General features: G+C 40.0%; 10 protein-coding genes and 2 non-coding genes across 21 annotated transcripts in view; 8 read left to right on the forward strand and 4 right to left on the reverse strand.

Annotated features, from left to right (window-relative positions):
• Positions 1–283: 283 nt before the first annotated feature.
• usp47 (ubiquitin specific peptidase 47) lies at positions 284–19,796 on the reverse strand. Of its 7 annotated transcripts, XM_070911021.1 has the most exons (29): positions 19,673–19,711; positions 16,913–16,969; positions 14,849–15,043; positions 13,367–13,487; positions 13,055–13,189; positions 12,866–12,962; positions 12,630–12,775; positions 12,432–12,511; positions 10,851–11,000; positions 10,549–10,644; positions 10,307–10,459; positions 9,752–9,897; positions 7,998–8,151; positions 7,727–7,803; positions 7,380–7,435; positions 7,041–7,153; positions 6,833–6,934; positions 6,457–6,664; positions 6,127–6,242; positions 5,900–6,019; positions 4,938–5,769; positions 4,514–4,689; positions 4,323–4,403; positions 4,098–4,213; positions 3,887–4,005; positions 2,895–3,025; positions 2,509–2,556; positions 2,260–2,390; positions 284–1,883 (listed from the first exon to the last, which is right to left on the reverse strand). In XM_070911021.1, exons 1-29 carry the CDS (start codon positions 19,709–19,711, stop codon positions 1,709–1,711), a joined length of 4,170 nt encoding a protein of 1,389 aa, XP_070767122.1. In that variant the 3' UTR covers positions 284–1,708. The 7 variants fall into 7 exon arrangements, with proteins under 7 accessions (XP_070767122.1, XP_070767114.1, XP_070767137.1 ...); XM_070911013.1 differs by lacking the exon at positions 16,913–16,969 and having other exon boundaries at positions 7,998–8,129; positions 9,739–9,897; positions 13,055–13,208; positions 13,371–13,487; positions 19,673–19,796; XM_070911036.1 differs by lacking the exon at positions 16,913–16,969 and having other exon boundaries at positions 9,752–9,885; positions 19,673–19,796.
• A 2,406-nt stretch (positions 19,797–22,202) lies between these two features.
• On the reverse strand, positions 22,203–24,080 carry clec3a (C-type lectin domain family 3, member A). 2 transcript variants are annotated; one of them, XM_070906952.1, is made up of 3 exons: positions 23,926–24,080; positions 23,746–23,826; positions 22,203–22,953 (listed from the first exon to the last, which is right to left on the reverse strand). In XM_070906952.1, the coding sequence occupies exons 1-3, from the start codon at positions 24,035–24,037 to the stop codon at positions 22,556–22,558; spliced, it is 591 nt and encodes a 196-aa protein (XP_070763053.1). In that variant the 5' UTR covers positions 24,038–24,080; the 3' UTR covers positions 22,203–22,555. The 2 variants fall into 2 exon arrangements, with proteins under 2 accessions (XP_070763053.1, XP_070763045.1); XM_070906944.1 differs by having other exon boundaries at positions 23,746–23,832.
• A 3,587-nt stretch (positions 24,081–27,667) lies between these two features.
• On the reverse strand, positions 27,668–37,816 carry vat1l (vesicle amine transport 1-like). The gene is made up of 9 exons (XM_070909641.1): positions 37,602–37,816; positions 36,908–37,037; positions 36,467–36,682; positions 35,865–36,007; positions 34,027–34,130; positions 32,711–32,766; positions 32,390–32,584; positions 28,602–28,685; positions 27,668–27,766 (listed from the first exon to the last, which is right to left on the reverse strand). Exons 1-9 carry the CDS (start codon positions 37,814–37,816, stop codon positions 27,668–27,670), a joined length of 1,242 nt encoding a protein of 413 aa, XP_070765742.1.
• Positions 37,817–39,443: 1,627 nt separating this feature from the next.
• Positions 39,444–41,183, reverse strand: bola3 (bolA family member 3). Its single transcript, XM_070908581.1, has 4 exons — positions 41,057–41,183; positions 40,829–40,952; positions 40,358–40,446; positions 39,444–40,098 (listed from the first exon to the last, which is right to left on the reverse strand). The coding sequence occupies exons 1-4, from the start codon at positions 41,150–41,152 to the stop codon at positions 40,033–40,035; spliced, it is 375 nt and encodes a 124-aa protein (XP_070764682.1). The 5' UTR covers positions 41,153–41,183; the 3' UTR covers positions 39,444–40,032.
• Positions 41,184–42,702: 1,519 nt separating this feature from the next.
• Positions 42,703–60,706, forward strand: LOC139285394 (polycystin-1-like protein 2). Its single transcript, XM_070905961.1, has 41 exons — positions 42,703–43,021; positions 43,744–43,902; positions 43,988–44,176; positions 44,684–44,794; positions 45,113–45,260; positions 45,382–45,611; positions 45,701–46,111; positions 46,213–46,334; positions 46,429–46,576; positions 47,467–47,665; positions 47,939–48,050; positions 48,123–48,264; positions 48,491–48,718; positions 49,214–49,356; positions 49,458–49,637; positions 49,769–49,906; positions 50,341–50,487; positions 50,580–50,704; positions 50,799–50,919; positions 51,186–51,314; positions 51,400–51,625; positions 51,749–51,939; positions 52,055–52,285; positions 52,863–52,964; positions 53,098–53,276; positions 53,377–53,523; positions 53,641–53,840; positions 54,211–54,437; positions 54,531–54,747; positions 55,249–55,718; positions 56,507–56,603; positions 56,694–56,834; positions 56,926–57,111; positions 57,776–58,106; positions 58,802–58,935; positions 59,006–59,133; positions 59,233–59,393; positions 59,760–59,970; positions 60,106–60,207; positions 60,294–60,425; positions 60,536–60,706. The coding sequence occupies exons 1-41, from the start codon at positions 42,703–42,705 to the stop codon at positions 60,704–60,706; spliced, it is 7,485 nt and encodes a 2,494-aa protein (XP_070762062.1).
• Positions 60,707–62,639: 1,933 nt separating this feature from the next.
• On the forward strand, positions 62,640–93,137 carry nfat5b (nuclear factor of activated T cells 5b). The gene is made up of 13 exons (XM_070931184.1): positions 62,640–62,876; positions 77,913–78,038; positions 80,719–81,349; positions 82,114–82,300; positions 83,936–84,126; positions 84,471–84,643; positions 85,966–86,100; positions 86,194–86,246; positions 88,684–88,816; positions 89,397–89,471; positions 89,664–89,767; positions 89,980–91,807; positions 92,601–93,137. Exons 1-13 carry the CDS (start codon positions 62,804–62,806, stop codon positions 92,837–92,839), a joined length of 3,948 nt encoding a protein of 1,315 aa, XP_070787285.1. The 5' UTR covers positions 62,640–62,803; the 3' UTR covers positions 92,840–93,137.
• A 5,641-nt stretch (positions 93,138–98,778) lies between these two features.
• kars1 (lysyl-tRNA synthetase 1) lies at positions 98,779–105,755 on the forward strand. Of its 2 annotated transcripts, none has more exons than XM_070931162.1 (14): positions 98,779–98,830; positions 100,102–100,246; positions 100,339–100,504; positions 100,599–100,692; positions 101,388–101,574; positions 102,283–102,408; positions 102,594–102,713; positions 102,885–103,047; positions 103,450–103,623; positions 103,817–103,902; positions 104,023–104,108; positions 104,189–104,315; positions 104,461–104,604; positions 105,076–105,755. In XM_070931162.1, exons 1-14 carry the CDS (start codon positions 98,787–98,789, stop codon positions 105,148–105,150), a joined length of 1,737 nt encoding a protein of 578 aa, XP_070787263.1. In that variant the 5' UTR covers positions 98,779–98,786; the 3' UTR covers positions 105,151–105,755. The 2 variants fall into 2 exon arrangements, with proteins under 2 accessions (XP_070787263.1, XP_070787262.1); XM_070931161.1 differs by lacking the exon at positions 98,779–98,830 and adding an exon at positions 99,625–99,786.
• Positions 105,756–107,297: 1,542 nt separating this feature from the next.
• Positions 107,298–111,865, forward strand: gcshb (glycine cleavage system protein H (aminomethyl carrier), b). 2 transcript variants are annotated; one of them, XM_070907700.1, is made up of 6 exons: positions 107,298–107,448; positions 108,254–108,274; positions 108,621–108,700; positions 110,852–110,915; positions 111,108–111,239; positions 111,417–111,865. In XM_070907700.1, the coding sequence occupies exons 1-6, from the start codon at positions 107,298–107,300 to the stop codon at positions 111,512–111,514; spliced, it is 546 nt and encodes a 181-aa protein (XP_070763801.1). In that variant the 3' UTR covers positions 111,515–111,865. The 2 variants fall into 2 exon arrangements, with proteins under 2 accessions (XP_070763801.1, XP_070763793.1); XM_070907692.1 differs by lacking the exon at positions 108,254–108,274.
• Positions 111,866–114,950: 3,085 nt separating this feature from the next.
• On the forward strand, positions 114,951–119,280 carry rpl13 (ribosomal protein L13). Its single transcript, XM_070926596.1, has 6 exons — positions 114,951–114,983; positions 115,450–115,567; positions 116,389–116,530; positions 117,419–117,592; positions 118,505–118,561; positions 119,078–119,280. Exons 2-6 carry the CDS (start codon positions 115,464–115,466, stop codon positions 119,234–119,236), a joined length of 636 nt encoding a protein of 211 aa, XP_070782697.1. The 5' UTR covers positions 114,951–114,983; positions 115,450–115,463; the 3' UTR covers positions 119,237–119,280.
• On the forward strand, positions 117,228–117,306 carry LOC139289796 (small nucleolar RNA MBII-202). The gene has a single exon (XR_011597501.1). It is a non-coding gene; the product is annotated as a small nucleolar RNA MBII-202 (small nucleolar RNA).
• On the forward strand, positions 118,810–118,888 carry LOC139289791 (small nucleolar RNA MBII-202). The gene has a single exon (XR_011597500.1). It is a non-coding gene; the product is annotated as a small nucleolar RNA MBII-202 (small nucleolar RNA).
• A 6,795-nt stretch (positions 119,281–126,075) lies between the features above and the next one.
• cpne7 (copine VII) overlaps positions 126,076–142,149 on the forward strand; it is a 28,173-nt gene continuing 12,099 nt past the window's right edge. The window contains exons 1-10 of the mRNA XM_070908960.1: positions 126,076–126,249; positions 130,822–131,004; positions 131,310–131,384; positions 134,327–134,401; positions 138,285–138,368; positions 138,453–138,542; positions 138,775–138,873; positions 139,041–139,127; positions 139,498–139,557; positions 140,555–140,688. Coding sequence (XP_070765061.1) covers positions 126,076–126,249; positions 130,822–131,004; positions 131,310–131,384; positions 134,327–134,401; positions 138,285–138,368; positions 138,453–138,542; positions 138,775–138,873; positions 139,041–139,127; positions 139,498–139,557; positions 140,555–140,688 — 1,061 coding nt within the window. The remainder of the gene's footprint in view (positions 126,250–130,821; positions 131,005–131,309; positions 131,385–134,326; positions 134,402–138,284; positions 138,369–138,452; positions 138,543–138,774; positions 138,874–139,040; positions 139,128–139,497; positions 139,558–140,554; positions 140,689–142,149) is intronic.

Here is a 142,149-nt window from a genome sequence, read left to right on the forward strand (position 1 = left end):
TGACTTACCGTTTCAACATCAAGGCTGGAAGGTGCAATATTAATACAAGCAATACCTGATGTATGTGTGAATATAGCAGTATACTTGTGCTGGATGTTAACTTACATACAGCTACAACTGTCAGATATAACCTCTGCACTGTTCTCAAGCACTTGAAACCTGACATGCAGCTTGTAAAAGAAAAATAAAAGGTTGTTTTTTTAACTCCTAACCTCTTAAAAATGTGAATATGATTTGTGAGTTAGATTAAGCCATTTTAATTTACAGTGACAGAAAACATCAGTTATGAAAAAAAGCATTTTAATTAATTTCTAAAATCATCTTAAACTATTTTCACACAGGATTTAAATCTCAAAGAAATAAACATCAACAACAAAAAAAAAAGTTTTCTTCAGATATTGGCATTTCTACAGTGAATAGCTGGTGGCAGCATCAGGAGCCCGGTGAGGCCGGGATGCTGAGCTTCAGTCCTTAGACCAGTTGCCCGGGCAGACTGAGGAGTCCAGCGGGCTTTCTACACCCTCTGGTGTCAGTCCATCAAGAAGCAGCAGCAGCAGCAGCAGCAGGTAGAAGCGCCAAAAACAACCTCACGCTCTCTGCAAAACAGAGAGCGCTCCCTCCCCTCAGTACACCACACACACACACACACACGGATGACACTAGAGATGTACACCCAGTTCACATGGTGCAAGAAACAGACAAATAAATCCACTTTCTAAATTAAAGGTTAATACAGACAACAGACGTGTGCCTGGCGCCTCACGATACCTAATTGAATGATTAAGTCTGGAGCAAAATAATAATTTACAACAAACAAAAACAAAACAAGGAGATTCTTAACATAGTCTACTTGGTTTTGTTTCATTGTACTTTGTATTAAAGGACCAATAACCTAATGTATCACTACATCTAGTGGAAGTGATGTGACAGAGGTAAAGCTCCTATAAAGCACAAAGAGCAGCAGTAGGGACGACCCATAACAACATATTACTCTGGCATTATAGGAGCATTAGAGGAGCAGAAACGACCTCCGATTTACAAATTCTTAATTGTTGCTTTTTTTTGATTCATCAAATCTTGTGAATGAATGACGTCTCAACTTGTCAAAGTCACTGAGAGAGTGAGGTCTGCCTCGCCAGAAGAGGCGAGACGGAGGAAGGCTGGATAAGTAGTTCTTGGTTGTATGTGCTGTTGGTTTTACAGTATTTAAAAAGGAAGGTGAGCGATGTAAGATAAGTATGAGCAGTGCTCAAAAAGGTGTGAGCACACGGACTTACAAGATGGTCACAGACGAATTAGAATCAACACTATTCCTGAAACAGGAAGAGAAACACGCAGTGAAAGAGACTGATGTGAAAGGAGACGGGAGACTTAAATAGACAGGATGGATGCCTTCCAGCTCAGCTTCACAGTCGCGACATCTCTGCATCCATCTCCAGAGCTTTTATGTTCAGTTGATTTGTCTATACAGTATTTGATTCTTTTTCTGTATTGAATAGCTTTCGTACTTCCCTTTAAACTTTACAGTACAATACACTATAGTGCACAACAGGGTTTCTGAGCCAGTCCTGGGGCTCAGAGTGGAGGGTGAGAGCATGTCAGCCTCACAACGCTGCTTGATGTTCAAGTAACAATCGGGCCCGACACTCAGACTGAGTCCTGTAACCTGCCGCAGCAGCCAGACGATCCACATAACCGGGAGTGGTGCTCAGTCCTGCCCCGGGTCCTTGGCGGGGCCTCCGTCCAGGTAGATCTTGAGGGCCTTCTCCTTGCGTGGTGAGTAGCTGACACGGTGTCCAGTCTTGAGCAGACGGCTGCTCTCCTTCTTCATCAGCTCGTTGCGCTCATCCTCCGACAGCTCCATGGGCTCCTCTGTGCTGTGCCTGCACGGGCAAAGATCACAGGACTGTTGATCTCCAGTCACAAATATTTAAAATGTAATATACTAAGAGGTTGTGATGCAGTGAGGTGACATCTGCTCTGTGGACTTCATCTTTTAAGTTATTTTGGTGAATGACATGACAGCTTCACACATCACCAAACTCAAGTGGTATTTTGACGGAAGCTAGAAAAAGCAATGCTGCTAATGTAACTATTTTGAACTAATCCAAAAAAATTAACTCAAATTAATAAATACTAGGAGATATTCATAGTCCAACCAAAGTGATGACATAGCCAACACCGCTTGACCACAGTCCAGTGTGTCTGCCAAATGATTTGACAAAACTCTGGATTGGAAGAGAAACCTCAATCTTTTACCTGTAGAAGACCACGGCTCCATCGTCGCAGATGTACAGAGGCCACACGTTAAGAGTCGACACCTTAGGGTTCCAGTCTAAATCCTGATGGATCTCCAACACAGAAATATCACAGGGAAATGTTCCTCTACCCTGCACAGAGCAGACAGATGGATTCTCCGTCAAAGAATAGTTTAGAAGGTGACTGAAGAGACTAAAGCAAGATGAGATGATAAAACATGTCCTGTGTGAGTTGTTGCATCTCACATACCTTTGCAAACTCCAGGTTTTCCAGAGGAATATCGCTGATTTCACTAAGCTGCAAACGGAATAAAGAAATTAGTCACAAAAGGCTGATTGGTCACAATGAATGGTGTTTAGATCAAGGAAACATATAATTTTACTATTCTTTCCAAGTTACATGTAATTTCCCTCAATTAATGAGAGAGAGAGAGACACTGCATCACCGCATTAACAGTTTATTACAGAATATAGTCTTATGTTGTTTTTATCAGCGTCGGTCAGGACGGTAGCACTGTATTTTCCATGTTTTTATGGATGACTAGATTTAACTTTTGAACCCTTGATAAATTATGTGGCAAACTGTGAAAAACTTCGATAACTGTTCGGGAAACATCCAGCAGGACACAGACATACCTTCTCCTTGAGTTCTTCTACACTGCTGCTCTCAAGAATCACTTCCTGGAACAGCCCTAGCTTCATTGTAGCGGGGCTCCATCTCCTGGTCAGAACAGCCAGCTGCGACATGGACTTCATCTTCTCTGGTTCTGAAAAACGGATCATAACAGATGTTAGGTTGAGCAGTATGCTCTTTAGTAGTCATATCACTAGTTCCTTCTTTCCTTTGGCTGGCTGGTAGTGGGTGGGGCTTATCAATTAACCCGGTAGCCCAGGAGTGATAAGGTTTCTGGGTAGCAGCATCCAGGGGGATTTTGGCACTGAACAGCCATGAGAGTGAGAGACCCGACACCAGAGCAACATTTGTCTTTGGCCTTGAGAATTGAAAAACCTACTACTTCCAGCTTTGTTTCACTTTGGACCAACTACCACCAACAAAAAACTTGAACAAGAACCATCTATTGACGCCGTCTGGGCTGGACGCTCGTGGGGAGCTCTCGGTTGGAGCTTGCAGCTGTTGCTGACCCAAGGTAAGGCCACACAACCCACTGCTAGCCAGCCTTTTCTTCCCAGAACGCATACTTCATGTTGGAGAATGAACTTGCCCTGAACATGCCAAGAACCGAACTGTCATTCTCGTAACAACAGACAACAGATCAAGTTGCACTATTCAACTGGAAACAAGGAGATGCATTTCCCTACACTCTGGTTCTAGTTTTATCTGTTGCCATTTGAAGCTTCATGTCATGGGTTTCCAAAAAGAATAACATTATAAATCAAGTAATAATTTTATCACTGTGATATAGTCTCTGGAAGCAACAGATAATTTTACCTTTTGTGTGTTTTTTTTCACCAATTCACTTGTATTTACATCAAAGTGAAAAAGTGGCTTTCAGGGATTTTATTAAGTTTTAAGCTGTAATTTTTAGCAATAAAGATTTAGTATTCATTTAGAAGTTATATAATAACTAGTCTAACTTGTCTGAAAGAAACCAAAGAATGAGTGTTACCGTTGAGAACTTCCAGGAAAACCTCCCAGTTGGAGGAAATGCTGATGTCTTCTTCATAGACATGGTAGTCCAAAAACACAGTGCCTGGGTTCTTCCAAGTCTTTTTCCTGAGACGAACCCTGAACACACACACACAGAGTCTGGTAAACACCTACACTTTTTTACAATTTACAGTTTTTCTTTTCATCAATGTGTAGTACCAAAATCGTACTTGTCAATGCTGAGGTCAAGCTTGCACTGCTCTTTCAACTGAGGGAGCAGCTCCTCTTTAGACTGTCTGACATTCATGCCCTTGGCAAACACCGTGTCCACAAGGAACTTGCAGGGCTGGGAAACAGGGACACATGAATAAATTAGCAATATTTCATTGTTCTAAAACAATGTTCAGCCACAATATTCTTGAGCATAATAACCAAAAAAGTCTTTCAGTTCTTACCTCTGGTTCATTCACTAGTAGTTGATACACTTTCACTCTGTATTCACCCTTTTTCAGTGCCCTTCCCAGTCGAATAGTTATCTATGGGAAGTAATAAAATGTCCAAGTTAAGTCTAAGTTCAAGTATTGGCTCACTCCAATAAACAGAAACTACTAAAATCTTACAGATCAATTGTTAAACTGATCCTGACCTTGTTGTCATCAGAGAACGATGAGAGTGTTTCATTGAGCCGTACACTCTCAAACTCCTGGTTGTTGGCGTACACCCGAAACACTTTGAACTGGGTGGAGGTGACTCCCACATAGGGCTCCAGGTTCTGTTTAAACGCTGCTAATGTTATTCTCTTGTCCACATGAACCACTAAACCTGAAGCAGATCACAAGAAACAGCAATTAAATACTTTGTCAGATTTTCCTCTTGAGGACGGAAGACACTGATCAATGTGTGTGAATTCTTTCACTTGCACAATATTGTCGAAAGTTCAATCAAGTTATGCAAGAAAATAGTCGTGCTTGGCTCTGATAAAATGTAAACATGTAATGCAAACTCATAATTCCTTAATCAAGGACAATCCTATAAAATAAAAATAAAATAAATAAATAGAAGGTTCGTACATTTTTGTGCATCGCTCGAGGAGTCTTCCTGAGAACAAGGCTCTGCTCTGAAGTACAGGAACTGAGCCTCTGCCTTGCTCTTCCCATTGTCATCATACTCGCTGTCTGTCCCAGAGTCTTCTTCAGCAGTGTCCCAAGTCTCTTTTTTGCCCTCATGGGCTTTGAAGCGACGGCTACTTGTGATGCTGTGTGAGTCCAAGCCGTTGGCCAGCTGTATGGGCCCGCTGTCTGCATTGCACAGTGTGTCACTACTGTGGCTGGAGCTTAGGATGTCGCTGTCCACTGAGCTGGTGCTGCGGTCATTGTTCACCTCAGAGTCCGAACGCTCCTCACAGGCAAAGTGGTTTTCAGGGTCAGAGGAGGCACCACTGCTGCCTCCGGCCGCAGTCCTGATCCGGTTCTCTAACTCTCTGTTGTCTGCAGCCACACAGAGGGAAGAGTTTGAGTCAGCCTCTTGGGTCAGGGATTCGATATGTTCAAAGTCGCTGGCGTCAGAGCTTTTCTGGCTGTCACTGGTGCTGGAGTTCTGCTGCTGCTGCTGCTGCTGCTGCTGCTGCTGCTGCTGCTGCAGAGACAGATTCTTTAACTTTTCTGTGCTCTCCTCAAGGATAGCCTCTACAGATTTCCTGTTACCCTCTGACCCCTCAAAGGGCACATCGGAGTCACCACCTACTTTTTGGCAAAGAGTTCTGTTGGCCAAGGTGCCAGGAGACTGCTCAGGCAGCAAGACCAAGAGTCGGATTGTATTCCCGTGGCGATCCAACAGTTTCCACAAGAGCGAATCAGTGAAAGCAACCTGATGATCTGTCGACTCAGAGCTCTCCACAAAAACCTGATGAACGAACAAAACGCAAAACAGATAAATCAAGTAGATTTTCTGACAAATTCTTACACAAAACTGGCACAACACAATAGAAACACATGGAGGTACAACATTATGAATTAAAAGAAAATGTAGAGACCTTGTTGCTCCTGAAGAACCCTTCAGCTTTCAGGGTCTTGTTTGGAACGTACAGGAGCCGCAGGTCATTATAGCAGCGCTCCAGGACCACACGCATGGTTTCTGCAGATAGCCCTGTAGCCTGGGAAGAAGCACATACATAAGACTTAAGCCTCAAAGACTGATCTCATGTTCTCACAGGTAATGTACACAATTTATTTTACTCAAATGGTAAGAAGAGTAGGAAACCTGTGCAATGAGCTGTTTGAATTCAGTGATCGTCTGGTTTAAGTACGCTCGAACGCTGACTGGAGAGGCGATGGTCTCACTCTTCAGATCCACAACATGAACCTTCACCATTACCTCTGTAAAAAAGCAGAAACACGCCCACACAGACATAAAGCAATTGGAGTTAGTCTGCGTTATAAATTGCTGTCTGTACAGTCGAGTACATGATCAAGCACACTCTGCTCCATGGGCTTGAATCACACTTATACTGTGTAAAACAAGATGATTATCTCCATCACTTTCAAACATTCCTAACTGAAAGGTTTGACTGAACAGCAGCAGGTTACTGACCTCCAGGTTTGTAAGGCTGGAACACTTGCTCTGGTCTGCGGGTCTCGAGCAGCAAGTCGAACATATAGGAGGACTTGACTCCTCCCAGCAGCAGGCCCATCGGTGTGTCCTCCTCACCTTCATAGGAGCGCTCCAGGTACTCGTGGAACTCATCGTACTTTACCAAGCGGCAGCAGTCCAGAGAGACCAGTCCCTCCAGCTCCATTAGCTAAGGAATAGAACGCATCAAATTACCACAAAAGTAAATACAAGTTCTATCTCGATGAAGATACATTCAACATTCAAGACTCAAAAGGTCAGGTGGTGAAACTTATTGACCTGATTAGCCATTTTGTTGGAAATTCAGAAGGTGAAAACAAACGATAAACCAACAAACCTTGTAGGCCATCTCTGTTGCTTCTCTGAGGGTTTTGTCCTTGTGCACTTCCAGCTTGCTCTCCATCATCATCTTCACAGGATGCATGCAGAAAAGCTTTATCTGAAGGTAAAAAAGCAAGAGAGCAATAATAGTTAAGCTCGTTTTAAGAGAGGCAATGCATCATCTGATCCTCATTCAGAAGAACCGATCCAAAAGGACCATGTACCTTGCAAGTGTTGCGCTCAATCTCCCTCTGTCGCTTCTCCTGCTCTTCAGACTCTTTCTCCTTCTGAACCAAAGTCTTTATGTGCTCTGGGAAGTCTTCTGCAGCGAAATACTCTGCAGACAGGACAGACAGGGTACACATTAAAACTGCGTACTAATTCTAGGACCAGCACAGTCAATGCAACCCAAGTAATAGAAACAGTAATATTATGGTCAAAATGTAAAAACATCTACATAACCATGCCACACTGAATCATGGCATCAATGTTATCATGTCTGTTCTGGTGTCTCAGTCATTTTGGCTTTACCCATAGCAGATTTAATTGAATTAATTTCTTACTTGCATTCCTTGAGGGATCTTTCAATCTATAAATCAGCATGTATGCATTTGTAGAGCTGTAGGGAGGAAAAAAGATGCCTTGTTAATGAATGTATTGGAATATATATATATATAGAGAGAGAGAAAATATTGTTCCGTCAGCCCTAAGAGAAGCTGCCTATTCCTTCAAAAGGAACGTGAAAAAACCATGAAAAAAAAGAATAAACAAGAACCTTCTCGACTTCTCTTTTAAACACAGATAAACAGGTCCAGTTCATTATTATTGTATTACCTCAGCCAAGGTACTGTAGGCATGTGATGTGTGTCGACCCACTGAGTATTAGAGACAGATATGAGAGACAACTGACCTGGCAAAGGCACTGGAATAATAGCCTCTGCTCCCTGAGGACCCCCCATATGTCTTCCTGATATCATCTTGGGTGATCTACTCAACAGAAATAAACAGAAACGTAGTGACAATGATACAATGGATACGTAGAATGTTAAAATGACACTGTTTGCTTAGTTCAGTAAGAGTACAAACTGATGACAAGCACTGATATAGTCTGGTGAGTCATTCTACCCAACATTTAAGTGCCATACGAGGACAGAACAGGTTACTTAAGGGCTGAGTCTGACCTTGCTAACGTGTTGATCATTGAAACTGTACCACTGGCCATCACTGAAGGACTTGATGCAGGCGTAGTAGTGGCCACCTGCAGCGCTCCCAGAATGGACCATGACAGAGAACAGCTCAAAGGTCAGCAAACTCTGAGAACAGACAGGGGAAAACCTTATTGCTCAGATAAACGCAACAACCAAGTTGTATTTTGTTGGTGCTCAACATGCAGGGTAACCTATCGCAACACAGACAACTACTGACGAGACCGCAGTTGCAATGGCAAGACATTAGCTCAAGATATGTTATATTTGCAGAGCTACAGTCACATCAAATAAGCTGACTGTACAAATGTGAAAAGCATGCACAGAGGAGAGAAACAACTGATCATTCAGTTTTATGTAACAAAACCGCCATGACCGGCAAAGTGTTGGCTAGGTCATCATCTGGAAAGTGCAGTACTCATTATGAATGAAAGACAGACATCTCATGTAACAAGAACAGGGAAGTATAGCATCACTTTTCAGCTTTGGCTGCCAGCAGACAGTTGCTCAATAACATTTCCAGGAGTCTCTTCTATCACTACAATATTGGAAACTTCAGATGGTAGACAATATGAAGGAAAAACCAACATAGAGTGTCATGATGAGCCTCTAGAAGAGCTTCACTGCTGTCTGGAACTCTACTGAAGAAATTCATTTGGACAATCAATGACCCCTCATGTCCAGTATGAAAGCACCTACATCTGGTATGTTACCCCACTCATTTATTCAGGGTTTTCCTTTACTTTGTCCCATCTATAGCTTGTATTGGTCATATGTGGAGATGTCCTAAGCCAATCCTCAGGGTCAGTATTGGGGCTGACCCAGGCATATTTTAATGGAGCGGTATCAGCTAAAATAAAGCTGATCAAAACCCAATCCTTCCTTTACTGAACTCTGTGTTTTGTGCACCTCAGTTTTTAATGACAGCCGACAGTGTGAGTATTTTGCTCCATATGCAAGTGAAAATTAGAGAGTGTAAATGTGAAAAATGACTTGGTCACACCGGTGATTGACACCCGAGTTGGCAAAATACACGGATTCGCTAAACTCCGACAATAACAAAGCTGTTATCTCTCCTCTAATTGTACAAAACATTCAGGTAGCAGCTTTTGATTTTTTGCTGGCGGAGACCATCGCTTTCAAAATGGCGTCGCTGGCAGTATGTCATATCAGCTGTCGTTAATTAAGGTTAATTCAGTGAGTAACTTGATGACAGTCCAAAATAAAACTTGGCTGTTTGTGTGCTCTTGTGTGCCAAAGATTTTTTAATGAGGTAAAAGAAGTATCACTCTGTAACACCACTGTACAACCACAAGTAGACAGTGTCCAACGGAGTGATACGTCTACTCTGTAGCGGATCGAGTTACGTCAGTTTGTCACGTTCTCTCAGTCAAATTTTGATCTTTATCACATCAATCATTTAAGCTAATCAATTTTATAGTTTTTAAATCAGGACGTTCAGTATTTGGATCATCGTGAAAAATAAGGTGGGCTGAATTTAGATGGCTAAGTCTGTTTTTTCAATGCGTCAGATAAATATTCAAACAACATTTAGGTAAACATAAGCATCAGATCACACTATGTATTGGCAGATACCAAATATTCAAGGACTCTGATCCTGATTGGCGCCAAAAAATTTGATCGGGACATCCCTAGTCAAATGCATTTTCATACACAGAACATGAATATCTATGTAGTGAGTGGTAAAGATGATTACCTTTGGCTTCAACACCCTCTCTGTGCTGGCGGTGCTGTCCAAGCAGATGCCCTCATCCACACAATCATCGGTGGAAAAATCGTTGCTCATCTGGTCGCTGTGGCAACTGCCTTCATTCTCGGCTCCACTGTCAGTGCAGCTCTCTGTCTGGGGCGACTTCTAGAAAGGAGACCATTTCAAAACCAATCATAGTGAGGGGCCTAAAAAAATAGGCTAAACATAGTGGAAGTAGCTTTTGGGGAAAACATGTGTCGCATATTCCCAATGTATTCTTTTTACTTGATAACATTTCAACAGTAAAAAAACACAAGACACTTGTAACACATTGGGTATTGTCTTTATGGCCTTAAAGGTGTTTGTTCATTTATCTTGCGTGTCTCGAGTGTGACACATTTTTCTTTTTTCAACAATAGCTTATAGCCACGTCAAGTTATTGATGGTTAATAGGAGATAGAAGGAAAAATCATATTTAGGTTAATCCACAAAATGTTCACTACACTAAAGACCTATTAACCTAATGTAAATCAGAAATTGTGATGGAAGCATGTACTGCCATTGCTGCTCTCACCTCATCTTCCACATCAATGAATGGACTCATGTCAAGCTCATCGGGGAAAGTCATGCGGTCGTTAAGCTTGATGCGATGCATAGTGGTGTAGTCAAAATCAAACCGCTTCAGCTGTAGTGTCAGCAGATAGGGAAAGTGCAGAAATCTCAGGCCCTGTGCAGAGACACATTTACCAAAGAGTCAGGCAGGTCAATAGCAGAACACTGTTTTCACTCAACATGTCACAATTTCAGTGTGCTCACCTTCCGGGCGTCACATTTCTTTTTGCAGCGTTCACAGAAGTATTGGTTGGGCCCATCCAGAGTTTCTGGTTGGATAAAGGCCTGCAAAGCCTCTTCCTGTGGCAGACAAAAAATGTTTCAGGACCATTTAGATGGAGGGTAAAATACTAAATGGTCATAAACTGTATTAAAATTAGCTGCAAGTACTGAATTCAAGGCTGTCTTAATGTAGCTGTGAATCCCAAAGACTGTTAAATGTTGCTTGAGTCTTTGCTGCCAACGTGTTAAATGTTTAAAGGAATGAAATGTGGAGAGAAACACACCACACTGCCATAGGCCTGGCTGGCTCCGAAGGGTCTGATCACAAGAGGGATGTCCAGGTAAGTATCAATCCTCCAGCTCTCATAGCCACACTCCAGACAACGGACATAATCCTTCAGCTTCCCCTGGTACAGCTGGTTGATCAGGTCAGCCTGAGGATACGGAGGCATGACAGTCAGGCCTTCTCAGCCATGTTTTACTTGTAACAATACTGTATTTGTTTGGGCTACAGAATGTTCTTCCCCTGCTACATTCTCTCACTAAAGGAGGAACCAATGTGCAATTATTGCTACGTGACACCACCTGCCACCCAAAACTGTCACAGATTAAATAGATGAATAACATTGGATTATTACCACTAGTGGGGCAAAACAAGTTTGGTCTAATAGAAGAAAATGCCATGTTGTTACCAAAATCAAATCCAAAGGGATTATCTTTTGTATAGTGGCCATTTTAGGACATCTCAGCTACTTACTATCCATCAACTTTCAACTGGTCAAGTTGTACTCTGTAGGCCTGAGGTGTTCAACCTACAGGACTCCCTAAAAAATTGGTATTTCACCCTGGGGCGGTGCCTTACGCTCCGCCTCACACACAGTGTTATGTGTCTGATGCATGTTCTAGTCAGCTCTCATTGGGTCGTCTCATCATTTTTTGGATAAGCTAGCAGAACCGTAACCTAAAAAGTTGTTTATTAACCTAATTTTTGCCTTAACCCCAAGATTAGAACCTACAGGAGACCTCACGCCTAATTGTAACTTCAAACAGAGATGATTTCATTTTTTTTGTGATCATCGATTTACAAAGATACACTTAAATACAACCGTGATATAAACTTGAAAGTTTATATAATATAAACTTTCATCTTTAAATCTAGATCTTTAAATCTATTAAGTGTCTGTGACAGTCTCTCATATGTCCTTTTGTTATGTCTGGCCAGGTTTGTTTTTCTTTCTATCTTCTGTACTCAGATCTCTCTCTCTCAATGGTATTACTTGATTAAATAAAAATCCCTCCAACAGAGTTCCACAGACTTGGCAAGGAGCACTGTGAATATATGTCTAATGTCATCTGCAGCTCAACAGAACAACTGTTTTCACAGGATCTGGGCCCACAGGGAACCAATGGCAAACCATTTATGACATCCACATTCCAGATTGGGGCTTGAAGGAAAGCTAAATCTTCATTTGTCATGTGGAGTTGGATATAAAGAGCAATAAAAAGTTATTATTACCATTTCCCTGTTTTTCATTTTAAATTCTCACTTTCACTTTAAACTACAAAAATATATTCCATTACAGTAGTATGCTATTTAAGGAAATCTTTAAATAGGGCTCAAACATATGCATTCATTTTGTGCTAACCAGGAGCTCATGTGTACAGACCACATGGCTGTACACGCACACACTGGATCAAGTGTGCTTGCAGTTTAGAACTGACTCGTGAGATAAGAAACAGCTAACCCTGGGGCTTACTGGCCCATTTCACTTTTCCCACAGTCGGTCTTTTGTTTCCATTGTGGGGGGGGCCCTCAGACTGGTTTTGTTGTCATAAGTCTAGGAAAACATCTTGCTTTCTCCTACCTGCTCCGTCTGCTTCCACTTTTGCTCCAGGGCGTCAAACATGACCCTGCACAGCTCCTGGACGTCATGCTGCTGCCAAGCTAAAAACAAACGCACAAAAAGTGTAAAGTGTTCAGATGCAGCGGCACAAGGTCTCTCCTTTCACAAACACGCAAACAGCCCATGTGAGTCTAGTCACAGGAGAGTACAAATGCTCACCCTCACTGCTGTCCCAGCCAAAGCTGCGCGTCACATCAGTGGTCTCAATCGCCCGCTTCTTACTAGTCTGCAGCAGAACAAACAGCCTTTGCAGCTGGTAGGGGATACTGGTGACTGGCTCCTCCTCAGACTCCTCAAACTCCCAGCTGAAGTTGGACAGACGTCATAAAAGAATTTTAAAAGTTGTACATCACAAGTAAAACTTCACCAAGACTTGTACAAGTGTAGTTCCTTACTTGTAGAGTGCATTTCTGAACTCCGGGGTCATAAACAGAGTCTGTAGAAGACTGTTCAAATAGCAGGTCATAGCTTGGTTGACTAAGCCCACGTAACCTACAGCAGAGGCAAGAGACCAGAAGTAAAAGGTCAGTTGGGGTTGTATAAAAGTAGTGATGCCACATATTCAACAGGAGACAAAACCTCACCTGTCTCAGATTTGTTGAGGATGGACGAGTAGGAGTAAGACGGACTGCTGTAGTCTCCACTGCAGCCTGCAGTGCCGTCTCTTGGTAGGGGCCCAATAAACCGCTCCTGGGAACTGTCATCCAGTCCACTGCTATCTGCTGTTCCTGACTCATCCTGCGCACATAAACATAAAGAGAGGAACCTTTTAATAAAATACCTTTAGTTTCAAATGTTTTCAAAAACCAAAACCTATCTCACTGTAGTAGTAAAGAAATGTGTATTCTTAATATTATTTATGAAATTAGGAACTCATTTTGTTAATCTTGTAGCACTCACCGATGCCATCTGGGGCTGCTCTCCATCTTTGTCTGTAAGCTGAAGGAAATTCTTCTTACCACCAGGTTCAAACCCAGAATCTGAGAGAGACATCTCACTGCTGTGCTCCAGTGGTGCCTAGAGGGAGGTAGCGTAATAACAGAAATCATGAAAACAACAATCCCTGCAAAATGCAGAAAAACAATGCAAACAAAACATTCAAAACAAGTAGCTTTCTACAGGCTACAAACTGGATGAACTCACAAGAAGATTTAGATTCCCCCTGAACTCATTTTCAGGACATTGTCTGTATTGACTCGTACGAGGAAAGTAGCTCGAGGTCAACATGAGAACAATGCAACGTACGTAGACTTTCTTTCACCTGGGCAAGCTGAGGGCAAGCAAGCGAAGTGCTGCAGTGGAAACATACAGTAGCTTAATCCACTGACCTACTCAGTGAGATAACAACAGACACAGCACCTGGGCTTTGGAAGGATTAGCCTGTGCTCATTTAAGAAAAGGGAGTAGTATATACACAAACGTAGACAACACAGAACAAACTCATAGTCAAAACTGAATGAGCACATAAGAATGCATCTAGTCAGTAGTTTCTGGGCTAAATATGGGAGTGCTCTCTCTTAGCAATACCATTCTTGCACACTTTGTTTTCTTTGTAGCACAGAACAATGGTATGGCAAAATCAATTTCCGCGATAACATGAAAAAAAGAAAATCCAGTTGGCACTGTCTGACTTTCAAACATATCTCTACCACTATCAGCCTTGCTGAGGTCAGGATATGGTGACACTGCCCTTCCAATGTAGAAGTGAAAGGGGCTATGTGTCCTAGCATAAACTTGTAAACCACAAAACTAAACTGTGATGGGAACAGAGAAGGGTGATGGAAACGAAAATTAGGTTAATGGGTCAAGTTGAGGGCCATAAAACCAAAAACAATTAGCTGAAAGACGCTAAACCGCCCTGTAGAGCTGAGGTGAACTGCAGAGATGAGCGATAAATCTCTGGGAGTTCATGACTATGAGCCACCCCTTCCACATTACACAGTCATTAGATCAATTGATAATATAAAAAATATTGATTAGTGCAGCTTTAACATCTCTGAGCTGATACTTAAACATTTTTAGGCTATCTAAGCTATTATATAAATACTGAGCTACCCCACCCAAGCTAGGTTAAGTTAACTAGGTTTTTTTTTTGAACACTTAAGGCAAGTAGGAGGGGGAAAAGGCTCCTACTGATTGCAAACCTCAATTTTTCAACACACAATCAAGCTAAAAACACCCTTTTGCATGCCATGCCTTCTCCTCCTCCTTTTAGGTGCCACCTCAGCATCATGTTGAAACCCTGAAATGCAACTTTTACCTAGACTTTAACTTTTGACATCAGCCCATAAGCCAGTTAAGAACCATAATTACACTGATAGCTGTGTAGATTGATGTGGAAAACAAAAGTGACTGTCTAGATTAATGAATATCCTAACCATGTCTGGCGTATTTCCCCAGGCAAGGTCAAAAGTGCCATTCACATATCCCGCTTTGTGGGCAACATCTTCATAAAGTTTGGAGAGGGTGGTGGAAGCAGGCAGGTTGAGGGTCAGTCTCTCATTGACTGTCTTTGCACTGGTGGTGTCCTGAATTATACACAGCACTCTGGGCTCCTCAGCTGCATTTTGGATCTGCAAATAAAGAACAGGAAAAACATTAGCATGATGTATTGGCTACGTTTTCATTCTGTATTTTGTGTTATAAGCACCATGTACTGGTGAAAAGATATGCGTTAGAATAAATGGTTAGAACATTTTCAAGGCTGTGCAAGAAATGTCATCAGAAACACCAGTACACAAAAGAAAAACACCACCTCACGTGATGCCTCACTACTGATATGACCTACTTAAATTTTAAATTGTTAAATTTTGAAAAAGGTACAGCTGTATATCGAACTATAATACATTTTTGGTACCAACTGAAATGTGATAGAGCATCAAAAGAGAAAATATCAAAAGCTGATTGTCTGGTCAGATTTGTATCATGATCATAAAAATGTTGACAATTTTATTTAGGAAAAGTCCCTGTATGGTTGCTTGTATTTAAAAATTCAAGCTTTTCTCCAAAAAGGGTTTTGTGGGAAAAACTGTTTCTATTCCTCAAAATAAGGTACAGGGAAAAAAAAGATTAACTTTGGTATCTGTACCAACAATCAGGCAGCGTACGTCGTATGTCAACAAAATTTAAACGATATCAAGATTATTCTTCAAAATTGTATGTATTCACTGGATCAACAATCAGTTATGTTTGATGGAAAAAAACATTAGTGATCATGACTAAAAACATGAACAATTCTCCCTAAAGTGACATTTTCCTCAGTGCAAGTATTATCAAATGCAGAAAAAGCCACCACCATGTAACTTTGTTTATGGTTATATCTTGTTATTATCCTGACAAATGACAAAACAGTAATGTTTTTGCTGTATTTTCTTGCCAATCACAGAAATTAATGATATTCCTAATAATAAAAACACAAACTGATGTGTTGGCGACATGCAGGAGCTTATCTCACAACAATGACAGCCTGGCAAAAGCAGCTCACATTTTCTCGTCTGTCATTGTGGTTCGTCAAGGCTTAATAGGAATTTGTTTGAGACAGACCTCTTTTCAAGTAGACCGTACAATACATGATTGACTGTTCTGTTATTCACTAACATATCAGCAAGAAACCTTCCTACACATGACTGGAAAAACCCACTTGCAGGGCAGTCGCTGATCTTTGGTTAGGATTTTCAAAATAGAAAAACATGGAGAGGTTGTCAACTTTCTCCCAAACTGTGCAAAATGCATTGCAAAACAGGCCATGCAATTGCTGACATATGCTTCATTTTACTGTATATGATCTAAACACTCCCCAAAGTTTGTTGTTCTAATTGGTCTGGTTGTTACTGCTCCTGTCCAGTTTAATATCAAAAGTGACAGTAGCAAAATCTGGAGGAAAAACTCACTCAACAAGTTATGTAGCAAGCATGCAAAAATTATGCCAGCTTCCTTAGCTTCAGGTACTGGAGATTAACTACAAATTGGGTGGTATTTTAAATTACTGAACTACCACATTAACAAACATAAAATAGTATTTAGAAAGGCAATAGTACAACAGTTATAATCCTATGAAGCTTCAATTCAAAAGCTATTAAAAAGTAGCGCAGAGGGTTAAATGAAATTACACTGTGATACTGACAGAGTATTGAAAAACTGGAAATTAAATCTTGATCTCTGATTGTTTTATAGATACTTTTATATGATCAGATGTTGCCTGATTTAAGTAATCATTTTATGATGTTTATGATGTTTTATGGTTTACAACTCCCAGTATGTCACTAAGGTGGTCATTATTTCATAGCAAATATCTTATAAGCTGTAGTTTGTGAAGCTGACTCCTAATGAAGAATGTCCGGATTGTACGTTCAGTATGATGGTCATCACTGCTGCGTCATGCATCTTTTAACACCATGCTTTATAGTGAGAGCTCTTCCACATCACACACAAGACATGGCTACCTGAGAAATCCTCTTCATCTCATCAAAAATACTCTGTCTGCAACTCCAAAACACACCCTAATAATAAACGAAGACAGTTGGTGTGAAGAACAACTTAAAACAAAGCACAACTTGTAAAATATGTTGTAAAACATGCCTGTGTAATTATCCTCCTTAAACCACCTTTAGGCTAAATGTAGCTGCCTTGTAGGCCTACACCTATCCCTGTTTGGCTAGCAAATCAACCTTTTAGCTGGTAATTACAGAAATATATTCAAGTTATTCCAGTTTTGCAACCTGTTTGTGATCTTGGCAAAATGTGACTGACAGGTCCTATAAAGAAGCTGCAGCTGACAACACACAAGTGTATTATGAGATTAAAGGTTATTTTTACCGTGGATATAATCACAAGGTGCTGACATGAAGCCACAGGTACTGCAAAGCACAGGCAGTATTTCTTTACAGCTGTAACTGATTCTAAATGGCACAAAAATAATGACAGGCTATAATGTTGTGAAATGTCAGTATCCATGAACACCTATTAAAACAATGTAATGTAACTACAACTGCCCATGGCACGCACACAAAAGCTTAAAAATAGAGCAGAGATCCAGGTAGTGAAATTAACAACAGACAATATTCTAATTCAAATACTACTAATTGTAGACGGCACATTTGTGATATAAACATGACACTTTGGCAAGTAACCAGCCATCAATTTGAATGGACGACTGTATCCAAAACACGGTTTAGGCAAGTAGTGACAGTGGCTGGTAAATCGATGCGGGCACTAGCTGTTAAGAGCAGACTGATAAGGTGATGACAATGAACATTTGATGGTCACTAGAAATATGTACTGTCATTTAATTGGGCCCATGGCACAAACAGAGAGCTCTGAGTGACTTCTGGTACCTCACAACACCACACCACCGCTGCCATCCACTTTCAACACCAAACGCAGTTACCTACACTTGAGCTCATGTCTTCATCCACAACATTGGTCAATAATTTGTAACCTCACCACTGATTTCAGCAACAGATCTAAAGTACTGCACATGATATTTCACGAGGTTTTATGTCCCTGTCAGCAAAGCAAAGAAGCTTTCACAACAAGTCAACAAGGGAGTCGTCTAACTTATGTTGTTTTAGCCAGTGTGTGCAACAGTTAAATGTATGCATTTTAAAAAGATGTAATATGATTGTTGGGGTTTTTTTTGTCATTTTTTTCAAATGTGATGATTGAATAGCTGTAAGTCTGAAGGTCTAAGAAATTTCTCCTCTGCTGCCAAAGTGAAAAGCAAATAATACAAACCTATTTCCTCCTCACAAGCTCAAGTCATCCGTCTTGTTTGGAATAAAGGCTTGTCCAGCAGGGTTTTATTAGATCCATTAATAATCCATGGATACGTTGTGTAGCTAAAGGCTACACTATTACTATGAGATATATTGGAAATTAATAAGTGTGCAGTGCTGCATTATCAAATCCAATTTTCCCACCAGCCCCAATATCAACGAGTGACGTCCTATGCTTAATGTATGACTGCAGCTGACGTCAATGCAGCCAGAGCTATAAAAAAAAAAAAAAAACACACCCATAATTAAATATTGGGAATGTAAATAGCAACCCTACATATATACGCAAGTACAAAATAACACAAGAACATCACTGCCATGCCAATAATACCCTGTAGGATGTCAGCAAACAAATGACCATCTGGTGACCATCGATGGTTGTTGACAGAGGGTATAGCCGATTCATTTCCTACTTGTGTGGAAAACATGACAGATTAATAGATTATTGTTTTAAGTAACATATTGCACGTTAACGGCAGCTAACCACCAAGCCAAACATAGCAGGATAAACAAGCAAAGGCTAAGTAACGTTTACTCATAACGTTAATCATGACAAACGATTTCGCCAAGGATGTCTAAACAGCAAGGGCAAACATTTTATTCTAACATTAGGGGCACCAAAATAACTAAGATTAACGCTAACGTTTTGTTACACACACCTGCATCTTCATGGGTAACGCTAGCTAGTCAAATCCGCGAACATTAGCGTTAGCTTACAATTTTGACCAGCTAACGTTTACAGTAAAGCTACAAGTTCCAGTCAAAACAATCTGCAAACGCGGGCAAGAAGGAATCAAAGTATAAATATTTACAAAACTAGCGTTAGGGGTAAATGTTATCCAACACTGCCAGTCGGGGCCATTGATGTAACTTAGGTATTTGCATTTGGTTGAGCAACTTCAGAAACATCTAGATTAGCTATAGTTGTTGCCATTAATCAGACTTAAAAGGCTAACGACATTAGCTAGCCAAATTCTAGTAGCTAATGTTACTTGCAAGTTAGCTAACCAATGTTGACAAATGTCGTCTTTGTTTGGGCATAACACAATGTCAACCGCAGCATTTGAAGAGCTCAGGTGTTTTTGATGTTAAAAACCAAATACGAAGGCTAAATAACTTTGTTAATGATAATTATGCTAAAGCTTCGGCTAACTACATAAACTCACTTTGTCTGAGATGCAGCGAAACTAGCCGCTAACTGATGTTAGCTAGAACGTAAGTTAGCCAGCCATGTCATGATAGGCCGTCCAAGTCATGTTTAGCTAACTGCTAGCAGCTGAGAGTTAGCCTCTAAATAATATTCCAAGATCGCAAACTCCCAAAGTGGTGCAAAAGTTTTGCTATTATTAATGATCATGTTCTGCTAGGGTGACAGCTAATGCCCAGAGGTTGATTCTCCAACCTGGGCTGTATCCGTGATAACCTCACCTCTTTGGGTACGAACTGGTTCTCCTCGCTAGGCACCATTTCCATTTGTGCGACAGTTTAGACAAGCGTCTATCCGGACAAGAATGTCAGCGAAAAAACTTTGCAGCGGTGTACACAAACATGGTTTGTGTCCTGTTTGTTGTAAGTTTGGATGCTTGGATAACAAAATTAAACTTGCCAAAACTTGTGGGCTTATCAAAGTGATCGCAACACTCTCGGTTACACTACCTAAGCACAAAGTGTCCTGCTATAAATGGAGAAAAATGGCCGGTGTTTTACTCCGCGAGACTTCACTCAGGGAGCTTTGGCGTCACATTCCATCCAGACAAGCGTGCGTGATGTGTGCGGAGAGGATGACGTCGGTGTGTGTCTGCGTTTTTAAAAGGACAGAGATGACAGAAACACACAAAAACACGGCATTAATGGTTTAGCTTGTGTGAGAGAGTGGCGCAGGTCAGCTGTGGGTCAGTTTGGCAATGCTTTCAATTTTAACAATGGACCGTTTTCAATCCGATCACAACAATATTGAATTGAGTGCACGACGTGGTTTCATTATGAATATTAACACAATTTCACATGAATGAGCGCCTGATATCTTTAGAACTAATTCATACACTAATTCATGTCTTTACTCATACTTTTTAACAAATATAAATATGAATGTCCCATTCATATTGCCATCTGCACCAGAGATGCCTGTAATAATCCTTGCATGCACAGAACCCAATGGCTACCCTCAGTGGCCCCGAAGGCCCCAGTTTCACCATGTAGCAATTGATTGATAATTAAAAAAACTTTGTTTGGGAATATGTAAATATGCAACACTAAAGCACAGTATCAGCTGATATTATAAGGGCCGTCTGGTGGGTCCCATTTTATTACCTGATCTTGAGGCCCTGTATCAAAATTTAGTTTTATGACCTTTATTATTTCCATTGGTATTGTGCATGGGGTATATATGAATTTGTGTTTATTCAAATTACCACACTGCAATCTGTGGCCATTATAGGAACAGTATAGTACACATTGCACAGAGAGGGGCAGGAATGGGTGGTTAATAAGGGCCCAGACACTCATTCTTGCCCAGGGCTTGAGGCAGGTTAATCTGGCTGATTTGTAATTTATTTTAAAATATATTTTTTGGGCATTTTAGGCCTTTATTACAGACTGAAGAGATGGCAAGAAATGAGGGAGAGAGAGACTCAACAAAGACCTCCTGGGTGAATGAGTGGCTGTGGCTCAAGAGCAAGTGTACGATGGGACACAAAGTTGCTAAAGTAACTTTACCCTAGATTGTTAAATTTAGGGTATGCACAGTAATCATTTTTATATTATTGGACATTATCTGCACTGTATAAATCCAGAGCAAACAGTTAGAAATGCATATTTCACATTGTCACCTCACAGCAAGGGTCGAGGTTTGATAACGGTCACTTTCTGCATGTTTGTATGTTCTTTCTATGTTTGTTCAAGTTTATTTTTGCTGATCCGGGTTTCCTCACATACATTCCAAAGACAAGTGAGGTGGATTGACTCTTGACTCTAGATTGCATATAGTTTTTTATGTAAGAGTCTGTTTTTGAGTGTTTTGAGTCTGGAAACACAGATTGTGGTTTGGGTTGAGAAGGGGTTCACTGCACCAAAGAGCCCTACGTTTTTAAAAATGATCAAAGCATCCAGAGAGTAACGTGTTAGAAAATAATGAAGAAACAAACAGTTTGACTAATTTTACTCATTGTTTCTTGTCACTAAACAAGTGGACATCAATGCCAGTAGGAAGTCGAGATGCCTCTTCTGCATTAGACATTTATTGGCTAAGATTATAAGAAGGGGAAATAGAGATCATGCGATGTACAAGAATGCATATTTATCCTCCATCTTATAGATTGAACTGCATTGATACATTCATCAGTAGTTTAATTTACAGATAGTTCTGGCCGGGATGGTGAGGAGGCTAAAATGGGAATATGAATAGGCTTTTAATTTATTAACAGGTACCAAAGACACCAATAAGTCCCTCACAGTAATTTTTTTATATCACATAAGGATGCACTGATGTGATGTTTCCATTACAATCAGGCTGTAAATCTATTTATGTACAGTGCAGCGAAAATATTTGTACTGAACACAGTTTTTGCATAATTTGTTGTGCTATAATATTCTAGTATTAAATAATTTATGTACATGTTTACCGAAGACAGATAAAACAAAGGCCCTACATCTCCAGTTTTATCTAAGCTTCTTTATGCTGTTCAGGCCTCATAGTCAGCTTGTAGCTAAAATTAAAAACACTTCTTATTGCTTCCATGCTACCCTTGAGGAAATCACTACAACCACATTTGCTCAAATTGAACCGTTCAGTGGTCAGCGGTTGAGTGGTAAACTGGGAAATTCATTGGTGTTTATGTATACAATTGTATCAATGTAGAGTACATTGATGCAGAAGAAATGAGCAAAGTTAACGCAGAAAAATAATTGTGAAATTCTGACAAGTGTGTGTACAAAATGAAATAGTTGTAACAAAACAACAAAAGTTTACATTTCTGTTTATTTCTATGTAACTTCATCCAGAATGTCTTACTTCTCGTGCTGTTCAGGTTTTGGGACTTCGTATAAAGTGAACATGAAGTAGCCTGGTGTCTGTTATCAAAGGGAAATCACATAATTTCATGACTGATTATTACAGTTACTACTGTGTGTACTGAAGTTAATTAGCGACCTAATTACTTAACTATTTAGACACATTTTAATAAAAGAAATGTAATGATACACAGACAATAACAACTCATGTTTCCACCATGAATGAGCACAGATTTGACAACACATTTTAATTAATGACCTGCACAAATGATCATCAAGTTGTCAACCACCACTCTGTCTCCTTTATGGAATGACATATTCACAGATGTACTTTTTGAGGCTGCGACACACCTCATCGTACCACTTTCCTTGTGCAACCACTGAAAGAGCAACACAGCTCTCCCTCTTCGTTCCTGTGGGCTGCTTCTTGGAGCGGTCCCAGTTGAAGTAGCTGACTGGCAGGCTGTTGACATCAACATACTGGCCCTCTTTCACTATGTCTGCCACACCGATCCAGAAGTCCTTGGATCCCGGAGCACTCCTCTTTGCATAGTCTCTCAGTTCATTGTTTTCCATCATGTCCCGCGGCGTTGCAAGAGTTCCTCCCTGTGCAATGCAGTCTTCATTTGCTTCGTGGTAATGTTTGGGTTCCTCAATTGTAAGATAACACTTCCTGTGAGCTTTGATGCCACGGAGACAGACTGAAAACACAAAGCACTTAATTCATGAGTGAATTGTAAAGTAACTGTATGATATTTAAAAAGCTCAAAACTATTGAAATGTTTAGTTTCCTTATTAATAGGGAAATAATCATGATGGACATTATACAAAAATAATATTTTTTAATATTTTTTGAATCCAACAGAATTTGCAGCAATTCATACAGTCGCATTCGTTGATTCATAGTATAAAGAGTTCAGAGTCTGAGCAGTGACTAATAAGTTAGCAAAGAAAGGAAAAGGGAGGCATAATAAAAATAATAAACAACAATAAACAGTAAATACATTTATAGTATTTTTATATGCTCAACTAAGTCTTATAAAAGAGAAACAAAAAATATTTTAAAAAATAAGATAAAGATTTAGATGTTTTTGCATTCCCTATAAATTGTGTGTTAATTGCATTCTTCTTGTGCAATTAAACCTTTAACTTTACAATTGAGTGAGTGATGTGGGTGCTGCTGCCCTCTGCTGGTGAGTAAGGCAGCACACTAAGAAGTTCAAAATCTAGTTATCAAGTAACTAATTATCTCTCTGCGAGTCCACATTCATTGTGGCCTGAATTAACAAGTGAGTAACAGTGAGTGGAAGCACCATAACATATTTATAACACAACCTAAAATGCGAATAATTTTATTAACTAGCCATTGACTGTTTCTCTTTTACTTATTTTCTTAAACAAACATGCTGAAGACTGCAGTGATGCTTATGAACCTGTGAATCTACAGTCATGTCCTCTCTCTTTAACCTTCCTTTACTCAGTGAGGGCAGTACCTGTTTGCAACGCCTGCATCTCTTTCAGTGAATTCACCTCCTGCCACAACCTCTCAAGCTGGGACTTCACATCATCTTCCTCTGCAGCTCGATGAAGAGGCAAGGAACAAACAGTTCAGAATGAACATCGGTAACAAAAACACATTATTCATGAAGTGTGTGTGCGATGTGTATAGCTACCTCCGGACTGACGAGGCGGCACGGCCTTCCTGGTGCGAGATGGACGGCTGGAGCTGAAGTGGAGCAAAGAGAAGCAAAGAATGAGGAAGACAGGGAGGGCCAGACGTGCCATGTCTGAGGCCAGTGGGTCCTACAGGACAGGACACAGTGGTACACCTTGTACAGCTGTGAAAGGAACTAAAATCACTGCAGGCAGCTCAATATATACTGGCCCTCTGTATGCCTTTCTGGGTACTCTACTTGCATTGGCTCCAACTCTGTTTGTTTTTTTCCAACACATCAGGAGGAGGTGAGAGAGGTATAAGGGTGGAGTGGCAAATAATGAGTTCCTTGTGTCTGGCTTTTGATAAATATTTACTTGGGACAAGGTGCGCTACGCAGTATTCCCTTTCATTTCACAAACAAACTGGAAATTCATTGACTGCTTCACTTTTACAGAGTGTTCTTCATCCCATCTTCGTGGACATGCTAAGTCACCTTTTGACAAGTGAAAAATGTTACAATCTTTGTGTCAACTCAAAGAAAAAGTGCCAACATGAAATATAAGATTTGTGTACACAAAGTGGTATTAATCTACACTAATAAGACTTTAATTAACAACTTTCAGTACATGAAAACAAGTAACTGAGTAAATGTTGCTGCTACTTCTACACTGTTCTTTTCAATGTTTCAATCACACAGACTTCCAGTTGCATAACCTTGAAAAATAAAGCTTCATTTAGACCAGAAGAGGTCCAGCTCCCAGCCCTGGTTATTTTTAGAGTGAGATGTTGTATAAAGATGGGAGGGGATAGCTAAATAAGAAAAATCATTGGGCATATAGGCTCAGTATAGCAATACAGCTCTCAAAACCAGCTCAAGTATGTTTTCCCATTTTACAGTCTTCAAATGGTACATTTCTAAACATTATCTTTCATTTAAGCCTGAAATAAATTTGCCCCACTTTGCCTAAGTGAGATATTATATAATAACGTATTCTTAACAAACATGGCTGTTAATTAAAAACTCTGCACTACGTTATAGAAACGGCATCTTGAAATAAAACAATCAGGAAAATAACAACAGTGATTTCTGTTACATACAGTCGGTGTAAATGGATGTGAAATGGTCCTGTATGTAACATCTATTTAGTTTAGGCTCATTGCACAGTATCCAGTCCAAGTTCTATGTTTAGTCAGCACGCAAAAAAAGCTGTATTAGCAAATTCTTGTATGCTGTTCCAGTACAGTCTCTGCTTACACTTCTCTCAGACATAAAACCCAAAACTAACCCCCGACCCTGAGCTGAGGATGAGACAGACAGCTACTGTACACAGGGTCAGTAGTTCTGGTTTAATTAAGAATTAATGATTAACACATACATAGATCTTTAAATAAAACATAGTTATATGAATTGATCCTGACAATACTGAATATCTGAAAAATGTTAAATCCCGTACTTTGTTGCCATCTGGTGCCAAACTGAGGGATTATGCAGAATGTGCAGTGTACTAGTATATTATATTATATTCCAAAGTTTGAAATGTAATGTACATCAAAAACATTATTAAGATATTTTCATAAAGTTGACTTATCATTTGAATCCAGGCAAAAGCCGTTATTCCTCATTGCTTCTTTAAGCTCAAAATACATATTTATATAATATAGTTGAGAAAACAATAAAATATATTAAAAGAGAAGACGGACAAATTTCTTTTTAATGTAATATGGAAAGAACTGACTTGACGGAGGGTGTAAATCTCATGTGAAACAAATTAAAACGCTGAACTATGACAAAAACACAGAATACTTTGCAGATATATTTATTCAAGTAAACACAGCTGTACTCAAAGAAAGTACACAACAAAAAAAGTGACAAAAATATATGACCACAGGCAAACCATAGTTTATAAGGAATCTTGTGAACACACTACAATGCTAAACACTTTTTTTGACACGTTTTAGGCAATATGAATACACACTCAAAAACATGCTCACTCTCTCTCTCTCTCTCTCACACACACACACACACACACACATACACACACAGATGTGACATTAAAGGCATCAAAACTGAGATGTCTTTCCAAAGTGTCTACACATCATCATCCTTATTTCCAAGTCTAGAAATCAATTTCTATATCTAATCACTTTTATCATTCAACTCATCAACAAAGCATGCAGTGTTTGCTCCTGTTACTTTTGCTGTTGATACATTTTTTTTAATTTCCTAAAATGGGGTGATGAGGAAACATTGACTTGTTTTCATAGTTGAGAAAATATTTTTTACGTATACTCTGGTTTCATTTGAATAATTCAAGTGAAGTAATAAATAATTCAGATGGCTAGCCGGTATAAAACACACTGAATAAATACGGCCGACGAAATAGTGAAAACGAAATACAATGCAGTTTGTTTTTACTTTGCTAAATTAAAAATAAAAACAGATCAGTCATCAGAAGTAGGTTGAGTGTGAGTGCGTGGCAAACATTTGTTCCCTGTCAGCTGTTCTTCTCCTGTATTTCATCAACAACTCGCAGATGTGGAGTAAAGCGGAGGGCATCGTGATTAATTAAAGTAATACACAGTGTTGCTCAGACCTAAATCACCCTGCCTTTATACACCAGCTCATTGTAAAAATTTATGTTGGAGTCTTATGGCACTTTTGTTGTGAGGCACCAGCAAGTAAACAACTTTCAGACAAGCAAAGCAGAGACTCCCCAAAACCCTGGACTGCAGTCTGACTGACTTCATGACCACTTCATGATCCTCCCTAAGAAAATCCTGAATTTACTGGTTTATCTCATGTCCTCTTGTATTTACATGTATATTCTGTTTTGCCCCAGTGTTTACAAAACGGCCATATTTTTGTGACCTGACGATAAATGTAACACTGTATGGTGTCGTATATTAGGTGTTTTAGTAAAATACGCAGTTTAGTGGGAAAATATGTCCTCAGTCTATTACCATACACATAAATAGAGCTCTGGTGGCACCGTAGATTCACCTTTCTACAAATTATATGATCAGGCGAGGAAAAATATTTCATAGTTAACACATACGTCTTCATATACAGGTTAAAAATACCTTTTTTTGTTGGTTTGTTGAATGCAAACTTCACACAAGGAAAGCGTTTCAAGTATCAAACACTCGTTTGTAGCTCAAAGGCACTGGTGATCCCATAATATTACACGGTTGGAATAAAACATCATGCAAACACAGGCTTTTCTACCTCTACTGGCTTGGCATCACTGTAACACGAGAAAGTGATTCACTGCCCTGGTCAGAGGCATCAAAACACTGGGGTTCTTTTCTCAAACATACATGCTTTTCTAAATCTGTAAGGGTGCTAATCTTAAAGTGATAAAGGCAAGTCAGCAGGTTTAAATGCTAATTCACTCAAATTCAATATTTCAATAAACTGTTGGCGGATGCAATTAACTGTAAAATGGACACAAACCTATTCATGTGCGAGCATAACATCACTTCATAAGACAGTAAATAATATAATAAAACAAATTTGAGAATGGCACTTGTTGCAATAAACATGTCATTCATTTGCCCAAAAATGTTGCTCGACCAATCAACTGACAAAACAATAGGTAACAGACGAGAGGCACAAACATATTCTGTACATACATACATTCATGCATACATGCATATAGCACATGCACACACACATACTGCACAACACGTGTGTGGTTGTGTTCCTCTGTGGTGAATCTCTCCAGTCTCTAGGCGTGCTGCAGTGGGGTTTGTTGGGTTTAATGGATGAAAGGCATTCGCTCCTTGCTGTCGTTGTCTCCCTCTGGCTCCTCTTCCTCCTCTCCTGCCTCACTGGTCTCCGTGCTGTCGCTGGCCATCTAGTGGTAAAACATTATTCAGCTATCATTAACTGATTACTGAGCTACCCATACAGAAAGACAGAGACATCAAGTGGTGCAGTAAATGTGCCCTCTGTATACAGGGTCTATACTTTCAATATGAGCATGTCTATACATATAATGTTTTTTCTAGGTTTGATGTTGAGATCACCATGGAAACAACTGCTATAAAACAGGAGGAAGTCCTACTCACTGCCTCCTTATGACCCTGACTGGATCTGAAAATGTGCAGTCGGCATCAGAAATGTCAAATGTGACTATTCATCAACGACAAACTGATGTCGGCTGCAAATCAGCCAGCAAATTAACTGTGTGGTTAATTAAGACTCTTTTTTTGTTTGCAGTGTTCCCGAAAAGCATTTTCACTATAGATGTTCTCATAAATAAGATGATACTGGTTCTGTATTGTGTGTCCTCTTACATCTGCCAGTTTATTGTCATATTCCTCCTCTTTCTTTTGCCCTGTCGGTCATGTACCCTCAACCACCAATGTCACAAAATAAATTAATTTGATGTGTGTTTTTGTCATTAATCTAATCTGGCATCCAGATTGATCAAGTCTCACTAAATTAACTTTCTTATGTATTAATAATTTTATATAAAATATAAGAAGCTGGAAGCTGTAACTATAAATTATAGTTTCATATGCATATAAAGTGTCTGCTGTGTCTCCTGTTCAATTTATAAATGATATTTAATTCATCAGCCGCTCTTACTGTAAAAGATGTAAACTGCTGCTGAATGAGTTGGTGTATTGTCTTTAATCTTAACGTAATTCCTATAATTAATTGGAAAAAACACATGTTATTGGTACCAGAGGGGTGGGAGTCTTCTCCACATCCAGAATGAGTTTTCCTATGTTGCCTCTGTCATGAATTCTCTGCATGGCCTCTTTTACCTGAGAATAAAACACATTAGTGAGATTACTTTCAACAAGCTGAACTGTTGATGAGCAACAATTCTAATTAATAAATAAATCATTCTGATTGAGCAACTTAATTTAGCATAAGATCAATTTTCTAAAAGTTCTAAAAGTTCAGTAGTAGGTTGGTACTACGTCGAAGTTTAACCCGATCATTTTATAGAAAACATTAGCCTTACAACTTTTCACTTAAAATTTCACATAAAATTGGTGAATGACAGAGCTTCCGACAATAAAAGCTCTCCAACAGGAAGCCCACCTCTAACATTAAAAACACGTTTCAAAGCATTTGCTGAAAAAAAATCTTTTGTCAACTGAATTCACACAAAGACACTTCTGCAACCAGAACAGCTCTAAACTAAATGATGCAGACTCACCCTGCAGGGCTGCGTTTGACATCATCACTTCCCTGCCTGCAGCAATGATCCAAGAAGGATTATATTAAGCACACAAGTACGCAGCTTCATTTTACCTGATTGCAGGAAGAATATAGGCTGTATTTTGCAAAGAAGATTTGATAATAATAATAATAATAATATATGTTTCTGCCACTTCCTGGAGGACACGATATATTCTCATAATTTTAAAGTGAGTCACATCCTACAAAAACAAATCATTTTAATATTCACGTTCTTCCTCAGCCCTCAGCTCTGAAAAGACATAATATCCTCTTGGAGATGTTTATTTTAGTGTCATTTATGTGAGTATGAATGAAGTACGGAATCATTTAATACTAATTGTAGACTAGACACGTTGTTCTAAATCAGTGTTGGGCTTACTCATCTTCTCCTTATTACCAGACTCCCTTTTTAAAAATATAAACTAAACAAAAACAAACAAACAATAAACAGTGGACAATATTACAGATTGAACCATGGCTGACTCATCATATAGGACAGCGGAACTTAACGTCTAGAAACACCTGTCCACAATATGTTTTATCAGCTGACGTTTTGTACAAATTCAACCAACATCCCAGTGCTACTGCTAGGTGAAGATAACTGAGTAAGACAATCTTTTAAGGCTGTGTGATCTGACCAGTTAACCGTCAAGAAAGACAGAGCTTTGGTCTGTATTGTCAATCAACTGCATTCAGATTGCTACAAACAGGGTGTTGCAGGGAACGGGAGAAGCGGGCAAGTGCAATCACTTTCATGATTTTCTCCAACTCTACACACCACAGCATTAAAACTTCAATCTGCCACCAGTGTGGAGCTCCTCAACGCCCCAATGTCAAAGTGGACTCTGCATGGTTTGCATTTGCATGAAAACAATGAATACCCAATCACGATGCGATGGGTGGGGCAATAGTGAGCTGTACTGGGGCCTCAAAACTATGTTGGCAACCGCTCGTATTGGCAGCTCCAAATGACATGGAGAGGTAAACGTTTCGCATATTTTAAAACCCAAAAATCATATCCTATTGTGTAACAGCACATAGCACACTCGTGTTTACCAACATGGCAAGTCTAAAATGGTGTGACTCAAGCTTTAACTGGAACAATCTCGTATTTTTGTATAGTTTCCATGACGGTGCTGTAACTAATACTTAACCTTTTCACAACATTGGGCCATCTGCGGTTTGTTGAAAGCTATCAGACATTACAAACTATTTTAAGGGCTCTACAATTAGGCCATTAATGTATTTCTGGTTTTACTGCAACATTTTTTCATCTATGTCCAACAACAATCTCTACATCCAACAACATACTTAAAATGATCAAAACTGTAAACAAGGACATATCAGAGCTACTCATTAAAGCTCGTCTGACTCAACTGTGTAGAGACAAATTCACACATCACAAAAGATTACTCAGGATGCCATATCTTGCTTTCTCATTACAGTCCACACAAAGACACAACTGAATGTGCCTCTTTGTCTGGAAGCCATTGTGCTACAAGCATTCATTTGTTAAAAGAAATAGCAGAAATCAAGCCAAGAGCAAAAATAGGTCAGAAACTTGTCTAGCACTTTGCTGCTAGAAGGTTTGCAGAAGAGAGGGGGTCAGATCCACTTCCATTGTAGGTATAATGGTACTGGTCACTGTGAGATTCTGTATGTAGGTTCACTTTTATTTTTTAGTATCCTAAAAAGCATTTTCCTTGGGACTCCCTGGTCCTTTTTTTTCCTAACTTAAAGTACTGGTGGTCCGACAATCTCCCGTTCATTATTCTGTTTCCAACTTTTCATTCCAGAAAGAAAAGACTGCCATGGTCAACATGTAAACTAACGCCCTCCGAATTCTCCTTCCAGGCATATTAACAAATGAGGCAGGATGTGCCCCCGACACTTCATCCCACGCCATCCTCCCCTCTAATGAGATTCTTCATGGGCAATGGCTCCAGTGAAAGACCTGAGCAATCTGCCAAAGTTTTAATGAAAATAGTACAAGGGGAGTTTCCCATGAGAAATGAAAAATCTGAAGACAGCAATCAACATTTTCTCTCTCTGACTGTAGAGACAACTTTCAGGGTTTACTTGTAATCAGCTCTTTGTGATGTGCTGCCTGCACTACCTCTCCTTTTATATGACACCGCAACAAATTACTTGTTTGTTCGAGTTTGAATTCAGTTCAACTGGACTTTTTGAAAAAGTGACAGCCCTGGCCCACACGGTCCTCAGTCAGAAATAGTCTTACCAGGCAAATAAATGAAAACACCTGTCTGCTGTAGGCCCTGCAGGTAGAGAGTTAGAGTTTTCCATTAGACAAAGATACCACCTGGGATGTGAAGAGCTAAGGGCCCACAAAAGGGTCAAGAAGCAAATTGGTAAACGTTCAAAGGTAACATCCTTGTCTATCTGTCTGAGACAGCCTAGACCTGACTGTCTCCGTGGTCCCAGAGATACCACAACTAATGAGACACTCTCTCCCTCTCTCAGACAGACCACAACGATCAGTGTGTTGGAACGTCCCAATGGATTTAAGATACTGAGGACTGCAACAGATACACCAGTCGTGCCCTGGCACATTGCTCTACTACTTGTTGATGTCTATGTGAAAAGTGGCTATTTTTGGCAAGGAGGCAATCTGACTGAAAATGCTTTCTGTAGTTCGTATTTAGCATTTAGATAATAATCTACAGAAACCAGAGTACAGGGACGACTTAAAAGAAAAAAATGCATTGGAGATTTCATACAAGTAACACACACAGCAGCAGCAAGACGATGTTTAACTCTATTTTACAATATACTCTCAACGATGCCACAGTGCAGGGTGACCACTAGCACTGAATGAAATATGTTCACTGTGTTTTCTACAATGGCCTATAAGCTGATCCAAAGCCAATAATGTAAATATGGTGATTAGAGTAGGTGTGCATCATCTGCTGTACAAAAATTCCCCAGAAAGGGAACAACCAGAGTTAAAGGGACACTTGAAGAGTTTGTAGAAATCGGGAATGAAGTGATCGACATATGGCCTGTTGGGGTTTGAGTAGGTGTGAAATAATTGTGGAACAGGAAGATGCAACCTACCCACCATCTGTGGAAAAATGTCCAACAACAGCTGACAATGTCTCACAGAAAGCAGCAGTGACAAACAACAGCTTATATGCTGTCCAAGATGATGTAAAACCTTCTCTTGAATCTTTCCATGAAATCTTTGTTTATGTTACTACTGTGATCAGATCCTTTTTAATTTGATCATCATTTACACCCTCTGATCACCCCAGACTCTTACCTCCTCCAGGGCCCATAAGGAGTCCACTATCGGCTTGATCTTCTTTTGCTCATAGAGACACAAGAGTTTGTCCATCACTGATTTCACAAGACTACATTTCCCGTGCTTGAAGAGGAGGTTGAGCAACGAGAATCCTGCTATAACTTTGTTCTCCTCGTATAGTTTAATAGGGTTCACCTTCTCCACCTGCCACCACTGGAGAAAAGAAAAAACACAGAGAGACTCATTCGTGTGTGTTTCATATACCATGAAATGTTCATTGGGTAGTAACAGGTTACTGTTTCCTTCAAATGTTGATGACAGACTGCATCTCTGACTCACAGATTTTGCAAAGCTGAAGAAACTCTTTGTTTCCCCAGTTACCATGTTTGACGCGCCTGAAAAAACAAAAATAAAAGGATTGCTGAATGCTGTGCAAAAGGCTGGACAGAAGTGATTGGTCAATAATAGGCAGCCACGAAGCATGAAGGGTGAGGTGGGGGAGGAACAGTTGGCACCTTTAGACCCTTAGATCAGTGCAAGCATGCCTTCGCACATATTCAGTATAACTAAAACAAATGAATTCATCTCCCTCTAATGCTGTTACTTGATTCATGAGTCTCATCAGGAACTAAAGTAATTAACAGAGATCAGATAAGAATGGTAGCTGTGATTTCATTTGCAAGCTATGTAGTTTGTTTAATTTAAGTGAGCCTCACTATTTCACACCAAGTCCATCTGCCAACAAATGAATGGACTTGTCTTTAAAGGAATAGTTTGAGATTATGGGAAATATGCTTATTCACTTTCTTGCCAAGAGCAAAAAATGAGAAGATTGACACCGCTCTCGTGTCTGTCTGTTAGAAATTAAGCTACAGCCAGGAGATGGTTAGCTTAGCTTAGCATAAAGACGGGGAAAAAGCCAGCCTGGCTCTGTCCAAAGGCACAAAAGGTACATGCACCTCTGAAGCGCACAAATTACCACATTATATCTTGTTTGTTTAATCCACACAAAAACGAAAGGGCAAAAAACGTCAATTTGCCATTTTACAGAGGATTATGTACCAGACTTTTTTTTTTGGCCGGGAGCAGTGACTTCCTGAAGTCTTGTTGTCGCCAGGATAGCTGTTTCGCCCTGTTTCCAGTCTTTATGCTAAGCTGTCTCTTGGTCTCAAGCTTCATATTTAATGATATGAGAGTGGTATCGATCTTCCCATCTAACCCTCGGTAAGAAATCATACAAGCTTATCTAACTATAAAGGAAGGAATCTCTGTCTGTCTGTCTGTCTGTGTGTGAATGACTGTCCTTTGCATATTTCGAGAACCGTTCATCCAATCAACTTCACACTTTGTGGGTGTCTTGCTGTGGACCCAAGAGAGTGCAGTGTCAAGTGTAAGTTGATTGGATGAGTGGTTCTCGATAGCGCTGCAAGCAGCACTTCTGGGGGCCAAGCAATCGGCTTGTTCCGAATGGCCAGGCCCCAAACGGGCACTGCGCTAGTTTCCCAACATGTCGAACTATTCCTTAAACTGCTCAAAGTTGAAGCAAATTGACTAAAATTATACTAATACACTGCATATTTAGTTATTCCCACCTTGAAAGTACTAAGTGGAAAGGCAATGGTTACATTAACACACAGCAAAAGTATTGTTCCCACCATAGAGGATGTAAGTTCCCAAAGGCTTCAGCAGAGTCAGGCCTTTCCCTGTGTTCTCCCCACACAGGCAGTCCAACACAATGTCTACTCCCTCTGGAGAAATCCTAAAACACCAAGAACAAAATAAAGGTGAAGTCCACTGAAAAAAGGATTCATATAAACTAATATACATGCAGGAGTATAGTCTGAACATTAGAGCTCCAACTAACAATTATTGATTATCAAAATGGTTTTGAGCCAAAACAATTTGTTGATTAAATTATTAGTTGATGGACAGAAAATTAATTAATTTGATAGAGTCATTTTTTAAGGACATTTGCAGCTTTTCTTTGCATTAAATAATAATGAACTGAATGTCTTCGGGTTGTGGACTGTTGTGGACAAAATAAGCAATTTGGGCAATAGAAAATTGTGATTGGTATTTTCATTTTCGGTCTATCCACTAATCGCTTTATCAACTAACAGTTTCAGCTCCACTGGACATGTTGTTCATCTACAAAACATTTTTTGAGCAGTTGAGATAAAGTGCAATTATCCAGCTTCATACATTTACTGTGATACATCACCTTGTTTATGTCTGTGAACACTAAATGTAAAAGTGCAAAACATACATGTGAGTCTATGTATTCAGCATGTGAGTCATCCTCGGGAGCAGCTTCAGGTTTTGTCCAATCATGGATTCATAAGATATGAGCATCGAATCTCTGGAGCATTACTCTGAGGAAAAAGTTGCAGTATACAACCCACATGTTGCCTTTTGACTCTGCCTACAGTTTTCTTATAAAGAACTTACTGGTGTTTTGCAATGCCCACATTGCTCCTCATTGGTCACATCCTTTACATCAGGTTACCAAAAGGTTTAATGTTCTTATCGCACACAGAATCAGTCGGACAAAACAGTTTGTCATAATGAGACTCATTAAAGGCACGGATATGAAAGAACGAAAGGCATGTTATTATCAAGGCGACCATAATTCCTTACTCTCTGCCTTGTGGCCTTGGACACCTGCTTGGCTAAACTGCTTGGTGGTCTTGTGATTCCCATGGTTTTTGCCTTTTGTAAAAAGACTAATTTAATTGTACTTTGCTCTTGATCCTGAGAAGAATGTGTGGGCCAGAGAGATGAAAGGCGTATTAATCCACAACCACTGCTGATGTGTAGGCAGAAAGCATGAAACAATCAGTGCTCAAGAAAAAAAATAAATGTTGATGAATGAATACTTATGTATGTAAATATAGTCATACAGCATGTTTCATATATGAACCCTGGTTACAAGGCTACTGCTAAGGTTTTCTGGCGCAGACAAGGCAGAACAGTGGTGGAGTACTCTATATAATCAAAAGCTTCCCAACATCCTCAAAAGAAGATTAAAACTTCACAGCATAATTACATAAAATCTGTGTCATATTACATTAAATCTGAGGCAGTGTTTGCTGCAAGGAGTTTTCTTTGTAGAGCAAACTGGCTGACAGCGTGCCGTGTTGTGAAAGGAATGTGTAGGGTATCAATGCTCAGCCCTAATTGGCCCACTTGTTCCACATTGCCGGTGCAGACCTTTCGCCCCACACAGTGCTGCTGCTCTCTGAGATGAGCTGTGCGTTGCCATGGGAACCACGGCCACACAAGACCAAATAAGGCAACAGGTAACATCTACGTCCTCGCACAGAGCCCCTTTGAGCTCAGTGAGGTCCACGTTATCACATTAGCTCACGTGTATAACATGCGACAGCGAACCTGCCCGATGATTTTTATTTAAACAAATGAATGTTGAGGAAACACACCATGAGACTCCTCAGCCTCAAACCAGACGCACAACAGACAAACTTTATATGCTTACTTTTTGACTTCTTGCATATAATCAAGGTTTCTGTCGAAGAGGTGAGTCACCGAGTCTCTGATGGCTGCGTGTTTGAAACATGAGGCGATCCCAAACACAGTGACATTGGGTACAGTGGAGCACAGCTGAGCCACAGCTTGACCCTGAAAATAACAAACAGATGCAACAATCTATCAGTGCCTGAGAACACTGGGGTTTACTCTAAAAATACCAAGATCAGACAAAGGCAACAGTATATACCATGAAACAATAACCAGACATTCATAGAAATATAGCGGTGTAGAATATCTACGGTGTATTTATTATATGAATTCCTAATTGTATGATACTTTTGATTAAGTGGTTAACTTTAGTTATAACAACAATACTTAAGCAATTCTTTCAGTCATTCCTGAACTTGTTCAGGAGGCTTTAGTAAGAAATAATTAAAGGTCTAGTATTTATTTTGCACTGTGACATAAACAACAGTTATTAAGCAATAACAGGGAACAAACAACTTGCTCCATTTGTGGGTATGAAGCTTTCAGTTACAATGAGAGCTGGGTGAAATGGTGGAACTGGTTTTGTGGCTGTGCAATAGTAGATATGAGAACTGGACTTACTACACCACCTCCGGCTGAGTGGACCAACACTGACATCCCCTCTCGCAGATTGGCAACCTCAAAGAGCATCATATAGGCGGCCACAAAGTTCAGGGAGAACGCAGCGGCCTCAGCAAAAGTCATCTCATCTGGCATCTTGTAGACAAAATCCACTGGTGTGCAAACAACTTCTGCCCAGGCATTGTAATTCACAAAAGCCATGACTCTGTCGCCTATCTGAAAGAAGCATGTAAGAGTAGCTGGATAACAATCAGACGTTAACGTGAAACAAAGCATGTGGCACTAAGGAGGAAGTTATTAGGAGATTATTGATTTACTTAAACGTACATCTCATTATTAGGCTTGTAGCACATCTCCAGTTTTGTTGATGCAGATTTGGTTGCTCAGAAACATGCATTCATACATCAGTTAGATTGAGTTACAATCCTTCAATTCACTAACCTCAAATCCTGTTGTGTTTTCACCCACTGACTCTACTATTCCAGAGCATTCAAATCCAGGGACAAGAGGAGGTTTTGGAGGATTATCAATAGTCCCCTGACGTACCATCAGATCCAGGAAATTTAAGCCACTGTGACAAAGAAGAAATAGGACCTTAATGTTTGTTGACATTAAATCCCTCAATAATACAATCAATAATACAAACATTAAGTAGGAGCTGTTAAGAGATGTAGAGATTGCCCAGTACTATTCATTTCATTATTAACAGCAGTGAGTCACTGGCTATTCGACCTGTGAATACAAGGCCAGATTCATCAGCCATTCTCTATGAAACATTATTTTCCTAACTCAGAGTTTGCCAACACTTGGCATTGGCTCAGCTGTAATCTTCTGCAATGAGAAGCTAATCAATACCTTGCAGAATTGTCACTGAAAATGACTACATCTGCGTGAAAAATGCTGGCTCGTCTGACAACAGTTTGCTCTTCATTTTGCTTGGTATGAATGGGCTCCAGCCAGCCAACCTCCTGCACGAGAAAAGACCTGTGGCTTCATGACTGCGATGTTTTCCAGTAGGATGCGTTGTTCAGCGTTCATACTTGTCAGAAATACAGTGAAGCGTGGGCATGCGGACCAGAGCACATCACAATCAATGAGTACATATAAAATGTATCTCAGATATTTTCATATTCACCATGCTTTGACGCGGATCTTCACTTCACCATCCTGAAGCTCGGGCATTGTCTTCTTGGTCACCCTGAGTTTGTTGAGACCTCCAAAACCTGCCAGGATCACCGCTCGCATTTCTTTGGCGTCGCCGGACGATTCCACGTTTTCTGCTTCTTTGCCCACATTTTGGTCTATCATGAACTCGGTTTCCTCTGTCATATCTGCTCCCTCTGTAGCCATGTCGGAGACCTGCTGCTCTGCCTCTCCGCTCCTCCTCGGGGTTCAGGGTGATGTGGTGTGCAGCCTGTGTGCTCAGTGTACGGACGGTTATCCACAGTGGAGCCTGAAATCTCACCGTCTACAGCTTCATTCAATCATGCGGAATTTAAGTCCTGAACGATCAAATGTTTCCCATTCAAGTCACAGAGATACCGATGAATTCAACTAAAGTTTGCCATTTCAAGAATCTGGAATATAATTAATCTCTGTGTACTGCCTTTGCTTGCAGCGGGCTAAAGTATGAAGTGCACCATCTGCTGGTGAAATGTGTACTAAACTTTATCTATACTAAAGGCTGATAATGCAGCTCGTGCATCCACGATGCAACTAAAATCCTGCAACAAGTGTGGTGCCTTCAGGTGCGCTTGGAAATATGGGAGAACACCCTTTTCCGTCATGCCCTATCAATGTTGCTTGACAGGTAGCGGTTAGTTTAGTTACCATGGTTACTGATGCTTTAGTGACTTGGAAACTAGGCATCAATACATTTTAAACTAACGCTAAAACCTTGATAAAAATCCCGGAAACTGACACATAACAACACCATTAACGTAAATGGTTTTTGTTCACTTGTTTTAACTAGAAGGCGGGAGAAATCAAGCTAACCCAGACGTATTATCACGGTATAAAGTTGTTGTAGCTAATGTGGTAGCAAACAGTTGCCTTCTTACACATCCAGAAGAAGCACAGCAGCGTTAAGTGAATTTAAGTCCAACTAGAGACCATGTTGAGATGCCATCACACCATCGTGTGTGTGTGTGTGTGGTTCAAAGGAAAACATGACATGAGAGAGGTGAGTTTTGCAAAACTAATGTGCCAACTGTGCCAGATGTATTCAAATATGCCTAACCGTCCTCGCAGGGTCAACTTTAACCCATGTAAGTGTTGACATAAATATGTCTTGGAGTAGACAGTGATCCGCGACTTAATACGAACATTGGCCAGGGGCTTAAAGTGTTGGGGCCGGTGATCTCTTCCTTACTTCAGGTGCCCTTGCTCGAACCACATCCATCTTCGAACTTCAGTTTGATCTCAACTACACACCTGTAAAGTTTCGTGACTGCATCTTGCACGGTTGTGACGCTATCACGTTGACAAAATCTGTCAGAAGACATGTTAACACCCGGCAAAGGACTCAAAACCACTTCTGTGTTAGTTCCATGTACAGTAGTTGTCCCCAGGACCTAAAGTTTCTTGTTATCTATCAGCTAACATACGTGTAGATACCAATATATAATTTTAGCTGATATATATACATCGGTGTCTTTAAGGCTTTGTCAACAACATTAACATTAGTCAATTGTTTGTTCCATTTAAGAGGAGGTGTAGGAAAATAACTAACTTGCAAAATTGGCCCAGCTCTCCAACAGCCTTTGACAGCAGCACAGTTTATATTTTCAGTTTAAATATTTAATACAATCTGCATAACTGAATAACCAATAAAAGTGAAGCCAAGCCTCTCATGGCTCTTACATACCGAAATTAATTTAACTAATTGTAGGAACTGATTAAAAAAGGTCCATTTGGTTTCCAAGTGTTTCTTAATCACAAAGGCCTCCGTAGTCAACCAAGCAAGAAGTGTGTGAGGGAAAGCAGCTGCAGCTTTTTATTGCAACTTGTATTATTAATGCATAGGTAGCGCTAATACAAGGTCCTTGCACTATCTAACGGTCAGTAATAAATTTAAAATCAATCAACTTTCATGGGACAGTAACATAAACTGTGATCACAGTGTCAAAAAATAATGCTCCACAAACCCAGTTGTTTCCCAGTTCAAAACAAGGGTCTGTAGCAATTCTCCAACATTCAAGATGGTTGTGTTTATTACTTCCTCCACTGCTTACCACTACACCAGCATCACCGTCGACCCTGAGGAGACCCCAAACTGGGAAGGAACCTACATGACTTGACATTTAGCATTTTACCAAGTCATTTTGTGCGTATAGTAGCCTTCAATAGTTTTATACATGATCTCAGAGTAGAAGATATCTCACTAGTTAAAAAAAAATATAACTTACATTTCTTACACATTTCACACTGTTAACGTGTGTCTGCCAGAGACAACATCCTTCTGCATTTCAGCCACTGGCACATTAAAAATGATCATGGAATTCATTTACTACACAATAGCCTCTTCAAAACATTACATGGGTGGGTCAACAGTGGAAGGACTTTCTCTAATGTTTTGGAACATCAGTGAATATTCGGAGTCCATGCATTCCTTGAATCTCTTCCTTGAGCGCCTGTGGAGGACAAAACACAACAGCTAATGAATAAAATTCAACTTGTACTAGTATAAACTTCTACAAGTGTTTCATAAACATGTCCACCAAAGTTATCTTCTCAAGCATGGTTGACGGACAGATATGGACCATAGAAAACAAGCATAAATATATGTTTCAGTACAATTAATGATGCACAATATGTTACTAGTCATTTGTACTAGTCATTATTTTATACTTCCACAGGTAATATGCTGGGCTGGTTGATATTATGATTTACCTGATTGACTAACTGGTGTTGTTGAACAGTCCTTTTTCCTTTGAACTCACTCGACTCTATATGGATCTCATACATGGCCCCGCAACCACCTGAACGCAGCACAGGATCACACAAACAACACTGTCATTACCCAAGTGTACAGTATGTTATGACCATCTGGTTTCTACAATCAGAACAGATCTACATAGTAATTACTGTGAATGATGCAGCCAGAAACACAAAAGCAGTGTTGGGTTTGAACATTGACAAGCTCATACAGGATAAACACTTAAAGTTTATCAATTCAATTCAATTTTATTTATATAGCACCAAATCACAACAAAAGTCATCTCATGACACTTTACAAATACAGCAGATCTAGACCGACTCTTTATAATGTTATTACAGAGACACATCAGGTAACGTTACACTGAGGGGGGAAACGATAGGGGGAGACTGGACCCTCTACTCCACCTATGGATCCGTGTTTACCTGATATATCCACAACTTTGAGCGACGAGGCCAACGGGAACTTCTCCTTCAGTACCGTTGCGATGCGGACCTCTCCGTCTGTTTGCGTAGACAGACACCTCCGCACGTGGCCAGCAACAACAACCTGAGGGGGCAGAAACGACGACGCGTCAAGTTTAGCAAACTGCTGTTAGCATCACAGACTGACCGTGTGAACTGCTGCGCGAGGACTGTCAAAAGTATATTTACTTGATTACTGCGAAGAACCCGGAGAGCAGAGGTCATGGTGGTGGTCAAGCTCCGTTTACAGGCCAACATTGTCAACTGTGGCGTCTGTTTACTCATGGGACGTTTATTAAATCCACATTGGTTACTCAACAAGTCATGTCCTCAGACTGCTTCGTCCCAGTAATATGACGTCAGACATCCGGGTACTTCACGGGTCGCTTTTTTTTAAATAAAAATAGCAAGACGTTAATAAAGAACAAACAAATAACATAGAATAACAATTATTTTGTCAGATAAAATGTTAATAGTGTTTCTAATCACAGAATGGTGTGTGTTTTTCATTTCATTTTTCATTTCATATGCAGTAGATCATTTTGACCCATGAAAACACTAAAAACTAACTAAAACTAATTTTTTATACTTGATATTTCATACGAAACATTAAGGGAAGTATTTATTTATTTAATGTTTATTCATATAGGGACAAGTATGTAGCATAATAATATATACTATACATAATATAAACTAATTTGCAATGCCCATCCCTAGATAGGCCATTAAAATACATAAAACTCAACAACAGATACACAAGAGACAGTACAAAACACAAACTCAGCAATAGGTACGTACATTAAAAACATAAAAACTAGATTAATGAATGATGTGAATAATTGTGTGGAATCTGATGGTGACCTTACACTGACTATATAGAAATATGAGAGGAAAAATGTGCTAAGTCTAAAAACTCCTGTTAAAATGTCTTCTTTATTATTTGAAGAATGTGCAAAGTTTAAGCCCAGATTGCACAAAACATTGCCTGTTCATATGCAAAGTATACAAATTGTCATCGTAGGTGGAAGGTGGAACTAATAACATTAATGATCAGTTTCAATAATTGTTCCTGTAAGTTATTCCAGTGAGCCGAAATGGGCAATAGGCATTTTTCACAGAACACAGTAGGAAAAGACAGTGGCTCTGTTCTGCTCAAGTGTCCCAGTAAACCGTGACAGTGTGACAGTGAACCATCATTCACAATACCAGGACCCTGAAACTGAAGCAGCTAAATGGAATTCAGCAATTATTAATTTTATTATTTACATTCTGTTACAAGTCAAAATGTCTTCTGTGAAAAAGGCCTACACCAGAACCCTGGAGCTGGCATTCCTAAATAAAATGCAGTCGATATTATGTTGTTTGTAATGCCTGTGCTTTTCCTACTATGACAAGACAAAATGTCTGCCATGTAAAAGGGGAATTCATCATAGTACTAACATTTTAACAATTTATTTTATAATGTTTAGTTAGGGAGTTACCCCATGTAAAAGTAACCTTTTAGCTTAAATAGTTTTTGGTTCAACCTTCCATATCAGTCTGAACAACAACAGGCCCGTGGAACATTTGAAGCCTCTGGCTCCTTTTAAAGTTCTGATTGACATTTTCATGGTAGGAGCTGGTTTGAACGAGAAGCTTATCTCACTCTGCAGGTTGTGGAGGCAGATGAGCAATTAGTGGCTGTTGACAGTGGGCAGTAGTGCCTTTTCACTACAGGCCTGAGCTTTGTTTGTGCACAAGAATTATAGGCACAACACAAAGCTGAGTTACTGACGTCAGTACCCCTTTAAAGACATAAGGTTACCAGAGAGCCTGAACAGTGTACAGGTGCAGAGATGGGAAGCACCACTTTCCCCACACTGACTTTGATGGTTCTCTTCCTCAGCTGGGCTTGTGCTGAGGAGGATACAGAGGCTCTCTCCTGCCCAGAACACCAGGAGGGTTTTGACGGCTCTTGCTACGAGTTTGTGGGTCTGCAGCGGTCCGTCCTCAGTGCCCAGGGATGGTGTGAGCGAGGTGGAGGACACCTCGCCTTCATCCTGAATGATGAAACACAGCAGTTCCTTCAGAAGCACCTGGAGCCAGGGAAAGACTGGTGGCTCGGGCTGGCACCTGCAGCTCCAAACCTCACGATCGACTCTGCTGCCACTGAGGGTGAGAGGGTATGTGGGCAGGGGAACCAGAGTAGACACTGCATGACTTCTACTGGCTTTATATAGATTTTTAGTGAGTTCACATGTATTTGAATGCTATGATATAGGGCCACTGTGTCACAAGTGCTAGAGATTATTCATAAAAGCCTGTAGATTTATTTGAAACATACCATTTCAAGAACTAACATTTTGAGGACTTTGCTGCATATATGAACAACAAATTTGATATATCTGTGATCAATGATTATATTTAATAAATTAGTAAAAACATTCACAAATGAAGTTTATGGCCTAAGCTGCTATCTCATTAGGCAGCTTGCATGTCCATTGTATAGATCTGTATTGTGTTTGTTTATCGACATTTGTTATAAACCGAGCACATCTGGATATCTCCCTCAAGCAGCAGGCGTAATGAGAGATATTTCTCATTCATTTGAACTTGTCAATGGGCTTGCTGTCAAGTGGCCTGATTTACAAAGGTGTCTTTATTTCCCTTCACAGAGAATAGGTCTTTATCATTCACACTGTCAAGGCTAAATCTATTGCTTTGTTGTTTTATGACCCCTGAATTGCATCTCAACAATTAACTTACCAGGAAGAAAAGATATGGAGAACGACCTTGCCTTAACATCTGTGATGATAACATTTTCTGCAGCATTCAGCGGTAAGTAAAATAGAAGTTTGATCAAATCAAATGGTGTCATTTTTTTGGTCCTTTCCCAGGTTCCCTTGCATGGCTGGATGGCTCAGATGTCAGCTATAATAATTGGTTGAACATGCCAGATGCACAAGCAGCCTGCGGACATATCCTGAAACATTCAGGCTTCCAGTGGGAAGCCGCAGGAAACTGTAGCCAGGAACTCAACTTCATTTGCCAGTTTGGTATGTACTCCTAAATTAATAAACGTATAGCATTAAACTTGTGTTGTGTTTGCTCCCATTATATAATTATTGATTTTTTTCTCAGATTCTGGGAGAACTATTGCATGTGATGGCCAAAATGCAACACTGCAATGTGGTTCTGGTCAAGTTGTAGAGATAGACGACAGCTTCTATGGTCGAAAAACAATTCACTACTGCCGATCCAAACTTACAGCCCCGCCCACATCCTCCCAGGAGGAGTGCAGCTGGATAGATGTGATAGATTCTGTAACAGGTATTGTGAATTATATTAAAGTATTTTATGTAAAATGTAGAGAATCTGCCTTTTTTATGTTCTGCAAACATACGACAACGTATGTATAAAAGATCTGGTTACTCCTCATTTACTTGACAAATTATTTACTTAACTTGGTACCTGATACTTAGGGATGAATGATGGAACATTTTGTTTAAATGTGCATTTACCATAGAAATCTATGGGAACATATTTGGCTTTGTTAAAGCTGCTTTAACAAAAGGGCCAATATGGAGGAGCTCATGAAATTACTAAGCAAATAGCTGGTGTTTCTCCTTATTGTTGATACACCTCTTTAAAGAGCTATTAAACTCTCTCATTAGAAGGTTATAGAAACACCAGCAAGATTATTTTAATTTAATAGGATGAAAATTGAACAGTGTCATACTTTTTAGACCTACTAAAACAACAAGTAAAACAACAGTAAACATGAAAATAATCCAGATAATCTGCAACACATTGTCCTTGACTTGTGTGTCATTCCAGCCCACTGCCACGGACTGCAGGCTTGCCAGGCTCCCGTGGATCTGAGCTCTTTTGGTGAACCATGTCCTGTGCTGGGAAGTTACCTGTCTGTAGAGTACCGCTGCAAACATGGTCAGATGCACAATTTCATAAATAAATAGATAAATAAATAATACTAATACTGTAGATCCTTATTTGATGGAGTAGATTGGACAATATAATTTAGAAATTAAATAAATGTATTGTTTTATTGCCTCACAGAGTTCATCTACTTTGCCAACAGAGCTATGTAAATGATTGCTTTGCTGGTGTAATTAGCAGAGTAAAAGTTAGGTGAACTGCACTGTTATGTTTATTTTAACAACAGGAGTTCGCTCAGGACGCATTATGTTGGTGATGACATGTTGAAGCAGTTCCATGATTTAAATTAACGGTGGGATTTCCTCTCAGGTCTCCACCTGTTGATGAGCAAGCTGGCGGCCGTCTTTGATAATGTCACCATCACTGTGAAGTGGCTCCTGCATCCTTTTCAGGGAAACCTCACATGCACACTGAATGCTGGAGATGGCCACACTATTGATCCATACAGCCCAGTAGAGTGAGCCTTTGCATTCACCCAGATAGATAGATAGATAGATAGATAGATAGATATAGTCTACATAGTTATCTATGTAACTGTATTTAACTGTGTTTAAGCTTTTACTCTACCTGTTTCACAGGATGGAGAGCGCTGTGATGCACAAATTCCGCCGTCCGGGTGTTTTCATGGTTGGAGTAGAGTGCACCACCAGTGACTGGCATGTTACAGCTCATAGAGCCATAACCATCCAGGAGCCTATTGGAGAGTTTGGTGTCATTACATGCTATGGCAGGAATATGTCAACAGATGGCACTAAATGCAGTGCGCTTCATGGTAGGCCTGTCCAGATCCAGGTTGTGGTAGAGGCAGGTGAGTCAGTCACTGCAGGGGATAAATGTCTCCAATAAAACACAGCTCAAAAATGAATAATTTGATTCATTTCTTTTTTGTGTAAATAGGTACAAATGTTTCCTACTCAATTCAACATGAAGACCATTTGCTTGCAACCTTGTCAGTGGACAGAGGGATCACACCTCACAACATTACACTGAATGTAAGTGTGGCAGAGAAGCTTGGACATGGCTGCCACAACCTGACTCTAACTGCCTCTAACGGGGTCACAGCCCGCACAGTGTCCACTGATCTGGAGCTGTGTCTGCTGGAGCCTATTGAAGGCCTGCAGGCCTCGGTGATAGCAGAGGACGACGAGTGTCCTGACTCTACCGATCTCGTCATTGGTGTGTCGTTGGAGCGAGGAGCCCCTGTGGAGCTGCTCTTCACTCTGACTGGAGCCAGGGACGCTATCTCTGAGTCCAGAGACATGCTCAATGGCAGCTTACAAGCTTACACATTCTCCAGCCCACTTGAAGGTACTTACAGTTTAAGCCGTTCTGTAATTAAGTGAAAACAGTCACCCGTAGTATGTAATACATGTGATCAATGCTCCTAAATACAAGCTCTTTTGGTAAAGGATTGTTGAAGGTGAAGGTGCAGGCCATGAATGCCTTCTCTGACTCTGATGTGGACGTGGACTTAGAGAACATACTTCAGGCCTGTCAGAATTACTCTTCACCAGATGAACATGGAAACACAGTAAGTAGAAGATTAGCATCAAGCCTGACATTAAAGTATTGATATGTACAGGTGTTTGTCTGTTACAGCACAATGACTTTGTTTTAATCGACAGACTGCTAATATGAGTGTCGACGACTCTAATGACTTGAAAATAATTGCTACTCCGGACGCTTTAGTGGACTACACTCAGAGTGTCACACTGAGTGCAACTGGAACTGAATCATTACCCAGCAAAGGACTCGCATTTGAATGGAAATGTAGTAAGTACAACATGAAGTCCTCAGCCTTTTGAATTAGTTCAGTGCAATCATAATTGAAGTAATTACAGGGGGTGAACACAATTAGAAGAACACAGACGATCCAAAACAATTACCTTTTAAGAACAGTGAAGCTTTAAATGGCCAGTGTTTGTGACAATGAGAACAACTTCATGCACACTATGAGTTCTGTTTTTTTGTCTTATCCTGATTTTGATCATATTCAGGATATGAATTTTACGTCGAACATGACAAACCTGGTTATTCAGTTCCCTGTAAACACGATTCTAACAGTGATCATTCATCTGCAAGTGTATCTTTGACTTGTCTGTCTTATTCCTGTATCAACGAGTTCCCTCAGCAGTGGATGATGAACCCAGTTTGGTCTCTATCTGTCTGGACACTGCTGTGCTTTTCTTACAGCTGAATTTGGTTTCCCCATCTGATGGAAGACGAGAGCGCCAATACAATTCGTCCTTACCAATGTCCAACTTTCACTTTCATTTCAGCTGTACTGGTGTCAGACTTTCAGTTTCAATTCACTGTAGATTCACTGTAATATTCTGGTATAGAATGGTTTCTCAAAACGGGCATACCGGCTTATCCAGATTTCTGAAGCCAGGATATGATGTTTACATGTTCACAACAAACACTGAACCTCCAAAAACCTGATCATAGCTGGGACACAGGTGTTGATTCAATTGGATGGCAGATTCTGAGGTTGTAGTTAGTGGTGGTGTTGCATTGTGTTCTTGTTATTTTGTCCATCCCATGTAAATATGCTATAACGACACTGTCATTCATGCTGTCTGTCTTTCTACAACAGCAGCACTGTCATCTCTTTATTGTTCAAGTGCTATTTTAAAGTTCTGCCTCTGCTTCTTTCTGTACAGAAGGAAACTGCAAATGCAAAAACAGAACAAAGGATGAAACTCACATTATCGAAAAAGACTGCCTTCCAAATACCTTTGATATTTTCAACTATGCTTTAACCGTGAGGAGAACGACCTGGTTTAGGAAATGGGTTGACCTCGCTTCAGCTTCAAAGTGCATCACTGTTGCCCCAAAGGAATTCACAGATGTCACCATCAGGTAAAAGGGGACCATTTACTATAAAATGCTCAAATATCCTCAAAATAATTATATAGGTGAATGACATACATTTCTTGTAGAGCTCCCCACTGGTTCTTGAAAATATGATACAAAAGAATTAAATAAATTCATAATACAACATGACAAGTTAGAATTTAGGGACCAAACAATGGGATTAGGAGCCACAAAAGGTTGAGAAACTCTGCAATTAAGATTTACGTGTTTTGGAATAAGTTATAGTTATATATTTACATTTATTTACTTTTCATGCAGTTGTGATGATTGCGTTTCGATAAATGTGAACGACCAAGTAAAGCTAAGACTGAGCTGTGTGACGACGTGCCCAGACGTTGTTTGGTATATTGAGGACCCTGAACCTTTGACAGTAAGTCTGAAACTGCACTCACATTGATTTAAAACTGTGGCACAAGATTATTAACTGATGATCTCTTCCCAGGGTGACCTTGAAAAATGTTACTCCAAAGCAGGAAGAAGGCGACCTATCAAGAGGCAGGATGGCAGCACTGAATATGTTGTACAGAGCCAACATCTGAAAGTTTCAAGGGACACATTGCACAACATCAGTGTGATTGTTTATGGTGCGTTTTCATCCCATAGTCACAATGCTCTTTTCAGTAATGCAGGATTGTTAGATATAGATTAATTGTTATATATAGTATAAAAAGGGATTGGGGCTCCTTTTGAACACCTTTTGAAATACAGCGCTTTGTTCAAAACTACATACTCTCTTTTTTTTTACAATTTCTAGCTTTGAAAGAAGTTGATACATTTATTTAAAAAAAATTATGTTTTTCGTTTTTACAGGCAAGACGGAGGCAGGATTTGCCAAGTACACTTTACCAATACCAGGTCCTGAGCCAACTGAACCAGCTACAAACTCAGGAGCGACAACTGATACACCTGCAGACTCCAGACCCCCCTCATGTAGCATCTCTCCACTGTCAGGAACAGTTCTCGATGCTTTTGACATCACCTGCAAAGCAAGCTCTTTCTGCTCTGCGGGCTGTGTGTATTGCTTCAGGACAGACACAGGTGAGAATGTGCACTGTTGTGTCTTGATTTAAATCGCTTTTAATCAAATAGAAAAAAGCTCTGTCACAAGGCTGAAAGAAAGAAAGAGAAGGAAGCAGGAGGAGTTTCAGTCTGTCGGGAGGAAGTGAGTGTTTGCTGATGTTAGAAATGAAGGAGTTGAGGTTGAAATGACCATGATTTTGTGACATTACAAGCCAATCAGTCCAGTATAAAATGTATACAAGTGTGATGTGATGTAATAAATATGACAAAAATGTGATGTGATGTGGAAACGTGAAACCTCCAGTGAACGTACACTGAGAATTAACTGAAAAAAACGAGGCTAGAATGAGTTTGTTGGTGATGGCTGACTTTTGAAAGAATGCGCTTTGCTCTAAAAATGAGTGCCTGTGACTCATTTGAATGCTTCGGTCAGATAATTAATAGACAGATAGATCATTATCTGTTTGCAGATAGGTAATCACAATCATCACAACAATCTCTTTTGTCTTAAAGGCAAACATCTGCGCTGCAGTAATACACAGGAGGTGAAATCGGTCTTCCTGCCTCTCGGAGATAAGAACAACAACTACAGTTTGTCTGTTGTGGTGACTGTGAAAAATGAACATGAGAAAGTCAACACAACTGTCTCCACTCAGGTCTGTCATCGACCAGTAATCATGTATCTTAGAGAAAGAAGGAGGATTAGAAATACAGGTTGTCCATGTCCAGGTCAGAGTGACTGTTTATGTTCCTCAAGGTACGGAAAAGCAGCTCCAGCACCTCTGTGGAGGCTCTCCAGTCTGCAGTGGAGGATACTGTGAGTCAGTTAGTGCAGCAAGGTCTGCTCTCTGGTGAGGCTCTGGGACAAATATTTACTTCAGTGTCTGATATGCTGAATACAGAGGCCGGCGAGGATCACAATGATGCAAGGAGGAAGGTAACAGAATGTGGTTGATGGGGATGCTGTTGAGGCCAATACATTGCTGTGATATTTGTGAGGCTTACAACTTGCATTGTGGGTCGTGTGGAGAACACCACGATGCTAATCAGCACTTCCTTCTCTTTCAGCTCAGAGAGAAAATGTTGACCAAAATGACCGCAGCTCTGCTCGACTCACCCAGCAACACAACTCAGGAAGTGCAAGTGACGGCTAGAGCTGTGGCTGGACTCACCCAGCGCCCAGACGAGCTCAGCCCCGCTGCTCAAGTACAGCAATATCAAAAATATTTTATTATATTTTATTTATATTTTTATTTCAATAAGAACATGCAGTACAGGCAGCACTTTGTAAATAGGTAATAGAAATATGTGATAGTAATTACAGATTAATACAAACTGTTCCATCAGTTAATTACACACTGTAAGAGTTAATTCTCTCCTTGCATAAAACTTCTAGGTTAGGAGAGAGTTGTATCTTTAACATTTATGCGTATGCGTATAGTAACACCAGTGGCTGTAAATGACATCTTAAAGCCGTTGTTTCATTGTTTTAAACCCATGTAAGTGGAGGCTTAAGCCTGAATTAATCAGTTCATTAATAAAATGTGTTGCTCTTAGTATAACTTATGTTCATCAACTCTTTTGAACGTTGATCAGCTCTTTTGTTGTGTTATGTTGCTGTATTATTTCCTCTTTCTCAGGAAGAAGCGGGTTCATTGTTGGTAGACCTCAGCTCCTCCCTCAACACTATCAGCGTTAATCAGGATGGCAGTGATGATGGAGATGTTGTGCAAGCAGCAACACCAATAGTTGAAGCAGCCAGTAACATTTTGAATGTTTCATCAAATGTAAGGACAAAACTATCACTGCGACATTGCTAAATGTTTTTCCTTAGTGCTATATGGTCTTTACCAAACAAGATACAATATGTTTTCCTCAGAAAAAAGTCTCAGATTTTCTTCTAACTGGGATAAACAATGTTCAAAGTGCTTTGCTGAATAATAAAAAGCCGAATGGAGACCCTGCCATCATCGATTCTGGTCAGATCAGTGTGTATGTCCACAGGTAAGAGACGCTTGACACCAGCTAGAACATGTATTTAAGAATAAACTACAGTTTGCTGAAGGTACTAAGATCATTCTGATCCTGCTTCTTGCAGAGTGTCTCCAGAAAAGATGCAGATGCAGGATATAAACGTCCAGAAGAACAGCTCCTCCAGATTCTCCTTCCCCACACTGCCTGCTCATATTGTCTCTCCAGAGGAGCCAGTGGATGTCAGAGTAAGCGAAATGTGGAGATGGAAACAATAAACATTTACAGTGAATTTAAAGATGCTGATGCAGCCGGGTTTGTTGCGTCTATGGCCCTGTTCATGTTGTATTGTAGTTGTAAAGCCAGTGTAAGATATGGTTTTCCTTATTGTTGAACATCCATAATACCTGGATAAGTTAAAAAAAAAGCATCTGACACCATCTACAAAAGACTGAATTACTGAAAGTCAGTGATCCGACTCTTTATATATCAGCGTATGCCTGCTTCCTTCTAGATGATGAGTTTTGAGACAAATCCATATTCTTGGAAGGAGGAGAACATCACAGGAACTGTAGGATCCGTCTCTCTCACCAGAATGAATGGCACTGTCATTCCCGTAGAGAACTTACCTGACGAGATAGAGGTAATAGTTGTTTTAGCGATACCTTTATTTACTTTACTCTAACATTGGTGGACTGTTCACAATAATGTGTTTTCTGGGTTTTCAGATTCTCCTACCGAGGCTTGACGTTGGGCAGGAGAAAAGCACGGTCCTGGACCTTGCCAATTTCAGCACATTAATAATTGACGTTCTCTCACCGGATGTAACACTGGTGCTGAAAATGGAACCGTCTGAGAACATTTCCTTCATGCTATTCCTGGGATGTAAAGATTATCCAAATGAGGAGAATTATGTAGCTAAGACTCAGATCCCTCTAGAGAATTCCAAAGAAGGTGAAATTAAATCTACCAGATTTGCTTTTTGTTGCATATATGATATGGCTGAAAGTCACATTTAAACATACTTGTAAGCCAGCATGTGTGTGTTTTTTTAAGATATCTGTTCTTTTGACGCAGAGGAAAGGTATACCTGGGTGCTGAGTCCCAAAGACAGAACAGGAGATGTTGGAGTACACTACCTTGTTATGAAGCCCATTGTAAAGCCAGGCATCAAATCCATCAATGCCACTGTCACTGTCACTTCTATCGCTGCCCAGTGCAAATACTGGAATGAAACTGGGTCTTCTTGGAGTGAAGATGGCTGCAGGGTGAGTTGAACAAACACACACACTCACATTCACAATGGTTGCATCAATACATCCTTGAAAAGTGAGCTGTGAAGTTTGACTGGCTGGTTTTCTTTTTTCTGTTTTTTTTCTACAGGTCGGTCCACTCACCACGCCTTTGGTCACTCAGTGCCTCTGTAACCACTTGACTTTCTTTGGCAGTTCCTTCTTTGTCATGCCGAACTTGGTGGACGTGTCGCGCACCGCAGAACTCTTTGCTACATTCACTAACAATCCTGTAGTGGTGTGTTTCGTGGGGGCCATCTTTGCTGCCTATCTCCTGGTGGTTGTGTGGGCTCGCAGGAAAGACATCCAGGACTCAGCCAAGGTCATTCTCAGTAAAGACTTTCACCACATTACGTTGTTGATTTGAAATACCAGACCATTTGGGAAGTTCAGACTTTGCAGCTCACACATATAATATGAAATCCTCAAAGAACCACATCAGAATACTCCATTAAAAACTCATTTGCATTTGAGACGTCACTGTTTCAAGTCCAGCTGGCAACCTCTGTTTCATGTCCCTAGTTGGCTTGTTTACACTCCTACAAATTTAATCATTGTATGTTTCGCGCATTGAACCTTGTTCTACAAAGTAACAAGTGGCTACAACCATCAGTTACATTTAAAGAAATATAAAGTACAATATTTTCTCAGTAAATACTCAAGTAAAGTAGGAGTACTTGTATGATATACCTGCTCTGACCTTCTACAAAATGCAGTCACATTAAAATAATGAAATATTCATTCAACATTCCTATTCAACATTTTTGTCATATTTATTATAAATATATTTATGTGTGAGAGAGAACAACAGTGTTTTACAACATACACTTTATGTCATTGAATTTACCAATTTAACAAAAACAAATCCCTAAACGCTGTGTCTTCGCACTCACTTGCAGGTCAAGATAACAGTGCTTGAGGATAATGACCCCTTGGCTGAGTATCGTTATATGCTGAATTTCAGCACAGGCCATCGGCATGGTGCGTCCACCTCCTCTCAGGTCAGTAATGCCTGTTAAAGCTTGAAGGGACGAACAGAAAGAAAGACTGGTCTGCTGCAACATTTATGATGCTGACACTACTGACAACTCTGGGCATATCTGACCATCTTGATTGACCCTTTTTTTGTTTTAGGTGACAATAACCTTGCTGGGCACAGAGGGAGAAAGTGAGCCCCACCACCTGACAGACCCCGAGAAGCCAGTGTTTGAGAGGGGCGGGGTGGACATGTTTCTGCTGACCACACACTTTTCCCTTGGAGATCTGCAGAGCATCAGGCTGTGGCACGACAACTCGGGAGCACACCCTGCATGGTACGGGTTAGAGGGCAAGACAAGCCGATGAAATCGAAGTTAAGCTTGAGTTTGTACGGTTGCTATGAGCACAGTAGATGCTTATTGTTGTTACGTGCAGGTATGTCAACAAAGTAATGGTGCAGGATCTGGAGAGTGGTCAGAAATGGCACTTCCTGTGTAACTCCTGGCTGGCTGTCGATGTTGGAGAGTGTACTCTTGACAAGGTCTTCCCAGTTGCCACGGAGATGGATTTGAAGAGGTTTAGGTAAGACCAGCCATGGATCAGGTTAAAAACACATCACCAAGGAAACTTACTTGATTCTGTATCACCATATGTTTTTCTCCTGAATCCAAATTGCCTTTTTTCTCAACACTTTTGTAGTAACCTGTTCTTCATGAAGACAGCCAAGGATTTCCGTGACGGCCACATCTGGTTCTCTGTCATTAGTCGGCCTCCCTGCAGCACTTTCACATGTGTGCAGCGAGTGTCCTGCTGCTTTTCCCTGCTGCTGTGCACCATGCTGACCAGCATCATGTTTTGGGGCATCCCTACTGACCCGTCTGAGCAGACCATGGACCTGGGTAGGTAACAAAACTCTGGGGTTATTTTAGTATACAATAGAATACTCTCAAATGAGTTGTTCAAAGCCTCCCAAGATCCAACTCCCCCCATTCACACACAGAAAAGATGTGATTAGTCCTGCTTCCTTCAGCACTAACCTGCTTTCTAAAACATCATGCTAACAAGAATTTTGAATGGGTTTTTACGTTGAACGTTTGTATGGCAATGATGTGGGGCAGGGGAAGTATAACTGACAGTTTGATGCATAGATGAGTATCTGTGGATGTGCATTCGTGTATCCAAAATAATTAAATCCAAAGTCTCAGTGAAGGAGCCATCCTTTAATCACACCCATTTTAACTTGATTTAAAGAAACACTTAAATTTGCAGGTCACATTGAGTTCACCTGGCAACAGGTTATGATCGGAGTTCAAAGTTCAATCATCATGTTCCCCATCAACCTCCTCATTGTGAGCATCTTCAGAAACACTCGTCCTCGAGAGAAGACCGCCAAAACAGACGCGTCCAAACATGGAAAGACTGGTCGAGTTTCTCCCTCACAGACTTCTTCCCCTCAGAAAGAGCTGAAGGACATCACACCAGACACTGTGATCAAGGTGAGGTAACAGATATCCTGATCAGTGATTTGGAAATAATCAAAACTCCTCTGTTTTATACGTCTAAAGTGTTTGATGTGGTTTCTCCATTAGGACATAAAGAGAATTGCTCAGTCACTCTCGAAGGCCATGAAGAGTCCGCTGCCTGACCTGGATCTCCGGCCAGGTCAGCAGGCGGACATCAACTCTCTGCTGTCTCTGGTGGAGGACATAATCAGACAGCAGAACCGAGCGGCTGGAGACTTCTACACCTACGCCTCCAAGAGGGATCGCCCTATGATCCTCAGCTTACGTGCAGTTAATCTACAAGGTAAACAGCACCATTACCTTTATGCTCTTGATAGCGTATGCTTCCAATTTTTATTTGGAGGGCCAGAAGTTAATTAATTAATATAATGCTCATTTAATACATGGGAAATATGTAAATAAAGTTCATACAAATTGAGAAATAAATCCATTGAAATCTACAGATGTGTACAATATTTGATATTCTTTCTGTCTTTCTTTCTTTCAGGATTTATTTTCCCCATAATTTTTTTTGCTATTTACTGTGGCCTCACTATGTCATTTGCGTACTTAAAGACAAAATAAATAATGCAATAACCTCAAAGAAAATCTTGCTAAAGGCAAAATAAATTATGCTGATGGAAAATTGAATTCCTCTGAATTTGTAAAGTAGAAATATGTTTACTTTCTGTTATAGAAAATCAATTACCCTGAATGAGAACGTTTAATAGAACTGTTGATTTCTTTGTTGAAATGTTGGCTTAATGCATTTCAAGTCCTAACTGACTAATGCTGATTTTGACAGAAAACAGTGTGTGGGGGGGCCCTGAGACAACCTCTGAATTTCAGAAGAAGAGCAACAATAGCCAGTACCTGTACAGGCAGCTGCGTCATGTTGAGAAGGAGCTGGGTTTGTTGGGACCTTCTCGTTTTCCAGACCCAGACAGCTACGACCAAGCCATGCAGCAAGTTCAGGGAATGAAGGGTCTCCTGGAGTACCACCTCCCCTCGTCCAGCCTAGAAGGAGACCAGCTTGAGCGCAGCCCCAGTCCAGAAGAGAGCATCAACGCAGACTCCACCAAGAAGTGCTGTCAAGGGGGGCTACCATGGTGGTTTGTGTTTGTTGGCTGGATACTGGTGATTGCAACGAGTGGTGTGTCAGGATACTTCACCATGATGTATGGGCTGACGTACGGGAAAGACCGCTCTATAAGCTGGCTTATCTCCATGTTGGTCTCCTTCTTTGAGAGTCTCTTTATCACTCAGCCTCTGAAGGTGAGCGACATCACAGATCATGGTCAGAATATACCGTGATAACATGGATAGCATTGCAAATGCTCAGAAAGTAATTCATTCATTAAGAGCTTGGGAGGTTTCCAACCAATGTCCAATCTTTTTTTTTGTGTTTAATAACTAAGTTATTATACTAATATATTTATGATGTACTGATTGGAAACATTTAACTACAGACAAGCCAGCTGTAAATGGGGGATTCTTTGTTTTAAATTTGATATTGCTGAAGATGTAATTAATTATTTAATTAAAAATTTAAGTTCATGCATACATCAGTGAGTCACATCCCACAACATATTAGCAAATGTTTGCTCCACAAGGCCCCACAGAGTCAGTTAAATGATTTTAGTGTTTATATAGATAAAGAGTACCTTTCAATACCAAAGTTACAAAGGGCTTCAAACAAGGCAGCAAATTAAATCAACAAATTATAAAATCATTAGGTTTTACACTGAAAAAGATAAAACCAATTTAAGTAATCTAAGAAATTAATTAAAAAGATAAATAACTAAAAAGACAGTTCAAGTAAAATAAATAAAAACGTATTTTTCATTTTTGAATATATGTATATTTAAAAAAGTATTTTTATTAATTCTACGTTTTATTGTCAAATATAATATGAATTGAAAATGAATGAATTGCTTTACCATTAACAATTTGCAAGGCTTTCCAGGTCCTCCACAGATGTACCTCCCAGCCGTACAAACATACTGTATTTATAATACATTGATCATTATGAGGTCGTGAAGTCTGAAAATCTTCTGTCACAGGTTCTTGGTTTTGCTGCTTTCTTTGCTCTTGTTCTGAAGAAAGTTGACCAGGAGGAATACGGAGAGCCTCAGATAGATGACAGTCTGAGAAACACAGGTACATTTTTTTTATTTTACAGTTTTCTATTTTTGTTGCATTGTTTTGTGTCAAATAACAAAACACATAAGTACAATATTCCTCTATCAGATGATCCTGATGCGGTACGCGCTGCAAGAAGAGACAGCACATGCAGTTTCTATCAGCCACCGCCCCCCACTGACATCGAGAGGATGAGGAACAACATGATTAAAGAGCAGAAAGTCTTTGCCCTCATAAGGGAGATTCTTGGTAGGAGGACCACTTTGACACATACTCACACAGGAAGCAATGTAATACAGTTTGAGCTGATGCTGATGTAAGATATTTGTTTGTGATGCAGCCTACATGGGATTCATGTGGATGTTGCTCCTGGTGGCGTACGGTCAGAGGGACCCCAACGCTTATTTTCTGACCCAACACATTCGACAGAGCTTCAGCAGAGGCATCTCAGACAGTATGAGTATACAGGATGTGTTCAACTGGGCAAACACAACGCTGCTGAGCAACCTGTTTGGAGAGCACCCAGGTCAATATGTTGTGAAGTTGTTCACTGTCGCACACGACTGTTTTTCATGACTCCCCTTTAACATTTACAAATCTTTGTCTGTTTAAAACACATGTAAATTATTCAGCTTTCATATTTTTAAATATTTTTTTAGTTAATTTGGTAAATAAATGAGTAGCTAAAATCAGCTTATTGTTAATTTAGGCTTCAGTTGCCTGATGTTAACTCCTTGGATTTTAAAGGTCATTGTGTTTGTACAATGTTCTTTATTAATTTTCTCCAAGTAAATTAGACCCTTCTATAAATTGGAATACAAAACAACTACAAATTGGATCTGACAATGATGATGATACGTTAAAGTATTTCACATTTAAACGATAGACTACATATGAAAATGTACTGATATTACCCCTATGGGTCTATTGCACTTAAAATAGCATTGCACTTAAATATTATATCACTTTGCCTCAAATTGAACTCTCTCCTGTGCCTTTGCTCCTTATTATTATAACAGTATATTTATGTAATAAAGTATAAAATGCAAACATGTCCTGTCATTAAGCTGTAACAGTGTGAACAGTGTTATATCAGCAAAAAGTGGTTTTACAGACACAAAATAATTACCTCTTTTGACTGATCTTTCCTTCAAATGTGTTTATTCTTGTTACCTGAATATCTGTCACAGGATTCATCACAGATGGAAACTCCAAGCTGGTGGGTAACGCTCGTCTTCGCCAGGTGAGGGTGCATAAAAACTCCTGCCTCGTGGCTCCCTCCATGCAGCAGTCTGAGCGGGACTGTCACGCTCCGTACTCGTGGGAGTTGGAGGACATGGGCTCCTACGGTCCAGGCTGGAGCCGCTCTGTGGGTGACAACACCTCACTGGACCCTCACAGCTCGTGGACGTACCAGTCCCAGGGTAAACTGAGGGCCTATCCCATCTGGGGCAGTGTGATGCTCTACAGAGGAGGAGGGTTTGTGGTGGATCTGGGGCCAGATTTACACAATTCCAGCAGGTAGGCATTGTAATACATTAAAGTAAGTGAAATTAACTCAGCAGAATGAAAGACAGATGATAAATGACACGATTAGCTACTTGATTGACAGAAAATTATTCATCAACAATTTTAGTAATCAACTAATCATTATAAGGAATTTTACCCAAAAACTAAATAACAAAATAATAATTAGGGAACAAAGATTTTTAGTTGCAGCCTTACAGATGATAGAAAGACGACAGAAGCATAATTCATTGTACATCCTTCCTAAAACAACATTCACGTTTGTATAACAAACTATATGAATGTTTATTGAATGTTTTTATGTGCTTTTAACTCTTAATTAGTCTTAAATTAGTGTAACAATGACAAACAAAATTGTGGATACTGTACATCACTGCCACCATGTCTCCACAATTATCTTTTTCATTACATCAGGAGCACATTGTGCTTTAACCTCCTAAGACCTGGCATCCACATGCGTGGACATCACATTTTGGGTTATACCATAATACTTACATCTGCTTATATGGAAATTCAAAATTGTCCCCGTGTGCGGAACCACATCATGTCAACAGATGATGCTTAGTTTTTATACTTAACAGGTCCCAATAAGCCCAAATAGCAAAGAGAAATTAAGATAGAGCTTGGGTCTTAGGAGGTTAAAGTATAACATTTATAAATCATTGAACCATGTCTTTTTCTCTTTGTAGATCCCTTCAGTACCTTTATGACAACATCTGGTTTGACGTGTACACCCAGGCGGTCTTTGTGGAGTTCACTGTGTACAATGCCAACGTCAACCTCTTCTGCATTGTCACGCTCATGCTGGAGACCACAGCCATCGGTAGGTAGTCCATGTTCAGCTGCTGTGTGAAAGCTGTTATGAGGATCATGTCACTTTGTTTTTCTTCCAGGAGCTTTCCAGTTCCGCAGCGAGCTTCAGAGTGTGCGTCTTTACCAGTCGACAGGCGGCCTTCACATCTTCGTCATGGCCTCTGAAGCCATCTACTTCCTCTTCATTATCTATTACATGCTTGTCCAGGTATGAGTCCTTTATGCCTTGAATTTACTACCATTACTTGTAATAATAAATTAGGTTGCTTACTTGAACATCTCACACGAACTCCTCTCCTCCTGACAGGGAAAGCTGATGAAACAGCAGAGGTGGTCTTACTTCAAGAGTAAGTGGAACCTGCTTGAGCTGGCGATTATCATTCTCAGCTGGAGTGCGTTGTCTGTCTTCATCAAGAGGACTTTACTGGGAACGCGGGACATGGAGTTCTACCAGAACAACAAAGACCAGTAAGCAGCAAGAAAAACACAATCCATACAAGTATACACTCAAGAATCTTTTCTTAACATTGGTATGAACAACAAGTGTTGTTCATTTATTGTACAGTTACCAGCACATCCTCTCTGCTAATTGCATTTTATAATTAGCGTTATCATGTTAGGCTAATCTGCAAGATAGCGGAGTCAACGCATCTCACCCTTCAAACTACCTAATTTTAACCTTTGGAAATTAATGTGTTCACAGAGAATCTGTTATTTGAACTATGTTTCAACTTAAAAACAGTACTAGGTCAACTATTGTTTCCTCAGTCCATTCAAAACCCTTTTCAACAGATTGTTAAAACAAGGCTCTGTCCTCTTATGCTCTGTCTCCAGATACGCCAGTTTCCATGAGACAGCCAAGGCTGATGCAGTGCTCGGGTATCTGATTGCCTTCCTGGTGCTGTTGGCTACAGTCAAACTGTGGCACCTGCTGAGACTGAACCCAAAGCTGCACATGATCACAGCCACACTGCAGCGAGCCTGGACTGATATTTCAGGCTTCCTGGTGGTCATGACCATCATGTTCCTGGCCTACTCCATTGCTGTGAGCAGTTTCCCACACTTACTATCAACATGCTGATGGACTCATAGCATTTCTTCCTATTTTATCTGTACTTTATGAACTACAACTCATTCAAAATATGTTTTTTAACAAAGAGAATAATTTCCTACTTTTCAGTCTAACCTGATGTATGGGTGGAAGCTATACTCCTATCGGACTCTGCTGGATGCTGCACAGACCATGGTCAGCCTGCAGCTTGGCATTTTTAACTACGATGAGGTTTGTAAGAGACTATTATAATTGCACCACAGCAGATTATGACAGCTGACCCTTTGTCAGTGTGTTTCTTCCTCCTGATTCCTCAGGTTCTGAATTACAATCCAGTGCTTGGGGCTTTCCTCATCGGCTCCTGCATTGTGTTCATGACCTTTGTGGTGTTGAACCTCTTCATCTCCGTCATTCTGGTGGCATTCAGTCAAGAGCAGATACATCACCAGGTAACTCACCCATGCTGAGTCTGAAATGTCTTATTGTACACATATTGTAGAAGAAGCCTCTCATGACTTGATACTCCTTGAGTTAAACATATTACTCACTGTTCTTGCAGCCATCTGAAGAGGATGAGATTGTGGACCTGATGCTGATGAAACTCTGCAGTTTGTTTGGACTAAAATATAAGAAACAAGATGGCGACTGTCCAACTGAGAGGCTAGTTGGCACATCTGCTTCAAATAATGGACTCTCGACAATTTCTTCTGGGAATGTTGGTGAGGGTTGAAATGTTCCTCTGCAGTCAAACAGAAGTTCAACATTATACAACCCTCAGAATGCTTTGCTTCAGTTTTTGTTTGCCATAGCTCGCTTCATTTACTCAAACCAACATCTTGTTGTTTGTGACTGAATATTAGCCCTTGCAAATCTATAAATTATTAGCATCTCTCTCTACTGCTGCAGATATGTCACTATTGTAGGAGAAGCTAAGTACTGAGAGAAAGTAGGAACTGAGGATAACCCTTATGTTGTGCACTGAGGCACTGTATTTAGGCTGCAGTATATTTAATTAAACAAATACATTTGTGTTTATGTGACTTAATCTTGTACAAAATGCTTTTATTCCAGAAATAATTATTCATGGATACTAGTGAAACATTGTATTTTCATCAATCTGACTAATCAGATTAAAAAACAGTCGATCCAGCTTTAAAACTATGTGCTTTATATATGTGTTATGTGTACTTTCCATCTGCTGTCAGCTTAAATTTGTCAGTCCATGTCTAGTAGTAGACAGTGACATATTCAGCAGCATGTTATAGTTAGGTATATCATCATGTTTCTCACTGAAAAGTATGAAGAAGTAGCCAAATAATGAGTAATAATAAGTTTCAGTGGTAACTTTTTTTTTACCATAACTTATTGCTTATTATGAAACTAGACCAAGCTTTTGTAGTATGAGATTTTTAAGATGAGGTATCTTAAGACATACAGTGTATCATACAAATTACATGCAATAACGGCCTAACGGTAACAGTACATATGTACTGAGAAACAATGATTGCTGAATTACTTTTGAGATAACAAACACAAGGTGACTGCATAAAATAGAACTGATTAAGAATGTGATGCCAGTACCTCTGGACTGGATGTTATCAGATTCAACAAAATATAATTTTACTGTGTGTGTGTATATAGTCAAAATAAGTAGTAATATGTAATACAATCTGGAGATCTGTGAACCATAAACATTAGTACGCACTTGATATCTATTTCCAGTCGTCCTTAAATGCCTTTTTAAATTTATTATCATCAAGTATGTCAAATTGTCAATATCATCATCAATATCATCAATTTATTTAATTGGTATTGTCTGTTTCTAGTCATGCAGATAGTTTGACGTTTTGTGGTTATGGGCTGTCTGCCTGAGACTTCTGCTGCCACCCCAATACATTGAAAGTGATTAGAGCACTTAATTTAACCTACATTTTAAAAGATGTACATTTTGAAAGTCATTTTCTAGATTTTTAGCACCACAAACACAATTCCATTAACCTCCACTGTACTGAGAAGGAAGCAGAAGTTCAAGGTACATTTATTTATCACTCATTTTACAACACAGGGCTGCACAATGAAATGAAAGTTGTGATGAATATCTTAAAACCATCAACTGTTGTTATTGATCTTGTTTGTTTGTTTTCTGTGATTATGAATTATTATGATGAACTGACCCTATAACTTTGTAGGGTGCAGGTGATCCTGAGCAAGAGATATTGATGACTAAATGTAAAGACATTTCCATATAAATCATATTCAAATGTACAAACTTATACACGCATCTCATAATCATAAATTGATTGTCATTATTTATTGAACAGAATCCATAAATATATAAACACCTTTCAGCCACATTTTAAGTAAATAAATGTCACTCTAATTTATTTCAAATAAATGAGAAGAACATTTTTATATAAAATTAATAAATACCAATAATAAAAAAAGATCAAATAAACAATGAGCAAAACAAAATAAACAGTTCATGATTGCTCACCACATAACTGTTCATAATCCTCATTATCATAAGTAATCCCGACGTAATGCTTACGTATTGCGTCATCGGCGTGGGCGTGGCTCCCGGCGTGAGCAGCTCGGGTCGTCTGCTGACAACAACATGCGTCGTAGGCGGACCGAGGGGGGACTCACCAGCCAAGTGACGGCAGACACGGCTAACCAGCGATAACGACAGGGTCAACTCAGAAACAACAGTTGTCTGAACAACAAGTTTTTAGGTTTCCTTACAGTCAGAGAGAGAAAATAATATAGTCCAGGGACGTCACGCTGTATCTGACTGAGGGTGTCCGATTTCTCAGTCTGAGGAATTGCGATGCCCTCTGACTTTATCTCCCTTTTCAGCGGGGACCTCGACCTGAATTCTCCCAGATCCTTGTACTCCAAAGGTAATAATAACAGCTCTTATATTTTCTCCTGCTCGTGTTTAAGTTTCTTCTCGTTTGTTGTAGTTAGTGAATGTGTGTGTAACTTTTCCCGCTACCTGAGTTTTCGGTCGTTAACTGTTCATGTGGTGGCGTTCATGTCCCTTCAGTGTCACTCAGATATAAACTGCCTCCTGATCACATGCTTTTGAATCTTTGTACTTAGATGCCAATGGTGTCCTTCAGCTTTTACTCTTGGTTTAGTTTCCTGGAGCAAGGTGAAGTAGTTTTTTATTTGTTTTTTGTTCTTTTTTTTTTTAAACTGAAGCCCTCAGCAGCTGCATTCACACCGGTCAGACCAGTTTACTTTCCCCCTGCCATCTGAAAAGCAGTGCTGTCTATTTTCTGTGGGTTACTGTGTCATCATCAGCATGGGAGCCTCAGGCAACAGTCAGGTAGAATAACTGAACTGACCTCATGAGAGCAGGTGTAAGTCTCAAGAAAAAGAAAAAACTCCTGGGGATTCTGAGTATTGTACCATGCGTATTCACAGAAAGGGTTAATAATATGAAAGACTTTGTCCATTGAATAATTTCCACTTTTATATATATTATGCTCATTTGCATCATACCAGGTGTAGGAAAAGTGAAAATATGGGTATGTCAGGTACTGGTATAACGGCTGATATATAAAACATCACATAAACAAACCTTTGAAAAAGGATCCCTTAAATATGGTTACCAAAGATTTGTGACCAAGATACTGTGTGTATCTTATGGTTGAGAAATTAACTTAACTACACACTACATTACTGCAAACACATCTTTGGCATTTACATACTGAAATTTCTTGTTACTAATCAGCTAATATATGTGCCAATTCCGATACCAGTTTATCATTCAGGCTCTACTTTAGAAAGAGGTCAGGACTTCTGATGTTGTGTGGAACCACTGTACCCAGATGTTGTAATTCAGGAAATAGTTCTACTGCATAGGCTCAGGCCACTACCTTACAAGACAAGGAGTTTTGCATAATTTTTACCCAACATCATTAACAACAATTGTAAACATTTTCACAATCGGAGATTAAAACAATTAAAAAGTATTAAGCCCCAATTGTACAATATTATTTAGAGGAACTGAGATCCATTAGTAAAGTCACTTTTTTTAATCAACTGATTGCAGAGAGAGGAAAAGATAAAGCTTTTTATTTTTCTGAGATCAGTTTTATTATTTAACTCATTTCATGTGCACCCTATAAATCAGCTGAAATTCCTTTGCGATCCAAACCAATTGTAACTTGCTTTTTAGTCTCCCTTGTTTGCTTACTAATCACAATATTTGTGTCGGCACAGTTGATTCGGCTGTGTGTGAGAGGTGAAGCTAGTTTTGCATCTTGCCGACAAGGCCAACCCCCAACCCCCCTGTTGTCTGTAGGATTGCCCTTTTGGTTGGAAAGAAAAATCATCATTTAATTCCACAAATCATCAGTATTGACAAGCCATTATTCTTTATTATGGACGTAATATAGAGTAGATTGTAGCAGTTTTGTTGAATTTCATTATTTCTGCTTATCTATTGGGTCGTTTGGTTAGTTAGGCTGTTTTTCCAGAAAGCTACATTGGACAACTAAACCACAATGAGGAATACATATTTTTAGCGTGCGAGTGGTCCTGGGAATTCCAAGGAAAAACACAACGCTGTAACAATGGCACTCAGGATAGGAATGCTAGTCATACTACCTTTTTGTGGCGGGTAAATGGATGTCATAAAATGTCTTCCCACCAGTTTCACATCAAAGGTGAAGAATGTTATGGCTTTCCCATAAGTTCTGTCAAGCCCGGTTAACAATTGTACGACGACAGATCTCGACATAGTTTCGTTTTTTTTATATTGACACCCACCAAAGCCTGGTCAATCATTAACTCTCTGGCTGCTCTGTGTGTAAACCTGGGCTTAAATAGCACTCTATTAATATTGACTCTGCTGCGTTAAGCAAACTTAGCGGCATGCGCTTAAAAATACTTGATTGCCTTGAAAGCTCGTTGATATCTGATGATGAAAGAAAGAATACCGTAGAGGGAAAACATCTGAAAAATAAGGTAAAGTGAATTTAGAGTTCATAAATGTGCTGTCTTTTCTGTCATAAACACATCAAAAGGAGGACTCTTGACATAATTCACTCAGGACTCTCTTGTCAATCTGCAATGATTGCAAACACCATGAGGTAGAGATGTTTTGTAGTCACCCAGAACATTCTTTACGTTTTCCTCATCTGTTTAACATTAACTCCAACCTGTTCTGCATACTTCAGACATCAGCCGATATAGCTTTGCTTGGTTATTTGCCAGGTGTCACAAAGGCAGCTAGCTCGTGATCATGATTGACATTGTATTGTTCTTTCTTTATTTCCTCTTTTGAATCATATTGTGAGGAAACAATTTCCCACACCAAAATTATGAAATGTGCACAGTGCAACGCTCATGCAGCCAACTCAGGATCAAAATGAGCCCCACAAAAATGCGTAAAAATAAGTCAGATCTGTCAGAGAATCTTCTGTAAATCTAGATACTGGAAAGAGTAACTCTGGCCCTCAGGCTCCTCGGCCATCTGTGAATGCTGTACTCTGATGTCTGCCTATGTTGTGCCTCAACTCTCTTGCTCCTGCTAACCCTTCTGGAGGTGCTAAGTTCAGGCAGAGGAAGAGACGCATGTGTATTATAGCCTCAACCTTTTTAGGATTTCAGGAGCTTTATTTGCATTTTCTTGTTGACGTTTTGGTTTTGGTTCTAGTTCCCGGACCCACAAAGTCCCTGCTCATGGCGTAGTACTTTTTTCACGGCCCAGGAAGTTTTGAGGTGGAGTTTGCAGTACTGTGTTATCTCTAATAATGATACTATGATGATCTAATGATGCTGGATATACATTTCTCATATATTCAGTTTTAGGATCAAGCGCTGATAGATTCATTGTATGTGTGTCTTGACAAAAATACATATAGTAATGCAAATTACTCACACCTTACCTTCTTTAAAATCTCTTTGATTAATCATTAACACTAACCAAACCTCAGTAAAAAGACTAATCAGGCTCCGGTCAAAATATCACCTCCTCTGGTATTTACTGCACACTTGTGACTTTGTTTGTGAGTGGTTTAACCTGTTGAAGCTGCAGCACCTGAATCGGATACTGTCTTTTAAGTCTTTTTTTTTCTTTTTATTTCTGCTACAATTTATTTTGGATCTGTGTAAAAAATATCAGACAAATATTCGAAAAATATTCGAAAAATATACAATATAACATTATAAATCTTAATAATTTCATTATTATAATACTACGAGTGTTTTATTTGAATGCCAAAATTGCTGTCACTTGATATCCTTGATTCAACTTAGTGTTATCTTGGGGATATTCGCACTACATTGCGTGTCAACATTTGTGTTAGTTATATGCCTTACCAGATAGACATAACATCTTTTGACCATGAAAGATATATATTTTGAATGTGCACTGTGACAGTTTTGTATGTACTATATAGCGCACTTTAATAGATTTTGAGATCCACAATGCAGTTATCAGTAAACCCATAAAACCTCTAAAATCATACAAGTATATTGCCCAGTTTTCTGCCAGACATGTCCTTTTTGTGAAACGTGTAGCAGACCTTTGTCTCTGCGGCCTATTTTAAGTTATCAGGTGTCTTTTGTTCATGAAATGGAAGCATATCTTTGCCACAAACACATATCAGCTGTTGAATGGAGTTTATTTTCTGGGTAAATGTTGCTGTGGAGCAGGTATCCCATAGAAAAACTACAGTGGTGTACAAAGTGGAACAAGAAGCTGTATATCTTGAAGCAGCATTTTATGATGTTTCTGTTTTATTTCTTTGTGTCAAGCTTAATTTCTGCTTCACCATCAAAGCATTTCAGTGATTCTACTGGTTGATTTATAGTCCAACATAGGATTTATATGAATTAATCTGTGGATGATGGTGTCTTCACAGGCCAAAAGTGGAGAGGAAAAGCTGACACAGACTCTTTCTAGCCTAAAGAAGGAGTGCAGGCCTATTGCTTTTGCTTCCAATCATCTTGTGGAAGATTTCTCACACTCCTCTGTGAAAAGCCCAAAGCACCTGTGAGATCTAACATCCACCCTGGTGTTTCTCTCCAGAGGAAGGTGATTCTGAACTAAGACATTAAATATTAAGTGCGGTGACTCTTGGCTGGCAGGAGTCTTTCCATTGGCAGATGAGAAGCAGCAGTAAAGGTGTCTCATAACTAGGCTGTACAAACTGTGTTACCGGTTACCTATTGAACTGTCATTTGTAAAGATAAATATTTTCATACACCAAGTCCTAAGCACGTGTGTAAGGTCCCATCTGCCTATCGGAAACACTGGCCATGATGTAAATAATCGTGTTTCTATAGAAACAAAACAATAGTGATTTTTTGTTAAAACATGTTTAGATAATAAGATGGGTTTACAATATAGTCAAATAACATATTTCTTCACAGACCACTTAATTTATCACCCAAAGCATATCTTTATTCTTCCAGTATGCTGCTTTAAATAAATACTGACACACCAGAAACCAGAACACCAGCTTCATGTAATCCAATATAGCAGCCGTACAATAAACCCTCCCTCTGTGACGCTTATCATATTCAGTTTTTATTGAGACTGTGCCAGAAAGCTGTTGATTCAACTCTTTGGTCTTTTTGAAGGCTGAATGTTGTGGTTGTGCATTGTTTGATTGTAGTATCCTAAAACAAGCTTCAAATTGAAACTAGTTGACCTTTAAGACCTGTACTCTGACTCTCCCCTCTCCCATCATCCCCTTCCCTCTGAGAGAAGAGCGACACAGTCCGTAAAGGATGGACAGGTCAACAAGACATCAGACTTAGGAGACACAGGAGACGTTCCCTAACCTTAACCACATGTTTATCACTGTAACCATGGCGACGAAGGTCCCTTAGGCTTAATAACATAGTCATTTTAACTAGGGCTGCCCCCGGCCAAAGATTTTCGTAGACGACTTGTAGTCATTAGTCTACTAGTTGTCACACGTTTATGATATTAACTTCATTATGTATCACATGTATTTTTCGGGGGCATCAGAAACCAAATCACCAGATCAGAATTGACTACTAGGGGGCAGCCCTAATTTTAAGCCAAACCATGATCTTTCCCTAAACTTAACCAAGTCGTTTTTGTGCGTAAACCAAACCAAACCTTAACCATAGTGTTGTCACGTCATAAAAACGTTTTTTTTGTTTTTATTTGTAACGTTTTGGAAGATACAAACAAACGATGTCGTACAGGCATCATATCAGGAAACACTTCTACGTGTTGTTTGTAGAGAGCATGGACAAATAATTATTTTTTTCGTTTGGAGGACTTAAATATATTCCATTTACTGCAATTCAAGACAAAGAAGAAAAGCAGAAAATGTTCACATTTGAGAACCTGGAACCATGCTTAAAAAATGACCAATCAAAATAGTTCCTGATTTATTTCACGTTTATCAACTGATTGATTAACCGACTAATATTTGCAGCTCTAATGTAATGCATTTCTACTCTTTTCAGCCACAGCTGCTGTTTGGGTTTATCCTCAGGTCCATTTTCGAACAGGTCCAAAACTTTGAATCTCTACATTGCAGGTCCCATGTCACTTCATTTGTGTCCCACTACCCCACTAAGTGCAGTGAAAAATACCTCAGGTAAGTTTTGAGACACTGTATAGCCACAGTCACTTTCAAAGACCTGATCCAGACTTTCGTGTTCAACAGTGTTGGTTTTCTGTGGGGGATGAGACTGTCTTTGTTGACTCTGTTTCTGCCTTTTATACTGTACAACCTGTCACAGGGTCTCCTCATAGAGGCTCCTACAGAGAGGTATACCTTTGGCATAAAGTAGTCAAACAATCCATCCTACGGCCTTGTGGCCTTACAGTTGCGGTATCTCAATATCCTGTGTATTCATTTCTTTTTTATGAGTCATCTGCTGCTTCCTTGGCAGACTGGCAGGGTTGGAGTGAATGGACTGGCCGATTTCCTCCTGCATCCTGTCATTGTTGGTATTCTTTCTGGCTGTCTTTATTGAAGTGACGCTTGAGGGTTTGGACACTGAGAGAGGTGCCTGATAGTGTGGTGGATGACACATTATTGTAGCAGAGGAATTCTCTGTTCGCTTGAAAGCAGAAGTAGCACCATTATCAAGATGGTACTGTGTTGTTTATAAAAGGGAAGGTGGCATTGAAGGGGAGCACTAACCAACTGTCTCATGTAACACTTGTACCTGGTCAGAGGTTAAGCTTCGTAGGGCTCATTCATATTTCATGCGTCAGTGCATCTACTTAACATACACAGACCAAGAAGCATCCACCGCCCCTGCCCACATCTGATCCGGGATCAAGGAAACGGCTGAAAGCAAAACATAGACTGCACCAATACTCAGTTGGATTGTCTAATTTTTCTACAAACCAAAACATATGCCTTCAGAATCATTTGAAAGATGATATGATTACATAACAATTCTGCACTTTCCATATGGGATTTTTATTAATACTGAGCTAAAAAGTTTGAGGACGCCTCTGATTACAGGCAGCCACTTGTGCTCCTGTTGGTAATAAGTTGATTGACACTCATTGTTGGTGAAAAGTTAAAAGGACTCAACCATGAAACTGAAGGACTATAGCACACTGAAGAAAGTGTAACCAAAACATCTGTGCATTTTCCCCTGTGCTGAATTTTGATTTAATTTTTAAAAACTAAATAAAAGGAACAATCGAATTGATTTGGGTGTGATGAGTTGAGAATTGAGTTTGTTAGATGGACAAGAATGTCAAGAGTATAATAAGATTATTGTTATAAGGATATAATGCTTGGAAACCATTAAGAAAAATAGACCTATATGGCCTATATGTTGGTTTTCATGTTAAACTCGAATCAAACTCAAAGCTCTACCTTAAATAATCTAGAGCATGACAGCTGGTCACAAGGCATGTTTTTGATGAAACCTTTAAAACATTCAGTAGCTGCTGGTCTGCTTAGCTCCTGCCTACATTATAGTCCTTTTAACCTTGTGTAAAGTTGCCCTTCCATAGTTTGATTTAAAATCAAAGGTCATGTTTGCTTTTAGCCCCCACACACAGTGGAATCTATTGCCTCAGGACAAGTCGAGGCAAGTCAAGGTTAACTGGGTCTCTCCAGAATGGCTTTACAAAGTGTACATTTATGCCGACTATTGTCGTCCCTTATGCCCCTTTTTTCTCCCATATTAGTTGCCAATGTGACTTTTAATGTCTTGCCCTCATTGAAGTCAGGCACTGTAACATGTTACAGCTTCAGAAAATAATAATTTTTGTTTAATTTTAATTTTTTATCAATTCTCAGTGTGTCATTGTATTAGTAATAAAGGCATTATACAGTCTCTGTCCTGCCACTCCTTCATTTATCAGAGTTTGGCAAAGAGGAAGTTTTCTTGATGAGTTAAATAAGACGTCATCAGCAGAAATGATATTGTTCATCTCTTAACGTCTCAGCAAGCCGCAACCTGCACAGAAAAACAACTTTTTTTTCTCCTCATGCTTCTCTTTATGCTCACTAGAGTAGTGAGCATGCTATTTATTAATCTTAAATGATCTTAAAACTGCTTTTTTGTTGCAGCAGTGGTGTTTTGAGCAATAGGACAATAGACTGTTACAGGGATCTCACCCAAATCTACCTGGAGTGACCCCAGTTCTTCCTCATTTTTATTTTCAGTAAAACAGTCTAACAAAGGCCAGAACAACTTTGTTCAGGATTGTGGTTGTGGTGTTTGCTGATTATTGACCTTGTCCCCAGTCGACTGTGGTTTTGCCTGACTAATTAGTAGACATTCCAAATCCTTAATTAGACTTAACACCAAATCTTCTTAAGTAATTAATATCAGAAGGTGTAGGCTTGTTCTAAGTCTGGAAGGTGAGCTTGAAAATGGCAAGTCTTGAAGAAATAAAACGTAGGAAATGTGGAAATGAGGACAGAAAGACTGTACAGTATTTATAAGCTCTAAAGGAGCAGGTTAGGGTTTTGCCAGGCCTGAGCAGACCTGCAGATCCTGCTGGGTTTTTTTGTTTAAGGCTGTGATTGTTTTGAAATGGCTTCTCATTTTACAAGATTTCGGCGTTAGGTTTCTAGTCCTACATTCTTACACTCTACCGTTCTATTGTGCATTTCTGAGTGCCTCAAGACTCGAACAGACCTTCCCAGTGTACACTAAATGTTGACCCAATGCCAGCTACTTTATCTGTTTATTCCCACTTTCTTATCAAGAGAGTCAACAGCTTCCATCAGAAATCAGTCCGCAAGGTTTCCAAATGTAAACCTCTGTGCCACAAGCTATTTTTAAATCAAGTTCACTGTAATTGTAGGTGGACTGTGCGCTGTGTGTACATGCAAACAAAAATGAACTGGAGTCTTTGAGTCTGTATCTCGATCAACAGCTCAAAGATTTTGAGTTATTTCTTGAGGGCCGTCCCAGTTCCAGTTTTTACACTTCGTACACACTGGTTTGTACGGATTAAACAAACAAGATATAACTCTATAGTTATCTATAGAGGTATTCTGATTTTGTTACCCTTGGACATAGCTAGGCTAGCTGTTTCCCCCTGCTGCCAGTCTTTGTGCTAAGCTAAGCTAACCGGCTGCTGGCTGTAGCTTCATATTTACTGTACGGACGTGAGATTGGTATCAATCTTCTCATCTAATTCTCAGACAGAAAGTGAATAATAATATTTCCCAAAATGTTGAACTGGTCCTTAAAGTGGCTACATGCTAAATCACTAACTCATTAACTGATTATTTTGTAGACTGCGAGTAGCTTATAAATTTAGTGTTGCTTTGAGTCCTTTCCACTAAATGTGGTTAGCATGGCAGCTTGGTGATGTCACACTGTCAGTGAGCGTATGCATGCAGTATTGCCAAAGGCTCTTCCTGTTGCCTCAGCACGGTTTTCCTGCGGACAGAAATGCCTGTGTTGACACACCAAATGTTTGGTTGAATAGTTATATCATACTGTAGATTTTTAACATTTGTGTGTGTGTGTGTGTGTGTGTAGCCACCTCCTGTTCAGAGGAAAACAGTTCTCAGTCTCTTGATCAACTTCACCAGTCAGGCCTGGTTTTACTGGAAACGTGTAGTTTAGTACATTCCAGTATCTGTGTCTAAGCATGGCATTTTTTGGCGAGTGTGCATGTGAGTGAGCTTGTGTGTGTGTGTGTGTGTTGTCCTCTGTAAATAGTTTGAATTCCACTGCTTTCTGAAGTCACGCTTTCATGTTAAGCTCAGTGTCTGTTTCATCTTTTTTCGAGTCCACTGGTAAACACAGAGCCAAAGGTAGATGTGCTGCAGAGCATTATCCTTCAGCCAGAATGTGTGCTCACTCCCTAATAACAGACAGTAACACTGACTCCATACAGCACTGCTGTAGCTGAGGCTGCTTGCAGCCGGGTGGTTTGGCCCTCACAGGAGCCTCAGTGGGCTGTTTTGTAAAGTCAGGATAGTGGTGGGTGTTTGTTGAAAGCAAGTCATGTAAACTGATGCCTGGTCGTTCCTGGTCACTTCAGGATTAGCTGGACTGAAAGAGCTACATGCCACAAACTCTTGAGCCTGGTGTGACACAAATCACTGAGCCTGATCTGAAGTCTGGCTGACCTTCACTTTTTCAAATGACTGCGTAGAAAGAATAAAACATGTGAGACAAAAAGCTGTCAGAACTCAAAGACTATTGCCAGGAGTAATAGCCAAAATAGAAGATGTTTGCATTTCTTAGTCACTACTAGTCTTTTTGTTTGGGATTGACCTAATTAAAAGCTGCAGACATTCTTCATTATAGCTGTTACAGTATGAGCACATATTTATAAAGCTGATAAAATATCTATGGTTTCCACCAAACTTCTCATTTGGTTTTGGCCTAAAATATATATATAATATTAATTGTTGGCTGACGTGTAGCTTGGACCAGGTCCAATGTAAATTTACAGATAGACTGTCTACATAACTAAGGTGATCAAATGAAAATGCTGGTCAGGGAGTGTAAATTGATGTTGTGAGCAGTGTTTTATCTGTATACTTTTCCATTCTTTTGTTCACAGTGATCCAGTGAATTCACCTTTTTTAAGTATTCCTGTAAGATTAAGCAGCCTTTCAGCACAAGGTGGTTAAGGCTAGAAATATGCTCAAGGTATAAATATTGGCTTATGGTTAGTCTGATATCATGCAAGAAAAATAGTTTTAAAGATGATGTCATATCTCCTCTCCATCTGACCTGTTTTCCTCAGGGTCGGGGGTGCGGTTGTCATCTACTACTGTAGCTACAACTAATATTCATCGGGTACAGGAGCATCACTCAGGCACAGTAACTGTAATTTCACACGTCCTCTCTACTCCAGTGTGGTAATTCTCGTCTGTTTCTTCACCGGGCGACCATTTTCTCAAATACGATGATGGTGTCATGATCCTTCCTGGATGCAGTAACTGGTTAAATGCAATGATAACACCTCCAGTTATCACATGTTGCATTTATTTAGTGACAGGCTCTGCAGTCAAAATGAAAGTTGTGTGACCTGTATTCCACATACCTGATAGTATGTTATTAAGCAATGTGGAGTAAGCAATGTAGATCAAACACATAAGCTGTTGAACAATGTGATATGCTGTTTATAGAGCTCTATTTATTACTTTATGACTTTTCAGCCATGAGCCTTCATTATCTTGACCTACAGTATAGATATTGATTACTTTAACGGCTAACGCTGTGTGATAAGGGTTCACAACTCATGTCTAAATAATGCAACGGTAATGAATAACTCATCATGATGAAATGCATGAATTCAAGTATGTATTCAAATATCAAGAAGTCATTTGGCTCAACAATAACAAATGATCATGGTATGTTTAGGTTCACATATTATTCATTTATGGACATTAAAGATACCCTCTCTGGTTTTGTAAACCAATAGTGCCCCCCAATTCCAAATGTTAATTCTTGAAAATCAGTGTTTTGGTGATTTGAAACACCACATGAATCACAGTTGAGTTAGAAAACATCAACAGTGAGCTGAGAGGAAATGTGGGGATTTTGGTGGGTGTTTTGTATGTATGTAACTAACATGCCATCACATTACCTGCAGTTGGCTTTGTCAATGGACAAACATGCTTCTTTGTTCATCTGTCACCTATCATTGAAAAAATAGTGTCTGATCACAGAAGTAATGCCTACTGGATGTTTTCAAGTCATTGCACATACACTAACCCCGCCTCCCCATCCATTCATGCTAACATCGTGTTGTCACGCCACTTTTACAGTATGCATGTTTCTTTGACAAGTTTGTCCAGCTTGTAAATGTAAACTCCTCAGTTGGCAGTTTATTAGGTACACCTAGCTAACACTAACGCAGTCTAATACAATGGTCCTGCAATAAATCATACCTTCATGAAGGTTATAATGTTCAGCTTGACAGTTGAAACTGTTTTAGAGACGTGTAGATTCAACTTTTTGATCATTTGAGGAGCAGTTTGTGTTGCTGTTGAATTATATTGTGTTCTACTGAGAGGTGCTTCCGATATTTAGTTTACCTTCACTGATACTGTATATGTAACCAAATTAAACTCAATATGGAAATATGTTGATCTAATGGGATGGCGTTTTGGGGATGACTTAGTAATGTAGATGTCAGCTGTCAGATAAACTTAAGTTTGAGTCACTTAGTGCAGCATTTAAGACCAGAAGAACATAAATAAATTAATAATTAAAATTCTAGGCAATATCTACCACATATCATGAATCCATTATAATGATATATCAGCCAGTATTTTTTAACATAAACGAACATTTATGGTAAGGATCCCTTACATTAAATTCATTTAATAATAGCAACCAGAGCAGGACATTTTGCAGTTGAATAATAAACTTCGGTCAGGCTCTAATAATGATATTGATTCTAAGTGCATATATTGCCCAGTTCTATGTAAATACACAAACAATGACCAAATACAGAAAGTACTAATAGCTGAACCTCTGTGCCGCCAGCTACATTAATGAATGTATGACCTAAAAGTGAATGAATTTACAACTTCATTATCTATGTGTTGATTATTTATTAAGCCATAGTTGTGGTGCATTGTACACTAATTCATGCATTAGATTAAGAAGGGTCATGCATTAGCTACACATTAATTAAGCATGTTATCCTCATATTTTAAAGTTTGGATAATGCTGTTTTATTTTCTAATTTTGTCCACATTATCTCACAAGAGACGCAACCGCTCCAAAGACTTGTCTCCTGATCTGTGTTGCTATGGAGTCCCTGGCAGCCTTCATGTAGGCTTGGCTGTAAACATTTCAGGGTTGTTGTACATGGTTTGCTGCAGGTGCCAGCCCCTTCACTGTTTTTTTTCCCCATTCGCTGCTGCATGTCCAAATGTACTGACGTGGTGATCTTAATCCTAATCTTCCCCATCACTTTTTGTTCAATAGTATTCCACCTAGTTCAATAATATAATATCTACCTTGTGTATCTCTGCATTTTTCAACATCAGTAGGTTATTCTATTGCTTCATTTCTGCTTGACAGGGTTCCACATGACAATACCTGAAAATAACCTGTTGAGCAAGTTGGAGTACAGAAAAGGGTCTGCGAGCACAGTAAACAAGACAGAGAGAGGGAGAGACGTAGGTGGAGTGGAGGAGGGGGACAGAAGGGGAGTTAAATCAGTCACTCAGCCAAAAAACCAGTGCCACGCCCCAGGTGCCAGGGCTAGTAAGAGCAAGCAGCAGGAATGTGAGGGAAATGAATGGGAGAGTAAGTCCTGCCATTCACATGGTGAGTGCTTTCTTTTTTCACCTTTAGCCTGCACTACTTACCATATAAACATATCACAAGGCATGGTGAGGATAGAAAGAGCAAATATATTTGACTGTTGGCTCCAAAAATATCTAACTTTGTGCAGGATTTCTGACATAAAACTTCTGATTTTAAGTGTATGAGGTTTATTAGTTATCCTTCTGTTTACATTGAATGTGAGTGGAAGCTAAATTTGTGAAGCAGTTAATGAGAGATGCCACATTTCAGTTCAGTTGATATTTATCAAAATGTGTTAATAGCATTAGCAGACCTGATCAAAACTAACCACATGAGCATGGTGTCTGTCTGTGTGAACAGTTTTTTGGTCAGGCTTTAATCTGTTATTACGATGATCACAGACGGACAGAAAATGAAAGGTTTTCCTCAGTGGTCAGTGGTCTGCACAACACGACTACAGTCTTAAGTTAAAATCAAAACATCACGTGGCGTGTGAGTCAGGGCGGTATATTTCCCAGCAAACGAGGCTGACCTTTTTAATTTTTTAAATCTTCTCCTGTGTGAAAAGGACAGTGTTTTGTCGCGTGTAAATAAAGACTTGCACTCTGTCTGCTTACGAGGAAACAAATATGGAGCAAAATAAGAATTTGTTTCAGTCTTCAAAAAACATCTAGGGACTGTGGAAACACTTTGAACAGGCCAGCCAGTGATTCGAGACCGCTGCTCCGAGAGAAGAGTACATATTTTCTGTCTGTGCGGTTGGCAATCTGTTTACTGGAAGAGTTGCTCACACAGAGCACATGTTGCTGCATGTGCAGTCAGTCAGTGAGCCCAGAGAAGACTGTAGAGTTAAAGAGTAAATGCAGGGGTAAGAGAAAGTGTTTTTGTGGCGGTGGTGGTGGGGGGGGGGGGGCGTTTGTATGCATGTGCATGCATGTGTGTCTGTGATTTTGTTTAGAGAACTTAGCAAATAACCAGCAAAACCACACTAGAATCCTGTGTGTGTGTGTGTGTGTGTGTGTGTGTGTGTGTGTGTGTGTGTGTGTGGTTCAGTGTGAGTTATATGAGTTTGCTGAGTCCAGATTTAAGCTCCCTTTCTGGGAACCAGCATTCCCTACTCTTCTAAAGCGAGCTGTAAGAGACAGCAGGGCTTTGGGAATGAAGAGGCATGGGCTAGTTTCAGTATGTCCCAGGTTTGTCTATTGTACACAGCGAGTGGTAACAATGGGAGGGTTAAGTATCTGATATACACACCGAACCCTGGGACTCAGCTGCAAGTAATTAAAGCTGGCAGTTGGCAGAGGAGAGAGTCAGGCGACTGTAATGGCCGCTCTAGGTTCATACCATAATATTTGGATGATGAATCAGGCTGCTAGTAAAAGTGTTGTCATGCTGTTGACCCAAGGCTTTCTCCCCTCCCCATGTCCTGTTGGCCCTAAGGGAGGCACAGAGCGGAGAGAAAAAGGCTTTGTATGACCCTGCTGCCTGTTTGTAATGAGATCTGCTGTTTATTTGGTATATTACAGCTTTGGCTTTTACCTCAATAGATTCATCATTTTATGGTTTTATTTCCAGTTGGTTTGGTCCTCCTCAATGTGTATCCAGAGCCCTGAGTTGTTTTTACTATTAAAGATGGATCTTTAGAATGAAGTTAAAAGTCCTGATGAAAGTCATCATCATAAACAAGGTCTCTTCACATTTATTGCCACTCTAATGTCAATGTGTTTTTTGATTCCTCTTGGTTTTCATCGTCTGTCAGCAAACTAATTGCACATTGACTTTTGTTTTCTTTAAATTAATGGTAGCATCTTGGAGAGGACAGGCAACAGTGTGGCATGATTTTTGCCTACATGCAGCCGACAGCAGAGTTTGTAAGAGGTGTAAACCCGTTAGACATCTGAACTGAGGCTGGAATGATCATGCATTGTTACCGTAGACATGACTCTGTATCGTGGGTATTTCCTTGTCATTTATCAGATTTGTTGCCAACCCTCTTGCGGGTATGTTCTTGCGATTGCGTAAGAGTTGTGATGTGAAATTGTCGTACAACAATGTGTAACACTGTGATTGCAACATCAGCATGAAATCAAATCAAATAGAGAAATGGTATTTCTGAGAAAAGCATGACTAAAAACAAGGTATCATGTCATTTTCATTTCACCCTTTACCAACAAAAGCTGTCAAGTTCCTGTTCACATGTCACCTTTGTCTTTCAACAGAATCAGCGTATGACCTTCTCCCCAGAGAGCTACAGTTGCCTTCCTCCACTCAGCACAGCCCAAAAGTCATGAGTCAAAAGAGCGGCGGAGAGGCAGGGCCTCCCCCTTCAGCTGCTCTAGCATCAGGTAGGATCCTGTTCCTCTTATCTTTATTTCTCCTCTGCGAGCAGGACTGATCATGCCCCACCCCAAAAAAACGCAGCTCATGTCAACAGTCAAACAAAACAAACACCTGTATACTGCAGGAAAGTCCATCAGACAACCAGCCGGCTGCTCTGTGATCCTCACACACAAAAAGAAAAAGTATGTCATTGGGGTAAAATCAACTGAACATGTCCGACTGTGAGATATTTGGTCGAGGGGATTGTTGTTGTGAATACTGTATGTCGTGGTCTCTGGCAGTGTTGAAATGTGTTTTTGTGATTCAGACTATAAAATAGATAAATGGTTTAAACCGTACACAGTACCCAATAATAATGAGCGAGCCCAACAAAGCTTATTGTTTCACAGTGTTGCAGACTCAAAACACTTTTTTAGAGAATTAGGAAGCTTTGAGTGGCTGTAATCACAGTTTTACCATTTTGCACTTCCAAGGTGGAGCTATTGTTTACAGGAGAAAATCATATTGGCAGAGAAATACAGAAGTCCAGAAATATATATGTAGATATACTGTTGCTGGCTAATTACTGCACAATTTATGTCTACAGGACATTTTTAACACCTTGATCTTTATGCTTGCTGTGTGGGCAGATGGAAAAGGGTCACTCTTAACTTTTAAAACACTTTGTTGCACTTTAGGTGAACCAGAGATGTTCTGTTGGCGTGTGTAGACTCATGACTACTCATTTAAACACATCCTTTACTAGTCATTGGAAACATTGAAGTGCTTCACTGAAATGAGCAAGTTGGATTGTCTGGTTTTTTGCTGACATTAAACATTGCAAAAGAACAAAACAAGATGAGCGCACAGTGCAGTACACAACAAAGGACATACAGGTTTGAAGCCTATTTAAAGAATTACCTCTAATTCTTAGAAATCTCAACATATGCGTCTACGAGACACTAATGCTGCGTCTCATGGTGTCCCTTTTCCTTTGACCCTTCACATTTCTATTGTGCATTCTCTTGATACATAGCTGTGTCCAAATATGAAACATTCCTCTGAGAAGTGACTTGCTTAGCCACCCTCCCAATTGGTGAGTAGTTGAAAAATATGAGCTGTTTAGGGCAGTGATACAACATTAAAGTGGATGTGATCTACCATTAAAAAGCACCAGAAGAAGTAGAAAGAAAGAAGAGCTGCCACCCATTTAGTCCAAACGAATTAATAGTGGAGAGATAATGTTTTGAAATATAGCATTCATGTGGCTTTTTGTCTCAAGCACTCTAAATTGAAGAATTCTTTATTTTCTTTAGTCCCAACTCACTTCTGAAAATTCCCAAATGGCCATCAGATGAATAGTTAAGTCACTATAGTTCAATTTGAAACACATTTGATGTTTAGAGTGTGCTCCACTGTAGCTGTAGTTGTCAAGGCTTTAGAGAGAGTTTTAGTAAATGCAGATGTCTGTCCCTTATGGACTTCATCACAGCCACTTGCAGGTGAAGTATATTTTAGTTCTTTGTTACAAAAAGATGTTCTTTTAACAGACTTCACAGTATTTCAGTGTTTAGCAGAACAGTGTTCTCAGCACTGTGTTTGCTGTTTTAAAACCTTTCATGTAGTGAGTGAGGTTTGATAGAGGGACCCGCCTCTCAACATCTGTAATAGCGTTGAACATGCAACAGTATTTGTTCATGGATTTGGGTTGCTATTGTATGTGATTGGTTTGTGATCATATATGTCTTTGTGTTTTGATACTTGCTCAAAATGAAACTACCTCCATACGTTTTATGTGCCTCTCTGTCTTTCCGACTGTGTGTTTTGTAAACTAATGAGTCACCAAACAGTCCAGAATGTCAACAGCAGTCTAACTCCTTTTTTTACAATCTGCAATTTAACCAGACTTTTCCCCACTCTTCATCTAGTTCATTGTAACTATTTGAATGCTTTTGGAATTACAGTGTACGTCAGCATGCTGGAGCAACATTTTCTGACAAACAAAATACCCTGTGTTATTATTATTATTATTATTATTTAAATCTGAATAAATTTTTACTGTTCAGCTCTTATTGCTCATTCGCTGTCTCATTTTTATATTCCAGGAAGTTCCCTCTGAAGCAGGGAGTGTCTGCATATAAAATGGTCTGCAGTTCTCTGCTTCATAGGTCAGAAGCTTGTTTATTTTGTTTCTGTGGCTACGTTCAGTCCCAACAAAATTAACTTTTGTAGCAAAAGAAAAATTGAAAATAAAAGCTCCAATAATTGGCATGCATCATATTGTACATATTACTGTTTTGAACTTCCCTCTCCATTTCATTATTTTGGCTAATTAATTCAACATGAACAAAATGCTAATAATAATGATAAATCCATTCAATTGCAAGTTAATTTATTCACAAGGATTTGTAGTGATATCCCAAAATTAAACATAAATAAGGGGGGCTTCTCACCTCTCATCTCTTCTTCTTTTAGTCACACCTATATTGCGCTTCACATACTTACATTTACAACTCCTCAGATATCATCAGCACCACAGACTAAGGTCCAATGAAAAGGGGGAAATAATAATTGGATGGAAAAAAAAAAATACTAAACAAAAGCAAAAAATAAACAATCATGAACAAAATTTTGCTGCTTAAATGGGACTGCTAGCCAACACTGGTTGGGATGCCTTTATTTACTGTCTAATTATTTGCACTGTAGATGCCATGTCCTCTTCTATGACCATGGAAGGCCCCCGCAGTGCTTTTTCCACCTCTTCCAGCTCCGCCATGCATTCCAGTTCTTCAGCTAGTGACCAGAACCCAGTTCACGGCAACAATGTTGACCCAGACGACAGCAGGAGCAGCAGAGTGGTACCAGAGGTTGTCGGAGCAGAAGGTGGGAATGGTAACGGCAGCAATGGCGGTAACTGCAGGGTTAGCAGTGACTTAGGGGGAGGAAGAGGCGCAACATCCCAGGAGGCCCAGGCACATCACCAGATGACCCCATCTAAGCGCCGCACCGTACTGAACATCTCTCCACCTCCACAAGACCTGCTTGATGACAGCCGTATGTCCTGCCAGGATGAAGCATCCCTGGACTCCGAGCAGAGTAGCAGCATCTGGATGGATGACTCTCTCTCCAACTTCAGCATCATGAGCACCGTCTCTTACAATGACAACACAGAGGTGCCACGGAAGTCCCGCAAACGTACCCCTCGCCAGAGGCCTGGTCCCAAGTCTGTGCCTGCAGGGGAAGCCAGCATGGATGTGTTCGATGCAGACAGTGCCAAAGGTCCTCACTTTGTCCTGTCACAGCTTGGCCCTGACAACAAGACTGGACCCAAAGGAAGGTTTGTGTAACCCTATATATATACACACACACACACATACTCATCAAACCCTCCAGTAAAGCCTCTCTGTATGGAACTATCTGCAAGCTTTTCCTGTAATTTGTCACCCATCACTGACCAAAGAAAACAATGACTTTTTATTAATTTAATATTCTTTATTAAATTATATTGATGATAATAATGATACTATTGCACAGTTAAGTAGGTTGTCAGCCTTGATTCTGTGTTACCATTGTCTTAAAGGCCTTTCTGGTTATTCTCATACAATCTCATTTTTGCTGTCAGAATAGGAATTATTAGGAAATGACACATTGCACCACAGATGGAAATCTTCAGCAAACTACTCTGTCTGTATTTCCCACCACACTCTGACTGAAGAAGAGCGGTTAGATCAGAAGGGAGGGAGGGGCAGGATACTGAAGTACAAACAATGGTCAGCCACAGTGAATCACAGAGCCTCTCTCAAAGACCTAGGATAAGCAGAGCAGATTAAATAAACAGATAACTCTGAACGCTTTAAGAGCTGGGGATAGAATATGCTTGGTTGATGGAGGGCCTGTTAACTCTGCATTGCTCAGACCACCATGGGGTGGGGGGGTCCAAACAAATAAGGACAGCGTCGTTCCAGACATTCTTTGCCTTTTCCACCACAATACCAGAAGATGCCAGCTAGATTGCACAAACTGAAATAAAAATTGCTTAAACATGTTGGAATTAGAAGTGATCCTCTCTCTGTGTCTCTGTCAAACCGGTCTTTGTTGCAGCTCTGATGATCCTCAGACAACGAAACAGAAAGGAGGAACTCTTTTGACGCAATACCCACAGAAGAGTGAGGGGAAGGAGCTGAAGATCCTCGTCCAGCCTGAGACTCAGCACCGAGCCCGCTATCTGACCGAAGGCAGCAGAGGGTCAGTGAAGGACCGCACGCAGCAGGGCTTCCCTACTGTAAAGGTACCTGTTAAACCCCTGACATGGCCACTGTAATGACTTTTCGGCTTTAAGGTTAAGTTAATGATTGGGTTATTGTGAATATATACAAAATTTGCTTAGAGCCATGGGAGCAGTGGGGCAAAACATGTTAAATGTGTTCTAGGTGGAAAAGTAAAGGTCATTGTGTGTCAAAAAGTGGAAAGAGCCTTGATATGCTCGGTAGGTGTTTATTTTTTTGCAATACCAGGGCTAATCCAGTATCTCTTGCTATATCTGCTGTGCATTATTGTTTCCTATCATATTTTCCAAAGGTTTTATAGTGCTTTATATTGTATATGTGGAGAGTGGAGTGTCACTGTAGAACTGTTGTGTCAGAAAGGTTTGGACTGGATTTGAACAGCCCCTCCTCAGGCCCAGCATGAATGAAATGCTTCAGGGTTTGACAGGGAGCCGTGAATACACTCGTCAAGTTTTATGACAATCTGCCTGTTAGATTTTGATATTTCTTGTGTACGAGAGGACATTCGGATAGTGGCGTGAGGAAAGGTCTGGTAGTCATTAATACTATAAAACTGCAATCTCTCCCCATCATTCACCCCTCTAGACCATCAATTAACTCACAGGAAGAGACTCCACTACCCAACGTCTTTCAAGAACGAAGGTTCGGTGGTGTTTAGCCTTGCTGTTGAAAATGTAGTAGACTTTTCATGGTTTCCCGACCCTGAGAGAATAGTTAGACCACAGAAGAAACTGATCTTCCTAACTTAATTTTCCTAGGAGAGTGCTCTTCTGTGCCAAGGGTGACATGAAAACCAATTTTAGAATGATCTGTGAAAATGGCAGAGATCTGGAGCTAAAACACAAAGGAACGTTTCCAAATCAGCACTGCACATCTCTGGACCTTCGACATCTGGCTTTCCTCTGGAGACTAAGGAAGATGAAGACAGAGTGAGTTAGGAGCCAGACCAGAGACACTGTCCAGTGGTGGATCATTAATTTGGTCAGTTTGTTGTTGATATTAGCCCAGGAGGTGATCTGGAGATGAATCTGGGCACGAAGCAGAGCGAGTTCTGCTGGATCAGTTACAGGCTTGTTTGTACTGCCAGGGCTGACAGAAAATGGGCATGTCAGAAATAGAAGGTAACTGCAAAAGATGACAAACAGGTAGGCTTTTAAAAGGCTGACTAGATTGCACAAGAAGGTGGAATGAAGATGGGATGATAAACAAGCTAAGACTAACTAACTATTAATTGCTTGATAAGAACAATTGTCAAGCAGAGCAGATGCCCTCATCTGCTGGACATGTAAGGAAATACACTTAGTTAGCATCTGCAAAGCAAGAGGAGAAAACGTGAAGAGACAAAGGAACAGGTTCAGTCACAGGCAGTTGTAACAGCACAGGCCAGGATAGAAAATGATCTGATCCTGACATTTCACATGACACACATTCATTTCTTCTTGATTAAACTTTGAAAATTAGCAGTTCATGCTTTTCTTGGCACAGTCTTTACTTACAGTCTTGAACCAAATGTTCTCACTCACACAAAAAGGAGACCATTCCTGTATCTACCTACAGTATGTATCATATTTTTGCCTTTCTAGTTTGGTAACAATCTTTATAATGTATATATTGCTTGTCCTTTTTTACTTACACAGCTGGAGGGAGTGAATGAACCAGTGGTTTTGCAGGTGTTTGTGGGGAACGATACCGGGCGTGTAAAGCCTCATGGATTTTACCAAGCTTGCAGGGTGACCGGCCGTAACACCACAGCCTGCAAAGAGGTGGACATTGATGGAACGACCGTCATCGAGGTGTCCCTTGATCCAAGCACCAGCATGACACTAGCGTACGTACTTTTCTCGAGATTGAAATTGGGTTGTTTTTGTGATAAATGTTACCAGTAAAGATTTTCATTTTAATACGTTAAACCACAAACTTTGGAGCTTTAGTTTTACTTTTATGTGACCAGTTGTACTTCACAGACAATTCAAACCAGTTGCTCAATAAAGCGACTGCATAATGGACACACATTTGAGCTGTAAGGTAGATTGATCCCCTTGGGGAAATCAGTTGAGGTAATAAGATGCTGGAGTATTTAGTGTTTAGTGAAGAGCTGCTAGTTTAGCAAACACTGTAAAGTTTGTTGTTCAAACTGCGAGCTTTCCAAGCTAATGTTGTCTCTCTGTGCAGGGTGGACTGTGTTGGGATCTTGAAGCTCCGTAATGCTGACGTCGAGGCTCGCATTGGTGTGGCTGGGTCGAAGAAGAAGAGCACACGTGCTCGGCTGGTGTTTCGGGTCAATGTCCCCCGTCCAGATGGTTCAGTGCTCACATTACAGACTCCCTCATCTCCAATCCTGTGCAGTAAGTCAGTCTCCCTGTGTTTGTCTCTGTGGAAATGCTGTCATAGGAATTGGTATATTTGTTGAACCACTGAAAAAAAAAGTATTAGATAGATAGGTAGATATTTACAAATACGTAATTGTTGCATAGATTCTGGTGTATTATTTCACTTCATTAAATCACTTTCAAAAGAGGCAAAACAAACAGTTGACCTGTAACCTACTTAGTTAATAATTACCATTATAAACTGAGCTATTTTCTTCTCTTGAACAGGAGATGTCCCACTATAAAGTTTAATGTAGCTTTAATGTCAGGAGACTGTTGTCGCCTGATGTCTGCATTTGGAGACAATGTGTAAAGATCCCCTCAGATTCATATGTTATTTGATAGTGCGTACAATATGAGGGTGTGGTTGGTTTCATAAACAGGAAAGACGCTTAGGGCCATAAGAAGATTTCTGACTAAGTGGATTTAGGAGAACTGCTTTGAGAGAGACAGGAGAGAAAGAGAAGGAAAGGACAAAACAATAGAGGTGTGTGGACTTCTATTGTTTACGCAGAGCCAGCATGCGTTCCAGGGAAATATCTTTCCACAAAACAAAAAAAAATAGTAATCCCCCTTGACATATGTGTGTTGTGTGTGGTGTGTGTGGTGTGTGTGTGTGTGTGTGTGTGTGGTGCAGAGTAGTAAAAAAGGCTTGTGAAATGTGTTATAGGAAAAGGGGAGTAGTTTTTAGCCTCAGGTTGTTCAAAGGTTTTTACCATTTTGGAGGCCTGTGAGAAAGAAGCCAGTAGTTGAGTTGTCTTTGTTCAGGGTATCTGCAAATGTACCCGAAAATACTCAAATAGCATTGAATTTAATTTCCTTCAGGGAGTTCCAGTTTCAGGGAAGTAATGAAAAAATGTAATATTATATATTTGGGGAATTGAAAAGGTCTTAAAAAGTCAGTGCCCCCCTGAATATATGAGCCTGGTTCAGTAAATGCCTTCAGCTGCCATTGTTTGTCAGTAACAAATCATTTAGTGTGAAATTGTGTTATTTTAACAGTTATGTTGAGACAAAAATATTAAATTAAACTCTCTAATGTTTTATAGTCTCTTGTTCATTTTATGAGTCGACCTCATCATAAGAGGGCCTCATTGACTGTAAAAAGCAGTGAATAGAGTCTTCTCAGAGCAGGAAACATTACTTTTGCATTAATAGCGGCATTAATCTGTGTGAAAATAAGTTGAAACCAATCTGCTTCTTTTATTTTGTCTATAAAACCTAGGTATTGAAACCATGGTATGATAATCAGTAGAAAGGAGCATCATCCAAGCTGTCTCTATCTGCTCTGTTTACAGCTCAGCCTGCAGGAGTCCCTGAAATCCTGAAGAAGTCACTACACAGTGGTTCCGTGAGAGGAGGAGAAGAGGTCTTCATCATTGGCAAAAACTTTCTTAAAGACACCAAAGTCATATTTCACGAGAATGTTTCTGGTAAGAAATTAGTCCTTTGTCCATGGATATTTTGTGTTGCGTGCATTTAAATTTTTTCTCCAGTTAACATGCTTCATCTTCTGTCTGTTCCAGATGAGAAGTCGTGGAAGGCAGAGGCTGAAATTGACATGGAGCTGTTTCACCAGGTAAAAATGTGATTGGTCTTGTGCTTTTTTGTACAGAATGATTAATGCCAATTACTAATGAGCTGAGTAGATAGAAGCAGCCATTTCAGATTTGTATGGGGCTTTAGATGTAATCATCTTAAATGGCTGCTGGTTCAAAGGTTTGAGTAGTCCCATTGTGTTCTGACCTAATTACACTCTCAAAGGCTATACTGAGTGTGTCTCAACAGTCCAGTTTAAACCTGTGCCCTTGTAAACAAAATTGTCAGATGTAGATGGATTGATTGAATCTGCACCTAATAAAAAGGTTCTTGTGTTTAACTCATTGGATGTCATTTAGCTTCTTATTAAAGGAACACTGTGGAGTTTTCTTGTAAACAAACAGTCTTGTAAAAAAAGGTGAGAGCGTTTCATGCTCAGACCTTCGGTATTTATCCGTAAATTTATAAGACAAATCTTCATAACTGGATGCAGAGTCATCACTGTCTAAATTCAATCTGCTCATTTTCTTGCTGCCTCCAGTCCAGTACACATTTACATTACAACCTTCTGCAGTCACAGATACAGTGCATCCGGAAAGTATTCACAGCGCTTCACTTTTTCCACATTTTGTTATGTTGCAGCCTTATACCAAAATGGATTAAATTCATTTTTTTCCTCAAAATTCTACACACAACACCCCATAATGACAACGTGAAAAAAGTTTATTTGAGATTTTTGCAAATTTATTAAAAATAAAAAACCTGAGAAATCACATGTACATAAATATTCACAGCCTTTGCTCAATACTTTGTTGATGCACCTTTGGCAGCAATTACAGCCTCAAGTCTTTTTGAATATGATGCCACAAGCTTGGCACACCTATCTTTGGGCAGTTTCACCCATTCCTCTTTGCAGCACCTCTCAAGCTCCATCAGGTTGGATGGGAAGCGTCGGTGCACAGCCATTTTCAGATCTCTCCAGAGATGTTCAATCGGATTCAAGTCTGGGCTCTGGCTGGGCCACTCAAGGACATTCACAGAGTTGTCCTGAAGCCACTCCTTTGATATCTTGGCTGTGTGCTTAGGGTCGTTGTCCTGCTGAAAGATAAACCGTCGCCCCAGTCTGAGGTCAAGAGCGCTCTGGAGCAGGTTTTCATCCAGGATGTCTCTGTACTTTGCTGCATTCATCTTTCCCTCTATCCTGACTAGTCTCCCAGTTCCTGCCGCTGAAAAACATCCCCACAGCATGATGCTGCCACCACCATGCTTCACTGTAGGGATGGTATTGGCCTGGTGATGAGCGGTGCCTGGTTTCCTCCAAACGTGACGCCTGGCATTCACACCAAAGAGTTCAATCTTTGTCTCATCAGACCAGAGAATTTTGTTTCTCATGGTCTGAGAGTCCTTCAGGTGCCTTTTGGCAAACTCCAGGCGGGCTGCTATGTGCCTTTTACTAAGGAGTGGCTTCCGTCTGGCCACTCTACCATACAGGCCTGATTGGTGGATTGCTGCAGAGATGGTTGTCCTTCTGGAAGGTTCTCCTCTCTCCACAGAGGAACTCTGGAGCTCTGACAGAGTGACCATCGGGTTCTTGGTCACCTCCCTGACTAAGGCCCTTCTCCCCCGATTACTCAGTTTAGATGGCCGGCCAGCTCTAGGAAGAGTCCTGGTGGTTCCGAACTTCTTCCACTTACGGATGATGGAGGCCACTGTGCTCATTGGGACCTTCAAAGCAGCAGAAATTTTTCTGTAACCTTCCCCAGATTTGTGCCTCGAGACAATCCTGTCTCGGAGGTCTACAGACAATTCCTTTGACTTCATGCTTGGTTTGTGCTCTGACATGCACTGTCAACTGTGGGACCTTGTATAGACAGGTGTGTGCCTTTCCAAATCATGTCCAATCAACTGAATTTACCACAGGTGGACTCCAATTAAGCTGCAGAAACATCTCAAGGATGATCAGTGGAAACAGGATGCACCTGAGCTCAATTTTGAGCTTCATGGCAAAGGCTGTGAATACTTATGTACATGTGATTTCTTAGTTTTTTATTTTTGATAAATTTGCAAAAATTTCAAAAAAACTTTTTTCACATTGTCATTATGGGTTGTTGTGTGTAGAATTTTGAGGAAAAAAATTAATTGAATCCATTTTGGAATAAGGGTGTAACATAACAAAATGTGGAAAAAGTGAAGCGCCGTGAATACTTTCCGGATGCACTGTATGTGTATCCATCCCTCCCATGCTCGTGATGTGCTTGAAGAGCGCAAGATACAAACAAAGTGATGACCTACTCCTTCAAATATTGCTCCTCTCTGTCGCTAGTGGTCAAAACATCTACAGTGTACCTTTAATTGTTGTGTATTTATTCACTATTTTATAATTAACTCTGCCTTTGACTCTGATTAGATAAGTGCAGACTCTACTGTAGTATTTATTCTTTTTTACTAACTTTTTTTTTTAATGATCACCCCCAAAGAATCACTTGATAGTGAAGATTCCTCCATACCAGAACCAAAGCATCACCTCTTCAGTATGTGTGGGAATCTATGTGGTCACGAATGCTGGGAGATCCCATGATGTTCAGCCTTTTACCTACACTCCAGATTCAGGTTTGTTCCAGTCCATTAATCTACTAAACCACAAGAAGTTTCTCTTAAAATGTCTCTTTTTACAGTTACATTAGAAAGTACTATAGATTTACTGCCTGGCACCACAGCTGGCGCACTCATTTTCTCAACTTGATCGTAAAAAACAAGTTGTATTGTACTTAACCACCCCAAACTTTATTTTACACATATTTTCTGTACCACAGAAACAAGAGCTGCATCACAGTTTTGTTGAGTTTATGCTTTTTTTGATCCATCGTCACTTTTACTCAACAGCACCACACACAGTTCAATGGGATCAGAGCAAGTATTAGCAATCATTGACAATATCTTCCAAGAGCACAATACACAGCCCTTTTCTAAACACAGGGAATTAGGGTCATCTACATTCAGCAGAAAACAATGTTGAAAGATTTGATCATCAAAGTAACTAAAATGAAACAATGAACGATGTCATTTACAGTCCTGTGCACCACATTTAGCATCTTTCTTAATAACATTATTATTATGCTGTATATTTACAATGATTTTCCAGTTTTGTGGGCTCATAGAGCTAAAAATCTGTTGATGTTTGCCCTTGCAGCAAAAAACGACGTTTCTGTGAAGAAAGAGATGCCCTCTCCAGTGAAGACTTGTTCATTTGATGAACAAATTAAAGGTTCTTTTCCCTTCATTCAATATTCTGCATAACCAGGATTGTAGCTTCCCATTTGAAATCTGTGTTTTGCTAATACACTGTACATAGAGTCAGGTCTCTACTTTATTACACGTTTTAGTTCACAATGGACTGTTTTGAATTGCTGAACACAAAGCAAAATAAAACATTTTAAGAATAATGTTGCTCTTACAGTTTTAGATGGTACCTTGATACCTTCGATGTTGCCTTTAGTGAAGAGAGAAGATGTCACTCCGATGGAGGTCACCAGCAACCTCCAATCTTCTGGTGTATTTAAGGTGATATATTGATCTGTATCCTCTTTTTTGTTTACATAAATGTTCAGTAAAATTCAATTTAGTTCAAACTTAATTCTCTTTCAGTTCTTGTCCACAAGAGAGGTGTTATATGTGGACAGTTTTAACAATAAAAATAACACAATTAAACTGATTATAAAATCTAAAAGCAAAATAAAGCACGTCTTTTATCTTCTATTTTGTGTTTTCTGCAGACTGGTGACTTGTGTCCAGCCCAGCAGAACCCAGACATGACGGCAGGCCGTCTAAATAAAAACAGACCATTCCCCAACAACCTGTCTCAGCCTGCAGGTGACCCTGACAAAGGCCAGGCTCCTGTTTTTACCAACACAGAGCCCTTAAGCACTATCCAGAAGCAGGACATCGCAGCCACCAGCTCCTTCTCTGTGCCTGCCGACTCCCTGCTCCAGCAAGGCTCACAGCAGTTCCTCCTGGAGCGCAGAGAGGGCCTCGGGCAAGAGAGGGCCGGCAGCGGCTCTGGAGCTGTGGGGAGGCTGTGTGGAGAACCCGCACCTCAACAGCAGCAATTGCCGCTGTTCCCCCCAGACGAAGTGGCCCAGCTGGAGGAGGCAGTGAGGCAACTTAAAGCCAAAGGGTTCTGTAACATACCACTTCAATCTGACAACGCAATGGCCAAACAGCAGCAACAACACATCCAGCACCAGCAACAGATGCAGAAACAGCAACAAATTCAGCAACAACAGCTTCAACAGCAGCAACAGCAGCAGGTTTTGGAGAATTTACAGCAGCAGCTGTTTCAGTCACAGATTCAGATGCAGTGTGGCATGTTTCAGGATGCCTCTCAGGGTAAGAACGCAGAACAGCAGGGCTCCTCACAAGGAGTGGTGCCAAACCAGGGGACCCTTTTCCAACAGGCCCAACAGCAGCAACAACAGCAACAGCAGCAGCAGCAGCAACAACAACAACAACAGCAGCAACAAGCCGCTCTCTTTCAGCAGGCCAGTGACCTGCTCTCCATTCAGACCAATTTCCTCCAGCAGACACCCTCACACCCTTCACCACCCATGTTCCACAATCCCAGTTCCTTGGCTGAAACACAAGATCCACAGGGGGGTTTGTTTCAGAAAGCCTCTCAGGAACAGGTCCAGGCCGCTCTCTTCCAAAACACCATGACAGTACTACAGTCTCCAGACCAACAGCCCTCAACCCCCGGACTTTTCCTCCCTCAGACGTCGCTGCCCTCTCAGCTTACAGCCAGTAGTGCTCAACAACAGCAACAACAACAACAACAACAACAACAGCAGCAGCAGCTGGCCTTCCTTAGTGCTCTACAAACTCCTGCCCCTGAGCCACAATCAGTATTTCAGGCTCAGACCCAGCTCTCCCCCATCCAGCAGAGAAGCCCCATGGAGCAGCAGCAGCCCTCCCAGCCTCAGCCCCACACACAACCAGCCCAGCAGGCTTCCCTGTTTCAGAACATCTCCCCACATCCATCTGCAAACACACTCTCTCCAGGCCAGCAGCAGCAACAGCAGGCTGGCCTTCTGTTCTGCAACAACCCCCTGTCCACTCCGGACCAGGCCTCCAGCCTCCTGTTCAGCAGCCAGGGCCAGATGCCACCGCTGACCAGCAGCAGTCTAGTTTCCCAAGAGCCCCAAAACCCTTCTCTGCTCTTTTCCCAAGCCAGCATGGTGACAGTAAACCAGCAGGATCGCTCTGAGCCCATGACCTTGGGGAACCCCACTGATCCACGACAGCAAGTCATGTTTCAGGAGCAACAGCCGATGCAGCTGGGCAGCAGCGCAAACAACCGGCAAGAGCAGCCTGTGGGCCTCTTTATGCCTCAGTCTAACATGGCCTCTCTGCAGGGGGGCCTGGCTGCTCAGGAGCTCGCGCAGTCAGCCATGTTTGCCTCACAGAACGGCGTGGCAAACCTCCAGACGACCACCTCCTCCCCTGTTCAACAGCCAGGGACTCTGTTTCAGACCTCTGTCAGTGGGAGCATCAATCAGCCCAGCCAGCCTCAACAACCTGGCCTCTTCCTTTTCGGGATTCAGAACGGTAAGGACTTGATTACATAGGTGCACACCCGTACACCTGTTTATATAGCATTAATGTCTACAAACAAGTTCAGATGGCAGAAATGATGTCAACCATGAGAAATGAGACCACAATGAGAGTCCATAACAAGTTCCTTGCACCACATAAAGGGCAGTAGAGCTGTCGCATGGGAAAGTAAATGGGCAACCAATTTGGAAATCTATATGCAACCTGAAAAAAAAAGAAATCTGCTTTTACTTCCCAAAAATCTTTATTGTCAAATTAGATATAAATGAATGAATTGCTTAATAACCATTTCAAAGGCTCTCTAGGTCCTATGTGCAAGAATTCATGGAAATATTATTGATAATTGTCTTTCAGGGGAACCATATTGTGATACGACAGTATTGTGATATTCTAATTTACCATCTATTGGCAAAACTGACTTTTTAAACAAAATGAGGTATAAAACAAATGGAAAATAAAAAGAAAAGTTCACATTGCAATGAATGAAATAAGTTCAGCCATTGTCTTCACGTTCACCTAGTTTCAGGTTCTGCTAGTTGTCCTTTTATTTTATTTGAGTGCACTTGAAAGAAATGTACTAATATTTTTACCAACTGAACTGCAGTTGAACACGAAAGTATGTGTGCATATGAAAAGCACAAAGAAACTTGCATTACAAACACATGTGCACACATGAACACAACTGAAACAAACACGTCTCTCATGTCATTAGTATGTGTTGATAACACTACTAAATGTGAGGTTTGTAAACTCGCTGTGACCAACTTTTTCTGCTCCCTCCTTGCAGAATGTGGCCAGCTGATGAACACTCCTGGAAACACGCTGTCAGATCAGATCATAGCCATCAGCCAGTCTGGTCAGAACCAAAGAGAGAGTGACGCACACATCCAGTCCCTGCTCAGCCAGTCCCTGTCTCAGTCTGGGTCTGTGCAGAACAGCATGAGTGCCTCTCAGAACATGGAGAAGATTGACGACCTGCTGGTCAGCCTGCAGGAGACGGGCAGCAACTTAACTCGTTCATACTAACCTTCATACAGGTTCATGGATTTGTCTTTTGTTTTTTACTGATAATTATTGTAAAATGTCGACAAAAGACTCAAAATACTGTCTGTTGATAAGCACATGCAGTTGAAGGTTTGCGAATGCATCATGACGTTTGAGACAAACTTAGGTGCTTATATCTGATCGCCAAATATTTTTCTGCCCTTCTAAGACATTATTTGGTCTTCTTTGGGATTTATTAGGAAAGAGAAGTGAAGGTGAGCTAAGCATTGTGACCTTGTTGAGTCAGGCCCCCCCCCAAAATAAAGGCCTCGTGATTATTCTCCAGAGTAGCATGAAATTATTATTAAGGACAAACTGGACAAATTAATATCCAGACAATGAACTAGGAATTTGGTTTGGAATTTCTTGGCTGAGTGTCTCTTATTGACTTCATGTCTGACTGACTCACCATTGTTAAAACATGCATGTGCAAAATGAGATGGACTCCAGGCAATAACAGACTAATTGTCATCACTGTTCGGTGAGAGAGGCAGCATTTGGCGCTTTTCTTCACCTTTCCCTCCGAACGTGCAGTAACTTAGTGTCCTTGTCATTCATTTAACTTGTGAAGTCTTGTGTATGTGTGTAGATAGATTGTCAGTGATGTTATTTGCAGCATCTTTCGGTTCTCGTGGCGTTGTGTGTGTTCTCCAAAGTGTTCAGTGGCTTCCACGAATAGTGTTCCCTTTAATACTCCTTTTGTATTTTTTGTTGCATGGAGGGTGGAGTGCGTGGCATAACAGGAATGTTTGGACAGGCTAGTGGTATGTATGGTTGAATACATCAAAGATGTCGAAGGTAGTCCGATGTTGACGTGGTTTGAAATTATTTTCACCCGACGGTGTAGAAAGTGTGTTAAAAGAAGGTCAGAGAGGAGGCAGAGAAATGAGAGGTAGAAGAACAGCAGAAATGAATAGAAAAGATAGATTATTATTATTATTATTATTAAAGATTATTTCAAGATTTAGCAGCTAGCTTGCACCTGATAATATCAATAAATTCACTCTAGCTGTCTCTGAGACTGGCTTTCATTAATGATATGATATAGACAGAAACTGTGCTCAGTAGGTGTATTTCTAAAGTAATGTGGCATTTTTTTGATATCTACAAAAGTCTAAATGAGGTCTAGTCTTGTCTAGACCTGTTTGGCACAGTAATACCTATAAAAGAATATTTGTAGTTCAGCCGACAGCTGTGCAGGGAAGACGGTCACCTGCAGCTGTGAAACACATCTTTCAATATTAAATACTTCTTTGCGATATAGGTATACAAACATGTTCAGGCTAACATTTAGTCTGTATTCAAAACCAAACTGTGTCAGTTTGTAGAACAGACTCTCCTTTTAATACATTACAAAGAGACAAATCTTTTAAGAAAGCTTGCTGGTAGAAATAAAACAAATATTGGCCTTTGTTTTTTTACATGCATGTGCAGCACTTTACAATGCTGTTCTTTGTGACCACTTTACTCACCGAGGGTACAGTATGGTCCCACAAGAGGTGGTGGGTTTTTTTTCAGCTGCCTCTTCCTCATTGTTTACAGTGAAGAAGATACATTTTTTAACATGCACATGGATCAGAACATTTGTGTATTATAGCAGACTCGCAAAAACATCTCCAGTGGAATTTCTTCGAAGCCAGTATCATTAAATCAATCACGCAGTCAAGTTACTGTAAACCACCTTTTTCCTATTGGTTAAAAAATGTAGCCTTACGGTTGTAACATAACAAGTGCATCTCATTACCAGCCATGTTACAACTATCATTATTCATTCCCAAAACCTAATACATTATTTATTCCTGAAAACCAGCTTACAAATCTGTACAAATGAGGAAAAGTGTGGATCAAGACGTTTTTATTCAAATAAAGTCATTTCACTTGACATATAACTCTTATTTAAATACATGCATCTACAGTAGAGAGTAGAATGTAATATAGTATATTATTATTATTGTTGTCATAAGGGTTAGCTCATTATGTGTTTCAGTGTCCTTTTGATGTCATCATTCTGCGTCAGGCACGCATGAACTAGAATAGTATTCTTAAACCAGCTAGAAAAGAGCCTTTTTTTAACCAGTTTTATTGATGTGATGGATTTAGTGAATGTCGAGGAGAAGCAATAGCTTGTTGGCTACAGCTGTACATTATACATCTCATCCAGGTTAAGGTATTAACATGCAGGAACAGAGCCCATTTTACACGTTTTCACAAACTGTGCAAGTTGTAAAGACTTAGTGTCTTCGTCTGCAGTTGGCCAGTGGCCTCAGGACCAAAGTTTGACTCGAATCTCGCTTTGCATGAATCCTGATGACCGGCCAGTTTTATGGCTCGTGAGCTTTTCTTTTTTTTCTGACTTGCAAGTTAACTTTGAGACTGTTTTTTGCCTCCTAAACACACAGATTTCATTATTAGGCACGATGTCCTGCTGCCACATTTTTCTCTCTGTGTGTTTGTTGTGGCAAAAAAAAAAAAATTTAGTTTGACTTTTAAGTGTATGCGTGAACAAGGGGCTGGTCTCTGATGATGACGGCATTAGCTCAGTTTTATGCCTCAGTTGTTGTCTTGTTTTCTATGTACAGTTTGTTCGAAACACATGAACGCCGTTACATTTTATACACTTTAAAATCAGAAACAGCTGTTGTTTTATGATGGAGATTATGTAAACTTGACTAATGTGATTTGTGGAGCTACAGTGCGTCAGTTTGAGCAGTCCGAGTGGTTTTTAAAGGGACCCTACTCCTGAAGGAAACCTGACTTTGGAGATAAGAGCTATCTGTGATTGGCTTTCTTCAACTCGTGAAATAGAAGAACTAAGATTTCCAGTGTTGCGTATTTATGATTTTATTTGTTTTTGTTTGTTTTACAACGTTTAACGTTTTTTTTTTTATCGGTATAGTACCTGTGCCTCTTTTCAGAGACGCATATCTAATTTATTTGTATGTTGGTTATTATCAAAATTGTTTCCCGTAATCATAGTTGTGTTCAGATACTGTATTGAAACTGTATTGATGACAACAATGTGATTTTGCCCCCTCTGATACTGTAACTGGCACCTTGTGATGATGATTAATGAGATAGCAAAGTGCTTTGTACACTATGAATGACATGTACATTTCTGTGCACTGTTACTCTTTTGTGATTTTGGAAGGTGTAGTTGTAATAATAGACACATTAATGTACATATCGTGTTTGTTCAAGGCTTATAATTGTAGTCCTTTTTGACCAAATAGTTAGCAGCAGGGCAAAACGGCACCAAACAGTTTTTCTGTCAAAATCAGAAATCCTTCAAAACAGGACCAACAAATTTCAGTATTTTTACTATGAATATAGTACTGAATGTGATTATACAGCATGGCTGTAAATGTCTCACTTAGATGCAGAATGTTCTTTTATACACATACTGGGGAGGTAATTACTTTTTTGAAATTACAGTTTCCTCATTTGTGTATTTACAATGTAACTGGAGATCAGAAATATATAAATGTGTGACTCATTATACAGTCACTACTAATTGTATGGAAAAGAGGGGGATTGTTGATAAAAGTTCTCATATTTCCTAAAGACGCTATGGATTCTTGACTTTCTCTGTTTCTTGCAATAGAACAAGATGTGGTTTTCTTTTAACATTACCATTAAATTTAATATCAACAAATTGAGTCTGCTGTCACATGTGTTGAAATTGTTAATTATTTCCTAAAATGTCACTTTAGACACAAGTAGATATTGTACATGTGCCTTGAGGAGACGTTGCAGTAGAGACCAGATTGATGTTTTACCGTTGTTGCCTGTTTAACACCCCGCTGGTTCTGCCAGTGATGATTAGTCCTCATTAATTAGAATGTTTTAAGCCATAAGACTTTAAGTGTACTTTAAAATCCTCGACAACAGTGACCAGATAAATGTGTTTGTGGTTGATAAATGTTTTGTGCAATTTCTGTCATGCATCTCACTTGTTTGTACTGAAGTATCCATTGCATTTATGTTATACGACGTAGATACAGGCAAATTTTTCTCTGAAACTGCTATGCAGCTAATATACTGTAAATGTAGATCTGTTAGTTTTTGAATATATATTTTTCTAAATAGCCTCTCCAAAGTAGAAAACCAAAGTAGATGTTCTTTCTATTATTTATGTCGCTTGTTGAAATGTTTTCTGATGCTTTGAGTGCCGCCTGAAACTGATTTTTAAACCTTTTAGTCAGTTAAAATGCAAATATCTCTTCTCAACAACCATCTCGGACATGGATTTTTTTTGGGGGGTGAGACGGGTCACTAATTGTTTGTCAGTCTTTATTCCCCTCTTGCTTACAGGGTTTATGAGGAGGTTTGGGATGTATCCAGGCTTACTGTTGAGTGGTACAGTGGTTCCTAATCGTTCTGGTTTGTTTCAGGATGTCGTGTCGTTTTCACACGTCTTCTTATTCAGACTAGTAGAAGTCAATGCACACTAGATTTGTTTCGTCCTGTAATTTAGGAACAATGTGAATTACAAATTCTGCAAAACATTCCCAAAAACCATTTGCTTCCTCCACACTTCTGTAACATCTTTAAAGTCTCTTCACTCTGGACACAAGTGGACCACTCTTCTTGTAAACAGCCTATTTTTGGTGCTGGAAGGAGCAAGGGGGAAATTTTGCCTTTTTGTTTCTAACCACGTGAACAACTGTCAAATAATCACCCTTGGGAAAAAAAAAAACTTTCTATATTTGGCTTTCGTTGGGACTTTTTTTTATTCTCTTGCGATTAAATTTCTGTAAACTTGCTGCTATCTGTATTAAACATATATACTTTAAATGTTTGGCCTTTGAGCTTTTATTTCATCTTTTTTCATGTAGGCTAATGTTTCACATTGATTTAAAAATATGTTTTCTTAGTTTTAGTTGTTACCATGCAAACATACCCTACCTGACACAACTGAATTTATTGGCTCATGACTGATGGCTGGTTGTAGTTTCTCATGACTACACTCAGGACTAGTCCTTGAGCAACATTGGGAAAGCACCTAAACCTAATTTTGACTTCAAAAAGGTTGACAATTATGCTGACAGCTGCATGAGAACATGACCTCTGGCTCCTTAATCCTGCAACCATCCTCATATACACCTCACTGTGGGCTACAGTATGTGTCCTGTTAAACACTTATGTTATTCAGGCATTGAGTTTATGTCTTGTGTTAAACTAAATGAGTGACATTACATTTCCATGTGTCTAATCCATTTGAGATTTGATCCAGGCATTAGGTTTTACACTATAGGTGAATTGCTTAAAAAGCTGTATCTATCTTATTTTTATTATTATTCTTATTTTATATTCTACATATTTGTTGTCAAAACAATAGCACCTTCAGACCTCGGCAAATTCCTTGTAATGTATGTTACTTGGCAATAAACAGTTTCTGATTCTGATAATAATTTAACGTGAGTGTTAAAGTGTATCTATGTAAAATATAGACACATAAAAGTAAAGTGGTCTATTTTACATAATGATGGAGTTAAGAGTTTAGAAAACTAAAGGCCAGAATTCTGTTTATTGTAATGATTCTTGGTCCTTGGGGATGAATAGCGTTTTTAGTGACCCACTGGCCTCTCCTATAGTGCCACCATCAGGACGAACATTATATCCCCCACTACTATATAAAGGGTAGTGAAAATTGCAGCATCTACGGTCCACTTGAAAAGTAAATTCTGCTCTCACAAGTGCTGTTTCCCAATTTAGGGTCTTAACCTTCAATTTTGCCTTAGCTGCATGTTGTTAATCCATGTTGCAGTTTTAGCTTTTTTGTTGTTGTCAAAAACTGCTGTAGGGTGTTTTAATTCTCCTTTCTTTTCGGTATGCTGATTTCCGACAGTCGCCCAAACGCAGCATCAACCTTTCGCGTTTTTGCTGCGCTTGCGCGTCAGTTGATCTTTCCGGGCGCAACATCTACAACATGGCTGACGTGACAGCGGTGGACGGAGAGAAACTCAGCAAAAAGTGAGCTTATTCTTTCCTTCCATTTTATTGTAACCAGTCTCAGCCCCTAGCGCAGCGTTATTCTCCTCGAACATGTTTGTTTCAGCAGCTATGACCGTTTTAATTTGGCTATGCAGCATGACTAAATGTTGCATCAGGTCAGAAGATGATAGCGAAGTAAGGGTTCCTTATGGAGAGAAGTCCACAAGCCTACACATCCCAGGAATCAGTTCGTTTGAGTCGCTGGTAGTTGTAGTCCTGAACATGATCTGAAGCCAATCGCGATAGTGTCTTTTTACTAATCAGTAGAACTACAAGATCCAAAATACATTCAAAGGCATGTCTTCCACACGTTTATCTTGTGGTTTCTATTTCTTACGTCAGATATTAGTTTTAACGTATAGTATATTTCATAGCGGTATATTTCATAGCGGCATTTTTACTGTGGCAGAGCACTTAATATATTTTAGGCGTATAAAAACTTCAAACCAGTTCTTAAATAATGCTAACTGCGTTGTCCTTCGTTCGTCTTGACTTGCTTTGCTTTGCTAGCAGTAATGTTATGTTAACTTTGACACACCCGCCTGGCTAACCAAAGGAAAGTAAACGTAATCTGTCTGTATATTAGGTCTATTGAATTTCGTTTTTACCATTGACTGTATTTGTGCTGTGGCGATGGTTTTAGTACAGACTGGTAGAGTTACATTAGCTTACTCCTACTAACATTGTTTAATTTTGCCTGGTGAGCCAAAGACAGCCTTTGCTGTGCATACTGTACACTGTCTTTGTATATATGTCTATTTTCTCAGGTGTGTTCGCTGACTGTGGTAGCTCAGCATGCTGTGTCTGGTCAGGGCAGCCAGGCAGCAGCTGTGCCAAGCCTTTGGGGTCAGGGGACAGTGGTTAAAATGTGCACCCCCATGTACAGCTGCAGTCCCAGCTCAAATTTACGGGCACCGTTGGAGAGGTGACAAAAGGTTGGTGGCTTTTCCATTCCAGTGAGAAAAACAACCAACCTTTTGTCATCAAAATGTGGTCCCCTTTCCCGTTCTGCATGATTGTTTGTTGTGTGTTTTTGTTATTAGTAGATTGCTGTGGCCTTTTTTATACACCAGAATGGAATAAAATGTACAGTGTGGTTTTGTAGGAAATCGTATATATGTGTGCAGTTGTTAAGTTTTGTTAAACAGTTTGAACATTCATTTGATTTCAGCTGTAGTTGCATCACCAACAGCTAATTTTAATATCTAACCTCATCACTCATCTTTGATTCCTCATTTCTTTCTGATCAGTGAGCTGAAGAGGCGAATGAAAGCTGATAAGAAGGCTGCAGAGAAAGAAGCAAAGGTCAAAGAGCAGGTGGAGCAAAAGAAGGAATCCAATGACCAGGGAGCACAAAATGCCTGTGGGGTGGATGAGGAGACGCTTGACCCAAATGTGAGATTTCTATGGTCATTATACCTTACTCTTTACGTATAATGTTTTGGTCTTTTTGTATAAACACAATCATCTGTTTCCCTCTAACATAGCAATACTTCAAGATCCGCTCCCAGGCCATCCAGGAGCTGAAGGGCACAGCGGAGGATCCGTACCCACACAAGTATCATGTAGACTTGTCACTCACAGAGTTCATCGAGAAATACAATAATCTACAGCCTGGAGACCAGCTGACTGATGTTGTTCTCAATGTGTCAGGTACCAGGAATATTTCTTAAGCGTATTTGTTATTTTGTATGTACAGTGTAATCCAGCAGTAGACCACTTGTTAAACTTCATATATGATTGGCAGGCCGCGTCCATGCCAAGAGGGTTTCTGGTGCCAAGCTGCTTTTCTACGACCTGCGAGGTGAAGGTGTCAAGTTGCAAGTCATGGCGAACTCCAGGTAAAGAATGGCAGCCATGGTCAAAAAACATAATTTGTACTTGTTTGCTCTACTCTGTACTGTGACAGCATTTTTGTTTTTTGTGTAACAATGATCAGTTCACGGTTCATTACATTCACCATATTTTTTGTGGACTTTGGCTGATAACGATCTATGACTGTGAAGACACCTTAGTTGGCCACAAACCCAAATTTCCAAGATAAATGTGGTGATTACTGTCATTTATTTGCATTATAAATGTAGCCATTTATACAACATGAAGTGACATTTAGAGGCATCATGACTGCAAACAGATGTAGGTATTTGTGGCGTGGTTTAGCTGAAGGGCTGTCCACTGTTAGAATACTTGGACTGGACAAGGAGAGAGTGTGGAGAAAAAGGAATAAAACTAGAGTTCTTGGGCTGTTTCATAATCAGTTTTTTTGATATTGTCACACACACTCACACAGTCAGTGCCTGCTATTGCAGTAAATGTCCATACTGTTACTGGTGGAATTCATTAGCGGCTTGCAGGCAAAAAACACAGACTCCAAAACAAGCTGAAAATTCAACTCATTGTCAGGATTACTTGATTATGTGATAGAGAAATTTTGAAAAATTCCAGCCAGATTAATTCATATCATCACATTTTTGTATTTTCTTTATGTGGACACTTGACACTGCAGTGAGTTCATTTCTGTATATCTTTTACTCAGAAACTACAAGTCTGAGGAGGCGTTTGTGGCCATCAACAACAAACTGCGGCGTGGTGATATCATCGGTGTCCGCGGTAACCCAGGGAAGACAAAAAAAGGAGAGTTGAGCATCATTCCCATTGAGCTGACCCTACTGTCACCATGTCTGCACATGCTGCCCCACCTCCACTTTGGCCTCAAAGACAAGGTAAAGTCCACCATGATTAGACAGTAATGAGAGATGCCCTGCACTCTTGTCCTCTTTTCTTCAGAGATTTTACAGTAGAAGCATTATGTCTCGCCATTTGCTATGCATTTAGGGCAGTGACAAAGTATTTCTTAAGCATTTGCAGTGTGAAAGACATGCATTTGCTGCATACGTTTAGTATATGGTAGTAAGAGTTGTGGTACTCTACAATAGACCTTTTTCCACAGTGGACAGTTTGACATACTACCTGCAGGTGCCAGGGCTGTGGTATAGAGGAAGTGCTAAGACAGTGCTTTGATACCACCTCCTCACTATCACTGAGGGGCAACACAAGAACATGATTAAGATATACTCTTCCTGCTATGACAAGTAAAAATTCCACTTTGAAAAAGTTTGATCTCATAAAAAAAGTATGAGCCTGAAGGGAAGATACCGGTTTATCTGGTACAATGTTACAATGTCTTCGTTCTCTTGTAGAAGTAATTTTGACATCAGTTCAATGACTATTCTGCTTATCATTAAATGTTTTCTTTTTCATATCAGCCAGCCCTGGATGTGATGTCACAAAAGTGGAAAACGTCAAAGCTTTTCAGTGTTAGAGTGATGTTAATTTTGCTGTGAATTTAGCCAGTGTTGATTTGTCATTACAACAGCAATAACCAAAGTTGAAGCATTTGTTCTCACCACTGTATAATCTTCCTCTCAAAGGAAACACGATTCCGCCAGCGGTACTTGGATCTCATTCTCAATGACTACGTGAGGCAAAAGTTTATAACTCGCTCCAAAATCATCTCTTACCTGCGCAGCTTCCTGGACCAACTGGGATTTTTGGAGGTAAGAATTGGTGTCTGTGGTGTATTAAGACATCCAAGTTGACCACGTCACACAACGAATCAATTGAACAGTATTTCTGAAGACTTAAGTTTTAATGTTTTCTCTAATAGTTTGTTCCACATTTGAGGCAATTAAAATGAGTCAGTGCAACCTGCTTTGCTGAATCATGTTTGTTGTTACTTTAGATTGAGACGCCAATGATGAACATTATTCCTGGTGGAGCAGTCGCCCGTCCATTTGTTACTTACCACAATGAGCTGGATATGAACCTGTTCATGAGGATCGCGCCTGAACTCTACCACAAGGTAATGCATCATCCTTCTCAGTAATCAGTCACATCCAGGGGGAATATTTTAGTAAATAGTTTGAGTTTAATTTGATGTCGGCTCTGTGAATATTTTCACTTCACTTGAAGGGGTTTGTTACATTTATCAAAAGTCTAAATATTTACGCTGCACATCATATCTTTCCCACAGATGCTTGTGGTTGGTGGAATAGACCGAGTGTATGAGGTCGGTCGTCAGTTCAGGAATGAGGGCATCGATCTTACTCATAATCCAGAGTTCACCACCTGTGAATTCTACATGGCTTATGCAGATTACCATGACCTGATGGATATCACAGAGAAACTACTCTCAGGTAAGAGAAAACACATAGTCAGCCATATGGTTGCCCCAAGGTTTGTAGTCGTTTGCTTATTCACCTGTCAGGGATTTGACTGTCCAACAGTCTCACATCACATTTTATGCCACAATAAACAGACTGCTAGTCTGAATGTACCATTTATATTTTGTGGAAGGCATTTTGGGTGCCTTCCTATTTGCAGAAGACACGATTGGCCAAATGGGGGTGCGATTTTTAAAGGAATAATGTTCTAATTTGTCTACATTTTGGTCAATTAAAATGTGCATAGTTGTATAGAGAGTCTCACATCCAGCCTATCTTTAGATGTCTTAAAAATGTGATTTCTACATTGCCATTCATCCAGTACATTATCTCTAAACTGCTCTCCTTAACTCAGTGGTTCCCTCTTTGCTTCAGGAATGGTGAAGCACATCACTGGAGGATACAAGGTGACTTATCACCCTGATGGTCCGGAGGGACAGGCCTATGAGATTGACTTCACTCCACCATTCAGAAGAGTGAGCATGACGCACGACCTGGAGAAGATTATTGGAGTCAAATTCCCTCCTTCTGACAGCTACGACAGTGATGGTAAGAATCTTTCCCTTTTCTTTGATGCAGTGTTTTGAACCCTTTTATCTCCATTTAAATAAATCACATTGCCCCTGTGTTATACTCTCTCTCACCATCTCTTTCACATATTTAAGGTTTCTTTGTCTGTATTTCACATGTTTTTATATATTCTAACAGCTTAGTAATACTTGTAATATACATTTGCCTCCAGAGACACGTAAATTCTTTGACGACCTGTGTGCACAGAAAGGAGTTGAATGTCCTCCACCCAGAACCACTGCCCGCCTCCTTGACAAGGTGCTCTATTGATGAACATCACCATCTGTTGTACAGTGTATTGCTTTTTTTGTCCTTTTTTTTTTTTTTTTTTTTTACTTGGAGGTTTGAGGCTTTACTAATGACTCTCCCCCCCCACAGTTGGTTGGAGATTTCCTTGAGGTCACCTGTATCAACCCCACATTCATCTGTGATCACCCTCAAATCATGAGTCCCTTAGCGAAATGGTGAGAAACGCCTTTTTTCAGCCTCATGTTTATCATTTGCAATTGTGCTGCTCATACTGACACTTCCTCAATTGTTACAGGCACAGATCGCAGAAAGGCCTAACGGAGCGTTTTGAGCTCTTTGTGATGAAGAAGGAAGTCTGCAATGCTTACACTGAGTTGAATGATCCGATAAGACAGAGGGAGCTTTTCGAGCAGCAAGCCAAGGTGTGTATACAAGCCTAAACAGATATTTTATTTTCCCTTCTACCCTGGCACGTTGTCCCATTATCTAAAGGCTCAGGCTCGTTACTGTTGCAGTGTGAGCGTGCATATTCGTGCATGTTAATAATTTGAGTTGTATGTCTTTCAGGCCAAAGCTGAGGGTGACGATGAAGCCATGTTCATTGATGAGACCTTCTGCACAGCACTGGAATACGGACTGCCACCAACTGCCGGCTGGGGGATGGGCATCGATCGTCTCACCATGTTCCTCACCGACTCCAACAACATCAAGGTAAAGCTATCGCATGAATCATGATGCAAGCAGGTTCAGATGTTTTTTTTTTTTCAATCCTTATACCTAAATGACAGAATAGGTTGTTTGTCATTGTCTTCCAAAACTACCAATACTAAAGGTACATATTCATGGTGTCAAGATATTAATTGAAGAAAACTGTAATTATAAAAGGCCTTATTCAAAGTAACAAATTACAGTAAAATGAGAATTAAAACAAAACCGGCTTGTTGCTGATCATGGAGTGTGTGTGACCACGTGCACTTCCCACAGTGCAATGTACAACAGAAGTACAAATGATTAAAGAGATACAAAGGACAATGGGTTGAAGAGATAACATTGTCATGAAAGCAAATTTCTTGCACTGAATACACACACACACACACACACACACACACACGAGCTGTGAGCTCTGATGTTCATGCTGTAAGAGAAAAAACACCTCAGCTGACAGCTTTTATTCTTTCACAGGAGGTGTTGCTCTTCCCAGCCATGAAGCCTGATGACAATAAGACATCAGCGCCCACAGAGGGCACCTCTGTCTAATGACATGACCCCTGACCTCTCGTGCTGTCAGATCTGTGCAGGAGTCTGTATGGAGTCGAAGCCTTTTACCTCACTGTGGTCATCAGTGGAGCCAGCGGGTTTTGTGTTATATCAATGTTATTGCGTCTGTTTGGTCTTTGCTGTCATTAAGGGAAATCATCTTGTCTCGTTGTCGACTGGTAAACAATGACGAATGCTTTTTTTTTTTTTTTGTATTTCTTACACTTTTGCGATCACATTTGCTGTGTCCTCCTCGTTTGATTGTAAGGAGGCATTTTAATCCTCATTGTCATCCAGACAGTAAATGGATGGTTTTTGATCAGGAAGTCATGTGTGATCTGCCGTTGTATGCAGACCTGGATGAAATATTTTTGAATATACCTTGAGATTCTTCAAGGGGTGCTTGATTCTGGATACCAAATACACAGAGGAAATACACCACACAATAACAAAACTCAAGCACCTCTAGTATTTTAAGCGTTCGCAGTATATTCATCTGTTTTTACCAGGTTTGCTTGTATTTCTTGTCTGAGATTTGTCAACACAAGTTAAATATTCCTCTGCCAAGAAGTTTAAGCATGTCTGAATAAAGTGCTTTGAATCTACATGTTTCATTCTCTTGTGATGTTTGCGGTCTGTTTACAGAACAAAATTCAACTTATTCCATGAGTTTCATCAAAAGGATCTTCTTTTTTTTTTCTTTTTCACACATGATTGATAATTGATCATCCGTTGTGACTTCAGGGGCTCTGTAGAAAGGTAACATATTAAATTCGATATCACTGAGGCGAATGCAGTATGTGGTAGGTTTTGGTATTTTTGATGAATTTCAAAATGTGCAGAATGGATCCTTTTGTCCAGCACATATTTATGTTGAGCCATCACTAGATTTCTTTCACCAGTATCTTGAATGAAAAAGGTAGTGGTAGTGTAGTGTTATAAAAATGGATTCAGTGGATTCCATTAAAGACTTTAAGGATGAGGAGTAACTGGTAGTTTTGAGAAATGTACATCTGGTTAACCACCCCACCTCTGTTGAAGTGCAGCACACAGCCACTTCTCTGAGCTTTTCCATGATAACCATCCAGCACTGTTTTCACGCAGTCCCCAAGAGTTGTCTGAAATACTGGTTACCCTCTCTTTATTTAGGGGCATGACCTTTTGTGTAACTGTGGACACACTGAGGTGTTGTGGAATGTCTACTGAATGTGTATACAATCATGATACTGGGGCTCAATCTGTACAGACAAAGTAAAAATGTGTCCGATACATATTGTACTTATAACTGGTTTTATGGTGTTGACTGGTTCTGATTGGCCAGTCAGGGTAAAAAAAAGAGCTGCCCCACACTCTTCAGTGCTGCAACAGATTTTTCCAATTATAATTATAAATAACTTTTTTTGTAAATCAATGCATTCATTTGCAGTGGAGGAAAGTAACTAAGAACATTTACTCAGGTACTGTATAATTTTAGCTCCTACTTTACTTGAGTATTTCAATTTGTTCTGCTACTCAATACATCTACTTCACTACATATAGGTGGAACACATTGTACTTTTTACCCCACTACATTTATCTGACAGCTACAGTCACTGGTTACTTTACACGTTTTGATTTTACATGCAAAGCATACGATCACCTCATAAAATGATGCATTGTTGTAGATGAAACTACCCAGCAGTATATAAGACACTTATACCTGGACCAGCTACAACATTAACATGCTCCTTACATGTTAATACATCAATAATAATATTCCAGTAATATAAAATATATAATAACAAACATTTCTGAGTAACAAGTACTCTTGAACATTGTGTTGCTAATACTTTTACTCAAGTAAATGTGTAGTACTTGAATGCAGGATTTTGACAGTTTGGTATTGCTACTTTTACTTAAGAGAATCTGAATACCTTTTAAGACACTGTTAATTTGTTAGAATTAACACTTGAAAAAGTCTTTAATTCTTTCAATATTTTTAGTTTTAGCCGGACACACACTTGCTTGTGAGCCCGAGCTGAACTCACCCTCCTCCCTCCATCCCATCCCCTCCTCCCGGCGGGAGCCCGCAAACAGTGGGATGGTGCGCGCTCCCGCGGTCAAGTGTATGTGCACTGGATTAAAGAGTCGACACACACGGAGTGAAGATGGCGATGAGAGCAGCGCTGCGGTGCCTCTCTGCAAACTTTTCCCCCAGACTGCCTCAGCTCTCGTCAGCAGCGCAGGTTTCAGCGACTCGGCTGCTGTGGAGGAGCGACTCTCAGCGGACACTGAGCACGGCCTCGGCCCTGTCCACAGGTAAAGAAGCAAATAAATAAACGGCTTCCCAAAGGAGCCGTAATGTTACATACTACATGCGGGCTGGTCTCACATTCCTGTCTGTGTGCAATGGGCGAAAAACACTCACGCAGTTTGTGTCACTTTCCCACAGCGGAGCAGAGGAATGCGAGCGGGAGGGCAGCTAGCTTAAAAGTTTGCTTTGAACTTGGAGGTGACTGTGTAAAAACTTTAGTGCAGGAAATAAGCAGCCACATGTCATGTCGGCTAAAGTATGCAACACGGCTTTATTTTGCCCCTATTTGATTGGAAGGCTGTCAAACCACGAGCTCCATATAGGGATGTTGATCAATGACCGTAAACAACAAATTACCTTATTGTCTCGTGCAGCTAGTAGTAGCTTATTAAACTCGAGGCACCCATGATCCTGGATATGTGCCACAAATGTAGAGTGATGCATTTCATGTGTTCTTGGGTACATGTGATCTAAAAATTCAACAATTGAATCGTTTTATGCTAGTTTTCATTCATTATTGTTACAGCTTTTTTTTTTAAAGGGCTCTCACTCAGTTGAATAATGAGAAGAACATTTCTCCAGCCCTTGACAGCAGGAATATTCAGCAGTGAGGACTGACTGCTCCCCCAGTCATGCATCAGCATCTCTCACAGTTCACAATCTGGTTCAAACCTGTATTTTTCTGCATGGGCTGATGCTTACAATGGAAATGGTTGATTCATTGTGGATCTTCCCTCTGGGTGTTGTAAAGATGACAGCATTAGCTTGAAATCCAAAGGCTCTTACTCATGTCTTTTTTTTTTTTTGCAGATCTGACTCAACCAGATAGATGTATTTTTTTTGCACCTGTTTGCACCTTTTTCTGTCAAAACACCGATGGTCAGGATTCAAACCTGCACTTGCAGAAAGCTCATGATTTTCACAAGTGAATTTGTGAGGTTGCAACCAGTAAACTACAGATTTATTTCCAATTGACAGCACGTGGTGTTGCGTAAGAAACAGCCTACTCTTCAGCTTTGGTCCATAGTACAGTAACGTGTTCTTTGGACATCCAAATTATGTGCTTTCTTTGAGACTGGTGGGCTTTATCATAGCCAAAGTAAAACGTATCATGTTTCAGATTCATAGTTTCATGTGGTCTGTTACAGACTAACTTATTCCCTTATTCTCTCTGCAGCCCTAAAGCTCACAGATAAGCACGAGTGGGTGAAAGTGGAGGGTGGAATTGGCACCGTTGGTATCAGCAATTACGCTCAGGTAGGTATTTGGGTCTGTCTCCTTTTAATAATCATTGATTTATGACACACTTGGTTCAGAGGTTTGCTGGTGGGGATCTAAATACAGTGATATGCTCATGTCTGCAGTGTGCAGTTCAGTACTGCACTTTGTCCTCACCTGCAGCAACTGTACTATAACAAGCTAATTTACTGTTTTATGACTATTGTTTGAAGTAATTGATTAGCGGCAAACTGCAGTGGTGTGCAGAAAATCTCAAGGGCAGGCACTTGTTATCCTATAGACATTCAAAACTTAGGGCAGATGTCTTATGTCCTGGACTTGAATGCAGCTTTTAGAAAATACTAAAGAGGCGTTGTTTTCATATGTAGAGCAGTAACAGACAATCTGACAGTGGGCACCACTCAGGTTTGCCACACAGCCACTGAAATCAAAAGTTCAAATGATGTTATCTCTGCTGCTGACCGGTCAAAAGTGCTACCAGTAGGATTGTAGTTTAATGTGATGCAAGATAGTGATGTGAAGATATGGGGGTCAGTCTACTGCATGTGTTGTTGCTTGTTTCTAAAACGACACTGCAGATGTAATATCTGCGGAGAAAATCATTTGCATTTATCGTCTCGTTTGGTTCAAGACCTCTGATTCGCTGCCTGCGTCTCCAATATTCTCAGCGTATTATTATATTCAGACACGTCCTGTTTGCAGTGTTTTTACTGCCTCTGGTTATATTCATTAACCCTCATATCACCACTGCATACGAAAAGATGCAATCTTCATAAACTGTGGATGTGATTATTTCTGAGCAAAGTGTGGACTTTATCAATCTGCACTTATTCTGTACAAGGGAATGTGAACTTTGAGCAAACTTCTGACCATGTGTACCCTCAGCACTTTAGAAAGGTGACCTGTAAAACGACTAAACTAGACTATAGTTAACACTGATAGGCTGCCTATTTACACAATGGTATTTCTTGTCTAGATTTCAGGCTCCTGGTCCTGCGGTTCCCCCCAAAAAGTTTGAGTTTAAAACAGCTAATTAATTAATTAATGTTCCGTACAAATTATTTTTAGACTTTTAGACATGTTTAGACTTCATTAAGTGGCCATGAGCCATGTTTTACCCCAGAAGAAGGCTTCATTCATGGGCTGAAGCAATGATGGCAACGCTTTGACGTGTGCAGATATCCGGCAAATTAAAGTGGAAATCGTAGCTGCAGGTCATTTTGGCCGCCAGCTAAAGTATATCAAATGCAACACTTGAGGTGATAGTGATTTGTATCAAAATGCAACTCTTGCATTGTATTAAGACTTCGCATGTGCTGCATTTATGCAGTGAACACAGTCCAACAGAGACAGCTTTCTCTAATGCTGCTGCCTGCTGTGTATGTACGCATAGAGACGAGCTTGCTTTCCCACTTCCCATCACTGAGTAGAGGATCTTGCACTAGCCACCACATTTGAGTCATTTAAGGGCTTCAAATTCCAAAATCAGTTGAGCCATCCCACACTAGTTCAGTTGCGTGAAAATAGCAAACCCAAGGATAGCAGACAAATTATAACTCCAGTCAGTTTATACTGTATATGGATACCATTTCCAGCTCTTCCAGTTTGTTGTGTATGAAGGAGCAGAAATGAGGGGAAAGTTTTACATCTTGTTGACGTCAACAGTTTGGGTCTCTTGTCTAATTTTGTGTACACTGATGGCCCTGCAAATCTTTATGCTGCCATTTATAAATATACCCCCCCACACACACATATGAGGTAGACTTAAAGAATAAGTCTGGTGAAAGTCTATATTTTTCTATTTGTTAACAAATCCCATGAAAAGACCAAAACCAACAATGAATCGAACTTGCTAACGAGTATTGTCTGTGTAGCCAAATCCTGATATAGTTTATTATTCTGTGCCATAGAGCTCCATCACTAGAGCACCAAACATGCTGTATTAATCTGCAGCAGAAAATAGTCCCCAGCTAATGCACTTGTACTCCTGTTTGAGTAAATACTCTTTTCATGGGATTTGTTGACAATAACAAATATAGAATATCGGCATCCTTATCCTTTTTAAAACACAGAATTGCATTTAAGACATTATTAGATTATTGATTTTATTCACTTTTATATAATACTTTATGTTGGTTATAATTCAGACAGTTTGTTCTGTTATTATAGGAAGCATTAGGAGATGTGGTATACTGTGGACTCCCTGAGGTTGGCCAAAGACTTGAACAAATGGGTAAGAGCCTGGAATCCAATGCACATTTCTGTAATTAACTGAGTCCAGCAGTGTGATGAGAAGTATCTGTCACGTGTGTGTGTGTGTGTGTGTGTGTGTGTGTGTGTGTGTGTGTGTGTGTGTGTGTGTGTGTGTGTGTGTGTGTGTGTGTGTGTGTGTGTGTGTGTGTGTGTGTGTGTGTGTGTGTTGCAGAGGAGTTTGGTGCCTTGGAAAGTGTAAAGGCTGCCAGTGAGCTATACTCACCACTGACAGGAGAAGTGACTGAGATCAACACAGAGCTGGCAGAGAATCCTGGACTCGTGAATAAAGCCTGCTATGCAGAGGGTAAACGTCTCGCACTCACTGTTGTTCTTTTCCAGTACATTTGTCATAGTCATTTCCAGGAACGCCTCCCGGTAGATTCGTAGCCAAGGCAGATTGTTGCCAAAAGTTACCAAACCAGAATAATATAACAGCTTGTTCATGAAGATATTAATTAAGATATGAACTCTTACTTTTCAGGTTGGCTAATCAAGATGACGATTGAAAAGCCTGAAGAACTCGATAGCCTCATGGATCAAGCTGCGTATGATACATTTATTAAGTCACTTGAAGAATAAATTGATAGACTCGCTGTGCTGTTTTATAATGTAATTGCAATCAAAGATTAGTGGGCAGGGTTACTAACATCTTGTGTGACTTCCTCATCTGTGGTATTTATTTTGAAACTGGTATTGTGCTATCAGAATAGTTTTAAATGCTCAGTAACATCTTCCACTTAGAAGTTTAGGATTTGTTCAGCTACTAGCCAACCGAAAGGGCTCTTAATCTCAACATCTGTCAGTATTATTGGGTCTTGTTTCTCATTCTTTGCTCCATTTTTAAATGTGCACAGATATGGTAGAAGACTGGAAAATGATTTGTAAGTGCCGTGTCAAAAATAAAATCTGGTCCTTACCTTTGAATTGACACCCCTCTGATTTCTTTTGTTTGTTTGTTTGTTTGTTTTTTTTACAAATCAAACTTAACTTTTTGCTTATGTGCAACAAGGACAAAATAACTACAACATCTAGTAAAAAAAGGCTCATGCACAATTTATGATGTGCTGTAGAAGGTAGACATGTCCATACCATGTCGCTGTACATGTGCTGACAGAACATGCTACTTCTTTTTTTCTCTTATTTATAGTCCCACACTCCTTGACCTTTGCCCTCAGGTGAAGATAGGCAGAGATTGCAGAAGCTAGTTGATCAATGATTAATGAAGCAGTGCTTTTCAAGTGACTGAACAAAACACTGGACTCTCAGGCTGATAATGGAAAATAAGAGCTGTAATTGGTATTCTTGGCTAAAAGTGACAAACTGAATTATCGTCACAGCTGGTTAAAGTCTGTGACAATAAAAATGACTCGCCTCTAGTTCATTCTATCATACTATCATTCCTATTAAGTAATTTCTATAATAAAAGTGTTTTACATTTGTTATATCCAAATGTCCGTACGATAACAGTCTCTTAAAAGGTTGATCTATTGTATACTCCAAAATAATAAAACGTGATGCTCTTAAAGTTCAGTTTTATCATGTTTCACTGTTTCTGCTGCTGGCATTTATCAAACAATTGTTGCCATATTTCTCTGATAGATTGAGGAGACAATGGTCCCAGCTTGTTCCTTATTAGGCTTTAAAAATGATTTAAATAAGACTATAATCAGATGTATTTCAGAAAGAGAAGTAGTTGAAATTCAATCAAAAAACAACCCTCATCAACCAAGTTCTAAAAAGTAATGCAATTATGCATCAGTAATATCACTTTAATCTTACGTCTATGGCACAGTGACTCAGGGCCATGCAGAGAAAGTTGAGACACATCTGAGCACAGCAAAGGTGCACACAAAAGATGCAGTTAATTGATTCACATGTGATTGGACATGGGATTACTAAGAAATGGACAGTCCTGCTCATTTTCTAAACACCTGGACGACCACACAGCCACCATCGAATGCATTTTTCAACATATAGTGCTGTGTGCATTATCATTTAATGCATTGTCTTTAATAAAAAACTAGTACTTATCGTAATGTCCTGCACAGCACCACTGTGATTATTGATGTCTCTGATGACACTGTAATTCATGGTTTTTATTTAATCTGTTGACTGTTTGATAATGGAAAGACACGTGTCACAGAAATCAAAGTGTCAAGCTTCAGGGTATGCTGAAAGTTGTACATGAAGCACACAATGAACCATCCTTTCCCAGGTCAGTACTTGATTTATGCTCCATTGAACAGGGTACAAGTCCATGTTTTTACATACAACAAGAATCTGATTCTGATAACAGAGATTAGTTTTGTTGCATGTGATTACAAATCTAACCACAGAATATGAGTGAATGTGTCTTTATTCTATCGATTTGTAGCTTCCACTGTCCTCTGTGCCTACAGCACATTGAGATACAAACTTTGTTTTCATATGAGGAGGTTTGCGTTTTTTAAGCTGCTGCTTCATGGATGGATTAATAGACAATGGACCCTGCTCTTACCTTCTAGAAAACAACCACAATAATATTTAATATAAATAAGTAGGGCTATTGAATCTCAATATTCTCAAAGTCCTCGGGTAAGGAGCAAGAGCAAAAAAAATGATCAGGTCAGCCGTACTGTTGACTGTAACCTTTGACTCTCCAACTAGAAATGCTAAAAACAATCACTTCAAATAGAGACCCGGGCTTAGGGGCCCCCTGATCCATGATCTGCTGCAGTTGTTATGTGACAGTTTAGTTTTATTGAGCTCATATGTCAGACATGGTAGTAAAGAAGACACATCAAACACACACACACACACACAGTGTTTAACACATGGAAATAACCCTTTTGAAGGTTTTGTCTTTGGTCATTTCCAAATATGGCCACATATTTACAGCTACACCCTGCTACCATAAAGTAATTGTCTCTGTATGCTTGTTAACTTCAAGCAAATAATAAGTGGTACTAGTCGAAGCCTGTCTACTGTCAATATACTTACTTACTATCCTTACTTGCTGACTACAAGGTAATCTAACAAGATGGAGCCATGCCTGTTGCTGACTACTGCTGAAAGGTGCTAGGCCTACATCTAGTGGCGAGTGCAAAAATGTCACCTCTAGGTTAATTGTTAGTTACAAAACGTGCAATATCAGCCTTCGGAACACAAAATGACATCATGAAATAAATTTCAAGTGTTGAATCACAAGCAGACTTCTAAAGCTTCTCAAACGTAAAATACATCTATTTGAAATAATCACAATACACTTAATAACAATACACACCTCACGAGGCTTTAAAGGCTTTCTGGTGTTATTATTAGGCTACTATCCTAGTTCAAACTTTGGTGACAAAAATAGACTGTCATCTTTTTTGGCAACCCCATTTCTATTTCAGAACACAACACTAATCTATTTCCTATCTAAACTCAACGCCATTAACTGCTGTGATATTAGTCATACTTTTTAGAGCTATAGAAAATAAATGTAGGCAAATCCGTATTATTATGCTAACATAAACATAAACAAGCTGGATTTCCCTGCATCATGACAAAGATTATTAAAGTATGATGGACGTGTACTTACATCCGGCTTTGCTTACGTTACATAGTTCCACTGCGCTCGGGTGATTTCATGTTTTAGTGTATATTTATCTTTTTGTAAAGATACTGGCAATATTTCCGTACAAACTCCTTGTTTACAAGAACATGGTGTACAGCCAATTATCTCTGCTAAAACGAAACACTGTAGCCAAATGGGATTGCTCAGTTTTACTCGCCAAGTAAGTCATGGTTGTGAATTCAAACATACTATGAAATCACGTCTATTTTATTACTAGAACAGCACTGAAAAGTGAACCTACAAAATATACGACGGGTTTGTCAGACATCAAATACCGTCATTAGGCAATATGTATTTTATCACAATCATTAAATCTTTATTTGAGAGGGATAGTGCTCCCTTATATACTCTTTGATAAGGCCTGCTCGACCATTGGCTGGTTGACACATATCCCACAATTCACCGCTTTTCAACTTCCTTTTTCCTTTCGGCCATTTTCCTTCCTTGTAGGTATGATATTTATTCCTCTACAGATTTAGAAAGAATCTATCTTAATCCTTGGTATTTTATCGATATTTGTCGATAACACTTACAATCTCCAATACTGTGTCTTGTCACCTATAAAATAAGGTGATTATTGTCAAAGTTTTCCTCGTTAAATTGCTGAACAGCATCTGTGTTAGTGGTGATAGCCGGTCAAGTGGTGTCTGAGTGTGACTGTTAGCATTGCCGTTACAGGCCAACATTTGTCCCTCCACTTTTTAATAATGTAATACAACTAAGCATACGTAACAAATGCCGATATGGCAAAGACTTGTAATTATTGCATGTAGCAACCATTAATCTGAATTGCCCATCACAACAGCTAATAGCATTGTTAACCTGCTAGCCTAGCATCTGAGACGTAGCTCTGCGAGGACTGATGGTGTGCCGGCATGACAGCCTGCTCATGTCTGTGTGCCATGCTGCGTTGCAGGGAAGTAGGCAGCCATGGCCCCCAGCCGGAATGGAATGATCCTGAACCCTCACTTCCACAAAGACTGGCAGAAGAGAGTGCGCACCTGGTTCAACCAGCCAGCAAGGAAGATCCGCAGGTGAGAACTGCCTTGTGCTCTAGGGAGAGACGCTAACTCAAGCTAACACGCCTTCCAGTCGTATCATGAATGAGAAGTAGAGACCAACTTTGTGGGCAATAACGTTATAGTTTTGAGCCACTTCCGAGATGACCAAGCTAATTTGATTAAGTTATAGGTCTAAGACATCTGAAAAGATGAGACGAGAATCCAGACATCAGCACAGTCTGCTAGCTTCTCGAAATTGACTTGACTTTATTCTGTACATATTATTTATAAAATGCCATGTATAAAAAATTACTAATAAGCCATAAGAAGTTAAATGAGAGGTTAAAGTCTTAAGTAGCTTTCTTAAAGGTAAAGCAGTCAATATTGTCTGGGAACACATCAGGTCTCCAGCTGTGTTTTACAGCTCTTGGGCATCATAGTTTAAACATCATAGTTTTGAAGCTCATTCATAAATGTATTCAAGGATGTAAAAAAAATCCAGACTGCTTTATATTTGTGGTCCTGGTTTGACCTGCGTGTATGTGCAGTTTTTTCACGTGTTCAATAAGAGTATCAGGGCTCCTGTGTTTATATTGAGCGTGGGGTGTCTGTAAACAGACATGAATTTGATTGATAAAGGCCAGCATTAACATGCAGTGTTGCCCTCGGACTATCATAAAGAATGTAATGTTTCAATGTTTACATTATGGCTGAGATGCAGTGGAAACACAATCAGGAATACATAAGAATCTTGTTAAGTTCCTGAGTGTTTGTAGCTCCTGTGGCTTTTTAGTTCTTAGGACTATAAAGGGACTTTGGTTACTCTAGTTTGACTAAGATACCTCTTTCTTAAGGCGAAAGGCTCGTCAGGTCAAAGCCCGTCTCATTGCTCCTCGTCCTGTTGCTGGACCACTGAGGCCACAGGTCAGATGTCCCACTATTAGGTACCACACCAAGGTTCGTGCCGGACGTGGGTTCACACTGGAGGAACTCAAGGTAATACCTTCTAATTGTCTGTAAATCTATTTCTTTTATATACATGAATAACTAATAAGCAATGTCACTCTTTTAATTGTGTCCAAAAAAAGGCAACAAACCAACTGAATCATGTTGTCTGTTGATTGTTTGGTTTGGTAGAAACTTATTTGTCTGTCTGCATGATGGAGACCCTAAAAACAAGCGTTTATCAAGGTGACCTCAATGTCGGAAATGCTATTGATGACTATTATCTAACAGAACAGGCTCAACCTTTCTGTGATGAATCATGCAACCCACCCAAACTAAAAACTCAATAGCTGTAGAAGAACACGAAGTGCTGCTCAAAGAATTGATGTTCTTGCCAAAGTGTACCTTGCCTTTCCTCCCATGTACTTGCCTGCTGTGGGAGGAAGGCTAAATTACTGTTGTGCATCACCCAGAACATGTGGACTGTTTGTCGTTTTCCTTCACAAGAAGTAGGTTCAAAGAGGAGTGATGGTGATTTATTTATTTTTATATCGAAAATATACTTTGTACAGTTCACTGTGTATATAGGACTAATTGCTTTTATCTCAGACCTCATCTTTATGAATAAGAGCCCTTAATTTCAACCACCAATTGCTCTAGTTTTGGTGGGCCAGCACATCATCAGTGACTGTTAGCAGACAGAAATATATAAGAACCATCTTGTGTGTTTTGGATCGCAGCAGTCAGATGATGACAAATCTCCGGAATCTCTGTATTTGCTTGATGAATACTTTGAACCCCTTTTCTGATGACTGCTTTTTCTTGTTCAAAATGGAAAACGAAGTTGATTGTCACAAATTAGACATAAGTATCTTATCATTACATCCAAATCAGAAGTTTTTATCTTTAACTCCTATTGTGCTGTTCTCCTCCCTGCAGGCGGCTGGCATCCACAAAAAGACAGCCCGCACCATTGGCATCTCTGTTGACTCTCGCCGTCGCAACAGATCCACAGAATCTCTTCAGTCCAACGTGCAGCGCCTGAAGGAGTACCGCTCCAAACTCATCCTGTTCCCCAGGAAGGCTTCTGCTCCCAAGAAGGGAGACAGCACTGTAAGTTTGATTGACTGTAGTAGTGGTTGTTAATGAACTGTTTTATGTTGTGATTGTTTGGCTGATTTTCCTGAGAAAAACAAGTGTTAAAACAAAGGCATGTGGTCAGTAGGAGTGAGTCAGCTTTCTTAGAAAAGCACAATTTCAGAGCCCTCTCCAGTGTTTGTTTACTATTGCTCCATCTTATGAAAGTTGATATAGCAGTTTTCACACAAGTTTATCGCAACAATGAGTATTGTATAACTAAAAGAACCCATTCTACAATAACAATTTATGTCTTATGCTTTTTAAAATAATGAAACTGAAAGTGTAGAGATTTGGGGGAGCTCAAAGATTTAGCCCTAACCCGTGTATCTTTGGGTTTGAACTTTTCCAGATGAAGTGATTGCAGTTCATCTGTAATCTCTGAATAACAGTTTATTGAGTTGAACTCTTCAGCAAAACACCATCATTTGCATTCTGAATGCCATTTTTTTTTAGATTGGTTGTCAGGATTTTTTATAAGAAAGCATGGGATTTGAGGTTCCCTAATGAAACCGGGTTCTCCTGAGCTTTTCAAATTTGATGAGTTTGAGTTCTTTTTGAAATTATCCAGCTGATAAAACATCACTTGAGACCTGTAATGTCACACAAACGCAATGCTGTACGGTCAGTCAGAACAGTGGAGGCTGAAAGCCAAACACTGCTTACTCTGCATCACGTGTCAGTTCACTCCTAAAGATCAGATCCCAGTACACCCCATAATTATTTTCTGACTTGGCTTTTTGATTTGAGTGATTTCACAACACCCAAATGTAGGTGATGGCTAGATGTTTGTCTGGCTTTATGGCAAGCCTTACCAAGCAATGTATGTGTGTTTATTATTTATTTATTTATTTTTTGCCTTGAAGATTTAACTATTTATCTTTGCAGGAGGAGGAACTGAAGATGGCCACTCAGCTCGCTGGTCCAGTCATGCCCATCAAAACTGTAAGTTTCAATTCCTTCCAAGATTCACTAGAACCCAATATATCCATATTGAAAAATATATTTATGGATTATAATGAGATCACTGGAAATGTGATTGATTTTAGGTGGAAGATTAGTCTGAATTTTATCCTTAATCTCACAGCAGTTAACATTGAACTGGCTGTATTGTCATTTGCCATTCATGTTGCCAGTGATGACGATGTTCAGAAATAAGCACAATCTTGATGTTTTGCATCGCAGCAGTCAGATGATGACAAATCTCCGGAATCTCTGTATATCTTTGATGAAACACTTGAACCCTTTCTCTGATGACTGCTTCTTAAAATCAAGCTGGCAAAATTGCTTGTCCTAAAATATTGATGCCATAAAATTGGACTCCTATTTGCATATTAGTCAATGTTTAAAATGGCTGGATTTTGTCCTTTGGCAGAGTTATAATAATAATAATATATAGGTTATTAAGAAATGTTTAGAAAGTGTCACATACTATTGTCTCTTTTTTTTCCTACACTTCAGGTTCACAAGAAGGACAAGGCCCGGGTTATCTCTGAGGATGAGAAGAACTTCAAGGCTTTCGCCAGCCTGCGTATGGCCCGCGCCAACGCTCGTCTTTTCGGCATCCGTGCCAAGAGAGCCAAAGAGGCTGCCGAGCAGGACGTGGAGAAGAAGAAGTGAAAATAGTCACTATGGAACTTTGCAAAATAAAGTGTTTAAAAAGATGAATGTGAGGATGTCGTGATTATGATCTTGATTAGAGATGTCATGGTCTGCTCATACATTAGGGGACCAACACAAAAGGTTGAAAATATATGGTATGTTGTAAAAACTTAAAAGGTCTGTGTCAATTCCTCAACTGGGTCACTTTTACAGGCAAGGTCTGATTTATAGATGGTATCAAATGTCTTGAATAACTTGAGTTCAGATTGCAGCTCCTTGTTTATGTCCATGGTAATACCTGTGGTCAGAAGCAAGAACATGAAAACAGGATTTGGAATCTAAAAGTTTATTTCAACTGTAACATTGTTGCTTTGGGACCAGGGGAAGATAAAAACATCAAGATTAAAACTTCATCAAAGTTCATTACCTATTCAAAAGAAAATCCTGATAGCTATAAAGTCAGATCTTTTTCACGGCAGACATTTTGAGTCAATGTAGGTGAAGCACAGGTGTTACTAATGCAACACCAATGGCCCCTTTATACAGGTGTCCCAGTAAGTTGTGACACATGCACGATGCTGAAGCGGATCAATGGAGTCCAGCCATCATCAATTTTATTATGAACACCTGTGCTTTTCCCTCTTTGACGTCAGTGTCTCCTGTGAAAAAGGCGAAGATACTGTAGATCAAATCTTTTGCAGACGTTTCAGTAACGTCTGAAATACTTCTGATCCCTCACAGCTTTGAATTGAAATCAGAGCCGTTGATAGTACAAAAGAAAAAGAACCGAGGTTTTTTCCCCACTCACCGTACTTACATATTTATCTGATTATAAATGTGTGCAAGCCTGAACTATGAACCTGAAAGTAGGATTCATGGTCTCTATTAGGCTCATAATTACAGCAGTAGGTGGCACTAGAGGCACAAAATGTGGCTCATTCATGGAGCCATACAAAGCGTTTCAGAATAGAGTTTGTTGACTTTGAGAAATTGTAAATCCATTTTTGAAAGCAGGTTATTAACCTGGCATGGCTTTGAAATTGGCATATAATTAACAGCCTATTACCTCATTAATTATGTCAGTAACTCAGCAGTTAGTAGAAGACAGCACATGACAGAAACTCATACATTTAAAATAAAACTTATCCAGTTAATAATTTTTTTACAGGCAGGTCACCAGACACCAGTAAAGTCTTAACCAGTTGAAGAGATTATAGCTTTAAAAGACCTGTATGTTACCTATAGCATGTTGATGTACAGGCAGGAGTGCAGGTCAGTGAGGACCCCCGAGGCAGAGGAAGGTCAGGAGATGTCGAAAGCAAGAAAAAAATCTCACTCTGGTGGGACAATTTAATGCTTAGCTTCTGCGAGGGGGTCAAAGTTTGAGTTTAATTTTCACACAGAAGGTTATGTGCTGCCATACAAGAGCCAAAGCAGACTGCTAATATGAAACATTGCCATGACAACAGAGACTGGACATTTCAAAACTATTTGTATGTGTTGGGTTGTTCTGTTAAGGTGAAATGAATAAATAAAAAGTTAAGATTGCATGAGTCATCACCTTTAGAAAATGTCCAAGTTGAGCATGTAAACATATACAGACGGAAAAAATCAGGATGAGGTGAGACTACATGTCCTTGTCTGTCTCCTTTAGTGCCTCTCTGTGTTCCAACCGTCTGAATGCAAATTAATAATTCAGTTAATGGAAGTGAGTGGACAGGCAAGTCATTTTGGACCAGGGGTGATTGATATTGCTGAAATGGGAAATCAAGTGGATGGTTTTATTTATCTTTAAGATAAGGAACTGCAAAATAATCCATTTACTAAAACTCAAATGTAACAGGACACGACGGATTTTGAGAACCATGACCTCAAACCACCTTTCCTAAATGTGTTACCAGTGTTGAAAATGGCCCCCCAGGTAACTCAGTACAAAATCATTTGGACACTGAACACCACATTTCGTTATTCGTCAGTTAATTTAATTTGTTCTATTATAAACTACCTCTTAAAGGAATACCAAATAGTATCCAAATCAGTATCTCCTGTGATGCAAGATGTGATTTTAATTCTTGAGTTCTCTCAGAAACAGGATGAGGAAAGGATTAGAGGACTGACCCAGAGCTGAAACGATTAGTCATGTAATCGATTATTGACAGAAAAGGAATCGGCAACAAATTTGAGCATCATCAAGTCTTTAACACTCTCTGGTTATTGCTTCTCAAATATGATGATTTGCTGCCTTTCTCTTTTTGATATATGGTTGTAAATTGAATATTTTGGGGTTTTGCACTGTTGGTCGGACAAAATTATCATTTTGACACCTTTGGCTTTGGGAAGTTGTGACATGACTTTTACACTATCTTCTGATAGACTAAATGATTAATCAAGTAACCAATTAACTCACTACCTCAGATGCTCTTTTAGAAGATAAATATGCCAAATACCTGCTCTGGTTACAGTTCGTAGTTACCAGTATTCAAATGAATATTTACCTAATATTTGATTTCCTTATTTCTGTGCACAGAGTGAACAACTAATGTTTCACAGTTGCTCACCTGATCTGTAAATGTAATAACATGCACATTTCGCATACTCTGGGATTACCTGTACTTTTTTGAGGGGGTTCTCAGCAGTTTCTTTGCTCCTTTTGCTGCAATAATCACATTTCCTACATGGACTGCTAATACTATCCAACTGACATCAATGAGGTTGCATGTGTGCTTGTATCCTGCAGTGTCACCTTCACCCTTATGATGTGTTCTGTGTATCATGTTTACACTGTAACAGGGAACTGATATGTTTTTTGACCACAGTATTTGTAGGTCAGTAAGGCAAATATGATGACCACAGAGGCGACTCATGGAGATAATGTTTCTATTCAATGAGCTGTTACTTGAAGCAGAGCCTGCTGAAACACAAGCTCGGTGATTGATCACCATTAACAGGGATGCTACAGCTACCATCACCAATGAGAAAGACTTTAGAATCAATAGTGTGTTGGAAAATTACTAAAAACCCACCTATGTGCAAAAATACCTCTACTCAAGGGAGCTGCTGGTGGAAAGCTGCGGATAATGTTACACAAACACACCGGCGCTAGTTTGAAAATGTGAGCGCCTCAGGCCATAAGAGATCTTCCTAAATGGGTTATTGTACGCGCAATGTGGTCAGCAGCACCAAGGAGAGCAGTGAATGTGACTGGGGAGAAGCAGCAGGAGAGGGGGGCTGAATAGGTTATCCATGTGTGAATGCAGGGAATGTCCTGAGAGGTGCTGAACCAACACAGCAGCAGCAGCAGCAGCAGCAGCAGCAGATGGCCGTTGTTTGGAGCTGTGGCGTAACAGGGCTCAGGTGTGTGCCCCAAAGCAGACGCTTCCTACTGACTCTGAATACCCAAGGAAGAAGAGGCAGTTGGGGGGTAGTGAAAATTGCATCAGAGATCTGACTTTAGGTGATGGTCGTGTCAGACAGCAGCGAGTTTCCATGTTAAACACAGTGTGTGCAGATCCACAGGCATGGATATGTGGTGACTTTTGTTTAAAGAATTTCACTAATGATATCAACCTGTAAGGGAGATGTGTGTGGTCTTTGGTGTGTAAGACGAACGGTTATCAGCCTAACAGAGTAGATAATTAAAAAGCCAAATGTTTTATGTTTTGTGCAGTTGGAATAATTTGATTGACCTGCCTGTCTGCTGCACACATCATTTTAGCAGCTGAAAACGTCTAAGTGGCTCAACTCTCAAAGAGTCAGCCATGTCCTCTTGAAATCAAAGACAAAGTTGTAATGCTGCAAAGCTCAAATAAAAAAGTCCTTTCTGTCTGAAGGACACTTCAGAATCATGAAATTTCAAAGCCTTCAGGAATAAAATGTTAAAATAACTGAAGCCTACACATTTGTTTTATCATAAAGTGCTATAATGTACTGCCAACCACACATAGTGCTTTTAAACAGTCAAACCAAAGCTTTTATTTTCTGTTTAAGCTGTATTTTGATGAACCCAAATTTCCCAAGTAATTTTGTCTATTTTGTTTTCCAGCTGCTTTGTCTTTCACGGCCTTCGCTTGTGTTTAGCAGAAACTCTGCAGAGAGCTGCTGTTTTGTCAGTGCAATCTAAAAATCTATAAATGTTATGCAATGTCTGGAAATACATTCATGAAAATAATACATTTGTGGGTGGACCGTGAAAAGGTTGAAGCATAAACGTTCAGTGTAGAAACAATACGTTACGTAACATACATTGCTGTCAAATGATTCAAAATCTACACTGATGAAACAGTTCAATGTGAGTGACATTAGACTTAAGTATGTGCATGTGTGCGTGCATTCACAGTACACATGTGGGTGTATGTGCGTGCATGTTTAATAAAGGTAAGAGAGCAGAGAGTCACAGGTCCTCAGCTGTCTGGAGCTCCCACATGGAGATGTGGATGTGATGTGCTGCTGCAGGAAGATCCGTCCTTTTATGTTCCTGTTGTTTTGCTGTGAAATGTCTCACATGCGTCCTCGGCATCTTTTTTGCTGAGGTGAGACAAAGACAGCCAGGACCGGCTGATTTAGGCATGATGTGCCTTCTTTTCTGACGACAGATTGACAAACTAGAGGATCATCATCTAAGCATCTGATTCCACCTCTTAATGTTCACATGTGCAATGGTGGATTAATTTGAGCCCACGCATCTTATTTGAGATTGTGAGCTCGTTGTCAAACGAAGATCCAGTAAATGTCAAGGAAATTGTTCTTGATCTGAGGAGTGTTTAACAGGAGCAGTTGATGCGACAGCTGGAACATCTGTGTAGTGTCAAATGCTTACCTACTCTATGTAGAACATGTAGAACATGATCATAATGCTAATGCAGGATGTTAACAGTGTCACTGTAATTACAGTAGGCTGGAGCTGGAGAAACATCTGATTGATATAAGAGTCTAAATATATATTAAACCCCCTCTATTGAGCCTTTGGAGGATTATTGGTGCAAGGAGATTAACTTCAACTAAAGGGAGAGGGTGTGATATTGCATGTCTTACCCTTAGATTTGAATGTATTTCATTGCATTGTGTGTGGATCACAAGTTCATCACTGAATGTCAGCAAATCACACAAAAAACATGGCCATACGTATGTCAGGCTCTCATGCTGCCTGACTGACACTCACAATCATTAAAAGCCCCTGTAAGGCATCACCGTAGTCTCGTGTCCTGTCTTCAAGGCTCGAGTTTTTTTTTAATTGAACGAGCGAAAACCCCATCCCTACATCAGCAGCTGGACTCTGTCCACTCCCCTTTCTCCGCGAGCCCAGCCTACTCCCTCCTCACCAGTCTAACCAATGAGTTGCGGCGGGGAGGGGAAAAAAAGCATCGGGCAGTGTGTTATGGGAGAGGATTAAACAAGTGTGTTAAAGAGTACAGAAGAACGACAGGTAGGAAGTGAGTTTTTAACTTGATCGTCTGCAGAGTTTATTGTGTTTGTTTAGGAGCGTTTGCCTGTTTTTGTGTTGTTGTTTTTTTGGATCAGCTGTATAAATGGTCTTATTGGAAGTGAGTAAGAGCAGTCAATGACACACGATGTTATCAAAGTAGCCTGTTCACGTTTAGTGCGACGATTAGGAGAACTAAAGCCATTTTTAGCCATTCTCATTTTACGGTAACTGCTGTTGGCTTTTTCAAGGATTAGATTTGCAGCGAACTTGATTTATTATGATTATTATTATTATTATCAACAGACCATTTGCGAGCGTTTCCTGTATCGCCTTCATTCAAGTTGTTGGATTGAATCGGCAGCCTTTCGCTCTTTAAGGACGTGTTGCTTTAACAAGAGGGCTTTATTTTTTACATTAGAACTTTCGCTCGGGTCGTATTTTATAGCTCCCGAGTCTGATTGTATTTCGAGCTGTTCTGATTGTTCTGAAGTTTCAGATTGATGCTTTTGGGTAACATCTGGTTTCCAGACTCACAGCTGGCAAACAGAAACCACGGGCGCTGTCCCTGGTGCTGAAAGCCAAACAGTGCCGTGCACTTGTTCATTTGTCTCCTAAGAATGTGACACTCAGAGTAAATGAGGCAGGTAGAGAAACTCATACTTTCTTCCCCTTTTAAAACAGTTAAGCAGGGGTCAGAAACCCTTTGCTCAAGGACACTTCAGCAGGGCGGATGCTTGCCACATAGGAGCTTAAACAAACAGTCCCTTTCCTTAGTATCCTCTGGACAGTAAAGACACTCAGCCATGTGTCTGCTGGATTCCTGCTTTTATCAGCCACTTTCACTTGTTTACCCATTGTTGAATGAGGGGAAAATACCCATTTTTCTCTCATAAAACTGTTTGGTATCTCATGTTTAGCACTGGAAACAGGATAAAGACAGTGGTAAGGCAGTATGCAGAAAATAACAATATCAAGTATATGTTTTAGTCTATAGTTTTGAAGATAGCCTTGTGTGTGTGACCCCCTCTTTCTTTTTCATACTGGAATTAAGAGCATTTAAAAAGAGGATGCACCAGATTTGACCGTCTTAAATGAATCTTTCCAGGGATTTGATCTAGACTCCTAAAAGCCCAACCCCTCCACCTTCATGTCCTGTCATTACTGAGGTGAGATGATATTCCTCACAAGGGGCTAGCCTAGACAGGGAGTGATAACAGCTTGTGTTTGGTTTGGTCCCCTGGGACTCAACAGGAATCTCTGTTCTTTTTTTATGTGACATCTGCACCAAGTCAAAAGAGCCTGTCTCCTGTGAGCGTGCCACGTCTTTATTGAGATCCCTCAACCCACTACTGCATTTGCCCATCCCCTCGGAGCTACCAACAGCCTCACATCTTACTGCTTCGCTGGTTGGCAGCTCCTCTTTCCCTGAGCCAGGATGAATGATGTTCAGGAGGCCACCTCCCCTGCGACCAGCCTCAGCGGTCCTGCTACCTGCGTCTCCAAAGTAGAGCTGCGTGTTTCTTGCAAAGCTCTGCTGGACCGAGACACGCTGAATAAGTCAGACCCCTGTGTCATACTCATGGTACAGACCAACGGACAGTGGACAGAGGTGAGCCCCCCCCCCCCTCCTTTTTTCCCCTTCAATCTAACAAAATGCATAGTTGGACCTTTTGGGGAAAAAAAGTGTGAGGCTGATATCTTCTCAGCATGTAGCTTTTAAAAATGAATCCTCCATGTTTTATTAATCTTCCTATCTGAACCACATTATTGTATCATGTGTAAAGTATCGTGCCTTGAATCACACACACATAAGAGTTCCAATTATTGAAATTACAGCACCCCAAGGTGATCTGAGCAACATGTTTTCTTAATGGTTACACAGAGGGAAAGCACAGGTGGCCATTCCTCCCTCCATCATCCAAAGATTTTAAGATTAAACAGCGGTGATGTGTGACACTTTATACACTGGGATGAATTTTCAGTTATCCCCAAAACCTGTGCTGTCATACAAGATCAAGCAGGGAGATAAATCTGTTAATGGTTTGGTGAACTTGCAGCTGTTTTTTCTCGCTTTCAAAAAAGGTTGTGGCTCACATGGCAGCTGTCTGATTCAGAATTAAAAATGTCAAATGTGGCGTACAAAATGCAGAGGAAGAGTGAACATTGTCTGTCTCCACAATTCAACAATTTACAACATATTGTACTGCCTGCTCTGTAGGATTCAGATTGTACAGCAATATGTATGTATGTGTTTATATATATATATGTATATATATATACATATATATATATATTCTGCTGGTCTACATGCATGGACAAACAGCATTATATGCATATGCATTGTTATGTGTTGTGTTACAGCTGAAAATGTTTACTTTCTTGGATTGGTCCCAAGCTGATTTGGAGTGTGGGCAGCAGGTCTCTCATTTCCCTGTTAATTAAGTCATTTAGTTCATGAGGGAAAGCCAAAACACAAGCCTCCATTAACTAGAGGATGTGTTAAAACATGGCAGAGGATATCTAATTATATACAATTTCTTTCCTGCAACCTTTCTTCCAACAACAAGCTCTCTTTTCAGGGAAATGGGAGATATTAATTAACTGTATCTCTGCCAGCTTCCTGTCACATGGGAGCCATTTGTTGAAGACGCTTGCTGTAGTGTTTGGGCTGAATGAATGTGGAACCTCAACATTTTGTGGCAGTGATGATAAAAACACTCGGCAGACGGTATTGAGCACACAGTTATGGATTTTTCTTGGTTGTAAGGATTTTCTTACGTACGATGACTGACCTAGGTTCAGTGTAGCAAATAAGAGTGGCTATTTTTAGCTCCACTAACTGAAGCATCTATCTATCTATCTATCTATCTATCTATCTATCTATCTATCTATCTATCTATCTATCTATCTATCTATCTATCTATCTATCTATCTTCTCTATTCATATAACAAATGAGTATATAGACTAATATACTGTTATTGTATTTTTATTTGTATTTGTATTGTACAGTATTTTAGTCTGGTTCTAACACTGTGACAGGGGCCATTCTGTGGCCTAATGAGAAGTTTTACTTGCTTGATACTTGTTGCTAAAGCTCATGTACCTTTACTTAAGAAAAAACTGACAGTTACTTGTAATGAAGCATTTTATAGTGTAATGTTGCTACTTTTACTTAAGTAAAAGATCTCAACTTCTTCCACCACTATGTATCTATCTATCTGACAGTCCTGACAGTCATGACAGTGTACACAAGTTGTCCAATCCTCCGGCTGTCAAATCCCTCAGTACTGGGAGGCACCATTGCTTGTGCAAATTGTTTACTTACGTCAACAACTGAGTAAGAGGCTGAGCCCACTCACATCACCGCCGCCCTCTTTTCTGAGCTCATACTGTATGGCCCTGCTGACTTGCAACCGCTATTTGTTGAACTGCGTTTACTTCATTATTACCTTATTTCACCACCTGATCTCTTCCAAGGACAAACTCAGAGGCAGCAGATGACTTGACGTTTTCTCTTACAGTAGACTTCTCTTCTTTTTGTGTAAGCTGGACTCTATTGCTCTATTGAAACCCTGATCTTTCTGTTGATGTCAAACCTAAGCTACAGGGGCTTGTTGTGATTGAGCTACAAAGATAATGCTCTACCTACCTGGCAGAACTGATTAGAGAAAGCCATAATTTTCCACGTCAGGGATCTCTCTATAGGTCTGGCCCCACACCAACAACAAACAGGCGTCACAGACTTCGGCACAACCTATCCTCCGTAGCTCTGATTAGCTTTCATCAACAAACAGACTCATCAGACTCATCCCAAATCTGTCCATCCAGATGGCACAACGAGAGGAGGAGAAGGCAAGAAAAGACAATAAAGAGAAGTGGGGATGAATGAGGCTGAGGAAGCCAAGACCTCTCTGTTCTTTCTTTGTGATGTTTGCCAGAGGAAACAGTACAGCAATCCCTGCTATCAACCATCCAATGCATTTGTCATCGTGTTATTATTATTATGGCTTGCATATTATAAACCTGAAAGAATGAGGCAGATGTTAACTAGAGAGGATTATTCATCCTGAACTAAAAGGTCTGGTTATTTTCAACCCAGAAGTTACCATTTACTGACTAGCAAATTTAATTGCAAATTGGTAATAAGGCAAAGGAGAATACAATTGATAATAAATTAAGAGTGCAAACTGACAACAGTGTGAAACAATAGAAATACAATAAAGAAGGACTGTGAAATCTTAGGTATTATAATGCAATTAAAGACGGGTTACAAATAAGGGAAAAACCTAAATAAATGAAAGTAGAAGATGCTTCCATACAGGTTTCCTGGCATGGTTTTGGTCCACTTGTCCCATTAGATGGAGGTGTCACTGCAAATCAGTACATTCTGAGTCATCACTTTTATTCATCTCTATCCTGATGGGAGTGGTCTCTTTCAGGACGATAAAAGGGAATGAGGGGTATGATGAGCATGAACATGTTATAAATCGTGTTTTATGGCCTCCACAGCCGCCAGATCTCAACCCAACTAAATACAGATGGGAGATTTTGGACAGTGTTAGACAGCGCTCTCCACCACCATCTTCAAAATTACCAAATGAGGGAATATCTTTTGGAAGAATGCATCATCCCTCCCGATCAGAGACTTGTAGAATCTATGCCAAGAAGCATTGATACTGTTCAAGCGGCTCTGGTGAAGCGACTCCATAAGGCGGTGATATGCTCAAAATGAACTTGTTTGTATGATGTGTCGTCTGAGCACATCGGAACACAATTGAAGGCTGGGTGAAAAGCTTGCCGCCATAGACAGGGGGAGATGCAATAATCATTTTAAAATGGGGATAATGACAGACATCTTGAGACAGTCTCTCCTGGAAGGTATTCATAATGTTGCACTTGTTTTAAGGTATGAAAAGCGACAGAAATAGTTACGTAAAGAATGAAAAAGTCAGCGTTAGACTTTCTCACCTCCCCACAGTCGGCCAATCACGGCATAAAGTGGGTGTGAATGTCAATTTATCAGTTTCGGAAAGTTTCGATGGAAAGGTTGAGGGGGTTTCAGACGCTGTTTGACCATCCAACAAGAACTTCATCTGGACCATACTGACGCCTTTACTAAAGCGCTTTTTGTTATGTTAATAAAGTAATGCTTAATGTGTGTGTGTGTGTGTGTGTGTGTGTGTCTGTGTGTGGTAGGCATCATAATTCTTATTTGAAATACTGTGTTTTTCCTAAAACTGTCCAGCTCAGTTTCAGTTCAGTTTTTTCTTCTGAAAAAGACCATCACCACCAAAGCGAGAAGACAGAGACATGAGAGCAATGTCACCAATTTCTGAATCATCATGACACCAAGTCTGGACCTGCTCCACTCACAATGATGAAATGACTTTGGACACTGTGACAGACACAATTATATCCAAGATATTGTTTAGGAAGACCTCAAAAGTACTTTTTTCAGATGTAAAACCTTCTGTAGGTCTAAAGCCAGTCTTTAATGTCAAGAGATCTGTTCTGTGGCGTATAATAGATACTGTGTGCTTCATAGATTGAGGTTTGAGTCCCGAAACAGTACTGTATATCATGAAAATTAATGTATTGCATGCATTTACTCTTTTTTTGGTAATTATTTAATGACAAAAAATAACCTCTGTAAACTTAAATGTAACATCATGTTGAATTATGGTTTGTCCTTGTGACAAATTGGGCAGCATAGAAATGTTCATAGAGCTGTGTAAGAGCTAAATCCTACATCATGAGCGGATGGGCCCTCAGAGAGCTCAGCTTTTCCTTGTCAGGCAGTGAAAGACAAGCATGGATGTTTTCTGTATGCCGAGATTAAATGTCCGAGCCCTCCAATCTCCTCTCATATCATCCTTTTGACGGAACGTAATAACTTTTGCCCTTCTATATACGCTGGTGTTCCCCAAAATGAGTGTGAAGACGAATGTATTGTAAGTTATATTTTCCAAACCTATTTTGTGAGATCTTGCTGTGAAATTGTGGGGGTCACATTCTGTTAACATGCTATCACTTTGTCAAAGAAAGGCTTAATTCCCATAAGGTCTCACATTGCTTTAATCACACGTATTGTGGATTAAAATAAGATATATTACAATGTTTAAACATATTAGATTAAAGCGTGTGAACGTTCAAAATCTAATTCAGTGTGTTCCCTCTCAGCTGGACAGGACAGAAGTGATCAAGAGCAACTTGCACCCGGTCTTTGCCAAGGTTTTCTCATGGGACTACTACTTTGAGGAGGTTCAGAAGCTGCGATTTGAAGTCTATGACATCCATGGCACTCACAGCATCGGGACCCGCGATGATGACTTCCTGGGTGGGGTGGAGTGCACTCTTGGCCAGGTAAGCAGATGTTACTGTCTACGAATCCATTTCGTTGACTTGTATTAACTTTCCTAAATACACCAATGTATGGTAGGCTAGGAATTAAGGCTTCGTGCACAAAAAACTGTGATTTGTCTGCCGTAAAAGGCTCCCTTTGTCTGTGAGGTTGGTTGTAAATGTGCCTGATGCTGTATATTTGCTACGTTGAGTGGCAGAGTAAGCAGTGGATACTTATCGCTGTTGGTGATGACTCAGATCCCTGTACACTGCTCTTTACTGCTAAGAGCTCAAGGCCAATGTTGTGTTTATCTTGCTCTTTGCAGATCGTGGCCCAAAAGAAGATGGTGAAGCCTTTGTTGCTGAAGTATGGGAAATATGCCGGCAAATCCACCATCACGGTATGGTTTCTTACTTGGTGCTTATGACCTTACTGCTCTGGTGAATGAAATTGTCTGAAAGTGGAAGTTAGTAGCTGAAGGCCAGTGAGAGGTGAGCGACATAATGCATGGCAAATTGATGGGTAGTAGCAGTAAGATTTCTTTTTTTCCAGTCCCACATATACTGACTCTCAGGCACCAAAATTGACTTACATTCTGTTTGTTATACTGTATATATCTGGATGTATTCTTGGGTTTTCTTTACCAGCCTGATTTGATTGGAAAACAATCAGCTAACCTCCTGTAGCTCTTATCTTTTACTATTTTCAAATACTTTTTTAAGACAAAGTTGAAGACGCCGCTTACAGAATGGCTTCATGTTGCTGCTTTACATCGCTGGGCTTTTTTATTGGTGATACTTGTTAAACGTGTACATCCTCTCTGACCACTTTCTACATGCTTGTGTCCATTTTTGGTGGCATGGAGCGCCGTAACTGCTAAGCATGCCAATACACACGGGGAAGCAGGCAAATCCAGAAGAAATGATGCGTGTATAAGAAATTGCATGTGTTAGATGTGGAAGAGAGGAGCTGTTGGTTCATTAACCACCATCGCACAGTTAGCAAGCCAAGAGGTGATGAGCTAGTTCGTGAAGTGTTCCACTCTGGTCTGTAGAGTAATGGCTTTACCTTGTTTGGTAATACACAAGAGAGGCAGACTAGATGCTGTTGTCTGTTTGACCATTTATGTACAGGATGTGCACTGCACAATATTTTGTGTCAGGTAGCACTGTTATCGACAGTATTGGATTGGATTGTCTTATACGGTGCAGATGTTCCTGTTTTTGTACCCATCCCTTGTATATTTAGTGTTAATGAAAGTATAAACTGCTATTTAAACTCTGCCCCATTTCTCTCACATGAGCAGCAAGATTTTCTCTCATTTATTCTCCTCACTCGCTGCACACAGAGAGGACCTGGCCTGAGATTTGATCCCTGTGCTGTGAGGGAAACGTTAAAAACAAACTCTTCCATTTTAAATACTGGTCATTTCATCTCTTGCCAGCGCTAGACTTTATTTAAACCAGAGCCAACAGCAAAGACCTTTTGAAGGTCTCCAGGATAACTGAGAAACCACACAAGGGGATTTTTGACCATTTCATCTATGCAAATATAGAGAATTCAGTGCATCATCATAAAACCTTATCCAACATGTAGTTGCTGCCCACACATGCTGACACTAAAATATGTCTTTGTTCAGTTGTATTGCATTTGTAATATTGTACCATTTGCTTCTGTTTTGCTTGTTTTGCGTTCTATACCCTGATAGAAAGTGCGTATATATATTTAATATATGCATGAATACAAGATTTCTTTAGGAAATTAGATGAGTTAGGAAACACACACACACAAACACATTCTGTACACATGTATTTGTACTTCTATACTTGTGAGGACTCCTATTGACATTATGCATTTCCTAAGCCCTTTACAATAACTTTAACCAAGGGCTGTTCTGGGGACAATGGAGATCTGCAGCTTAACCCTGGGATCTTTGAATTAGTCTGGGGTCTTGCGTCAATCAATAGATATTGCAAAATAAATTAGTGCTATATGGATAAACAATTATTATTATTACTACTATTACAAAGTTAACTGTCAAAAACGGCTCTTGCCTCCTTAAACATGTACGAAACAAACGAAAAAATTGCTATAATTTAACAATGTGTAACAAACTCATCCCAGCCTGTAATCTGACTGAATTACCATTTTATTTCACTTTAGTGAAATACTTAAGGTAGCGTGTCTTATGGAACAATACATTCAAGAAGAAACATCAGCATAGGCTAATCAAAAAATGTACATATTAGAATAAGTAAAATTTGCATCTGCTTCATCCACTTTTGAACAAATGTATTTGAAATAAGAGTCAATAAATGAGCCTGACCTCAACCCTAAAACCAAATGTTTACCTTTGAACAGCCCTTTGCAAAAAGTAAGAATCGGCCAAAATGTGCTCACTCTCAAGGACTAAACCTCAAATGGGTGTGGACAAGGAAAGAAATACAAGAGCACACAGACAACAAGAGAGAGCGATAGACACACACACACACACACACACACACACCTTCTGCCCACACCACAGATTTTCCATGCACTTAATACCTGTCAGGACAAGCCGTCTGATAAAACGCACAAGTTTCCTGCTTTGCCAATCATCACTGTCAAGCCTTGTCAAGCCCTGGCCGTGCGCGCTCGACAGTTGCAGTTCTGGCAGTTTGATGTAAACTTTCTGTCAGCTTCAATTAGACGAACGGAGAGAGAGCGAACTTCTGTGTTCTGGGAGTGGGAGCAGCAGAGGGTGCTCTGACAATCAAAGTTTTTCTTTTTAACTAACACACAAGTGTAAACAAACAAAAAAGGCAGCCATTCAAAGAGCCAGCTGTTACAAAACTTCACTGTTGCGCTGTGGTAATGTTCAAGATGACCTATAACGGTGGGGGTCCATTAGCTTGTAGCTAATGGGTCTCTCTACTCTCTAGTTTTAATGGTCAGCAATCCTGTGTTAAGTAAAAGCCACTTCACTTTGTTAACTGCTCATCACAGTGCAGTCGCTACAAAAGTAAAAGTTACTTTTTCCAATGAAAAGCTAAAATGGTGTATAAATTCTCACATAAAAACTCACCATGTAAGTTCTGTGTTAAGGAAGGTCTTAGATAAAGGCTCACAACTATGTTTGCGTGAAAAGTCGATGTTTGAGCCATTATAGTGCCTTACCTATGGGTATTTTTCAACTTCTTCACTTCACACCTGCAGATATATTGCAAGTAAAGCAGATTATTTGAAATCATTTTCTAGAGGCTTAATCTGCATCCAAATATAATTTGTCAAAAAGAAATTAGATTTCTAGTGAGGAATTTCATAAGTACAAAATAATTACTGACAAATCTTATTTCCTTTCAGGTGCACGCTGAGGAAATTTCTGGCAACAACGGGTACGTGGAGCTCTCCTTCTGTGCCAAGAAGCTTGATGATAAGGTGAGTGGAGCACACGGTCTTGATGGAAAATACCAACACGGTTCATGTTTTATTAGATATGGTTCAGTAGCTCTAGACAGGGATAATGGTAGTAATAGCGGTAGTAATATGATAATCATAACACTGTAGTGCAACCTCAGAAAGTACCCAGAATGCATCACTGGCCTTGAAGTTATGTACATGTAAGGGATTCTTTTTCAATGTTATCATAAATCAGTATATAACTTAATGTTACAGGGACAGAAAAAATGTGATCAAGGTACAACAATCATTTGTGAACATGCTAGTCTCACGCGTGAATGACATGACATCACATAATATCACCTCTGAAATGTGTTATTGAATTCACATGGTTCCTCTTTAAGGCTGGACATCGCTGTCTTTAGCTGCTCCTGCTCTCACATCTCACACTGTCAAACTTTGCTGATGGCATATTTCAATCAAAAAGGCAGCGGGAGCTTACATCCAATTACAACTCTGATGATCTGAAGTCGCTCCATGTTCTTAGGAGCCAGCCTTCAGATGCCGCACTCATAGGTTGCCCTGGATTCCCAGTGGTATTGGGAGAAAAATTCTAATTTTCCACAGCATGTACATTTATTTTTTAAATTACAGTGCGCAGTTTACAGCTGCTATGAAATTGAACCTGACTCTTACACAGGGGCAAAGAAAAAAGGGAAAAAACCCTTGCTATAAAGTGGATCCTCCCCTGCATGTGATATTTGCTTTATATATACAGTCTGCTACTGGAAGTATTGAATTTCCTGGAGAATACACCTGCTGGGTTTGTTTAAACTGACATGATTGTCACTGAGATTTCTCCACATTCATATAAATCACTGTTAGGTTTTGGATGTTACAGCTGTGGGCGGATCACTGTGGAGCAATGGTGTGTAATCATTTGCCACTGAGACACAAAAGTGTTCATGTTTTCTCTCTGAACAAACATAACAGCAGCTTATTTGGTACGGAGTTTTCTTGGAATGAAAACGGGCCCATTTTGGTTCCTGATGCCAAGCATCTAAGAAACACTGATGCAGAAAATGAAAGACACTCACTTTGTTTACATGCACGGACAATTTCATTCTGGTTAGAAAAACAGCCCATAACATAACTTGGTCAGAAGAAAGTAGGAAAGGGTCTGTCATGTCTGTCAGTGAAGTCTGGCTCATTTTCGCATCATCTGTGCAAACATTTTGATGTCAACAACAAACACGGGTGTGAACAGTGTGTGCTTTCACTCGTGCAGGGTTAAAATTTGCATTTCTTGTGTTAGAAGCAAGCTGCTGCTCTGTCAGATTGGGATGGGATCGGACAAGTACAGACAAGTACTGGTAAAGCAGCAATAGTTGATTTTTTCTGGACACTTGAGGGCAGCGAGAATAGCTGTAAACACTACAGCAGTAATGCATTACTTTGTATGTGATTACTTTTTCACTAATGAGTACTTTAGTGCCTTACAAGTTGAAATTCACTTATTACGTTGTTGGTCAACTTGTTTGCCATCTTTCTGGTAGTTTGATGGAGGATTGTTATTCAGTTTGGTCTCTCTGTGTTCAGTGGAGAGGAGAAATGCTACAAAACAAAGTTATCTTATACATTGTGTCTTGTTTGCTGTCTTGCTAACGTCACTGGTAAGACCACTTTCAGGAATCAGCTGGTTTTGTACAGAGATGGAGGATGTGTCACTGGGGCTAACATCAAACTAGCTGTGGATGGTCAGTAAATACTTCCAAACTATAGGCTTGTTAAAACTCAACTTTTTCTACATGTGTCAAACACACAACATGTAAGGCTTTGAAGTTAGTAATGAGTAACTTTACTAATTACTTTTGCCGTTAGGGTTATCAAACAGTAGCCCATTTAAACAGGTCATTCATTTGGAGTCGTGTTTGTAACCACCTGGTGAATATAAACCCAATATTCACTCTCCTTTTAGCTAAGTTCTGGTCTCCATCAGCTCCAACGTTTAGCTTTTAGCTGCTAAATGCTCCACTATGTTCACATGCTAGTTGCTAACTTTGTCTGTTTGACGTTTTATGAACCAAAACAGTAAAGTTTGGCCAAACTACCAGCTAACAGGCGCTAAAACACTCCATCCATTCTTGCTTCATTGATCCATTGTTAACATGAAAATATTGAATATATTCAATAACACTGAATTACTGCAGCTTTAATTGATCCATTCATGTAAACAAATATTTTGTATATAAGATAAATGGTGGCTGTCAAGAGGTCAGACAAAGTAACATTTGACCTCCTGTCATACTATAAACCTGTTTAATTTTATTAGGATTTTAAAGTTCCCATGATGACCTGATTTTATCAGCCCTCAGGTGTATTTATACACTCATATACATTTTCTTAACAATACAAATTAGCTGTGACAGACCTCTCGGGTGTAGCAATTTATCTAATATAGACAACAGATGATGTCTGAAGCGGTTTCTAATTAGCTGCTTGTCGGCTCCATCATCTCAACCTGCTGTAAAATACTGAAAGATCACCGCAGAGACGTCGATGAACAGGAGGCTTTATGATGAGATATCATAGATTGTGGTAATTGGTAATGATTAACATTACTCCCATTGTTAGCCTGGGATTGAATTTTGATCAGTCCGTGCTGCTGATGTCACTGGCTAGCGGTTGCCATGACAACAAAGAGAGGATACTACAGCTCTTTTTGCTCCGGTCCCTCAGGAGATGTATCTGGCTAGTGTGGCGGGAAATGCAGAATTAACAGGTCTCATTTGGTGTACACAACACCCCCCCCCTAACAAACCATCTCAGTCTCTCTCTCTCTCTCTCACACACACACACACACACACACACACACACACACACACACACACACACACACACACACACACAGACAGTAATCATTTGTTTTCCTCCCTGAAGAATCAATTGACCTAAATAATCAGTGTTGCTCTGCTCTCAGACACCTGTACTTGAGACTCGGGATGATTTAAGGCAACCGCAAATAACCGTAAAGGATACAAAATCTGACGCATGTTTTCAATTTAGTAGGTTATTTACTAACACTGATGATGTAAATTAATTTAATGCATGGCGTTGATAACAACCCAATGCTGGGCTATTTTACATGTGTTTAGGAAGTAATGGAGTGCAAAAGAAAGTTAAAATTCTTGGCTAGTGAGCTTCAAATGTTGATTGAAGAAACCAATAAATATATTTCAGAACTGCAAGGAAGGCTGTATGGGAGGAAATAGCAGGTCAATAAGGCTACTGGCTCAAGAAAAAGGTCAGTGATTGAGTGAAGAAATTATAATAACAAGGGAATGACATGAGTTGGAAGCCTGTAAACTATTCTCAAATTCTCTATGGACCAAAAAGTTTCTAGAAAAAAAAGAGCCACCATGCTGTGCTGTAAATGTTATGCCTGCTTCTCCCTGACCTTTAATCACAGAGACAATTACCTCTGCCTCTGCAATCAGCAATGATAAATCAGTTTCAACAGCCATTTGTATATAATTTCAGTTTCCTTTCACACAAACCATTGAAACAACCCAAGATACATATTGAAATAACCCAAACACTGAATGTTGCCTGTAAGTTCATCACAGCCCCATGGTAAATAATATCTGACTCATTAGCTTAAAAAAAAATATTATAAATCAAATTAAATCAAACAAGAAAATGTGATGTTGTATGCATGTATTTGTTCTCATTTGTCGCTTGTTTAAAATACACTTTTATATCCTTATTTGATTTACAGCAATTTTAGACGTAATTGTACCAGAAGATATACTTGATTAATGAGACTTTCTATTCATTCCTATTAATTAGATGTTACAGGGTCTTATGTACTAACATTAAGAGTCAGTGGGCCAGTAGACCTGATATTCTGTTTCTTCTGCAGGATCTCTTCAGCAAGTCAGACCCATTTTTGGAAATATACCGAATCAATGACGATGAAACCGAACAGCTTGTGCACAGAACTGAGGTAAATTCATCATATTCCCTCTTCAGTTTCAACAGCTGTTTCTGCCACTTTTGCTTTACATGTAACGTGTTCCTACTCTAACAGGTGATTAAAAACAACCTGAATCCTGTGTGGGAGCCTTTCAAAGTGTCTCTCATATCCCTGTGCAGCTGTGATGAGGAGCGGAAGCTCAAGGTAAGGGACCTTTAGCAACAGCGGTCAGTGACTCAGGGACTGTGCGGCCGGTTTGATTCAGCTGGAGTCAGAAACAGGGCCAAATAATGAAAATATATTACTTGACGTGTCTGTGGACTCATAGGGAATGGACTAAAGGAAGGTTACTGAATATTTGAGGGATAAATGAATAAATATGGTATGAATATTGTATGTACAGCCACACCAACCGTGTTGTCTGTGTGTGCCACAGTGCCTAGTGTGGGATTATGACTCCAGGGGGAAGCACGACTTCATCGGCGAGTTCTACGCCACTTTCAGGGAGATGCAGAAAATTTCCAGTGGAAATAAGGTCAGTGAGCCGTGTAACTGTTTCATCCATTTCCAATGTGCCTCTCGTTTACTTTGCCCAAATCCCTCACAGATGAAACAAATGTCATGGTGCTTTAGATATATCGCCAATATTCAAAATGCCATAAGTTGTTGCTCCTGTTCTTTGTCTTCAACCTGCTTTTTAAGGTGACGTGGGATTGTGTGAATCCCAAGTACAAACAGAAGAAGAGAAACTATAAGAATTCAGGAGTTGTCATCCTCAGTGACCTTAAGGTAGGAATCTGCTGCAGAAATAGTCAACATTGACGGGAGTTGAACCAACTTTCCTCTATTATTTTACATGAATAATGAAAATTCATTTTAGTAATAAAGGCTTGTTTGCATGTACGTACTGCACATAGAAACGATCTTGTTTGGTGTCTCTCACTGTACATCTAAATGAGGAAATGTCACAACTGTTTACACCAAGGGCATTTTTAGTTTCCACTGCTTTGACAAGATACATCATCAACATTTTTTTTCCCTTTACAGTCAACAGATTTGCTAAGTTGATTCCGTTTTAATGACCAGATGCTTCTGGTTACTGAATATTCGCTCTCCCACCCAAACATCCCTTCTGAAATATTCTTTTTTCCCCCTGCAGCTCCACAGAGTGTACTCCTTCTTAGATTACATCATGGGAGGATGCCAGATTCACTTTACGGTAAATTGAGCAGTCTGTGTTTAGTGACGCTTGTCATTGAGCTTTTAACTGCACTGGCCCTAGTTTTATGAATTACCGGATAGTCAGATTCTCTTATTTGTTTAAGTTCATGTTGCTTATAGATGAACAGACTTGGGTGTGGCTTTTCTTTGGCAGTCCATTAGCATGCAATATGTAGTGAATGGCACATTTTCTAATTGTGAAACATTACACAGTATTCGGTGGTGGAAGGAACTAAATACATTTACTCAAGTACTGTACTTAGGTACAAATTTGAAGTGCTCTACTTGAGTATTTTAAGTGTGAACTTTCTACTTCTACTCAACTACAATTCAGAGAGAAATATTGTACGTTTAACTCCACTGCAATTAACCAATTAACTATTCTGATAAACTTTCACTTAAACTGTCACTTTTCATGTAAAAACATTTCACGTTTATCATTAGTTGCAGTCCTATACAAAACAGTTAAAAATGAGCTCCTTAATACATGAGTAATAATCATCTACTTATATAATAGTTTAACAATCACAAGGGTCGTTTTTCTATATTGAGTACTTTTACTTTAAATACATAAAGTACTTTTCCCTGAGTATACCCCTGATGGTGTTTTTGTTCGTGCACACAGTTAGTTTTCTTGTTGTTGGCAGCTTCATGGAATAAATTCAAACCTTCTTCAACTCGTGCCCTTTGGTCTGCCCTCTGTGAAGCTACCTCTCACTGTTTAGCTGGATTTTTGAAGGAATGAATATTAATCTCGAGGACTGCTGTGGTAGATGCAGTTCCTCCTTGTTGAAATAGCTGGCTGCTTGGATCTACAGTGTATGGGCACTGTAGCTGCTTCAATCTATGTGGGTGTGCAAATTCTTATCTCTGATCAAATCATTTATGCCGCCATTAGGCATACTGCGGGCTCGCTCACACAGAATGATATCATAAAAGTTAAGTAGCAAAAGAAAAACTTAATTCATGTTGCACACTGTAATTCTCTCTACTAGGTTGCCATCGACTTCACAGCCTCCAATGGAGACCCCAGGAACAGCTGCTCATTGCACTACATCAACCCGTACCAGCCCAACGAGTACCTGAAGGCTCTGATAGCAGTGGGGGAGATCTGTCAAGACTATGATAGGTTTGTCAATCTTTTGTTTCTCAGTAAAGGCTCTTTGGTGCTTACAGGGACTGTCAGTGTCTCCTGTTGTGAAATAGAGCTGCAGAGTGCCCCTTGCATGCCATTTCCGTGGGATCTCTCGCACTGAAACGAGCCACTCCATCTGAACCACAGCAAAAAGGATTGGAATGGAAATGATGGGGTACTGAGACAGAATGGCAGAGACAATCCTGCAGGTTATTACATTTCTGCTCACCAGCTTGTTATGGAGCTGATGGAGCTGAACTGTTGACCGCCAGCTCCTCCATCTCCGATTCATTTCCTCACTGAAATGTATTTTGCATTTTGAAATCTCTCTAATAGTTGAGTTTACAAGGCTGGCTTTTGTCAAAAAAAGCAGCGCAAATGCAATCTCGTCTATTGTCCACACTGTGCTCACATTGGTAAGCCAATATGAATCTGTGTTAAACCTGTGGCTGCGTAATGAATGAGGAAGTGTTTGTACAAAATTATGCACTACTTATGCATGATCTGGGGCCAATGTGGGGCTGAAGATGGTGCTTGGTAGCAGCAGTCAAGGACAATGACACAATAGACACAGTCCTTTATGGTTCCTGATTGGCTAGCCATTTTTTCAAAGTATCCATAAATTCCCACCTTTTAACAATCTGTCAGACAGATGACATTTTGACCTTTACATCAGCCACAGGCGTTTAAATCCTGTGCAGACATCAGTTTTGCTCCTGACAGGTTTTTGGCAGAGATTTCTAAGCAATTTGTGAATTTATTTCTAATGCAGTCAAGCAGTCAGTTTGGAAAGAAAACAATTCTACAAACACAACATCTTCCACATATTTACAATCATATTTTTCCAAATAACACAATAAAACAAACCAATGTGAATATTAAACAGTTGCACAGAAACAGATATGCACCTTGTGCTGTAAACAGTATTCTACATATAATGCAGTGAGTTTGATGACAGATTACCTGTTACCTGTCATCACATCAGTGTTTACAAATACCTCTATGTTTCTGTCCTTTTTCGTTTGTTTTCTATATGGCACTACAGAGGAAATTTGTGTTATTATGATCAAATCCTCGATCCTAGTTGTATGTAACTTCAATTTCATGCCACATCATCACAAGTAATGTCATTTTTCAATCTTGCTTGACTTACCTGCACAAGCAGTTCCCTCCCCACACCCACGCTCCATTCAGACGCAAATTGCAAATTGGTCCGATTTGTCTGTCTGCATGTCTGCTAGTTCGCAGCATGTCTCAAAAACCTTGAACAGATTTCAAGGAACAAGAGTACGAATACAGACGGGTCTCCTACAACTAGTGGTGCTCATTTTAAAGAGGAAAAGATTCATGGGTGGGGTGTGGCATAGAAAATCCAAGGTATTCAAGTGGATGGTTGAAAATGAATAAAGAAGTGCCTGGAATTGCGTTTTTTCTGCTATGCCCTACCCGTGGATG

This window comes from Enoplosus armatus, chromosome 1 (genome assembly GCF_043641665.1).
Source record: "Enoplosus armatus isolate fEnoArm2 chromosome 1, fEnoArm2.hap1, whole genome shotgun sequence".
In the NCBI taxonomy this organism is placed as follows: domain Eukaryota; kingdom Metazoa; phylum Chordata; class Actinopteri; order Centrarchiformes; family Enoplosidae; genus Enoplosus; species Enoplosus armatus.

Coding starts and splice junctions, on each gene's coding strand:
- nfat5b (XM_070931184.1), top strand. CDS start 62,804: ATGCCCTCTGACTTTATCTCCCTTTTCAGCGGGGACCTCGACCTGAAT. Junction 62,877..77,912: donor CAGATCCTTGTACTCCAAAG/GTAATAATAACA, acceptor GTCTTTCAACAG/AATCAGCGTATGACCTTCTC. Junction 88,817..89,396: donor TACCTACACTCCAGATTCAG/GTTTGTTCCAGT, acceptor TTGCCCTTGCAG/CAAAAAACGACGTTTCTGTG.
- usp47 (XM_070911021.1), bottom strand. CDS start 19,711: ATGGTGCCTAGCGAGGAGAACCAGTTCGTACCCAAAGAG. Junction 16,970..19,672: donor ACCAGTTCGTACCCAAAGAG/GTGAGGTTATCA, acceptor GTTTATTATTAG/GGTGTGTTTTGGAGTTGCAG. Junction 4,404..4,513: donor CGTTCTCTGATGACAACAAG/GTCAGGATCAGT, acceptor TACTTCCCATAG/ATAACTATTCGACTGGGAAG.
- gcshb (XM_070907700.1), top strand. CDS start 107,298: ATGGCGATGAGAGCAGCGCTGCGGTGCCTCTCTGCAAACTTTTCCCCC. Junction 107,449..108,253: donor GGCCTCGGCCCTGTCCACAG/GTAAAGAAGCAA, acceptor TTTTTTTTGCAG/ATCTGACTCAACCAGATAGA. Junction 110,916..111,107: donor CCAAAGACTTGAACAAATGG/GTAAGAGCCTGG, acceptor TGTGTGTTGCAG/AGGAGTTTGGTGCCTTGGAA.
- clec3a (XM_070906944.1), bottom strand. CDS start 24,037: ATGGCACGTCTGGCCCTCCCTGTCTTCCTCATTCTTTGCTTCTCTTTG. Junction 23,833..23,925: donor GCCGCCTCGTCAGTCCGGAG/GTAGCTATACAC, acceptor CTCTTCATCGAG/CTGCAGAGGAAGATGATGTG. Junction 22,954..23,745: donor GATGCAGGCGTTGCAAACAG/GTACTGCCCTCA, acceptor TTGTGTTTTCAG/TCTGTCTCCGTGGCATCAAA.
- LOC139285394 (XM_070905961.1), top strand. CDS start 42,703: ATGGGAAGCACCACTTTCCCCACACTGACTTTGATGGTTCTCTTCCTC. Junction 52,965..53,097: donor GTGCGTCCACCTCCTCTCAG/GTCAGTAATGCC, acceptor TTTTTGTTTTAG/GTGACAATAACCTTGCTGGG. Junction 57,112..57,775: donor CCTGTTTGGAGAGCACCCAG/GTCAATATGTTG, acceptor TATCTGTCACAG/GATTCATCACAGATGGAAAC.
- rpl13 (XM_070926596.1), top strand. CDS start 115,464: ATGGCCCCCAGCCGGAATGGAATGATCCTGAACCCTCACTTCCACAAA. Junction 117,593..118,504: donor CCAAGAAGGGAGACAGCACT/GTAAGTTTGATT, acceptor TTATCTTTGCAG/GAGGAGGAACTGAAGATGGC. Junction 118,562..119,077: donor CAGTCATGCCCATCAAAACT/GTAAGTTTCAAT, acceptor CCTACACTTCAG/GTTCACAAGAAGGACAAGGC.
- bola3 (XM_070908581.1), bottom strand. CDS start 41,152: ATGAGTAAACAGACGCCACAGTTGACAATGTTGGCCTGTAAACGGAGC. Junction 40,447..40,828: donor CAAAGTTGTGGATATATCAG/GTAAACACGGAT, acceptor TGCTGCGTTCAG/GTGGTTGCGGGGCCATGTAT. Junction 40,099..40,357: donor AACACCAGTTAGTCAATCAG/GTAAATCATAAT, acceptor TGTCCTCCACAG/GCGCTCAAGGAAGAGATTCA.
- vat1l (XM_070909641.1), bottom strand. CDS start 37,816: ATGGCTACAGAGGGAGCAGATATGACAGAGGAAACCGAGTTCATGATA. Junction 36,683..36,907: donor AAAACACAACAGGATTTGAG/GTTAGTGAATTG, acceptor TGCTTCTTTCAG/ATAGGCGACAGAGTCATGGC. Junction 28,686..32,389: donor CCTTATGGGCCCTGGAGGAG/GTAAGAGTCTGG, acceptor TTTTATTCTCAG/GTAAAAGAGGCCATGCAGAG.
- kars1 (XM_070931161.1), top strand. CDS start 99,647: ATGCTGTGTCTGGTCAGGGCAGCCAGGCAGCAGCTGTGCCAAGCCTTT. Junction 100,247..100,338: donor AGGAGACGCTTGACCCAAAT/GTGAGATTTCTA, acceptor CCTCTAACATAG/CAATACTTCAAGATCCGCTC. Junction 101,575..102,282: donor ACTTTGGCCTCAAAGACAAG/GTAAAGTCCACC, acceptor TTCCTCTCAAAG/GAAACACGATTCCGCCAGCG.